This window comes from Brassica napus, chromosome C9 (genome assembly GCF_020379485.1).
Source record: "Brassica napus cultivar Da-Ae chromosome C9, Da-Ae, whole genome shotgun sequence".
NCBI lineage: Eukaryota > Viridiplantae > Streptophyta > Magnoliopsida > Brassicales > Brassicaceae > Brassica > Brassica napus.
Genome location: NC_063452.1, coordinates 39040565 through 39153331, shown reverse-complemented (window position 1 = coordinate 39153331; position 112767 = coordinate 39040565). Strand labels below are relative to the sequence as shown.

At 39.4% G+C, this 112767-nt stretch overlaps 10 protein-coding genes and 1 long non-coding RNA gene across 28 annotated transcripts; 5 read left to right on the top strand and 6 right to left on the bottom strand.

Annotated features, from left to right (window-relative positions):
• Nucleotides 1–6523: 6523 nt before the first annotated feature.
• On the top strand, nucleotides 6524–8894 carry LOC125593476. Its single transcript, XM_048770163.1, has one exon. The coding sequence runs from the start codon at nucleotides 7619–7621 to the stop codon at nucleotides 8669–8671; it is 1053 nt and encodes a 350-aa protein (XP_048626120.1). The 5' UTR covers nucleotides 6524–7618; the 3' UTR covers nucleotides 8672–8894.
• Nucleotides 8895–13263: 4369 nt separating this feature from the next.
• On the bottom strand, nucleotides 13264–14606 carry LOC106423861 (40S ribosomal protein S20-1). The gene is made up of 4 exons (XM_013864618.3): nucleotides 14449–14606; nucleotides 14141–14267; nucleotides 13847–13960; nucleotides 13264–13671 (listed from the first exon to the last, which is right to left on the bottom strand). The coding sequence occupies exons 2-4, from the start codon at nucleotides 14253–14255 to the stop codon at nucleotides 13529–13531; spliced, it is 372 nt and encodes a 123-aa protein (XP_013720072.1). The 5' UTR covers nucleotides 14256–14267; nucleotides 14449–14606; the 3' UTR covers nucleotides 13264–13528.
• Nucleotides 14607–17604: 2998 nt separating this feature from the next.
• On the top strand, nucleotides 17605–28206 carry LOC106423869. 4 transcript variants are annotated; one of them, XR_002655069.2, is made up of 7 exons: nucleotides 17607–18298; nucleotides 18703–25904; nucleotides 26532–26670; nucleotides 26764–26948; nucleotides 27018–27160; nucleotides 27230–27377; nucleotides 27796–28206. It is a non-coding gene; the product is annotated as an uncharacterized LOC106423869 (long non-coding RNA). The 4 variants fall into 4 exon arrangements; XR_001284740.3 differs by having other exon boundaries at nucleotides 27738–28206; XR_001284741.3 differs by having other exon boundaries at nucleotides 17605–18298; nucleotides 26769–26948; nucleotides 27230–28206.
• A 13766-nt stretch (nucleotides 28207–41972) lies between these two features.
• LOC106423922 (pectinesterase inhibitor 4-like) lies at nucleotides 41973–43785 on the bottom strand. The gene has a single exon (XM_048770162.1). The coding sequence runs from the start codon at nucleotides 42943–42945 to the stop codon at nucleotides 42208–42210; it is 738 nt and encodes a 245-aa protein (XP_048626119.1). The 5' UTR covers nucleotides 42946–43785; the 3' UTR covers nucleotides 41973–42207.
• Nucleotides 43786–50262: 6477 nt separating this feature from the next.
• On the top strand, nucleotides 50263–51693 carry LOC106423894. Its single transcript, XM_013864647.2, has one exon. The coding sequence runs from the start codon at nucleotides 50263–50265 to the stop codon at nucleotides 51691–51693; it is 1431 nt and encodes a 476-aa protein (XP_013720101.2).
• A 1717-nt stretch (nucleotides 51694–53410) lies between these two features.
• Nucleotides 53411–56331, bottom strand: LOC106378681 (meiosis-specific protein ASY2-like). The gene is made up of 6 exons (XM_048767980.1): nucleotides 56100–56331; nucleotides 55393–56037; nucleotides 55176–55310; nucleotides 54802–55091; nucleotides 54148–54681; nucleotides 53411–54064 (listed from the first exon to the last, which is right to left on the bottom strand). Exons 1-6 carry the CDS (start codon nucleotides 56329–56331, stop codon nucleotides 53411–53413), a joined length of 2490 nt encoding a protein of 829 aa, XP_048623937.1.
• Nucleotides 56332–58649: 2318 nt separating this feature from the next.
• On the top strand, nucleotides 58650–74033 carry LOC106423924. Of its 12 annotated transcripts, none has more exons than XM_048770155.1 (11): nucleotides 58650–59898; nucleotides 59984–60416; nucleotides 66925–66996; nucleotides 68961–69064; nucleotides 69172–69331; nucleotides 69511–69580; nucleotides 70103–71039; nucleotides 71112–71204; nucleotides 71300–71504; nucleotides 71882–71939; nucleotides 72958–74033. In XM_048770155.1, exon 11 carries the CDS (start codon nucleotides 72958–72960, stop codon nucleotides 73927–73929), a length of 972 nt encoding a protein of 323 aa, XP_048626112.1. In that variant the 5' UTR covers nucleotides 58650–59898; nucleotides 59984–60416; nucleotides 66925–66996; nucleotides 68961–69064; nucleotides 69172–69331; nucleotides 69511–69580; nucleotides 70103–71039; nucleotides 71112–71204; nucleotides 71300–71504; nucleotides 71882–71939; the 3' UTR covers nucleotides 73930–74033. The 12 variants fall into 12 exon arrangements, with proteins under 12 accessions (XP_048626112.1, XP_048626111.1, XP_048626107.1 ...); XM_048770154.1 differs by having other exon boundaries at nucleotides 69466–69580; XM_048770150.1 differs by having other exon boundaries at nucleotides 69454–69580.
• On the bottom strand, nucleotides 67375–69594 carry LOC125592653. Its single transcript, XM_048767979.1, has 10 exons — nucleotides 69439–69594; nucleotides 69292–69351; nucleotides 68906–69057; nucleotides 68689–68816; nucleotides 68519–68603; nucleotides 68301–68433; nucleotides 68163–68218; nucleotides 67840–67963; nucleotides 67543–67761; nucleotides 67375–67452 (listed from the first exon to the last, which is right to left on the bottom strand). The coding sequence occupies exons 1-10, from the start codon at nucleotides 69592–69594 to the stop codon at nucleotides 67375–67377; spliced, it is 1191 nt and encodes a 396-aa protein (XP_048623936.1).
• Nucleotides 74034–92972: 18939 nt separating the features above from the next.
• LOC106435034 lies at nucleotides 92973–97024 on the bottom strand. The gene is made up of 2 exons (XM_048770144.1): nucleotides 93992–97024; nucleotides 92973–93697 (listed from the first exon to the last, which is right to left on the bottom strand). The coding sequence occupies exon 1, from the start codon at nucleotides 96783–96785 to the stop codon at nucleotides 95235–95237; it is 1551 nt and encodes a 516-aa protein (XP_048626101.1). The 5' UTR covers nucleotides 96786–97024; the 3' UTR covers nucleotides 92973–93697; nucleotides 93992–95234.
• On the bottom strand, nucleotides 92973–103639 carry LOC111211653. 3 transcript variants are annotated; one of them, XM_048770146.1, is made up of 6 exons: nucleotides 100126–103639; nucleotides 99840–100046; nucleotides 99193–99758; nucleotides 98792–99124; nucleotides 98351–98704; nucleotides 92973–98246 (listed from the first exon to the last, which is right to left on the bottom strand). In XM_048770146.1, exons 3-6 carry the CDS (start codon nucleotides 99247–99249, stop codon nucleotides 97965–97967), a joined length of 1026 nt encoding a protein of 341 aa, XP_048626103.1. In that variant the 5' UTR covers nucleotides 99250–99758; nucleotides 99840–100046; nucleotides 100126–103639; the 3' UTR covers nucleotides 92973–97964. The 3 variants fall into 3 exon arrangements, with proteins under 3 accessions (XP_048626103.1, XP_048626102.1, XP_048626104.1); XM_048770145.1 differs by having other exon boundaries at nucleotides 99840–103639; XM_048770147.1 differs by lacking the exons at nucleotides 99840–100046; nucleotides 100126–103639 and having other exon boundaries at nucleotides 99193–99801.
• Nucleotides 103640–103646: 7 nt separating this feature from the next.
• Nucleotides 103647–106549, top strand: LOC125593475 (uncharacterized protein At3g60930, chloroplastic-like). 2 transcript variants are annotated; one of them, XM_048770148.1, is made up of 2 exons: nucleotides 103647–105371; nucleotides 105445–106549. In XM_048770148.1, exons 1-2 carry the CDS (start codon nucleotides 104873–104875, stop codon nucleotides 105966–105968), a joined length of 1023 nt encoding a protein of 340 aa, XP_048626105.1. In that variant the 5' UTR covers nucleotides 103647–104872; the 3' UTR covers nucleotides 105969–106549. Both variants share the same exon structure in this region, with proteins under 2 accessions (XP_048626105.1, XP_048626106.1).
• Nucleotides 106550–112767: the final 6218 nt, after the last annotated feature.

Here is a 112767-nt window from a genome sequence, read left to right as displayed (position 1 = left end):
AAAAATGTTATCATATATGAAAGTACAAAAAAATATTACAAATTGCAAATTTGGTGAATAAAGGTTAAATTTTTTTTCTCAAACATATATGACACAAGTACACAATTATGAAACTTGATAAATTATTTATTTAATATAGAGAAAATTATATCTATTCTATTAAATTCATATCATACAAAAATATAATTATACAAACACATACATAAATTATATTAGGCAAAAAATTAAAAAAACAAAAAAATATACCCGATATCTAGTCATTACTTATATTTATATCTGGGTGATAGAACCAAAAATGCTCTGTCTTACTAGTTAGAGGCTTTCTGAAGTAGCTCTGGGTGGTGAGTTCAAGAACCGGTGATTCTTATTTTTTACCTTTTGTCGAATTTTAATTAATTAATGACAAATTATGGTTTTGTCCTTGTCTTCCACCTCACGACCAAACCCCTAATCTATGGCGGCCAAGTTTTTAACACGATTTATGCAATCTATAGTCTTGTTTTTAGTTGGATTTAAAAATAACTGATAAATATTTGAAGGTTTCTTTACTTTTTCTGATTTTCTCTCCGATTTGAAATCGCAACGGACTCTGCTACCAAATGTATAATTAGCGATTATATGGCGTCGACCGAGTTTTATAACATGTGAATGAAATATTGAGATAAGAACACAAAAATTTAAGACTGTATGTCCTAGAGATGGCAATTTAGGAGCTTGCCCGCGGGATCGGCCCATTAAGATCTGCTGCGGGTCGGGATTGGTCACTACATAACTAGGCCCATTTTTTAGCGGGCTTCGCGGACTGAGCTTGTGCGAGTTTGGGCCGGAAGCGGGATGGGCTTGTGTTGTACCGCGGGACGCGCGGGATCCGCACCCACTTCGTCATCTTGTCTCTTCGAGCTCCCACCGGCAAAGAAACAGAGAGAACTGATGATTTGAAAGACGATCTCTTCCGGCGTATCTTCTTCTTTAATCCACCACAACAACTTCGATTCTCGACAACAACTTCTCCATGCATGGTATTCATCTTATCGTTTGATCAAGTAAGTGTCTTCTTCTCGGCATCATCTTCTTTCTTTCCTTTTGAGCCACAAATCACGAACAATTTTTTTAGAGAAATAATTTATTGCATGGATTTGGTACTGATTTGGTGTTTGGTTTTATTTGAATTTGGTTATGAACTTATGAATATCTGTGCACTTTACCTTTACATGTTCAATTATTGGTGCCAATTCACATCTTTACAGAACTGAAGTTACTTATGTACTCGTTGATGTTGTGTCTTAGAAACAAAACGAGACTAATTAAGTGATGAGTAATGACTAATGAACGTAAGTGCTAATTACAAACGCTGCACACGTAACAAACATAAGTTAATAACTATCTTTATGAAAGTTGATTTTCAGCACGATATCTTCAAGATCTGGATTGATTTATGATGTCTTTGTGGTAGTGTTAGAAACTATTAAAGCTATCTTTAGGAAATTGGGTGACTTGCGGAGAGATTGTTAGTTCCAGAAATTATACATAAATTATTAAACAACTCTCTTTGTTCTGCATAAGCTGAGCTGAACCAATTCTCTTTTATCAACTATCTTTTTTTTTTTTTGAATATTTTTATCAACTATCTAATAGCTAGTTAGTATTGTTTATGGGAGACTTATTTGGTCTTATCGGTCTTGTTACCATCCTTAGAATGAGTAAACCATATGGCAGGTTCCATGTGCTCCCGGACTTTGACGAGGGAAAACGCAGCTGTTGGAGAAAGCTATAGCGTCACAACAACAGAAGGAAAAGAAAACCTGTAGACAAAGGAGGAGTTGCTTCAAAACAACAGCAAGTGAACAGGTACAAATCATACTACCATGTTTCGTTTGATGATGGAAAAAGTGTAAGTGTACAATGTCTAAAACTTCAGTCCGAACATTGTCTAAAACTCAAAACGAGACTAATGAAAGTGATGCCTGATGACTAATTAAACATAACTTAAGAGTTATCTGTTTGTTTGTCATATCTTTGATTTTGATTACATTATGGATAGTGTCGTATGCTTGTAACAAATGAAAATCTCTTCTTCTTGCAGGTTCACAGGATTGGTCAAGCTTTGAAGATAGGGCCTGCGGGCCGACCCGCATAACCGCTGCTATAGTGCGGGTCGGAATTGGTCATAGGGTTCAGGGCCCGCGTCCCGCGGCGGTACGACCCGCAAAGACCCAACTGAAAATGGTACCACGGCGGGGCGGGACAAATGGGTTGCGGGTTATCCCAATTGCTATCTCTAGTACGTCCTATCCAGCGATATAATTTGGATGGGAAAATAAATTACTCTGGTTTCAGCTAACCAATCAGGTGAAAAAGTATTTTTACTATTTTTATTCATTTACGCTGGTTACTGCTCAAAATGTATGTACTTTTATTCCTCATGATTTGTAAAGTAGGAAGTGTTACGCTAGATTACTCTGAGTTTTGTTTTTCTTTTCCCTTCATTTTCCACCTTTTTACTCCATTGAATACCAATCACACTCATAGAAGAAGAGACAAATCTTATATGTATGAAGTATTGAGCTAAGAACAAACCTCAACACACAAAAAACTCTTGTGAGTTTCCAACACACATAGATTATTAGAATCTAGAAAAAGGGTATTCATTATAAACCTCTTCATTTTTTTTTTTTTTTAACAAAAGCTGCTTAGATCCATCAAACCTATTATTACAATCTCTTTTTGCACACAAGAGTGAATTAATGAAGTAAAGAGAAATAGAATTTGAAAATACCATAGAATATATTGAAATTTGAAATGAACAATGAAAGATTTCTCTGAATGCTCGTATCATGAACCATGTCAAATTCAGCTCAATCCATCTCAATTCTTCACTCTCTGCGGATGATCCACTTAATTCAATTAGGTAGATAGATAGATTTTTTGTTTCTACGCATAGTCATCGGTCGAGGATTAGGCTTGTCGTTTATGTACATGTCAAAGAAAATCCAATCTCAAAATCATTTTCCCAAATCGAGTTGTTATAAACTCTAATTTATATATTTAAAACCCTAGTTCCTAAATTGAACAGCTAAAACCTAATCCAAAATTGATGGTCGCTTACCTTAAGTAGAAGATAAGAGGTGTTATGAATACGAGAAGAGGATGATTTTCGTGTTAAGAGTGAAAATAGAAGTTAATTTGACAAAGGGAAAGGGAGATAAGAACGAGGTCAAATGAAGAAGAGAGGAAAGAGGACATGTCCAAATTTGAAGGATTGGGGTCAAAGACTAATTTTATTGGAAGGGTGGGTCTGACCCGAATTTAGTCCAGTTGAGTTGTAGTTAATAGTATCTAGAGTAAAACTGTTACTAATCAAATTTCATCGTGGAAGCACCACCCTAGCCTAGTGGTTAAGATTTAAAGGTTTCTACACTCGGATTTGGGGTTCGAATCCCAAACTATGCAATTTCTTGCAGATTATAGGATGTGAAGCTTTCGGAGGTTCCGGAATACTATAAGCATAGCCGCTCGTTGTGGTCGCCTGTTGCGGTGAGAGCCTGTCCATCAAGGATGTCGTATATGCATAACCGTCCGTGGTTTTAACTGTTTCGGGGAGTGTTTCATCGTGGAATCATTATTCGTGGAGCTGTTCATCAATATCGCATATGTTGCAGGTAGTTGATCATCATATGTAATAGATTTAGAGATTATACGATGATGTAATGTGTTATCTAGCGTTAAAAAAAAAATCAAATTTCATTAAAAATAATTAAATATTTCAAAAACATAACAAGTTTACCCTACAATTTTTTTCCAAAGTACGGTGCCGTTTTAATTAGAAGAAAACTATTAAAAAAAACTCAACTAGTTATTGTTTCATGAAACTTTACTAATAATCAAAGTACTCCAATGTTAACGAAGCTTTAGTGACATTTAGCATACGGCCAAACGGAGATATTCTTTGGAAAATCGTATCATCTGATCAAAATTTAGTCTAGTGATATGGGTAACTGATACTCCCTCGATTTTTCTAGAGTTTATTCTTGTTCCATTTAAAATATTTTTGTATACTTTTGAGAAACATTGATTATGAATATTTGAATTGATTATATTTTATTGGTGGATAGTTATTGGAAAGTATATTGAAAAGTAAATTGTAGATTAAATTGTAAACCTTTATTATATTCTTAATAAACGTGAAAACTCTAAAAAATTTTATTTTCGAAAAAAAAGGAGTGAAAAAAGAGAAAACGACAGAGTTTCAAGTCTCAAATTAAAATACAATATCATATCCTAATTTGTATTTGGGCCAGCTATAGCAACTCAAATATCATCACCAACTATCGCTTTGTCAGAAAACTTACTAAAAGATCATCTACAAAGCACAATGCTTATATTCATTCAGTTCCATCCAATTTGCTCTCTCGGATGCAATGAGTGATATTAAAAGATCATGTACAAAGCACAATGCTTATCTTCCTTCATTCAATTCCATCCGATTTGTTCTCTAAGATGCTTTGAGATCTTTTGTAAATAAGCTATGCAATTCTATAAGAACAAAGGATGTGTAATCATAACTTGACGACTATCATATAACACCGTGTCCACACGAAGTTAAAGCCTCATTATATATTCATCAAATGAATGTTTTTTTGTCAATCCATCAAATGAATGTTAAACCAGTTTTTCCATGAATTCAAAGTTTGAATCGTATTTACCCCAAATTTAAAGTTTGAAATCTATTCACACCCAAACCATGATCAAGCTCGGTTTATTGTGTACCAATACATGCCTAACCATTAGATACAAATCAAAACCAAAATTAAACCAAGAAAATACCCAATTGAAGACATTATACTCACATCTCATATTCTCACATCCTATCCGAAATAAAACGGCCCAAAACCTGAAAATCAAAAGGTCAAATCCACAAATCATCAAAGATAAACTAACGTGGTTCTTCTCGAATTTTGATGATTTGGTAATTTTAACCCTTTGGTTTTCGAGTTTCAAGTTTTATTTCAGATCGCCGTAAGATTAGTTACTTTAGTCAGATATTTTCTTTGTTTAATTTAATTTGGTGATTTTAACCCTTTGGTTTTCGAATTTCAGGTTTTATTTCAGATAGTTGTAAGATTAGTTATTTTAATCAAATATTTTCTTTGTTTAATTTGGAGTTTTATTGGTTTTTAATAATTATGCATGTATTGGTATACAGTAAACTGAAACTTAATCATGATCTGGATACAATTCAAACATCTAATTTGGGGGTAAATATGATTCGGAATTTGAAATCAGACTTTTTACCCCAAATTTAAGCAAAAATAGAAATAAAAAAGGTTTAGTCTTCATCCCCATCTCGAAGCCATTCTTTTTTAAACTACTTTAAAAAAAAAAAAAAACTATCGGCCTTCTAATTTTTAAAAGGACGTTGAGCACAAAAACAATAATAGTGCTTTTAAAATCATTGTACTCCTTAAGTACTACTTAATATACCATTCAACATTTCAAGATTTGATTATAATATATGAACAATGGACTAGCCGAAACTAACAGCATCTCAAATGTATTACTTTATATTTTACTCTAAAATAGAGTAAGGTTTTAGCGCATTTACAACCTCATTCCATATTTTACTCCAAAATTGAAAAAATAGAGTGGAAAATGGAGTGATGAACAAAAAATAAAAATATTAAAATATTTACTCAGTAATGTTTTTATTTTTTGTTCATCATTCTATTTTCTCAATTTTAGAGTAAAATATGGAGTAAGGCTGAAGATGCTCTTACTCCAACATATTACTTCATATTCTATTTCAAAAATAATATATTTTATTAATAATTGTTAATAATATCTTATACTTATAAAAATTTACTAATTAACCCCAACTATTTTATGTTAACAAAAATTCTTTAAAATATAATTTATTTAACTTAAATATTTATTATTAAAAGTACAAGAAATCGTAAAAATAAAATAAAAAACAATATATAAGTTGGTGTTATAAATCATGGAGTGGATTGCCATTAACCAGGTCCGGTCCAAGACCGGCCCAATACCTAGAAGATGGAGAGACGGCCGAAGCCCTAGAGAGAGGAGAGAGAGAGAGCCGACTTCAGGAGAGAGAGAGACGACCACAAAGCTTGGAGAAAAGGAAACTCTTTCCTTTTCCTAGTTGATGTAATCTTTCCATTATTATGTATTAGTAGTTTTCCTAATCCTAGTGAGTTTAGGTTTTGGATACTTTCCATTTATCTTCATCTTGTAATCTTTATATAAAGGAACCCCCTTGATCATTAATAATAACACAGAAACATCCAGTCTCTAAACTCTCTAATTACAACACGTTATCAGCACGATAGACTCCAAAACCCTGAGACAACCTAATCTAAAATCCGTCACAAATAAACCCTAAACTAGGCGCAACTTAAAATCGATCTATCTCTCAAACCCTGAGGAACCAGACGACTATCCACATATCCAATTGAAGCTCTTGACGAGACGAATCCATCAGCGCAAACCGTTCGTCGATCCGATCTCAGACGCGCCCTCACTCGCAGAAACAATACGCGGTGCCGTCTTGGTCTTTTGGAACCCTAATCCCTAAGAACCCTAAATTGTTCTTGCTTGCGTTCCGGCTTGCAAACTCCGATCAAGCTCAACTCCGATCAAGCTCAGCTTCAGACGTTCTCTGTCCGTGATCAACGTCCTCAGCCTCAGCTCAGCTTGCGTCCAGCTCAGACCAAATCCCCGACCAGACGCAACCGTCCGCGAGAAGAAACAAGCTCGCGATAGCTCTCGGCAACACGACCCGATAGGAACCGTTCCGCGTCAGTTCGTCTCAGCTCGTCTCTGATCTTTGGTGGTCCGGTTCAGACCTGCAAAACAAAGGTAATCCTAATTCTGAGAACATGAATCGAACCTGATTGTTTGTAAATATTGAAACCCTAAAAACTAATCTCTAAGATGAAAGCCTTAAGACAAATAGATCAAACCCTAAAAGAGTAAATCAGAGTTCGAATAAGTCCGATCCCCTAAACCATAATTCGAGATTGATCCATTGATCAATTAAAATCAATGTTTTAATGATTTTGAATCTCAAATCAAACTCCCTTGATCAAAGATCAAAGTTTTCGAAATCCCCTAAAACCCTAATTTTGGAATCAAAAACCCTAAACCTATAAGCTTGAAATCGATTTTATTTGTTCTTGTTTGATTGATTGTTTTGACAAAATCTGAGGTTTAGGATTGTTAGATTGATTGAAATAATCTGATCTAGAATTTAAATCTTAAAGGCCTTGAAACCTTAATCTTAAAATCGAATTCTACTAGTGTTTAAATTGGAAACCCTAGAATTAATTAAGGATTGCTTGCATACATATGAATCTGAATATGAATTGCATTCATACTGTTTAAATAAGAATCGGCCAGCATGTAGTTATAAAATCTTGAAACCGTTTGCATTAAGTAGAACTACATGGCCGTGTGGCTTGATGATTGTTTCGCACCATGGTCGATTAGATTGCTTGATTTTCATAAATGCGTAAGACATGTTTGTGGCCGAGCTTGTTGATTATCTTGCGGCCACATGATCACATTGTGAGACTTAATTTTGAATGATGATGTGATTCAGATGTCGAAAATCTCAAACAAAGACTATGCAGCCCTTATTCTCTCCGGAGATAACTACTTGCAGTGGGCGCTAGATACAAAGATCAGTCTAAGGTCAAAGGGACTTGGTGATACTATCATCAAGGGCAACAATGAGACAAATAAGAATCGGTACATGGCTATAAGTATTATACGCCATCACCTCATTGAAGGTCTAAAAGATCAGTACATCACGATGGAAAATCCACTAGAACTTTGGGATGCTTTACAGCATAAATATGATCACCAGAAAACGGTGTTACTTCCAAAGGCTAGAAACGACTGGAAGAATCTTAGATTCTTGGATTATAAGTCGGTGGATGAGTACAATTCAGTCTTATTTAAGACGGTCTCGATGCTGAGACTTTGTGGTGAAGTAGTAACCAAAGAAGAGTTACTTGAGAAGACTTACTCTACATTCCATTCATCGAATGTGATACTGCAACAACAGTACATAATGAAAAGCTTCGCCACATATACTGATCTGATCTCGTGCCTGCTTCTGGCCGAGGCAAACAATGAGCTCCTGATGAAGAACAGTGAAGCTAGACCTGTTGGAACAACACCATTACCGGAAGCTAATGAAGTTGAAAAGAAAGAACCCAACGAGTACAATTACGTCCAAAACAATAAGAGATCACACGGCAATGGTCGTGGTGGTTACAAGGGGCGTGGCAGTGACAATTACTCGAACAGCCGAGACAACTACTCGACCGGCCGGAAAGGAAACCACAATAACCGTGGTCGTGGTTCCAATTATGGTCGTGGCCGAGGTAGTTATGGTCGTGGTCGAGGCGGCATATCCAAACCGTCTTACTCGACCAAATCCGTTTGTCACAGATGTGGAATGGGAAACCATTTGGCCAAAAACTGTAGAACCCCTAAGCACTTATGTGAGCTCTACCAAGAAAGTCTTAAGAACAAGAACCATGAGGCTCACATGGTTCATGATTCCGGATATGAGGCTGATAATGATTTCGACATTGCTAAAGATGATCGAATGGATTTTGAGACTTCTGATTGTCTCAAAGACTAAATTTCGATACGACTTGTCATATTGCTTTATGATTTGCTTTGATGTTTCACGATTTTACATATACAATGGAATTGGTTTTGAATTCATTATCTTGCCTGATCTTACTTGAACATATGAATGATTCTATTTTTGCCTAAAGAGCATAATACCAAGTAAGAAATCATGAAAGGGGTATAATAAGCATAGTAAAGAAACTATGGCTAAGGCATTGCCTTAAAAGGCATTATACACACCCAAAAGAACATGTGACCCACTGAAGTTATAATGTATGGTTTCCAAGTAGAAACAATGGGTAAGGAAGGAAACAAGTTCTTTTAGATTTTAAGAAGAAAAACGCCTAAGACCTTGAAAGAAAGTGGTCGAGACTATACCTATGATCTCTACTGATCAAAACTATGTTACAGATCAGTATGATAAAGAGGCAAGAGATGTGGTAACCATATTGAGATAACACCACGAAATTTTACACTATATGGCATGATAAGATTAGCCATCCTAAAGTCTAAACTTGATGCAAAGATTGAAAAGGCACAAAGAGTTATCCCGTAAAAGATCTCACGTTGTGAAACATGTACACAAAGGAAAACTCATTAGGCTTAATTGTCCCAAGCACCACGACCTTATAGTATGGTCATGAGGGGGAGAGAGGATAAACCCATGATCAATACTACAAGTTCGTGTACCACTATGGTCTAAGACCATGTTATATGGCTCGGTCATTACTCGGCCATAAAGGACCATTCCTCGGCCGTAGAGGCCATGATACAAACGGCCAAACCGAAGAAACCATGTTATGGTCGGCTGCAAAGACCATCACCTATACACGGCTTGGCCACGACTTGTATACGCATAATGCAGGCTTGGCCGCACACAAGCCATTACCTATAAAAGGTTCGGCCATGTAAGCCATTATCTATAAGACTAAGACTCTAAAAGTCTATAAGCTTGGGGACATTATGAATTTACATGTATAGAATGATAATATGCATCAGGCCATATAAGTGAGCATAGATATTCCCATCTCAGATTGAATACGGGTCATAAAACTAGACATACACCATCTTATGAGATTTTGAATAAACCACCACATACATACATGTGCCGTCTAAGATGGAACCTCAGAAGAGGATTGGGAATATATAAGAATAAGATCTTCTCCACGAATTCAAAGGACCGTGAGCCAAAACATGGGTGATTAAAATAGTGGCCAGGTACGGATTGCATGAAACAAATGAATTCGGATATTCAATATTAAAGGAGAAAGATTATAAGCTGTATAAAGAAAGATTAAAGAGTAAAAGAATGATAAGAATGGTTTTAACCATCATTGTCTTGGCAAAGATCCTCGGACTAGAGATTATAATTTAAGACGTCCAAAAGAAAGATTATATAAATCTAGCTAATTGAGAAGCTAATCGAAATGCCAGACACTGACCCGAGAAATGACTAACCAGCTTAGCACCAAATGAATGTCCTAGAAGAGACATAATCAAGTTGCTATAGAGTCTATACAAGATAGACCAAATGTTCCATAAGATAAAGGAATCTCGGATAGAAAAGAATGGTGCATAGAATACAGATTCGAGATTATAAGAGAAACCATACCAGACATTGAGAAAAGGCTGCGCAGCTACACATCTAAGGTACCAAACCATGTAGTATTGGGACGCCAAGCTACTAGGTAACAATGGTCCTAGATAACGAAATCTCAAAGTGATCAGATCATGTCTAGAACATAATGGAACAACATGAAAGTGTCGACACACACACACATTTGTATAAAGATACATAACGTTATATCACTTGAACATAAAGAGATGAACGAGGATCATGAACCCACGAAAGAGTACTCATACAATCATAAAGAATAAAGATTAGATTGAAAGATAAACGGAGGTTCAAAGTATTTAAAGGAGAGATGAGCGTATTGGCCATATACATATACAGAAACGCCATCTGATAAAACCAGTGAAATAGATGGATCTTGTGAGATAAAGAAATCTTGAGAGAAGGCACATGATCACGAGGTCTAAGAGTGTTCATGTCTTCCTACTTAACAACATTAGATTATAGCTTGTTACACAAGGTACTCACAGAGATCAAAGGAACAGATTATAAGGAGATAAACTCATATGTGGTGGATGCTGCTACAGATTTTCGAAATTGAAAATGGTCTGGTCATAAGAAAGAAATTAGATAGAAATGATGTAGTAAGCATCATATGGATCACTGGATAAGATGAAAGAACATCTTCGTTCCTAAGCTGATTCATGGACTGAAACATAAAGCAGCTGCATATAGTATGTAAAAGAAATTGATCACGCATGATCATTGATCTTGGAGTTGTATAAAAGACAATCCAATACAGTCCATATATTTGAAATTCCTTGTGATTATAATAAACCTAAAAGAGGTTAGTAGGCATAGAATAAATCTATGTGGGTGTCCGACCAAAAGCGTCCAGCCCCGGCCCTTCAAACCAAAGATATCCGACTCTGTCCGTCTAAGTGCGTACGGCTCTTCAGCAAAGAACGTCTGGCTCTTCTACTAGACGCATCCGGTTTTTAAGACTAAAAGGCGTCTGGCCCTTCTTCTTGATCACGGGCTAGTAGAGACAAAAGATCAACCGGATGCAAATGTATTGTAGTCCATAAGTTTGTGAGAGCCGAGATCTATGACCTAATAATATATATTTCAGTGTGTGATATAATCCACAGCAACAGAGGTCATGAGACACCATCAAGAGATGGATAAAGGACTACAATGTCCGAGATAGATATGGTACTGCCTAAGGCAAAGAAATCGATGTCCACATACATGAGAGTGTTCGGCCACAGAGCCATAATGAGAGATTATAAAACTCACAGCAATGATCATTGATCTTGAACACTCATGAGACAAGTAGTGGACATGTATAGACGAGGTCTATGACCCAGACATGGATCGGCCAGATCGAGACATAGGTTCATGATAACCATGTCTAGTACATTGTCCATAAGTACTTATTTTGTCCGACCAAAGTAAAGAGTTAACAGTAGACGATCACGTCTAGACTATGAACACATGCAAACACGATTTGCAAAGGCCCAATAGTGATCCCCGAGAACAATATGGTTCACATTGTTTAGCACACATGCTTTACCGGGACACTTAATGTCAAAAGACATGAGAGACGACCTGAGAGGTCGAAGTGGTCTAGATACGGCTTAGTAATGAACTTGGCCGATTACTACCTTCCTACATATACAGAAAAGATCACGCACCAGATGCGTAGAATGTAGAAACCTACACTGAGGTTCACATCAGGGGGAGTAGTGCGTGTTGTACTCTTTTTCCTTCATCATGGTTTTGGCCCACTGGGTTTTCCTGATAAGGTTTAAATGAGACAATATGAAGCGTACTACAAATCATGTATGGTTATGGCATCCAAGGGGAAGTGTTATAAATCATGGAGTGGATTGCCATTAACCAGCCCGGTCCAAGACCGGCCCAATACCTAGAAGATGGAGAGACGGCCGAAGCCCTAGAGAGAGGATAGAGAGAGCCGACTTCAGGAGAGAGAGATGCGGCCACAAAGCTTGGAGAAAAGGAAACCCTTTCCTTTTCCTAGTAGAAGTAATCTTTCCATTATTATGTATTAGTAGTTTTCCTAATCCTAGTGAGTTTAGGTTTTGGATACTTTCCATTTATCTTCATCTTGTAATCTTTATATAAAGGAACCCCTTTATCATTAATAATAACATGGAAACATTCATTCTCTAAACTCTCTAATTACAACAGTTGGTTTAATAATGGCATTAGAATATTTTTCTCACAAATAATCAACTAATGCATTTTGTAATGAAACATAAGCTTCTTTATCTTTGATATTTCTAAATCGAACGAGAAAATTTTGAAATCAGACACTTGCATATTTTACGGTTTTGATATCTGGAATTGGAGCTTCTCTTCCAAGTTCAGTTGGTGCATCAAATTCACGCCCATCCTCAATTATCATGTTATGTAAAATTATACATGTAGTCATGATGTCATGTAAGACATTTTGTTCCAAAACCGAACACGTCCTTTCACAATAGTGAAACGCAACGGTAGATCCTTTTATGTTATCTTTATTTTATATTATTATTATTTTTTTAATTATAGTATATATATTTTAGAGAAATTCTCTTAAATAGTCGTTCTTAGTTTATTTTCACGAAAATAGACTTCAAAGAAAAAAATGACCAAAATAGATTTTATTAAAGGGTAAATATGTATTTATAACCAATGGTTAATTAATCTAGATTTAGGGTTTAGAGTTAAAAGGTGTGGTTTTAGAGACATGGTTTCAAATTTTAAAAAATAAAAAATAAATATTAAAAATTTCAAAACAAAAATATGTTTTTTCTAGTGTTATTTTTGCGACAAAAACTTAAAAATGCCTATTTGAGAGAATAGTCTTACATTTTATGTAAAATTATGAAATAAAAGAATATCTTGTTTATTTATGTTATTGTATCATTTAAAATATTATTGAAGTAAAAAATAAAAACATTAAAGATTTAAACGACTATTTCATAAATAAAAAAAATTCAACACCAAAATAAAGTAAGGACAGGTTGAAAATGAAATAGGATTGGAGAAGATTTTACACCAAAATGTTGTTCGAAGCAGAAAATGGAGTAGACTTTAAATATGATAAACAAAGACGCAATGCTCAAGCAAAAAAAATAAAACACCACTAGCAAATATCATGTCCAAGAAAATTAAAACAAAAAGGGTAACATATTTAAGAAGTAAAGACGAAGTCTGAACTTTGTAGCAAAAAAAAAAAGCGATAAACCGTCGCTATTCAAAGACAAATTAAAGTAGATGCATCTAAGAATCAGCAATGGTGACCTCAACCTCAACACCAGGCTCAATGGTGATGGAAGTGATCTGCTTCACCACATCTGGGGAGCTGAAGAGATCGATCACACGCTTGTGTACACGGAGCTCAAATCTGTCCCATGTGTTGGTTCCTACAAATACATAACACAAAGATCTTATGTGTTTACGTTTCTCCTTTATTATCTAAGTTTTGCAGTAACATATGAAACTACAAAAACACAACAAAATCTAATGACAATCTAGCTAACAACACTGCAAAAGTTTCAAAAAAAAAAAAGAAAAGAAAAGGGAGATTTGATTACTGACCTTCACCACAAGGAGCCTTTCTTGTGGTAATCTTAAGAACTTTAGTTGGCATCCTCACTGGTCCTTTAACTCTCAATCTCTTGTCTTTGGCTCCACGGACCAAGTCAGTGCACACTAAACACCAAAATACAACAGATAGATAAGTAATGACTTCACCATTTTAGGTTCAGTGCCTATATTAATGACTAAACCAAGTACCAGAAACCTATATATATACATATTTCAGATAAACCGTTTAAAAGATCCAACTGAAAGAATCAATCTTAAAGGCTAAATCGAGAAAACGAATCTCACCCTTCTCAAGGTTTTTGACGTTCTTGGAGGAGAGAGTGATTCTAATCTTGTGAATCTGCTCTTGAGGCTCCTCTAATCCTGTCTTTCCTTGCTTCATCGGTGGTGCGTACGCCATAGTTTTCTTTAGCTAAACATAATATACATCCAAAACAAAACAAACGAAGCTTATTATATATCAAATCGAATCCCCTATAAAGAATAACCAAGAGGTTACAAACCCATTTCTAGATAACAATTTGAAAGAAAAAAAATAAGAATACGTAGATAACATTGTAATAAGAGTATAAACCCTTGAAGAAAAATATTACCAGAGAAGAAAGAAGACACGAGCCGCTGAGTTGATGAAGAAACTGGGCGACGAACTTTGAGGGAGGGAGATGATATTAGGTTATAACTGAGAGACACCGAAACTAGGTTTTTCTTTTGCTAATACCTAATGGGCTTTTAGGATTTTTACTTGAGCCTATATTAGAGAGCACGATTTAGCCCAATATAGATTCGTTGTGGTTTTTGTTATTATAAATAAAGACTGAAAAGTCAAACACACATAGGATATGTTGCTCGGAGGTTCGTGCTTAGAGTATGTTTAATGCGGGGTTTTTAGAGTGGAGTTCTTATATTCCGCTAAGAACCTCACTCTAAAAACCTCGCATTAAACATGCTCTTAGTAAGTAGCTTTCGTATCTCAGTTTTTACTTCAATTTTCAATCATGATAAATTTGTATTCTCCATTTGTTTCACTGAAATTAAGCATGCGGTTCGGATAGTTCAGTTTTCGGGTAGTTCGGTTTAGGTAAAATTTCACCGAGTTAAACCGTAAAAAGTTCGGTTTGGTCCTCGAGTAGTTTGGTTTCAAAATTTTTTTACCAAAATTTTCGGTTTTACGGTTAGTTTGGTTAAATTTTCGGTTTAAATTGAATAAAATTCAAAAAATTTCGGTTATTTTGGTTCGGATTTTAGTTAGTTTGGTTCGGTCATATCGGTTAGTTTGGTTTTTCGTTTCGGATTTTGGTTGATTTGATTCGGAATTTCGGGCAATATTCATACTGTTTGAAACAAAATTTTCTTCTTTTAAAAAAAACGAACTAACCGATTACCGAACCACACCGAACCAAAAAACAATTTTTTTTTTGTTACCAAAGCGAACCAAACTAACCAAAAACTAAACTTTTCGGTTTGGTTTGGTTCGGCAAGTTCAGTTTAGTTCGGCTAGTTTGGTTTAGTTCGGCAAGTTAGGTTTGGTTAAAAATCCCAGCAAAATGTTGTTGTATGTTTGACAAATAATCCAGCATTTAATCAGGATAGACTGTGTGGATGTAAGGTCTGGTTTCAAATAGGAGTGAATGCATTAATAAAATTGGATGATGAACCTTGGTAACGTGGTTGGCCTCAAGTATCATAGCTTATAGGGGTGGACATTGGGATGTATGGATTTGATTCGCAACTCTTCGGTTTTCAGAGTTAAAGATTTCAGTCTTATTCAGGTACTTATAAATTTTGGTTCGGGTTCGGTTTGGAACTTTGCAGGTTCGATTCGAGTTCGGAGAACCCGTTTAAATTATTCTTAAGAAAATTTAAATTTATACTCCATCTATTTCATAATAAATATCATTTTAGATTTTTTTTTATTTTATTTCAAAATAAGTGTCATTCTACGATTTCGATGTAAATTTGTACATTAAATATACTTTTTACCTTTTTGAATAACCAGTAAATTTTTATTTAAATCATTCTCATTAAATTCATCATACATTAAATAGAAATATATTAGTCTATTATACAATTTTCTTAATCTCCGTGAAAAATATCGAAGTGACACTTATAATGAAATGGATGGAGTATATACTTTAAAATTTTAAAATATAAAAATAAAAATAATATAGAAAATATAGATTTAAATAATGTATACCAAAATGAATATATACTTTTATGTTAGTAAACATCAAACTTTGATTTTTAAGAAATTTAAACTTAAATTACAAAAAATCAGTAAAAATATGTATAATTTTTAAATACAATAAAATAGCTTTTTTGAATAGAGTCTTTAAATCTAATTACCGACAATGGTCATATACGACGAGGAGTCAACACCAATAAATCATCATTAGATTCCACATATGTGTCAAATGTTGCCAAGCTTCCTCCCTGTTTGTTCACTAGTATTATCTCCCGTGCATTGCACGGGAAAGAAGTTTGATGTTTATATCTTTCAAGAATTCAATATGAACCCAAACCGTAAATTATTGATCGTATTTTCAAAATAAAATAAATCATTACACATGCAAACAAATTGAGAGAAAGCATATCTCTTGCACATAGCAAATTAAAATACCAATCTTTTTTGTTTTTTTTTCCTTCGTCCAAATCTGCTTTTGTTTTATTTGGTCAATTCTTTTGTATCATTTTCAATGAATACATATTGCAACATTTTTTTAATGAGAATCTACAGATTTTTTTAACATTATATAAAAATAACGACAAAATGTATATATGATGATCCGAGAGTAAAAAAAAATAATTTCACCATATTTCTATAAAAATATAAACATGCAAATAAAAAATAGGAAGACTAACCTCATTAGAAGTCTTGTGCATGTGCTCCCATACGAGTCTCTCTAACTCTCGTCACTTTTTCATTTTGCAATATGTAGCTTCTGCTAATATCTAAAAGAGGAAAAATGTTATAAGAAGATTAGGAGAAAAAGATTTGTGAAAAAAAATCAACATAAAGAAAATTATGCTTTGAGCATAGAGTTTGGGCATTTTAAGTCTCACTAACCTCACTTTAACCTTCATAAGCCAATTTTGTTGTGCGCTTGTCTATCCGTCGCCCATAGCAAGAGACTATGTTGATCTCGGCAATGTAGATACGAACATTAGAAAGTTTTGATCTATTTAGTTAGAAACTGAAATGTCATCACACTTTCGGAGAGAGTCATTGGAGTATCTGCTGAAAAACTTAGGAATTTACGTGCAATAAGAGATGAAGTTGAATTTATGGCATTGTAACGGTTTCAGATATATTGAGATCATGGGCGTAGTTGTGAGAAATATTAGGGAGATTTTCTATAAAAAGTAAATAAAAATAATACATAGAAATCAGTTAAGAAAGACGAAACTGTTTTTATATTTTTTTTGACATTTGTAATTTTTCTTTAAATTGTTAAACATATTTCATGTGTCAAAATTTTGTTGGTCTTGTGACTTGTGCTTTAGTAGGGATTTGTGTCAACGTCAGCCATGTTCTTTCCCTAGACGCAGCGTCGGCGACAAAAAAAAATTAAAAATGACATGTCAGCACGTGTTTATCAATTTTGACAAGCTTCCTCCTTATTTGTTCAAGTATTAATAATTGACGCCGGATACAAGTCAACACATATTTAGAAGAAGCTGATAAGCGACAAACAGTCGGGGGGGGGGGGGGGGGGGGGAGATTAATTCCATATGCCCCTCCCACTCTTAAAAAATTCTCCTTTCTCCCCTTATTAAAATATTATTTAATATTTATTTATTTTTAAATAGAAAATGTGGGTCCAGATGGTGCAAAGACTCCAATACCCTTAACAAATTAGAATATTCTCAAACCCAACCTCTAATTTATCCACCCACCCAAAACAAATCGGATCTAACCCGTCCCTCTTCTCTCTCTCTCGTAACGTAAAGAAAAAAATGGAAGAGGAAAACGCAGAGTACCGTTTGGAGAGCTTGAGATGGCTGGCCTTGATCGACGAGCCTCCGAGCTGCGGAGAGGAAATCATCCTTGGCGGTGGTGGGCTTGTCGAGAACGAAAGTCTGTATTCCGATGTTCTCTCACCCTTTCAACCTCCCGATTTTCGTCCGCCTCCTCTCTGTTCAGTTGACCTCAACTTGAAAATCTCGGGAATTGAATCGAAGAATTTCTGAATGGAATTGTTGATTGAACTACTTTAGGAAGATGATAAGAACGTGATGACCCCATTTTGGTTCGTCTGCTCGTCTCGTACTCTTTGGGTGTGAGGAGAAGACTATAGCCGTAATCATGCATGGGGAGAGCAGCAAACACATGTTTTACAACAACGAATCTTAAACCTATAGGGACCGCACACACTCCACTCTGCGGCTGCTTCAATTCCTTGATCCTATGCTCGCTAATTCCCTCGGCATCGGTTCACCACACTAGTACGATCTCGAGCTTTGAAGGTTCAAATCTTCTTTATTTTGCTTATTTATTTCAAAAATCATAAAATTCATGAGAAAATTTAAAGTTTTGTAATTGAGATCAGAATCGGGGGTTTTCTTTATAGATTCATGTTCTTGGTAAACGAGATCGTGGCGTTGTATTTGGATATAACAATGAAGATGAGACGCTGTGTGTGTCGTGTGTGGGATTGTGCTTCTGAACATATCTTGATTCGATTCTATTCTGTTTTGTAGGCATACTAAAAACGTTAACTTGTTCTTTGACGTTCTATATTTGCTGAATGGATTTTACATTTCATAACTAGTACCTATTTGATAAGGTGGTATAGAATTAAGATCTGGGTTCTTTTGAAAAAGTTCATTTTGGCTTTACAAATATGTAGTGTTTAGACGGATCCTCCATCTAAAAGGCTGTTTGGACCAAGTTGTGGAGAAGCTTGAATTGGTTTTCCAACAAAAAAAGCCGCTAATTTGTTCCTAAAAGCTGCTGAAAAAAGCTGAATCTGTTTGAAAGCTCCCAAACAGTATGAAATCTGATGAGTGACAAGTAGTGTCACATATCTGAAGTAGTCTCGAGTGACAAGTCTCATCTTCAACGATGTATTTCACATGGTGCATAGAGACATACGGGAACTTTTTCATGGGTTCTGTGCACTTCTTCATAGTATTGTAATCATGTTTGGGAAATGTTTGTCTGCTGATGTAAATTAGCATTGTAATAGCAGAAGTTCCATAGAGAAAATAATGAAAATTAATGTTAATTATATTTGCTATTACTGATGTTTGCTTTTAAATCTTCTAGGTTTGTAAAAGGTTTGTGGACTATTAGAATACAAAGTAATAATACTATGTGTGAAAATATATAATTAGCCGAAAATATAAAGTTGTATAAAGCATATAATAAGCCGAAAATATATAGAGCTGTTAGAAATAACCATAATACATAGTAGTACAAGGTAATCAAAAAAGTAGTCCAATGTAATCCTACTAGTGCTACTAATCCACAATACACATTTATATTGAGCAAATATAATATTATTTTTTAAAATTTATATAAAATAGTATATATATCCTTTTGTTTCAAGAAAAACGTAACTTTGATATTTTTACAAAGATTAGAAATGATTTAAATGCATTCATAAATACATATATTTTATCAAAACTATTTTTTGAAAAAATTATTTATAAAATCAAAGCATTGTATTTTTGAAATTTATTTTTGAAATTTACTTTTAATTAAAATATTTAATATTTTAATTACACTTAGTAATTCTTGGTAATCTTCAAGGTAGTAGTAATACTACCTTACACATAGTAATATTTTGGCAAATTTTAAGTTTTATTAGTAAAACCATGTCCAAATGAAATATTTTTTAGTAAAACCAATGATTTTATACAATTAATGTCATTAAGAAAGAGTATTACATACACAATTTACCAGAAATAAGTATTTTTATAGATTCTTGTTACTATAACCTTACGATTCACACAACAACCATGAAAGTTAAGGCATCATTTTGGGAAAATGATAAATATTCCTAAACTATATAAATTAATCATCTAAATAGTTTTAATAGTCGTATTTACTATATATATAGTCTACTAATAGATACTAAATGAGTTTTATATGTTAAATATACGTACTACTTGCAATATATAGGGTTTCAAATTATACATAATATAACCAAGTAATCATAGTAGTCTGAATTACACATAATAAACCCAGTAGTCCTAGTAGTACAAATCACACACAATAAATCCAGTAATCTTAGTATTCCGATTACACACAATAAACCCAATAATCCTAGTATCTTAGATAAAGCCCACACCTGTCGTGCTGGATGACAATAAAAAAACACATGGTTTATCGATTCCTCCTGATCACCACAACGTGAGCAAAATATATCTCCTTGTATTCCTCTTGCATTTAGGTTCTTCATGACCGCTATACATCCTGAAAGTAGTCGCCATAAGAAATGCATTATCTTCGGAGGACACTTCAAATTCCAGCAGTAGGCTTTAAGAACATCAACTGTGGGTCCATAAAATTCTGGTGGTTTTTCCTTATCTGGATAGACTCTTTCCACTTGATACCCAGATTGTACCGTATATTTTCCATTGTTAGTAAAATGCCATCCAAACTTATCATCCATCTGATTTGTACTCAAGGGAATACTTGTAATGATCTTAATATCCTCCAGGGCAACCAAAGTGCTTATAGCCTGTAAAAAATACTATCTTATTATTTTATCGATTTGTGACATATTTTGAACCGGCCTAATTCGGGACCGAAGAAATTTATTATTTTATAGAGATTTTATATTTATCGAGTATTAATTTATAGAGTAATTATTGTACTAGTTTGATTAGTAGTACCCATAAACTTTTATTTTTGCGAAATAATCTACTTTTTATGAAGATATTGTTCGGATAATACCACTACAATCATATTTACGACCATTTCAAATTCCTAATATACTACAGATCCATAAACATAGCTTAAACCTAAATACAGTTTTCAAAAAAAAAATCAGCCTCTCTCTAAATTACTATCTACTCTTACATTATTTACATTACCCATGATATATATTTCATTTTAATGATATTCTATAAAAAAATTATCAAAAACGGCTATAAAAACAACACGAAACACAAAAACATAGTGGTGAAAAACGTTTTCATTCTTTTAGAATTAACATCAAATCTTATTTTTTTTTATATTGCCCATGATAGAAACTTATTTTAATGATATTTATAAAAAAATCGTAAAAAATGGACATAAATTACCTCTATTTTGAATTTTAAAACTCATTAATGGAGGATGAAAGGTGGAGCACGATGGGGAAGAAGAAAGAAAGGGAAATTAATGTGATTCTATTGGTTAGAGTTTTCTTGTGGGGTCAAATAGTTTACATTTATGGTGAGTTTATTAAAATGAATAATTTAATATATTAATGAGATGGAAAGTGAAGTGTAATATATATAGTAAATAAATAGAAGGTTAGTATAGGGATTGCAATGATAAAGGGGTAGTGGGAATAGAGAGGGGACAAGGAGAATGGTTTTTTTATGATAAGGGTATATTGAGTTAAAGTCCGAGATGATTAACTCCATATGCCCCTCCCACTCTTAAAAAATCCTCCTTTCTCCCCTTATTAAAATATCATTTAATATTTATTTATTTTTAAATAGAAAACGTGGGTCCAGATGGTGCAAAGACTCCAATACCCTTAACAAATTAGAATATTCTCAAACCCAACCTCTAATTTATCCACCCACCCAAAACAAATCGGATCTAACCCGTCCCTCTTCTCTCTCTCTCGTAAAGTAAAGAAAAAAATGGAAGAGGAAAACGCAGAGTACCGTTTGGAGAGCTTGAGATGGCTGGCCTTGATCGACGAGCCTCCGAGCTACGGAGAGGAAATCATCCTTGGCGGTGGTGGGCTTGTCGAGAACGAAGTCTGTATTCCGATGTTCTCTCACCCTTTCAACCTCCCGATTTTCGTCCACCTCCTCTCTGTTCAGTTGACCTCAACTTGAAAATCTCGGGAATTGAATCGAAGAATTTCTGAATTGAATTGTTGATTGAACTACTTTAGGAAGATGATAAGAACGTGATGACCCCATTTTGGTTCGTCTGCTCGTCTCGTACTCTTTGGGTGTGAGGAGAAGACTATAGCCGTAATCATGCATGGGGAGAGCAGCAAACACATGTTTTACAACAACGAATCTTAAACCTATAGGGACCGCACACACTCCACTCTGCGGCTGCTTCAATTCCTTGATCCTATGCTCGCTAATTCCCTCGGCATCGGTTCACCACACTAGTACGATCTCGAGCTTTGAAGGTTCAAATCTTCTTTATTTTGCTTATTTATTTCAAAAATCATAAAATTCATGAGAAAATTTAAAGTTTTGTAATTGAGATCAGAATCGGGGGTTTTCTTTATAGATTCATGTTCTTGGTAAACGAGATCGTGGCGTTGTATTTGGATATAACAATGAAGATGAGACGCTGTGTGTGTCGTGTGTGGGATTGTGCTTCTGAACATATCTTGATTCGATTCTATTCTGTTTTGTAGGCATACTAAAAACGTTAACTTGTTCTTTGACGTTCTATATTTGCTGAATGGATTTTACATTTCATAACTAGTACCTATTTGATAAGGTGGTATAGAATTAAGATCTGGGTTCTTTTGAAAAAGTTCATTTTGGCTTTACAAATATGTAGTGCTTAGACGGATCCTCCATCTAAAAGGCTGTTTGGACCAAGTTGGGGAGAAGCTTGAATTGGTTTTCCAACAAAAAAAAGCCGCTAATTTGTTCCTAAAAGCTGCTGAAAAAAGCTGAATCTGTTTGAAAGCTCCCAAACAGTATGGAATCTGATGAGTGACAAGTAGTGTCACATATCTGAAGTAGTCTCGAGTGACAAGTCTCATCTTCAACGATGTATTTCACATGGTGCATAGAGACATACGAGAACTTTTTCATGGGTTCTGTGCACTTCTTCATAGTATTGTAATCATGTTTGGGAAATGTTTGTCTGCTGATGTAAATTAGCATTGTAATAGCAGAAGTTCCATAGAGAAAATAATGAAAATTAATGTTAATTATATTTGCTATTACTGATGTTTGCTTTTAAATCTTCTAGGTTTGTAAAAGGTTTGTGGACTATTAGAATACAAAGTAATAATACTATGTGTGAAAATATATAATTAGCCGAAAATATAAAGTTGTATAAAGCATATAATAAGCCGAAAATATATAGAGCTGTTAGAAATAACCATAATACATAGTAGTACAAGGTAATCAAAAAAGTAGTCCAATGTAATCCTACTAGTGCTACTAATCCACAATACACATTTATATTGAGCAAATATAATATTATTTTTTAAAATTTATATAAAATAGTATATATATCCTTTTGTTTTAAGAAAAACGTAACTTTGATATTTTTACAAAGATTAGAAATGATTTAAATGCATTCATAAATACATATATTTTATCAAAACTATTTTTTGAAAAAATTATTTATAAAATCAAAGCATTGTATTTTTGAAATTTATTTTTGAAATTTACTTTTAATTAAAATATTTAATATTTTAATTACACTTAGTAATTCTTGGTAATCTTCAAGGTAGTAGTAATACTACCTTACACATAGTAATATTTTGGCAAATTTTAAGTTTTATTAGTAAAACCATGTCCAAATGAAATATTTTTTAGTAAAACCAATGATTTTATACAATTAATGTCATTAAGAAAGAGTATTACATAAACAATTTACCAGAAATAAGTATTTTTATAGATTCTTGTTACTATAACCTTACGATTCACACAACAACCATGAAAGTTAAGGCATCATTTTGGGAAAATGATAAATATTCCTAAACTATATAAATTAATCATCTAAATAGTTTTAATAGTCGTATTTACTATATATATAGTCTACTAATAGATACTAAATGAGTTTTATATGTTAAATATACGTACTACTTGCAATATATAGGGGTTTCAAATTATACATAATATAACCAAGTAATCATAGTAGTCTGAATTACACATAATAAACCCAGTAGTCCTAGTAGTACGAATCACACACAATAAATCCAGTAATCTTAGTATTCCGATTACACACAATAAACCCAATAATCCTAGTATCTTAGATAAAGCCCACACCTGTCGTGCTGGATGACAATAAAAAACTCATGGTTTATCGATTCCTCCTGATCACCACAACGTGAGCAAAATATATCTCCTTGTATTCCTCTTGCATTTAGGTTCTTCATGACCGCTATACATCCTGAAAGTAGTCGCCATAAGAAATGCATTATCTTCGGAGGACACTTCAAATTCCAGCAGTAGGCTTTAAGAACATCAACTGTGGGTCCATAAAATTCTGGTGGTTTTTCCTTATCTGGATAGACTCTTTCCACTTGATACCCAGATTGTACCGTATATTTTCCATTGTTAGTAAAATGCCATCCAAGCTTATCATCCATCTGATTTGTACTCAAGGGAATACTTGTAATGATCTTAATATCCTCTGGGGCAATCAAAGTGCTTATAGCCTGTAAAAAATACTATCTTATTATTTTATCGATTTGTGACATATTTTGAACCGGCCTAATTCGGGACCGAAGAAATTTATTATTTTATAGAGATTTTATATTTATCTAGTATTAATTTATAGAGTAATTATTGTACTAGTTTGATTAGTAGTACCCATAAACTTTTATTTTTGCGAAATAATCTACTTTTTATGAAGATATTGTTCGGATAATACCACTACAATCATATTTACGACCATTTCAAATTCCTACTATACTACAGATCCATAAACATAGCTTAAACCTAAATACAGTTTTCAAAAAAAAAATCAGCCTCTCTCTAAATTACTATCTACTCTTACATTATTTACATTACCCATGATATATATTTCATTTTAATGATATTCTATAAAAAAATTATCAAAAACGGCTATAAAAACAACACGAAACACAAAAACATAGTGGTGAAAAACGTTTTCATTCTTTTAGAATTAACATCAAATCTTATTTTTTTTATATTGCCCATGATAGAAACTTATTTTAATGATATTTATAAAAAAATCGTAAAAAATGGACATAAATTACCTCTATTTTGAATTTTAAAACTCATTAATGGAGGATGAAAGGTGGAGCACGATGGGGAAGAAGAAAGAAAAGGAAATTAGTGTGATTCTATTGGTTAAAGTTTTCTTGTGGGGTCAAATAGTTTACATTTATGGTGAGTTTATTAAAATGAATAATTTAATATATTAATGAGATGGAAAGTGAAGTGTAATATATATAGTAAATAAATAGAAGGTTAGTATAGGGATTGCAATGATAAATGGGTAGTGGGAATAGAGAGGAGACAAGGAGAATGGTTTTTTTATGATAAGGATATATTGAGTTAAAGTCCCGCCGGAGGGGGGGAGCTGTATAACGACGCTGCACTTAGATTTCTTTTTGTTTTGTTTGTTAATTTTTTTGTCGCAAAAAGAATAGGGCAATTAGTTAGGGCATGACTAGATAGCGGTTGCCAATACAAATGCTTGAATCTACATATGCTAGTGGTTCAATTTCAAACGTTATTAGAGCTCCGATTGGCATTGAAATTGAAATGGCTTAGCGATTTTACTTGTTTTGCTTGTGTGGACGGTTTGGTTAATTAGTCTTATAAATTGGTTTGGTTTATATACGTCATCATTAGAGCAGCATTAAAGCTGTCTCTTAAATAGGTTTTTTAGTATAATTGTGATTTAAAAAAAAAAGTAATTACCACAAGAGATGTCTCCTAATTACCACAAGAGACGTCTCGTCTCCTAATTAAGGTGTGGAAGAGCCGTCTCTTCTCTTCATCTCTCCGTCTCTATCTCTTCCTCTCTATCTCTTCCTCCCTGTCTCTCTCCTCTCTGTCTCTCTCCCGATGATGAATCCACAAGGCCATCTCGAACCTGATTCCGAACCTCCTCCGACGATTCCTTCGAGTCGGTGGGTGTTGAGATGAGGAATGGTGAAGAAACTAAATGTGTTTTCCCCATGACGAGTCTCCAGATCGGGTAATTTCTCTTCACTCAATTCATCACCATGTCCGTTTCTCTGCAGTTTATTGTCTATGAATGGAATTATGCCACAACCTGTTTTTTTAGAGGGACTATATTAGTTTCCTTGTTCTGTCTTTGCTTTTTTCATTACAATATAATAAGTCTTGTTTCAGCCATTGTTGAAACCTTTAAAGGAAACTACCTTGTCCTTCCTGACAAAACAAGTTCTCTTTTGATTTTGTGTCTTTTGACAATTTAAATGAAAGCTCTGTGTTGAAAGCTCTTGCGTTTTTTGTTATTGTTCATATCGAGTGCCTGTAGGATTCTGATGCCAGGATTTATATTCCTTTCCTGAGTCTGAAGTAGTATCAATTCTTGGTATGAACATCTCCCTGTGAAGTGAATTATAGTTTGAACCAGCACCTTTGTTCTAGCAATTCTCTTGTCTACTTTCATGATATTTTTTTCTCTGTGGAAAGGCAATAAGGTTGCGTGTGTGATTGTTCTGAATCTCAATGTGTGTGTTGCCTTCTTTTTCTCATAAAAGCTCTTAATCTGGTAATAGTTAAGTGTCTGTTACATAGATTGTCACATTTTATTTGCCTGATGTTCTCTGCTTATCTGGCTTTTCTTTGGTTTCAGAGACTTGCAATCATATCTTTCTGATCTCAGTATTTTCATGGCCAATAAAAGCAAGAAGATTTACATATTGGTAGACAACCGGCCATGGTTGAATCCTGGCACCCGATCTGCTCACTTCTGGAAACTTATGGTTACAAAGGTTGTAAAAATTGCTTCCAAATACATTTTCTTATCGTCGCTTCAGATGAAAAACCTGATGGAACTGACTAACCCCCTCTATCTTTGTTTGCAGTCCAGACTCTCTTTGACTCGCGTTGATCGACGCCACAACCTTTTCCAAGAACAAAAATACCTGCAAAGAAACTGCAAAGCTCTTTGTATCTAAACAAGCAGCTGCACAAGACATTGTACTGTTTCATCGTGTTTGAAGTTGAGTGGGAGAATGTGAGGGGTATCAATTACCTGAATGAGCTACAGGTACTTCCCTTGCAATTCTCCACTGTTTTGGTTTTATTGTTTCTTACGTTTATATATATCTTTATGCAGACAGACACCTCTCTTGCTATTGAAGCTAAGTTGATGCGAAGGTGGGAGTTCGAGAGCAGCTGCACAAGACATTGTACGGTTTCATCGTGCTTGAAGTTGAGTGGGACAATGTGAGGGGTATCAATTACCTGAATGAGCTACATGTATTTCCCTTGCAATTCTCCACTGTTTTGCTTTTATTGTTTCTTACGTTTATCTATATCTTTATGCAGACAGACACCTCTCTTGCTATTGAAGCTAAGTTGATATGAAGGTGGGAGTTCGAGAGCATCGACCAAGCTGTAACGAATATGTCTCAGTGGTTCTCTGGATCAAAATCAGAAAGATCTTGCTTGATGGAATATCTTGATACAACTAAAGGTATTATTCCCTTTTCACTAATGGCTTATCGTTCTCTAGATCAAGTAAGCTTACACAATATTGTTCCCTTGTAATCTTCTCTATATTAAGTTTTGGTAAAACCAAACAATTTGATCACAAATTTTCTTTTTCTCTCATTCTTTCTATAAAGTCATATTCTCTTTTCTCATTCTCTATATAAAGGGTTAAATCATTTTCTATATAAACCGAATAATTTTTTTTTAAGAACTCTTAATTAAGGGAGTATCATTGGAGCATATAAATGTTGATGTCTCTTAACTAAGTTCTTAAGTAACATTTATTATTAAAAAAAATCATTAAGAGACCCTAATGGGGTTGTAAGGTTAATCATGCTCTTAGTGCTTTAAAAGGAGGCAGTAAGGCTTCAGAATGGTGATGTGGTTTGTCTATGTGCTAGCCAAAGTGAACTTGGTAGAGTGAGCATCTGCTGTTAAGCTCTGCCAGTTAGTGTTATCTTGACTCATGTCGGATCTAGGTTTTGTTGTTGAACGTCGTTGCTTAGACTTTCAAGGCAACCTTCGACGCAGCCTCTACTATCTGCTTAGATGAATGATTCTTTGTTTGTTTTACGAGAGGAAATAACTTTCTTTTGCTACATAAGCATTTGTTAAATCTTTTTCTTGTATCTCCTTTTGACTCGTTTATGGCTTCGGCTTTATTCGATTCTAAGTTATTATCGTTACTTTTACATTCTAATGCTAGCAAACAGATGTGTTTGAGTCTTAATTGTCTTTATTTCCATGTTTTGTTTTTCTTGATGTGGACTAATCGTTTCAGATCTTTCGATCTATTAAAGAAAATTGTAACTCGTGAACTTTCATTTCTTTAAATAAAATTACAATTTAGCAACAAAAATTCAATTTATCATTATTTGATGCTATTGGCTTAGACTTCAAATTAGTCAAGTCTCTTCTAGTAATCCGCGATGAAAATACAAGATGCATCGTTGTATTGATCTCCTACCGATGAAATAATTTAGTAGGATAGACACGTTGAGAATGTCCTAAAATCATTTTGTACTTACCCTTGTTAAAGTCGTAGTATCGAGGTTCGACAATCGTATAAAATAAGGTGGTTATAATGTTTTGTTCAAAACCGCTTATAATCTATAGATTGAGAATCTATTACTAATTTTATATCATCCTACATCACACACCTAAGCAAACTAGTTTAATGATTATGGTTTTGGAAGTAATATAATACATAAGATATATTATACTAAAGCAAGTGATAATTATAATAGTTATAATTATCTTAATGAAAAGATGAACGTGTATGTGCATGGGCTTTAGCCCACCAGCCCTTAATTGGACTAGGTTAATCACGTTGCCATGTTAATTATATATATACATGGTGCTGTCTTTTCATTAATGATGACGGATACAACTAAAACCCTAAGGCGACCAGAGACAAAATGTTTGTCTGGTTTGACGGCACTAACATCCCGTTGTGATCTAGTTTGTGTGCGTGTGGATACCGATAGAGGCACGCCGTTTGAAATGCTAGAAAACCTCAGTTTGGTTTATTCATCTTTCCGCTGCAAAACTTTCAGGTATATTTGAAATCCTAGATCTAGATTTATTTCATTATTGACATGAGATTCTAGGCAAATTGAATTCATAGGTTGATTTATAAATTGTTATAAACCGGTTTGAATTCCAACAGTGGTATCAGAGCCTACTTAATACTGAAATTGAATCTTATTTAATTTATATATTGATATAGATAAATAATTTTGTTCGATCTTGTTTAAATTGTTAATCAACCGAGCCTGTGATAATCGTAAGTTGACGAAGATGTTCATCAATTTCCAAAATAAAGATATGGGTATATTAGATATACATGTATTTTAGAAAGGTCCATATCTTAATTTTGATATTGTATATTACGATTACCAAATACCAACGTATAAGTTAACCGCATGCATATAATAATAATTACACACGCATGTGATTCGTAGTGTAGTTTGAATATGTGTAATAGTGATTACGCATGCATATGTTCATAAGGTGATTGCATATTTGATTTAAAAGTCAACATATATTATAGTAATATTTGGTCGTTGATTTTTGAATAGTATAATATGCATATTCATTCAATGTGAATCGTATAATATAAGGTAATCGTGTATTATTGTAATACATAAAGTGATTCTATAATTAATTTGCATGTGAAACCGATTGAATCAAGTGTTTGGTTTGATTGGCTTAATACAATTGGTTTGGTCCGATTGGTTTGGTCGTTTGATTAGATTTTAATTAGATTAAATTATAAAATCAAATATATAAATAATTAATTATTTTAATTAGATTAAATTAATATAATTATTTATAATTCAATTAAAATACATATAAGATATGTATTAGTTATATTTATATTTATATTAGATATAAATTTTAAATATAAGTTAAAATTGAATTAAAATTTGTTCCTCAATTAATTTCAAGTACTTTTGATGTCTACCCAATCTTATCAACTATCAAGACTTGTTTCGTTGTAAGATGGGCTTGCCAAAGCAAGGTGTCTGCAATTAGATAAGTGAGGTAGATGGTAACGGTTACCATATGAATAGAAGACTGGTTTACTTGACTAGACTATCAAAACGGTTTTGGGCTTAGAGACATATGTTGGACAAGACATGAGATGTCGTCTGACAACCAAGAATTATATTGGATATAATTAGTAAAGTGTTGCTTACCTAAATAGCTAAACATTTGGGCGATGAGCCAAAGCTCGCTCGGTTTTGAGTGAAATATGGATCTTGGATATTATATTCATTTGAGGAAAGTGTTTTGAATATAATATGAGTTTTCTTAATTATTGAGATTTCTCTAATTCCTGAACATCATATTAATATTTGCTATTCTTCTATTCCAGCAATGTTAACTCCTCACAACCCATTTTCATTCCAATATGCCATTGAGAATGACAAATTGAATGGATCAAATTTCCTCCAATGGTATCGAAACCAGAGAATTGTTCTCAAACAAGAGTTTAAACCCTACTTGGAAGATCTGAAAAAGGAAAAAGACTTTTGAAACATCGTCTAGGCGTATTTATGTTATAGAAGTAAATGTTACTACTTCTGGTTCTACTTCTTGGGTATTGGATACCGGCTGTGGTGCTCATATTTGTACGAGTATGAATGGCTTAAGAAATAGTAGAATTTTGGAGAAAGGACAAGTGGACCTACGCGTGGGAAATGGAGTAAGAGTTGATGCATTAGCCGTGGGAACATTTCACTTGTCTTTACCTTCAGGCTTGGTTTTAGAACTTAAGAATTGCTACTATGTACCTACTTTAAGTAGGAATATTATTTCTATTCCTTGTTTGGATTTGGAAGGATTTCAGTTTTCGATCAAAAACAAGTGTTGTTCCTTTGATCGTAATGATATCTTTTATGGTAGCGGTCCATTGGAGAATGGACTTTATATTCTAGACCAAAGCGTGCCTGTCTATAATATCAGTACCAAAAGATTCAAGTCTAACGGCACAAATCAGACTTTTCTTTGGCATTGTCGTTTGGGCCACATAAATGAGAAACACATTAAAAAGCTTCATAGTGATGGACTTTTGAGCTCATTTGATTATGAATCATATGAAAAATGTGAATCTTGTTTATTAGGTAAAATGGCTAAGGCTCCTTTTACTGGACACGGTGAAAGAGCCAAAGACTTGTTGGAACTTATACATACTGATGTATGTGGACCAATGAGTATAAATGCTAGAGGAAACTATCAGTACTTCATTATATTTACTGACGACTTCAGTAGATATGGTTATGTTTATCTAATGAAACATAAGTCTGAATCTTTTGAAAAGTTCAAAGAATTTCAGAATGAAGTACAAAATCAGCTTGCCAAGAAAATAAAAGCTCTTCGATCTGATCGAGCAGGAGAATGTTTGAGTCAAGCGTTTAATGATCATCTGAGAGAATGTGGAATTGTTTCACAACTCACTCCTCCTGGAACACCACAATGGAATGGTGTGTCCGAAAAGAGAAATTGAACTTTATTAGATATGGTTCGATCTATGATGAGTCATGCAGATCTTCCACCATCCTTTTGGGGATACGCTCTAGAAACGTCTACGTTTACGCTGAATAGATGTCCATCAAAATCAGTTGAGAAGACTCCATATGAGATGTGGACTGGAAAGGTTCCAAATTTGTCTTTTCTGAAAATTTGAGGTTCTAATGCTTATGTCAAACATATGTTTACTGATAACCTTGGACCTAAATCTGATGAATGCTACTTCATTGGTTGTCCTAAATAAACAAAAGGTTATTACTTTTACTACCCCACTGAAAACAAAGTGTTTGTTGCTCATAGTGGTGTTTTTCTTGAGAGAGATTTTTTTTCTAAGAAGAACAGTGGGAGTAAAGTACAACTCGAAGAAGTTCGAGAAACACAGGAGATGGTTTCATCATCTTAGGAAGATGATCAATTAGATTTACGAAGAGTCGTAGAATCTACACTTGTGAAACCTGAAGTGCGTAGGTCCGAAAGTACACGTCACAAACCTGATATATATGAGGTTTGGGTGACGGATCATCATGATCTATTGATAATAGAGAGTGATGAACCTACGTCCTTTGATGAAGCTATGATGGGCCCTGACTCCAATATATTGCTTGAAGCAAGCATCTCGGAGTTGGAATATTCGTTTTAATGAGGCAATCAAAGAGTTTGATTTCATTAGAGATAAAGAAGAACCTTGCGTTTACAAGAAGACTAGTGGGAGCGCAGTTTTCCTTGGTGTTGTATGTAGATGACATACTTTGAGGTTGTTTCCCAATGAAAGACATGGAAAAAGCTACATATATCCTTGGAATAAGAATCTATAGAGATAGATTAAATAAGACTATTGGATTATGTCAAGATACTCATATCGATAAGGTCTTACATGGATTCAAAATGCATGATTCCAAGAAAGGCTTTTTGCCAATGTCTCATGGCATAACTCTTAGCAAGACTCAGTGTCCTGCGACACAGGATGAGCGAGAGCGCATGAGTAAAATCCCATATGCTTCTGCTAAAGGATCTATCATGTATGCCATGATCTGTACTCGTCCAGATGTTGCATGTGCTTTGAGCATGACGAGTCGATACCAATCTGAACTAGGTGAAAGTCACTGGACAATAGTCAAGAATATCCTCAAGTATTTGAGAAATACTAAGGATAAATTCTTGGTCTATGGAGGAATTAATGAGCTTGTTGTAAGTGGTTACATCGATGCCAGTTTTTCAGACTGACAAAGATGATTTTCGATCACAAGTTGGTTTCATCTTTTGTCTTAATAGAGAGTGGTGATTTGGAAGGGTTCCAAGCAAAGCACCATAGAATAGTTTGAATGGATGCAAATGTTGTTGATCCATTGACCAAGCCTCTTCCATGGTCTAAGTATAAGAGTTATACTGCAGCCATTGATATTAAATATCTTAAGATGTGATCTTGATTTAGTGGGAGGCTTTATTTTTATGATATGATGTTCATATTAACATACATTAGTTATGTTTTCAAATTAATGAAATTGTTTCAGATTTATTTGATTATTGGATAATTAAATAAATGTCCCAAAATAATTTATATCATTCTTATAGGTCATCAAGTACGTGACTTGATCATGAAACCCTATAAGTGAAAGATGTTATAAATTACTGAGGTCCCTAGTCAAGGTTGTTAAACTGGGACATTAATGACCATGAATGGCTAGTATGTGAGGTGATTGATGACTAAGTTTTATGCAGTCATTCAATATGTGGTATTGAAGTCAATCACATGGATATGTGTTAGAGAACACATGATCGGACTGACCCGCTATGAGAACTCTACAAGATTGTTATATGAGTGTCATGAGAGTTTCTCACTATGACTATAGAGTATAGTCCTTAGACCTGAGTTCGTCATGATTCTTTATTTATGGATTAGTTCACTTTGACCTTGTCAAACGTCAGCCGTAACTGGTGATTATAAAGGCATTGATTAGGTGTTCTATGAAGTTTGTTAAGGAACAGGGATGGAACAAGATGGGATTTGTCCCTCCCATATAACGGGAGATAAATATCTCTGGGCCTATCGAAGATTTGATACTGAAAAATGCATGGCCGTGCTCAAACGAGGTGATTGTCAGTCATTTGTTTTATCAGTATAAATCAGAGTTCGATAAACGTGATATAACTTAATAAGGATGACACTAGTTCTTGTCTTATGCTGAGATCGAGATATAAAGACAAAAAGATTATGAGAATAGATGATTCTAGTACAAGTGGGAGATTGTTTGGAATGTCCTAAAATCATTTTGTACTTACTCTTGTTAAAGTCGTAGTGTCGAGGTTCGACAATCGTATAAAATAAGGTGGTTATAATGTTTTGTTAGAAACCGCTAATAATCTATAGATTGAAAATCTATTACTAATTTTATATGATCCTACAGGGTCACACACCTAAGCAAACTAGATTAATGATTATGGTTTTGGAAGTAATATAATACATAAGATGTATTATACTAAAGCAAGTGATAATTATAATAGTTATAATTATCTTAATGAAAAGATGAACGTGTCTGTGCATGGGCTTTAGCCCACCAGCCCTTAATTGGACTAGGTTAAGCACGTTGCCATGTTAAATATATATATACATGGTGCTGTCTTTTCATTAATGATGACGAATACAACTAAAACCCTAAGGGGACCAGAGACAAAATGTTTGTCTAGTTTGACGGCGCTAGCATTCCGTTGTGATCTAATTTGTGTGCGTGTGGATACCGGTAGAGGCACGACGTTTGAAGTGGTAGGAAACTTCAGTTTGTTTTATTCATCTTTCTGCTGCAAAACTTCCAGGTATATTTGAAACCCTAGATCTAGATTTATTTCAGTATTGACATGAAATTTTAGGCAAATTAAATTCATAGGTTGATTTATAAATCGTTATAAACCGGTTTGAATTCCAACAAGGCATTATCTCCCAAATGAGTGACATCTGAGAAGTCATGTTTCCCATACGGGTCTGGCTTAATGGCCAATGGGCCACATGTGTAGTACTCCCAAATATATGACATTATCATAAATTTGTCTCTGTTTTGAAAATTTACAAAGACATTGAACCCTAAATTTTTTTTTGAGATAGATTACATCTCTCCGACAAAACCTATCACTACAAGAAAACAGCGGTATTCTGACGGACATTCCGACGGAAAATGAAATCGTCGGAATATACCGAGGAATTTCCGAGGAAATTCCGAGGTAACACAAAATTGGGGTTCCTCGGAATTTCCTCGGAATATACGGACGGAATTCCGAGGAAACCTCAGTCCGTCGGAATATTCCGAGGAAATTCCGAGGAACAATGTGTTCCTCGGAAAAAACCGATGAATTCCGAGGAAATATTATAGCCGTTGGAGAGCTGTTGGGGGATTTTACAAAATTCCGAGGAAATTCCGACGAACTAGCCTTTTCCGTCGGAATTCCGTCGGAATTTCCTCGGTATGTCGGCAGGATTTAATCTATATAAACAAGCACTCCTCTTCCTCTTCATTCACTCCATATCTTCATCCTCCCTCTTACTCTATTTACACACGAATTTGATTCATAAAAAATATGTCTTCTTCAAATTATTTCCGTTCTTGGATCGATCGACCTCATTTGGATCCGAACACGAGATTGCTTACGGAAGAATACCAACGAGGTATAACCGAATTCATGGGGTTAGTTCACCGACAACCGGAAGCAAAAACAGGTAAGTTAAGATGTCCTTGCTCTAATTGTAAAAATAGAAAGGTTATTAAAGAGTGGGATGTTTGGACTCATCTATATTTGAGTGGGTTTACACGAAGTTACAAAATTTGGTATCATCATGGGGAAACTGATTATGAACATGGTAGTACTAGCGAACCTCAGCCAGCGGTTAGATTAGAAGAACCAATTAGAACGGATGTAGATTATGGTGTAGGTACTGAGCAGATGGTAAATGATCATTTTAGAGGGGAAGATTTACCCAATGCAGAAGCTAGGAGATTTTATGATATGTTGGATGCTGGAAAGCAACCATTGTACGAAGGTTGCAGAGATGGTCATTCAGCTTTATCATCTGCTACAAGATTGATGGGCATTAAAACAGATTATAATTTGGCTGAAGACTGTGTGGATGCGATTGCTGATTTTGTAAAAGGTATTCTACCCGAGGATAATGTAGCTCCTGGTTCATACTACGAGGTTCAGAAACTCGTAGCTGGTCTTGGTTTATCGTATCAGGTAATAGATGTATGCAGCGACAACTGCATGATTTATTGGAGGGCGGATGAACAGCGGGTTACATGCAAATTTTGTGGAAAGCCTCGTTATAAAGATACGAGTGGAAGAGTTCCAGTGCCATATAAAAGGATGTGGTATTTACCTTTGACGGAAAGGTTGCAGAGGTTGTATCTGTCTGAACGCACAGCGCAACCAATGAGATGGCATGCGGAGCACTCAACAGATGGTGAGATCAGACATCCTTCAGATGCAAAAGCGTGGAAGCATTTCCAATCAAAGTATCCCGACTTTGCGTATGAGAGAAGAAATGTCTACCTTGGATTATGTACTGATGGTTTTAATCCGTTTGGCAAGAGTGGAAGACAATATTCTCTATGGCCCGTCATTCTTACACCATATAACCTCCCCCCAAACTTGTGCTTGCGACGAGAGTTTTTGTTCCTCTCGATTCTCGTTCCCGGACCAGAGCATCCTAAGAGATCACTTGATGTGTTTCTTCAGCCACTAATATATGAGTTGCAACAACTATGGGCTCAAGGTGCTGAAACATACGATGTTTCGTGTAAAGAAAACTTTCAAATGCGGGCAGTACTAATGTGGACAATAAGTGATTTTCCAGCATATGGTATGTTGTCTGGATGGACAACGCATGGAAGGCTATCATGTCCATATTGTCAAGATAACACTGATGCTTTCCAACTAAAACACGGAAGGAAAACGTGTTGGTTTGACTGTCACAGGAGATTCCTACCACCTGATCATCCATATCGTAGGAGTAGGAATTTGTTTACGAAGAACAAGAGGGTGTTTGACAGTCCACCTCCGGAAATTTGTGGGAAAGATTTGAAGATACAACTAAGAGATTTTGGTGCAGAAAGGACGCCAGAAGTCGGTGGACATGAGCGTTTTCCGGTAGATGCTGTTGGAGAACTACATAACTGGCACAAAAAAAGTATTTTCTGGGATCTGCCATACTGGGAGGATCATCTGCTAAGGCATAATTTAGATGTCATGCATATTGAGAAGAACTTTTTTGACAATCTCATGAACACAATCCTTAATGTTCAAGGTAAAACAAAGGATAATTTGAAGTCAAGACTGGATTTAGTCGATATATGTGCTCGTTCAGAACTTCATGTTGATGAAAATGGTAGGGCTCCTTTTCCCATATACCGACTTGATGCAGCGGGAAAAGATGCGTTATTTGATTGGATTTCAAACGATGTGGAATTTCCAGACGGTTACGCATCAAATTTGCGTAACTGTATCGACAGAAAGGAAGGAAAGTTTACTGGCTTGAAAAGCCACGATTGCCATGTAATGATGCAGCGCCTCCTTCCGTTCGCCTTCAAGGAACTATTACCACGAAATGTTCATGAAGCAATTGCAGGGATAAGTGGTTTCTTTCGCGATTTATGCACGAGATCAGTGACTCTTGAAGGTATTGAAAATTTGAAGACTAACATAGCCGTGATTCAGTGCAACCTTGAGAAGATATTTCCTCCCTCATTTTTTGATGTTATGGAGCATCTTGTTATTCACCTGGCAAGAGAATTGGAACTTGGTGGTCCTGTGCAGTATAGATGGATGTATCTGTATGAGCGGTATATGTTCCATTTGAAGAAGATGGTGAAAAATTTAAGTAGGGTGGAAGGTTCTATAGTCGCACAGATGATCAATGAAGAAACTTCAAACTTTGCCGAGTACTACTTTCCAGCAGAAGTTCAGACCAAAAACAGAAGACCTGCTCGGCATGATGATAGAGGCGAACGGGCAGCATATCATGTTACGGTTCCAGACATTTTCACAGATGTTGGACGACTTAGCGGAAAACCAAAGGACCGTCGACTTACTGAGCAGGAGCGCAGTCATTTGCAAACATATTTGCTCACCAACTGCGAAGACGTTCTTCAATATGAGAGGTAAATAAATGAGCTTACAAATTTTTATTTTAACAAGTTGAAATTTAAATCTTAATTAATTACATTATTGTCATCATATACAGGATTTTCATGGCAGAAAAGCGGTTCGAGTATAGATACGCCACAGAGGACGAACTAGAAGAAATGAAGCAGAGAGAATTTAGTGGATGGATGTTTATTTATGTGAGTGCTTTAAACAAATTAAAATATATTTTATCACATATTTATACTAATTCACATTTATTGATATAATATATATATATGTGCTATTAATAGGTGTCTGCTGGTTTGGCCAGAGGTGAAACATTTGACGATTGGATACGTGAGATGGTCGTTGGACCAAACTTTGTTGTGAAGTCATATCCGAGATTTTGTACTCGAGGATATGCATTCACAACTCAGAAGAGGAGACGTTCGAGTACGACTTATGATGCTGGCGTTTGTTCTGCATCAGGAGATGATGTATACTACGGACACATACATGAGATTTTGGAAATTAAGTATTTGGGCATGGTTGGATTGCGCTGTACTGTTTTTTGTAATTATTGAACTATTTTTTATTTATTAAAACTATTTTTTTTATTAGAACTATTTTTATATATTTATTAAATATTTTTAATATCTATAAATATTTTTTTGTGATTAAATTATTTGAGACTTTAAAAAAAAAAAATAATTTATATATTTCTGTATTTATTAAATATATTTTTTTTAATTTACAGGTCTCATGATGATCAGATCCGGCCTCGACAGCGTCGTGGTCGTGGTGGTACGGGGAGCCAGTCTCGGGATTCCACCCATTTTCAGGATTCCCCTTCGCCCCACAGCTCCTACCATACATCTCCCTCTGCTGCACCCGCTCCTGCTCCTCTCGCTCCCGCTGCTGCACCCGCTCCTCCTCCTCCGGGTCCTCCAGGAGTGATGAGTGTTGCGGATTTGGTTCAACAGCCCGGTCGTGACCATCTTCCGTATCTCACTCCGTATCCACATGGACATGGTCAAACATGGTAATTAAACATTTTTTTTTCTTTAAATTTTGATTCATTATTAACCGTTTGTTCTTTTTATTAGGTTCAACCGATCCGGGAACGGGATCAGCGCATGGATCAACCGTATGATGTACTCGGCCCTCGACAAGGGACATCCGACTTTCACTCACTTCCCTACCGAAAAGCAGGTTCTGTGGTTTCGTCAGTTTGCGGTAAGTATTCTAATTTTTTACTTATATTTTTAATCTTTATATTAATTTTTTACTAATTGTTTTTTTTTTCAGCAAGAGTTCAACTGGAATTCCGATGAGACGCTCTTTATCTATCACCACTTCGTCCATAAAGTTATGGACAACTATGGGAAGCAGATCCACGAGTGGAAGAAAAAGTGGGAAATCAATAAGGTTCGATTTAATTTATTAAACAATTTTTTAATTTATTAAACTATTTTTAAATTTAATAAACTATTTTTTTTTTATATTAAAAGGTACCAAAGTCGATGAACGACACGGTCTGGAAGGAGTTGTGTGCGCATTGGGATAAGGAAGAGACGAAAGAAACTTCTTCCACCAACTCCACCAACCGCAGGAGCGACCGTAAAGGGAAGGGCATCTACAAGCATAACTTGGGTGCTCAATCTATTGCCACTCTGGGAGATCGCATGGTAAGTTCAAATGTTTTTTCTTCAATTATTTGAGTTTCAGAATTTTAATTTATTGTGCATTTCTTCTAATTTCTAATGTTTCTTTAATTTATGTTTTTTTTCAAGGCGGAAGAAAATGATGGCGAGCCGGTTGATGATCTCGCCCTAATGAGGAGGGCGTATACCAACAAGAAGACCGGCCAGATTGATGACGGTCTTGTGAGGGACGTGGTCGACCTGGTCCAAACTCAGGTGGTAGACGAAGTGTCTCAGCTTCAAACCGAGGATGACGCTTCGACGGCTTCGACCAACTTGTCTCGGTGTCGAATCAACGAAATCGTTGAATCCGTAAGTTCTTTTTTTTTTAAAGTTCAATTCATTTATTTTTTGGTTTAAATTTGTAAATTTGGCTATTTTCTATTCAGTCGGTTCCAAAGAAAAAGGGACGTTTGGTCGGTTTGGGTCGTCGCACCCGGTCGGTTCCTCCTTCTTCTGCACCACCGCCCTTTGTTGATCCAGAAGTACTTACGGCTCAGTTGAAGGACAAAGATGATCGTATATCTTTGTTGGAGACCCAGATGGCGGCTCAACAGGCGGGCTATGAGGCACAGAGGAGGCTGAACCAGCAAATGATGGAGATGATGCAGAGGATGTACCCGAACGAGGTGTTCCCGGACGTGCCAGACCCGTAGATTATTTTTTTTTCCCAAAAACTCGGAATGTTTTATTTTTATTTGTGAAACTTTGAATATTAATTAATATGATTTTAATTTTAATTTTAATTTCATATTTTCGAATTTAAATTTCAGAAATTTTATTTTTTAAAAAAAATTAATATTTTTTACATTCCGAGGAAATTAATTATATTTTTCACGCGATCGATCGATGCGTTTTTGGACATAAATCCATCGATCGATCTGTTTACAAAAAAAACGTTCGAAATATACCGAGGGACATGTTCCTCAGAATATACCGAGGAACTGTTCCCTCGGAATATTCCGAGGAACGTGTTCCTCGGAATATTCCGAGGAAGATGTCCCTCGGTATAATCCGAGGGAACAGTTCCGTCGGTATATTCCTATCGATCGATGTATATATGTCTAAAACGCATCGATCGATGAACGTCCGAGGAAATATCCCGACGAAGTTCTCCCTCGGTATATTCCGAGGACATTTCCGACAAAATAATGGTCCTCGGAATTTCCTCGGAAATTTGTTTCCTCGGAATTTCCTCGGAAATTTGTTTCCTCGGAATTCCGTCGGAAAATTCCGAGGGATTTCCGACGAAAGAAGAAAATCCGAGGAATTATTTCCGACGACTTGTTTCGTCGGTATGTCGTCGGAATAACGGTATTCCGACGAAATTCCGACGATTTTTTCCCTCAGAATCTTTGCTGTTTTCTTGTAGTGTATCAAATAGACAGAATTACTTGGCACAGATCAAGTGATGTCGGCTCAACTAAGCCAAGTTCGGCGTAAAGTTAAGCCGACTTAGGAGAGAAAATGAAAGATGACATGTATAAAAGGGAGACACCTAGAACCGAGAAAGACATTCAAAAATTTACATAAATTTTCGGCACAAGAGGTAGGTTTTACATTTTTATCTATGTTCTTGCTGAAATATTCATCTTTTAAACAAACTAGATCAATCACCTTGTTGTCTCTTTATTTTTTTTTTTTTTTAATGCTGGATTGTATTATTAAGCCTTCTAGGCAAAAGTTCTAAACAATGCATGGGAACTATCAAAACAAATGTAGAAAATGGATACACTAGTAGGGATCCAAAGTAAACAACACACATCTATTTTGCGTATGGAAGACTAAATATTTTTCATATAAAAGCTCCATATTTCTTCTGGAATAGTTGAATCTCAAGAGAGATAATCTTCGTATTAATCCAAAAACACCAAGCTTCAGACTGAATTGAGAACGATTGCCACTCTCGTTCCATTCATAATGCCTTTTGAAATAACCATAGTTTGCAGCAAGAACTTCATCACCATCAAATGAAAAACCATCAACGATTGAAGCCGGTAAGACTCGTCGCCACCATCCACAGTAGATCTGTCAATTACTTTTTCTAAATTGTTCAATTGAACCAAAGTTTTTGTCTTACAAAATCCATTGGGAGAAACATACAAAAAAAATATATTTTTTGTTGTTGTTGTGAGATTTAAAATAAATTGGCAATCAAACAACCAAAGTGACCGGAAGTAAAGCAAATCAAAGAAAAAGAAATAAAAATAATCAAACAATCCGATGTCGGAACTATAGAAACCTCTGGCCATTAGTTTAAAACTATTAAAAAATCTCGCTCTTTCTTTTTTGATGGCTAGAGTTTTTGTTCGAATCGTCTTTTTATCTATTCAATAAATGTCTTTCAAATAATTCACCAATTTTTTTCGTACTTAATTTGATGTAACAAAGAATAAATTTGATGAAAATTAAATGGAGCATGTGCAAATACGATCTGAAATTCTGGACACGACCAAAATGTGCTCTTTTGGAAGGGTTTTTAACTGCTCGTCCACCCCGTACATATTCTTGATAAGTTCTTAGAGCATCTTTATCCGGGTATACTAGAGGGTTTCTTAGCCCGTAGATCCCGCGTAGGACCCACTTTTTTTTAAGAAACCGGTTACAAAAACTACTAAATAGTAGTCGGTTCTTAAGAGTTTCTTACACTGTTCGCGGGCCCCACTAACACGTGGCGGCTCACAATTGGTTCGTTTTTTTTTTTTTTAAATTCGAAAAAGTAAAAAAAAAAATAAAAAAAAAATTAAGAAACCCCATTTGGGGTTTCAGGGATAATGATGCTCTTAGGTAATAATAAAAAAACGATATCTTTATAATATAATTTGTCTTAATCAAATTAACTCTAACATCGTTACAATATTTTGTGGTAAACACACATCAGTTTTGACGTGTAGAAAAGAAAAACATGCACAAGGTGGTCGCGCGTAATAATTCATTAACAATAATTTTATTTTATTTAATCGTTCGCTAGTAACTTAGATTTTTAATAAGCGCCAAAGTATTACTAGTCGTCGTTGCAAGTTCCTCAACAACCTTCGTTACCTTCTTCTTAGTTTCTTTATTCACTTTTATCTCTTCGAACCCGTCCGTACAAGTCCCTTCGTCCGTCAATGCCGCGCTCACCCATGTCCTGACGTTCGTCATATGCTCAGGCACAGAGTCACCATCTCGTAGAGTCTTCATCTCTGTGATCGCTTGCTTCAGCTCAACAATTGTGTCCCTCATCTCCTCGAGGCAGTCCCTGAGGATAAGCTTCTCCGGTAACATTTTATTCTTTCGTCCGGCTGCGGATTTCTGAGACTTTTTGAGAAGCTTAGAGATGACGGAAGCTGCTTCTTTTGCGGAATTCACGTTGAGCTTGAGCGCCGTGGTGCATAGCTTTATCGGATCGGATTTGATGGTGGATGAGTAGGAGGATAAGGACTTGTAGCATTTGTCAGGGTATGTTGTTGAATTACACGCCGTCTTCACGAAGATTTTGTGGTTTTTGGAGTAGGATGGTGAAGTGTCTGCTGTTATTTCTGTGTTTGCTGATGCGAGGAAAACGAAGACGAGCGTTAGAGAGTACAAAAACTGCGACATTTTGATAACTACTGCTTCCTTTTGTTTTAGGGTTCGTCTTTCGGGTGTGAACAAATGTATAGGGAATAATTCTGAAACTATGTTGTATCTCATGGGTAATATATATACGACACACATGTACATTTTCTTTCAAAATGAATGTAGAGGATGGATTTGACCATCCCACAAGGCCCGAGGAATAGAAAGGCCTGGCCCGGATTAGGTAGAGCGACGGCTCGATCGGTCGGCTCAAGAGTCAGGTCTCTCGGCTTGACTCTTGAGAACTTTTAGTCGATCGTCATCGACTAAAGTATATTCGGCTCAGCAGATGCTCGGACGCCTACGGGCTTCTCGGCCCAGCAGAGGAGGCCCACCAAGATGGCGCAAATTAGGTCAAGGACGAAGCATCAGGACGTCTAGATAAGGTAAAGGGGAGAAAACGAGAGAAGGATCCAAAATAACTGACTAACACTTGGCGGCTAGATTAGGGTTTTCACCTTTGCTTCATCTCGCCGCTAGTTGTACTTTTCCGGTAGCTCATCGAGCCACCGGCTTCCATTCTGTCGCATTCTCTTCATTTCTCTTGTAACCGACTGAACGTTTTCTCCGACCATAAATAAGACGTCTTTGTTAAAACCCATATCTTCTTTATTACCGTTTTCCGATCAAACAGTTGGCGCCCACCGTGGGGCTACTAGCAAAGTAACGTCAGAACTATGGTCGTTAACAACGACAGTTCTTCGTCAGGCGAGGAGCGCAAAGCTCTCGAGGTGATGCCGGCTCCAGAGGTGACACCTACGCCTACACCAGTAACTCCACTTCCCCAGCCTGCGTCTATGGAAACGATCCTGGCACGCCTTGCCCTACAAGAAGCGGCAGTTGACCAAATCACGGCGATAGCAAAGATCCTTGCTCCTCTCGCTGCAAACGCCGAAGCTTCAACGGCGCAGTATCGTCGACACCTGTTCGCCACAGAACGAAACACCGACGTAGCACCTACGTGGGATAACGATAACCAAAGCGCCGGTAACGACATCAACGCGCACACCGCAAGCGAACTAGCCGCGTTGAAATAGTCGGTCCTCGACATCAATTCGAAGATCCACCAGGTGACGACGTCCGCGCCCCAAATCGAGCATGTACTCGCGGAATCTCTTCGTACACCCTTCATGCAAAAGGTTACCGGCGTGCGGCTCCAGAAGATGGAGAAACTCCGTCTTCCAACCTTCAAAGGTCTCTCTGACCCTTCTACTCACGTCACGTCTTTCAACATAGCGATGCGACGCGCAAACCTGACCGACGAAGACAAAGACGCCGGCTTTTGCCAACTCTTCGTCGAAACCCTAGAAGGACCGGCCCTTACTTGGTTCACCGGCCTCAGAGAAAACTCCGTCGACTGTTTCCACGACCTCTCGACGGCTTTCCTTAAGAACTATATCATGTTCACCAACCAGGAAGCGACCGTGTCAGATTTGTGGAACCTCACTCACGCCAGCGACCAAAGTTTCCGCGACTTCATGGAGAAATTCAAAGCTATTGTCTCGAAGATTGATATTCCCGACCATATCGCCGTCGAATCTTTGATGAACACCTTGCACGTCGACTCCACATTCCGTCAGGATCTCTACCGATACCCGACAAAATCTGTCTCCGACGCCATCGCTCGCTCGCACAACTTTATCCGCATGGAAGAAGACACCAGAGAAAAGTTCGCAAAAGAAGCAGCAGCGAAACAGCGACCCTCCCGAACAAACGACACCCGCCCCGAGCCCCGCCAGCACTCCTCCGGTGGAAATACCACTCAGAAGAGAGGCTACTTTAGCTCGGTCGGTGATGAGGAATCTCCAAAATCAGCAGCCATCACGCGAGAGAAAGGCTGGAACCACTGGGATCGAGACTCCGCTCCGAAGCAGTCAACCTCATCCGAACCAGCGAGTTCAAACTCCGAGGAGCCAAAAAAATGGTGCCTCTACCACAAAAGGGATTCCCATGATACGAAGGAATGCAAGGTTCTCATCGGGCAGTTTTTCGACGGGATCACTAATGGGACAATCCAAATGCCCACCTCTCCTACGACACCGAAAAACACCAAAAGTTGGAGTAAGAACAAGGAGAAGAAGGCACAGAAGTCTCAAAAGAACACGGCCCCGAGCGAGGAAAGAGCAAGCCCTGAGCGCACTCCCGTCAACAACGTCGGCTCTGCCACCGATTCGTCAGAAGGCGAACACCCGCGTCGCCGGCGACGAGTGGAAGTCATACTCTCTCGCCCTTGCGACTCCTCTGATGACGACGTCCCGACAGTACAACCAGATCTGCGCGATAAATTGGACAGCAAGGATAAGCAGTCTCTCGCTCCCTCGAAAACAGATAAAGACCTGCGCATTCTATTGAAGCGAAAAAGCACCACGAACGAAAACACAGGAACCGCCGACCTCCGTGCGACCATCTCAAAATGCAACGCTCGGAGAGTCGGTCAAACTGGCGACCTTCGCAACCAGCTCAATTCAAAGGCCGACGACCTGCGATACCAACTCAACCGTTCGAAAGGGTCCAATCTGCGATGACGTCTCGAATCAAAAAAGAAACAGCCCGCAGAAATTCCTACATTCGAGAACACAACTGACGATTTGAGGAAGCAACTTGAATCAATGCGAGCTACCCGAGCCCCGCACATTAGTGTCATAATGGGCGGATCACCACCTTGCGGTGACTCGGTTCGAGCCATCAAAGATTACAAACGTCAAGCAACCACCTCTCAGAAGTGGCCTTCTCCAGTCGAAAATGATCATCAGATCACTTTTTCGGGACTAGACACCAAGGGCGTCCACATGCCACATAACGATCCTCTCCTCGTCGACCTTGACATCGGCGAATGTCTGGTCGCAAAAGTCCTTATTGATACCGGCAGCTCAGTCGATCTCATCTTTCGTGACACACTCGACAAAATGGGAGTTGGTTTAAGGGATATGAAGCCTTCCTCTCGCACGCTCACCGGCTTCAACGGAGCCTCAGAGCAAATGATCGGGACAATTCGCCTTCCAGTTTACGCAGGTGGTGATGTGCCGCAGTCCACAGATCATTACATGGAACCAGCTCAGCATGGAGTTCAGGACGTTCTGAACATTTCAACCGAGGTTCATGTTTTTCACCGTACCAGACTTGACTTGGATCATGCCAGACTTGAAAAAGATCATGCCATACTTGAGAAAGATCATGCCAGACTTGAGAAAGATCATGCCAGACTTGACTTGGATCATGCCAGACTTGACGTGGATCATGCCATACTTGACTTGGGTGGTGAAGAAACCGAAGACAGACATGCATTCTCATCCGGCGGACCATCCGGACAGTCTCGTAAGCGTCCTTATCGTTACCCCGTGCATCCATCTGGTTCGGATGAACCTGGACATTATCTGAAGGGCCATCTTTTACCAATCTGCATGGAAGACTGAGTCTTTGACTCATTAATTCAGATCTGGTCAAATTTGTATTTTCTATGCATTGTTTTTCCACATTTTCTTTAATTGTCTTTGACTACAAAACACTATAAATATGTAGTTCCTTTGATGAATAAAATCAGTTCAGTTTTGGTTGTTTATTTTGTTTCTTCTCTGAGTGAGAGAGAGAGTTCTTTAGCTAGTTCATTGGTGTGAACCGGCTTGTTGATTTGGTGGTCAGCCAATTCATCTTTGTGTGTTGATTGGTGGTTAGCCAACACATTCATTCTTTCTTTGGTGGTTAGCCTTATATCGTGGGTATATCAAGAGTCATTCCGCATCTCTTGACGATCTTTTCAATCCATCTCAGTTCCAGAAGTGCCGTTTGCCTTCTCGGATCATATCCAACACCCAGCTAAAGTGATCCTCCCTATCTTAGGGTTCTTCAGTTGGTATCAGAGCCACTTTGGCTGGTTTGTTTTCAATTCATCTTTTCATCTTCTCATCTCTCCACGATTTTATTTTCTTATTTCTTGTTGGATCCGGGCTGTTCCTTTACTCCCTTGTGATCGCCAGTTATTAAAAAAAAAAAGAGAAAAAAAGAACTATAAAAAAAAAAGAGTAAAAGTTTTGGCTTGAATCACTTCTGAAGAGAAATCCAGGGGAAGTGGTGGAAGAAAAACCCTGCTGGCTGAAGAGAAACCCAGCCTTAGGACAGTTAAGGCGGATCCATATCAAAATTCTCTTCTTCTTTCTTTCTCTTTTCTTTTTGCCACAAAGTTTGTTTTGGGTTTTGATTGCTGAATTTTGACTGCCTATCATCTTTTGAACCAGTGAAAGAACTCTGAGTGACCATCTAAAAATCGTGAGCTAAACACTTGAGAGTGTGATGATTCTTATTTGCTAACTTTGTTAAGTGTTTTCAGGATGTTTGGACTTCTCAAGAAATCAAAACCACAACAAGACGTCTACTTTCCTTTTAAAACTGTTTTTGAAAAGGAGCAATTAATTTTTGATAAGAAACAGTTTGCTTCTAATGGGTTTGACTTTGTGCAGAAACAAAGGAATAGACAAAACAGATCCGATGATGAGAAGTTGGTCAGAAGTGGTGATCGTCCCTTCACCAAAGCCAAGAGAAGCAACCGTGATGTGTCTAATCAGAACGAGCTTCAGACTTATGCCAGCTTGGAAAAGATGTTGCATAAGGCGATTCATGTTGTCCGGCAACTCAAAAAGAAGGGAAACACCAACACTTCTTCTGCACCAAAACAGCAAAGTAATTCTTCTTCTCTTTCAAATTCTGATTTGAAAACTAATGTGTTGTCTTATGATAAAAGCAAGGCTGTGAAAACCAATAGCAAGGCTCTTTCTACCAGGTGCTTCAAATGCCATAGGGTCGGTCATTATGCCAACAAGTGCAAAAAACAGAAATCGTTGGTGACTTTGGAGAAAATTGAAACTGAGCCAGAAAAGGAAGACCCTTTACCAATTTTTGATGACTATGCACATGAACCGAAGGAAGGATCAGGTGGAGAGCAAAACTGTGGTCATAAAGAAGGATCTTCTTCCATTCACAAACCGGTCCAAACTCAAGGTGAGCAACGTTCTAATTATGGTTCTTTTGCTTATAATCCTTTTCCTTTTAATGTTTCAGATTTGAGGACAAATCTTTTTGAAGAGGAAGGGAATGATGTGCCGCAGTCCACAGATCATTACATGGAACCAGTTCAGCATGGAGTTCAGGACGTTCTGAACATTTCAACTGAGGTTCATGTTTTTCACCGTACCAGACTTGACTTGGATCATGCCAGACTTGAGAAAGATCATGCCATACTTGAGAAAGATCATGCCAGACTTGAGAAAGATCATGCCAGACTTGACTTGGATCATGCCAGACTTGACGTGGATCATGCCAGACTTGACTTGGGTGGTGAAGAAACCGAAGTCAGACATGCATTCTCATCCAGCGGACCATCCGGACAGTTCCGCAAGCGTCCTTATCGTTGCCCCGTGCATCCATCTGGTTCGGATGAACCTGGACATTATCTGAAGGGCCATTTTTGACCAATCTGCATGGAAGACTGAGTCTTTGACTCATTAATTCAGATCTGGTCAAATTTGTATTTTCTATGCATTGTTTTTCCACATTTTCTTTAATTGTCTTTGACTACAAAACACTATAAATATGTAGTTCCTTTGATGAATAAAATCAGTTCAGTTTTGGTTGTTTATTTTGTTTCTTCTCTGAGTGAGAGAGAGAGTTCTTTAGCTAGTTCATTGGTGTGAACCGGCTTGTTGATTTGGTGGTCAGCCAATTCATCTTTGTGTGTTGATTGGTGGTTAGCCAACACATTCATTCTTTCTTTGGTGGTTAGCCTTATATCGTGGGTATATCAAGAGTCATTCCGCATCTCTTGACGATCCTTTCAATCCATCTCAGTTCCAGAAGTGCCATTTTCCTTCTCGGATCATATCCAACACCCAGCTAAAGTGATCCTCCCTATCTTAGGGTTCTTCAGGTGGTATAACCCGCACCGTCAAGTTCTCCGTCATCCGCGCCAAAGCACCCTATAATGCCATACTCGGAACACCATGGCTGCATTCCATGAAAGCCGTCCCTTCGACTTATCATCAATGCGTCAAATTTTCCGGAAAAGACGGCAAAACTCAGACGATTCGGGGAGATCAACAAGCCGCGAGAGAACTACTGATCGCAACTGTAAAGATGCAGCAACAAGCTTCCCTTGTCAACTCCGTCAGTAAACCACTCAACAAGATATAACCCCAGAAGGAGGAAGTTCGCGAAGTCACAATTGATGAATCTGACCCGACGAAAATCATCCGAGTTGGCGTCTACCTGTCCGACGACTTATGTTCAAGGATCATCTCTTTCATCAAAGACAACGCCTCGACGTTCGCCTGGAAGACTTCCGACATGAAGGGGATCGACCCCACAGTTACCTCCCATGAACTGCACGTCGACCCGACGTTCAAACCCATCCGACAGAAGCGACGAAAACTCGGTCCAGAACGATCTAAAGCCGTAAATGAAGAAGTCCACAGGCTCCTCGACGCGGGTTTCATAACCGAAGTCCGATACCCTGAATGGTTGGCTAACCCAGTTGTCGTCAAAAAGAAAAATGGCAAATGGCGCATATGAGTCGACTTCACGGACCTCAACAAGGCGTGCCCAAAGGACAGTTACCCACTCCCTCATATCGATCGTCTCGTCGAATCAACTGCTGGTAACGAACTCCTAACCTTCATGGACGCTTTCTCGGGATACAAACAGATCTTGATGCATCCCGACGATCGCGAGAAGACGACATTCATCACCGACAGAGGGACCTACTGCTACAAGGTGATGCCCTTCGGGCTAAAGAACGCCGGCGCGACTTATCAGCGACTCGTCAACCGAATGTTCGCTGATCAGCTAGGCAACACCATGGAAGTGTACATCGACGACATGTTAGTCAAATCGCTTAAGGCCGACGATCACCTAAACAACTTACGCGACTGCTTCAAGATCTTGAATGACTACGGGATGAAGCTCAACCCGGCCAAGTGTACCTTCGGCGTCACTTCGGGAGAATTCCTCGGCTATATTGTCACTCAACGAGGAATCGATGCTAACCCCAAGCAGATCTCGGCGATCCTCGACCTTCCAAGCCCAAAGAACAGCCGCGAAGTACAGCGACTAGCCGGACGAATAGCAGCTCTCAACAGGTTCATCTCGCGATCAACCGATAAGTGTCGTCCCTTCTATGAGCTACTAAGGGGCAACAAGAGGTTCGTCTGGGATGAAAAGTGCGAGGAGGCGTTCAATCAACTCAAGCATTACCTCACAACCCCCCTAGTACTATCATAGCCAGAAGCCGGCGACACATTGTCTCTCTACATAGCCGTCACATCCTCCGCCGTCAGCAGCGTGCTCATTCGAGAAGATCGGGGAGAATAGAAACCAATCTTTTACACAAGTAAAAGAATGACCGAGCCGGAGACGAGATACCCAACACTCGAAAAGATGGCCTTAGCTGTCGTCACCTCGGCCAGGAAACTGCGACCCTACTTTCAGTCGCACACGATTGAAGTACTGTCCAACCAACCACTCCGAATGGTTATGCAGAATACTAACCAGTCAGGACTGTTGACTAAATGGGCGATGGAGCTGAGCGAACATGACATCGTGTACAAGAATCGCACAGCAGCAAAGTCACAGGTCCTTGCCGACTTCTTGATCGAGTTAACACTAGAGCTGGAGCAAGACCTCATCCTACCAAGTTTAAACTGGATCCTACACGTCGACGGTTCATCCACGAGTAAAGGGTCGGGGGCAGGAGTGCAACTACAATCACCAACAGGAGAACTCATCCGGCAGTCATTCAGTTTTGGTTTTGCGGCGTCAAACAACGAAGCTGAGTACGAATCCCTCATCGCAGGGCTCCGTCTCGCAAAGGCAGTGAAAGCCAAAAGAATCAACGCTTACTGCGACTCTCAACTTGTCGTAAGCCAGTACCTCGGAGATTACGACGTCCGCAACGAAAGGATGGACACCTACCTCAAACTCGTCCAAGACCTCACACGAGTCTTCGAGTTCTTCGAACTCACGAAGGTTCCTCGCGGAGAAAATGTCTGTGCCGACGCCCTCGCTGCTCTAGGAAGCAAGCTACACGATCAAGTCAAGAGGACAATCCCAATCCATAAAATCGAGAAACCAAGCATCGACACGAAGGCGGAACAGACTGCGATCGCAGCAGCGATTAGCGAAGCGATGGACATCGACGAAGCAGAACCTCCTTCGCAGGATGATCAGCCAACAGATTGGCGCAAGGAACTCATCGATTACCTCGCTGAAGGTTTATTACCCACCGAGAAATGGGACGCGCGGCGACTGAAGCGACGTAGCGCACACTACGTTGTCATGGACGGGGAACTACACCGATGGACCGCAACGAAGGTGCTACTCAAATGTATCTCCGGCGAAGAAACAAGACTAGTCATGGCCGAAACACATGAAGGAGCAGCAGGCAATCACTCGGGCGGACGAGCTCTCACATTAAAAGTAAAGAATCTCGGATTCTACTGGCCAACCATGAACGCCGACTGCGAGACATACGTGCGCAAGTGCGACAAATGCCAGCGTCATGCTTCCACCTTACACAGCCCAACGGAGTTCCTTCATACCCTAACTGCTCCATACCCATTCATGCGATGGGGAATGGACATCATCGGTCCGATGCCGGCATCTCGCCAAAAGAAGTTCATCCTGGTCCTCACAGATTACTTCACCAAATGGGTTGAAACCGAAGCCTACGCCAGCATCACCGACAAGGAGGTGCAAAACTTCGCCTGGAAGAACATAATCTGCCGACATGGGCTCCCATACGAGATCATTACAGACAACGGTTCACAATTCATCTTGCATCATTTCAAGGGATTCTGCGACAGATGGTGAATTCGACTCAACATGTTGACCCCGAGAAGCCCGCAAAGTAACGGCCAAGCCGAGTCGACGAACAAGACCATCATCGACGGTCTGAAGAAACGACTCGACTTAAAGAAAGGTTGCTGGGCAGATGAACTAGACGGTGTCCTGTGGTCCCACAGAACAACTCCTCGCGGAGCGACGAAGGCTACACCCTTCTCAATGGCCTACGGCGTCGAGGCAATGGCTCCCGCAGAAGTGAACGTGACGAGTTTGCGCCGATCGCGAATGCCACAAAACGTCGAACTCAACCGCGACATGCTGCTCGACGCACTCGACGACGTCGAGGAAAAGCGCGACCAAGCACTACTTTGAATCCAGAATTACCACCATCAAATCGAGAGCTACTACAACAAAAAGGTTAAATCGCGTCCCCTCGAAATGGGCAATCTTGTCAACTGGCGTGGAAAGCCGGCAAGCTTGGAGCCAACTGGGAAGGACCACACAAGATAGTCAAAGTCATCAAACCAGGAGTATACCGCCTCGAGACTTCAACAGGCGAAGCAGTACCGAGAGCTTGGAACTCCAAACATCTCCGCCTCTTCTTCCATCCTTAGTCAAGACGAACGCCTTACTGAGTAAATGCGCCACTAAGGCCACTTTTACTCGGTCTCTTTAAAAAAAAAAAAAAAAAAAACGGTGAAAGAACGATCAACGATCACGTTCTCTCGCTCAAAAAAAAAAAAAAAAAAACCCGAGTAAATGCGCCATTAAAGCCACTTTTACTCACAATCTAAGAACTACGAATGACTTGATTCCCGCAAAGGGATACGTAGGCAGCCCAAAAAAAAGGGGGGTCCAGCCGAAATAAAAAAAAAAAAAAAAAAAACAAACCTCCTCCCCGAGGAATCGATCTCCGAAGCAGACGATCACTTAAGCGATGCAGACACGAGCATGCCCCGGCTTCTCAAACAAGCGTATCGGTACTCGCATCCCACGTTGGATATGTCCTGATCAGACACGTATTCACGGGAGTCGACTGTGTTGCGATTTAAACCAACACGGCCGAGACAATGACTCCAACTCACCCTGTAATTTACTATGTAAGGTTTGACCTACCGAATGCATGAAAATTACGTTAGGGTCTATTTGGAACCGTCAACGTCGAGAACTCTTAATTAACAACGAAACTCAAATGACGAACGATCGCGAGTCAAAGAAATCGACCGAGACAAAGTCATGACGAGCTTAACACTACAACGATTCGATATCTCAAATAACGTTTATACTAAACAAACAGTCACTTCGAATCTTGAGAAATCATGCATTTGATAGACAAGTACGATAAAAGACAAACAGTTAATACGATTCGAAGAATTGGAAATAACAAAAGAGAAACAACAAAGTAGAAGTCTTAAAAGGCAAAAGTCTAAAAAGCAACAACACAAGTCCTCCGGGACTCAAAAGAAACAACAAACAAAAAAGACTAAGCTTCCCGATCACTCTCGCGATCGTTGAGGACGGAGAGCTCCGAAGCCCTGACGCTTGACTCACGAGCAGCCGGAGAAACATGCACTTCGTCTGATCTCGGGACGATCTCTGGATCAGCCAAAGGACCTTCAAGAAGAGGCGTCGGGTCTTCGCGCCGCTCTTCAGTCGGATGAGTAGGCGGATCGTGAAGACTTGCTGCAGTCTCCGGATCGATCAAGCCGGCGTTGTACCCATACGGATCGAGACTCGCCAAGATTCAAGCATCCACATACTGAGAGTCCAATACGAGAGGAGAAAGTGTGAGATCTTCCTCGGGTATCTCGCCCACCCTAAGCTTCTCGGCTTCCTCCTCGTATTTCTTCTCTTGCTCGGCAAATATCTCGATAGTAGCTTGCGAGATGTCGCTCCCAGCCCTCTTCAAAGCCTCAAGGCATTTCCTGGTTCCGAAGGCATGGCTATGAAGCAACCGGGCCTCCTCATAGGGACCTCGTCGCTCTTCTCGGGAGCGAATCCTAGCGAAGCGACGATTAGCTTTCGCGGCCATCTCGGCCTCAACTCTTCCTCTATCCCTCGTCACTTCCAGGATTCTGGAATTTCTAAGGCGCCCCATCTCTCTTTCATGAGACGCAGCAAGCGAAACCTTCTCGCTCTCGAGTTCGGCGTTCTTCTGCTCGAGCTCACGGACGACTCCTCGGGATACCTCCAACTCGGCTTTGAGCTCGTCTCTTCGAGCAATAATGCGAGCAACCATCCCGTTAAGCCTCTCGACGTCAGCCCTCGATGCATTCAGCTGGCGAGCAGAAGCTTCCTCTTTCTCCGCGTGCTCCTTCTTAGCCAGCTCGAGTTCGCCCAAAGCTCCCTTCAGGGCAGTGTCGTACTTATCGATCACGACGTTCGTCGCGCTGTCCCCCTAAACAGGCGAGGAGATGAAAATTGTAAGAAAATGTTAAGGAACGAAAAAAAAAAAAAAAGAGAAGAGACCGAGCCGTTTACCAGCAGCTTGGCCCTCGCAGCTTCCTTGTATTCACTCCCGAAGATGTGGTCCTTCACTGCGGGCAAAGGTTTTGCCCTCCCCCTTAGTTGGCGAAGGAACTCTCCGCACTTCTCGGGAACGTACACTAGAGGGGCCGGTCCCTTGTAGCGAAACGAAACCTTGTCTGGAAAGTTGACTCCGGGCACCCTCCACAAGATAGCGGAGCCGCGAGAAGAAGTGCCTATCTGAGCGACCCCTTCTCCAATGGGAACCGGAGTTCCCTCGCGAGAAGACGCCAGAACAGGAGATCGCGCCTCATCGCCAACCTCGTCATTATGCCTCCTGATCAAAAGCAGCGACTCTCCGCTGTCTTCTTCAGAACCGTCCGGACGGGCGGCATTAAGAGGAGTTTCAGATTCCTCCCCTTCACCAACTTTCGCCGCATCGTCCCGTTCTCCCGAGATTTCAGCCTCAGAAGCCTCCTCTTCGGGTTGAAGTTCTTCTTCTTGAACATCACCCTCCTCAATCTTAGTCGGTTCTTCGGGATTCTCCGACTGCTCGTCAACAGGCTTCTTCGTCTTCTTCTTCTTCTTCTTCTTCTTCTTCTTCTTCTTCTTCTTCTTCTTCTTCTTCTTCTTCTTCTTCTTCTTCTGGGGTTCGCCAGAAGGAGGAACGTCGCTCGCCTCCTCGGCGCTCCCCTCGACTCCCGAGCCGCCCCTCTTCCTTTTTTTACCCTTCCCCGCGTTTCTAGCACCAGAAGGGGGAACCTCACCAGCGCGAGGAACCGTCGTCGAGGGTCCCTCCTCGCTGGCCAGTCCCAGCTGGGCGGCTAATATCGCGCTCAAATCAGGAAGAGTTCCCATCCTCTTTGCTTCAGAAACTTGCTTCTGGATGTCCTTCGGGAAGATGTCTAGTCGCTTGGTGCGAATAGGAAGAACAGTCGAAAGATCAGATCTCCACTCTCCTGAAAACATAAGGCAGAAAGGTCAGGACGCGACAAATAAACTTTGCGATCGAAAGAATAACCAGAAACGGCGAGAGAACGCACTTCGGGCGATCCGGTCCTTAAGCTCGCGAATCCTCTTGACGGTAATCTTGGACCAACGGTAGATTCGAAGCAAAGCGACGGCTCGAACGCTCTTCAGGAAATCCTCAGGATAGACTGGAGACGTGGGATGGCCAACTGCGAGCACAACAAAAAGAAAGTTTCGTTAAGATCGACAAAATCAGACGTAGCTCGCGACAAGATATTCTACCACAAGAACAGTTCCATAAGACCCGATAGTCCTCTCGACGTGGCTCCTCGAAAGCCGAGTCGTCGGACTTGATGAAGAAATAGGAACGCTGCCAATTCTGCGTTTTGTTTGGATGACCGGCGCACACATTGCAGTTTGGTCGCATCTTCACCGAGTAGGTTCCGTCCTTCATGTCGGTTATCGAGGTCATCTCCTCGAACGACCTGACGCTCATCGGCACGTCAATCTGCTCCGCTAGAATTGATAGAGTGACGGCTAGTCGCAGCGAGCCGTTCAGTAACTGACTAATCGCAAGATCTCGCCGCCTAGCGTACGCGGTGATCAGTCGCGGGATGGGGAACCAACAGCGAGTGTCATCCTGGAAGTAGGAGTTGTATACCGTTTGGTACCCGATCGGAGGAGACCAAGGCCTTTGCTCCTTCGTAGGAATGAGGAAGGGCACACCTGTAGCGTTACTGGCCCGAAGAACCCTCTTCACGCTCCTCAGGGTTGACTTAGTCTCGTCCACACCGTCCAAATCTTGACCAGCCACGAAAGCAGGGCGCAATAAGTCAGGATGTAGTCGTGGAAGCTCCTCGAAAATCCCTTCGGGATAGAAGGTCGTCGGAAACAACTCTGCTTCAGAATCGTCGTCTTCCGAAGGATCGTCTTCCACTGCGCGAGCTCTCAAGGTAATCGAGTCAACGGGCACCGCCCGCTCTGTCCGTCTCTCGCACACTCCGTCGCATCCCTCACGGCGACGTTCTCGCTCCCTTCTCTCGCAAGCCGCGTAGCATCTGCGACCAAAAGCCTCTGGGAGCGAGACAAATCAATTGTGTCCATCATCGCCTCGTGATGAGTCGATTCGAGATCCCCGATACAACCTCCGTCAGGACTCCTTGCCGGAGCTGATGGCGCCGCGACTGATTTCCCCTTTTGCTGCCTCGATAACCTCTGAGCTGACGACATGGTAGAACAAGGCGGCGAAGAACGCGTCGAATGAAGGCTATAACACTTAGAGAGATAAAAGAAGGAGAGAGAGAAAGTACCTTTGATCGTGGAGGAAACTTGAAGAAATGAGAAGGGATCTGCGTATTTATAAGGAAAAGAGAGGGGGGGGATTCGAGGCATCGTCATTAGGTCTATTCGGGCCTAGATGGGCCTCGAAACTCTCCCTAAAAACCCAGCGAACCCTCGCGACGTTTCGACTTCTCGGTGCATTTAAAAGGGAAAAAGGGGGGGGGGAAATTCGAGGCGTCGTCATTAAGCCTAAACGGGCCTAAATGGGCCTCGAAACTCTCCAAAACGTCCAGCGGACCCTCGCGACGGTTCAGCTTCTCGTCTAAATCAGACGTCGGTCATCTTAAAATCAGAATAAACCAACGGCTAATCTAGACATGTCAGTCGGGATCTGGATATCCGCGACTAATCGGCCTCAAGCGGAAATATTCCAGAACCTTCCCTGCGACACAACGACCAAAAGGAACGAGAAAGCCTCTACTGCTCGCTTCCGCGACTCGTCGACCAACCGCTCCAACCTTCCGACAGGTCTTCTATTCCCTCAAACCTTCAAACCTTAGAATCCATCACGAGCCAGAAAGCACTTCGCTCACTAATGGACTGGGGGGGGGGACTTACTGTAGAGGATGGATTTGACCATCCCACAAGGCCCGAGGAATAGAAAGGTCTGGCCCAGATTAGGTAGAGCGACGGCTCGATCTGTCGGCTCAAGAGTCAGGTCTCTCGGCTTGACTCTTGAGTACTTTTAGTCGATCGTCATCGACTAAAGTATATTCGGTTCAGCGGCTGCTCGGACGCCTACAGGCTTCTCGGCCCAGCAGAGGAGGCCCACCAAGATGGCGTAAATTAGGTCAAGGACGAAGCATCAGGACGTCTATATAAGGGAAATGGGAGAAAACAAGAGAAGGATCCGAAATAACTGACTAACACTTGGCGGCTAGATTAGGGTTTTCACCTTTGCTTCATCTCGCCGCTAGTTGTACTTTTCCGGTAGCTCATCGAGCCACCGGCTTCCTTTCTGTCGCATTCTCTTCATTTCTCTTGTAACCGACTGATTGTTTTCTCCGACCATAAATAAGACGTCTTTGTTAAAACCCATATCTTCTTTATTACCGTTTTCCGATCAAACAATGAAGGAACTTAATATATCTCTTTTTTTTATTAACGAGAATATGTTAATTATCTTATCTCGATCTGTCATGTATGGTTTCTCATGTATGGTTTCTTTATGAAACAGAAAAATCTTATTAATATATATACGTAACTTTTTTTGAAAGTGATCAAGAAATCGTATAATATATCATGGTCAACTTCATTATGAATTAGATATATAATATATATAATGTATGTAAGCAATAAAGATGATACCGTTGTGATTATGTTTTTCCTTGATATGGTTAATTAGTATGTACTCAGCCGGGTAATTAATATGATTAAGGCTCGACTGTTGTTCACATTTGTCTATGCATTTTAAGATCTAACTTTATTATATCCATATTGATTGATACTAATTAACTACACCGTTCTGAGTCTGCTATGACAAATTAACGATAACTCCATCCCATTTTCAGCTATTTTTTAATTAAGCTATACATAGATGACAATATCGTACAAAATGGTTATTTCACCATTTTTATTGTGCTATAATTCTACAAACTAGTCGAATCATATTTTAGTCATATGGCCGTTTTAAACTATATGTTGGTCATATGCCAATTTCTAATTAAAAGTAATTTGATGTGTTAAAATTTTGATAAAGCATCAGCTAAATGCATATTGGTTTCAATCGAGACTTTGTTAGTATACTTTAATTTTACACATTAACTAAACAACCATACTTTTAAGTTACTTTGAGCAACTATATATCTACCTTTTTTTTGACAATAGACTCTAAACTAAGTAAGTGAACCAACCGGTTTCCAAAGCCAAAACCTGAGGTGTATAATTGACATATAAAATAGTTGAAAGTGTAGAATTGACATATAAAATAAATGAAGAAACTTCTTACTCCTCATTCAAGCTTGTCTGCAATTGTATTTTGTGCCTTTTATAGTTTATCTACCATTGTGGTTGTTTTATTTGTTTTCCAAATGATTGTTTTATTTGTGAAAAATATATTATTATTTGCAATAATGCATATCGTGAAAAGAGAATAAATAATACTGGAGCATTATTACAACAAGTTTGTGCCGATATTTAAGCCTAAGTAAATGCAAGGTACGCACGTCGCACGTGACGTGATGAACATGGATTAGATCTCCTCTTTCGGAGGAATAACTCGATCCTCTAAGTATTTAATGACTTACATTATGTTCAAATTGGTCTGTCATGCATTTCCTGTACGAAATTTTTCTATTCGTTGACTTTTTTTTTTTTATAACCGTAGTGTTATCCCAAAGGCTTTCTAGGTCCAATGACTAATCACTACGAAGCCCGCAGCATCCGTGTTTTCTTACCATTTAAGGCGTCCCGGATGGCCAACGAGAATCGAATCCATGGCGGTACTCACAGCTGTGAGCCCTTTACCACTAGGCCAAGACCAATTGATTATTTGTTGACATTTTGCAAACAAGTAGTTTTATTATTAATACTATAATAAGGCTGCCATATTATAATATCAATCTTTGATAATTTTAATTAAGACTGAATTTCAAGATCGATGTTTCTAGTTTTAAAAGAAAAGAAAAATTTAATAAATTTGGAATATGAAAAAAAAGCTGATATGTATATGCATTTTCTAATTTGTTTGGAATCTAACACTCTTAAACGATCTGGTGAAACTTAAAATAGTACTAGCTACGGATCTGCGCTGTGCGCGGATATTGTTCTCCCTAAATTTAATTTATATTTAGTGTTATATAATATATGTATATAAAATATATATGTAATTGACATCTATATAATATAATTTATAAATATTTTGAATTGTGATGGTGTACTAAAATATGTCGTTCATGGTGTTGTTTTTCTCTGTGCACAAATTTCCAATGTTGTACCTGATGTATTTTTTTTCTTTTAATTTTAGATGTTTTGTTGGTAATGCTATAGTTGACTATAGATGAGTAGTATCGATTTATGAAACTATGTTAACTGATTAATATGAGGTCTTTCTAATTATTTTGGATGTACAGAGAACTAAAATATTTGGCCCAAACATTATATGGATTTAATTATAAGATAATAAGGATGGGTTAATAAATTCCTTTATGGATCAAGCCCAATAATTAACAGAATACAATTTAATATATAAACATCTAATCTGTTTAGGCCCAAACGTGTAACAGAATTTAGTCCGGGAAAAAAATGTGTAAAGTGAACTACTTTTGTTTAACTAAAGATTTTTTTTGTCTGTGTAAAGTTCGAGAACCTATCTTCTATTTTTTCTATTTTCTCTCTGTTCTTCGATTACCTTCTAATTTCTACCGAAATAATCTATGAATCAACCTTTTCACCAGGAATTTTGTTTTTATCAAGACAAAGATGAGGTTTAATCTATCAATAGGAGGAAAATCAAAGGTTATAATCTCTACCCTTATTCTTAAATTTAGACGGATATGAAACTTTAATATAATAGGGTTTGTTCATCTAATTGATTTTCTAGATATACAATTCCTGGTAGATCAGACGGTGAATTGAGAGATGGAGTATTAGAAAAGGTGTCACAGTTTTTACAAACGACCAGAAGCAATATCAATCTGGGATATTCGCAACAACGATGTCATTCATCAAGTACATCGTTTTTAAGAAAAGATAAGTTTCTTGACCTTATTGAAACCTAAATTAATGTTGGTTTTCCAAAAATATCCAATCTGTTGTTCTTTGTACTGCCTTTTTGTGTCAATTAAATTATATTTTTCTTGTCTTGATCTTATTTTTCCTTTGTTGTCTGGTAACTGATATTTGTTTTGTTCAGTTAAAGCTAACATATGATAATATATATATTCATTAGGTAATTCGCAAGGACAGGATAAAAAAAAACAAGGGAAAACATAGCATTGGAACAGCTCAAAAGAAAACAATTTCAGAGAACAAAGGTTAGTACTTTATCTAATGTATTTGTATTGAGTAAGCGTGAACTAAAATCAGTAGACTCATTATAGGGATAGACGGGTTATGATTGTACAAATACCTGGATTTAAATTTGAAACTGATTGGTGGTGAATAGATGATTATCTTGATCGTTGGTTGTTCTATGTATTGTTGAAATCTCTTATAGTCAAGTTTTATTTTGACTGGATTGATATTGATCGGTAGACCTTTACACGAAATGATAGTTACTTGACAAATTTCTATTTTCTTATGGATCAAAACATGATGATCAATACATGTTTGGTTTGACTTCAAACCTCTACTAGGAAGATAGAATTATCTGCAGTAGATTGTGTGTGCTAAATAGAATAACAAACTTGAATTTATTTAGTTGAAAAGTCGAAACAACTTTGAAAACTTGAAATCAAATGTATCTGAAGCAAAAATAAAACACAAAACACCAGTTGCACTCCGCTCACTGAAACAAACTCACTTTAAGACACGATCATTACTCCTCTCAGTTTTCAAGATTACTGAAAACTTCTTTGAAAACAAAATTAGTAGTTTTGCTTTGCGGCTTACCCTCTTTATCAACAATCAGAATTTTCAAACCTTTCTTGGACGTAACCCTTGAAATGGCAACATAAAGCTGTCCATGAGAAAACACTGGCCTAGGAAGGAATAGTCCCACTTCAGACAGTGATTGTCCTTGACTTTTGTTGATGGTTATTGCAAAAGCCACAGCTAAAGGCAGTTGTCTTCTACGCATCTTGAAAGGAAGTCTTTTATCTGTTGGAGTAATCAACAATCTAGGAATATAAACGACTTTACCAACCTTGGCACCTGTTATGATTCTAGCTTCCACCATAAAATCCATAAGTTCAGTGATTTGCAATCTTGTTCCATTCATTAAACCCTCATTAGGATTAATGTTCCTAAGCAACATAACATGACAACCAATCCTCAATCTTAGACTATGATTTGGTAGACCAGAAACTTTAATGCTGTTAAGGAAGTCGGAACTGAGGGCATCATTATTGACCGAAGCAGTATCAGATGGATCTATGCTGTCAGATGAGGTGTAAATCATTTCTTCACCTGATGGAAATAACCGAATTTCAAAAAGGAGTCAGTGTGTATGCAATATAATGAAAAAATTATAATAAATAAAACAAATGTCTTACCATCAAGCTTAGATAACATATGATCATTAATCATGTTAACATCCTCATTAGTTGGACATAAGATTGCTCTCTGTTGGAAAAACTTAGGATCTTTCATCCCTCTCAGTGAATCAGTGTCTCCATAAATGGCAAGACTTATAGTCTCTATAGGATCGTCAGGGTCCATAATTAGAAATTCTTCTGGAATATCAATTAAAGCCTCCCCATCATTAGGCTCTGATACTCTCCCGTCCCCAACAGCCAAAATCCACTCTGAAAATTCTTTTAGATCTTTGGCCTCTTCATCCGTTAGATGATTTGAACACAGTCTCATATTCTTTGTAAGTTTCAGAACCTTGAAATGTTCCCATAGATATGATGAGTTCATGGAAGCCAACACTGATGAGTTCATGGAAGCCAACACAATCTCAGCCCTACCACCTCCTGTAATCACATGAAGTACTTGTCGAAAATCACCTCCAAACACAATAACCTTTCCACCAAAAGGTTTTTTATCATGATTCCCCATCAGATCATTTAAACTTCTATCTAAAGATTCAAAACAATGCCTGCTCATCATTGGTGCTTCATCCCAGATAATTAGAGATGCCTCTTTAATCAAATTAGCCTTATCTGATCCATGAGACAATGAACATGTAGTGAACTCATCTGGATTGATTAGTATGCTAAAACGGGAATGAGCAGTCCTACCACCTGGTAACATCAGAGAAGCAATCCTGCTAGATGCAGTATTAAGAACTATATCTCCCCTAAACCTCAACGCAGATGAAAGAAGTTTCCAAAGGAAGGTTTTTCCCGTGCCACCAAAACCGTAAACAAAGAACATTCCGCCTTTATCTTCAACAACTGCAGTAATGATCTCATCGTAGATTTTTCTTTGTTCATCAGTCATCTTTAGAAAATCTATATCATGAGTGGCCTGCAATTCTTCCAGATCGTAATCTAGTTCATCCAAGATCAAAACATTTTCGATCGGTTTGGCATTGTCAGGAAGCTTTGGCATAGACTCATATAGTGAAAGTGAACTCCCATTCCTTTTCATAAGCTTCTCAATCTCTATAAGAGCATACAATTTCTTGTCATTGTCGCTCAGTGTAAAACATAGTACGAACACAACAAATTTAGTCACGCTGTATATTATAATTCGAAAATGAGCTCTTAAATGTGCGGATTGTTTAACCATCCAAAACATCATTAAACTCAAACTGAAAACATAAGTCTAAGCGCGATTATTAACATCATATATACTTACAGATGGTAGTATTGTACCTTCGTTTTTTACAAAAGATTTAGCAAACTGAAAACATCATTCGCATGGTTAGAAGATGGTAGTATTGTACCTGGCCTATTAAAACGAAGTCTGCGATTATACTCGATATCTTCTGATAAGAGCTCCCATGTTTTTTTGCCAAACAACCTCTGGTTGAGTCAGACTGTCTGACAGAAGCATTAGAACAAAAAGATCACGAACAACGGCTGCAGAACTATCATCACTACGCCTCACTAAATCATCTATATACTCCTGGTCATCATCCAGTATTCCCCGAGCAAAACATGCTTCTTTGTACCCCTCATAAAGAACACCATTATAGGTTTTAATATCATCAAAGCTGGTAGGACCTTTGACATAGTTCAACAACACTCTTAAATAATAAGCACTTTCCTGTTTACATGGGGCATAGTTGATTCTTCCAACGCTGAATCCTTGTTTCCTTCTACTGAACTTCTTCTGACTCTTCGAATATGTATAATAGTTGGGAATCTGAATATATGTAAGAGTCCGAGCGAAAGGATCAACTTTATTCAGCTCAAACCAAGCCAAAAACATTGTGTTTTCTAGGAGTTTACGACCAGCAACGTCCTGAACTTTGTCCTTCCCCTTAAAGATAATGATCTGTTTCCCTGGTAGATGAAATGTAAGCTTCTCCACTGCTGTGGATCTATAATGTATTGGAAACTTAAAAATCCTCCACGATCCTTCACAAGTGGAAACATATCTACAATAATCACAACAATATAAGTTAGAAATCAGAATGAAGTCATACTAAACTGCAAAATAATTTGGATAGACGCCTAAGTAAATATTCAACCTGCAATCAAAGAAATTCTTAATTTCATTGTTTTTAATCTCCACAGCAGTGGAGTTCGCTGCTTCTGAGCTTGCTGCAGCTGAGCTTGCTGCTGCTGAGGTTGCTGTAGCTGAGTTCGCTGATGATGAGTTCGTTGGAGCTGAGCCCGCTGCTTCTTGTGGCCCTGGTGGTTTGACTACCACAGTTACACGGTCGGCTCCTTTATTAATGTATTTAAATAAATACTTAATAGAACAACTTGGTTGCACCACTCCACATTAATGTGTGCTCGATAACGAAGTGAGAGTTTCTTGTTATAAGGGATGACCCATCTGTTATCACATTACAAACCATTCTTCTCAACATAACTGTTAGCTTGCTCACGTCTCCTATAAACAAGAAATCCATCTTTTTTCACTCTAGTATTCCCAGCGAATGGTTTAGGAAACATTTTCGAACACTGACCATTTTCCATACATGGTGAATTCATATTAGCAGCTCCACACGGACCATGAATCATGGATTCCTTAACAACATCCTAAAGATCTGGATCAGTTGATTTATCTGGAATCTCGGCTGATATGATTCTATCAATGTCTTCTGTTTTTGAACAAATTGCTGACCTTGTTCATTCATGTCCGAGTTGCCATAATTTTCTGACTCCTTGATAAAGTCGTAACTATCCGAACGCAAACATGTCTGGTTAAGCTGCAAATACCTCAGTCTGTTGGATTTGATGGTAGTATAGGCATCAACTATGAATTGTTGAAACAACCTTCTTGAATAAAGCAGAACATGTGACTCATTTTCTCGCTCTTGCATCCGGAAAGCAAAAAACTGCCTCATACTGATAGTATCCTTTTTGAGTTTCTTTGAAGCTTCTGTGACACCCTTTTTAATACCAACCCTGAATCCATCTTCACAATACACAAATAGTAGAGGATGCTGAAGTGCTAGATAGGAAATATGAATCTCATCAATCCTTGTAAGTCGACCAGACTTGTGCTGTATAACAATATCCCGCTTATCCATTCCTAGATTAAAATCTCCAGGAATCAATGCAGCAACCTCAGATGCTGTTGGCGTATTATATGTCCGACCATCTTTGTCACTTCTACTGACAATTCGCATGTGGAAAGTCTGATCAGGATTCATTTGAAATCTCTCTCTTGCTGATCGAAACTGCGCGACATATGGATTAACAGCATTCAACATATTCATTATAGGCTGAATAATATCTTTGCCACGTCTGCGCATTTTTGCCACTTCTGAAAACATTCAGTGAATAACAATCGTTTAGTAAGTATACAAAACACTTTTTCTTAAATGTAACATCACTTATTGACAAAACCATATTAGTTACCTCAGAGCATTAGATCTGTTTTGAACCTCGTTCTCTGTGTCAACAATGTAAAGCTGTCCAAACTTGGCATAGCCTCCTTCAGATGGGGTTAAACTTCCCATGAGATGATAATTTTCACCATGAAGCACCAACATTTGTGGGCATTCGTCCCTTTTTAACAGATTTATATACTTTTCCACCAAGAGAAGTGAATGAGAAAACCATATTATATGATCTGGTATTCTTCTGAAAATGTTTACTAAGCTTATCATTTCCTGTGAGAAGCTTCATTAGAACCTCAGGGGGTTTCTTTAAAAATGGCAGCTGGACTTGACCTTGCATGCAACACAATGTAAATATAGGTTTTCGTCTATATTTGCTCTTATTTATGCGTTCGCCTAACCACATGATAGCTCCACAATGAACACAAGTGTAAGATGGGTCACCTTCATCAACATAATCTGTTTTATAAGATGAATGTAGGTTAGAAACACATATTACATATTTAAGTAATAAAATGAGAAATTTTTACTAACCTTCTTCTTTGGATGACACTGCTTTCGCTTTTGTCTTCACCTCAGTGAAGGTTTTCTTAAATAAAGCTGCTAGAAGATTAACTCGTCCAGATTGATCTACTTTCTCTGGTTCTTGTACAGTAGATTGTTCATCATCTGAAATTTCAGTATCAGAACTGTCCTGACTACTGCATTCAATTTCTAGATCATCACATTCATCTATGGAGCCTAGAAAAATCTGCAAAATATACCCACTAAATAAATTATAAGACGTTTGTATTTTCATAAGTTAAATGATAATACAAACTTCCATTCATTCTCTGGTTGAAAAACAAAATACCTCTGTTCTCTAGTTCAGATTTTTTTGAAATTCTTGAATCTATTGTGGTTTCTCTGGTGTGTGTCATTTTAATGTTTGTCTTTGTTGTGTTTTGACTTCCAAATATGACCTGACTTGAACATGATCCTCTTATTGTACTTGAGATGGCTGCATAGTAAATTGAATTATAAGAGGATACTATATAATGAAAAAACAAAAATTTAACTATCATTGCAGTATTTGCTATCATCACTGAATTAAGATATTAAACATACCTTCATGTATTCGACTCTTTTTAGTTTGTTTAGAGTTGTCATTATTTTCTTTGTCAAAAAAAACTACAGAAAAACATGTACGATATGAGTTGAATGATAAAACAACTTAGTATATAACTTAGTATCAATATAAAATATAAACACCTCGTTTGTTTGTAGGATTTGACACTGTTACTTGTGTTTGGAACCTTGATGAAACCTTTCTATTGGTAACATCATGCAATAATCTTTCAAAAACAGTACTCAAAGGGACATCTTTATTCTTTTTATGATCTATTCTCTGTTTAGACTGAGGTTTTGAACACAACCGATGACCATCAGCTCCAAGGGGAGGTTGATGCTTTCTTTTCATCCTGTCCATTATAAGAGTAATGTTAGCCGAAATAATTTTTATAAAACATCATGTGGATTGAAATATAGTTGTCTAATCAAGTACATGTTTTGATTATGAAGAATAGTATCCCTACCTTTACAACAGTTGTGATAGGTATAAAATTGCTCAATGACTGCAAACAGTTTTGATAATAGCAAAAGTTTTTTTCTTTGGTTAGAGTCACGACACCTTTCTAATTCGTAGTATAGGCGGGACAATGAAAAAATTAAAATGAAAAATAATGAAGTTAAGATTTTTTTACATATTATATCTTGCTTAATCTCTGTTTAGATCACAACAATATCTCCTATAAAATTAGTTTTAGATTATATCTTAACCGATTAGTTTAATGTGTTCCTTTGTTTAAAATATAGATAGTTATTGTTTATAACAGCCTTTATAGGATGTATACTCCCAACTTAATTTGTTTTTATAGGATGTATATGGATTTGACGATACAATTTTGGGAAAGGTTTACAAAAGGGAGTCGAACTACAGCTTATTACAAGTAAGAATATCCACTCTGTGCAAGTTGTGAGAATAGAGTACATTTCCGTATGCGAATAGATTTAGTTAAGTGCGATGGATAACTATAATTTAATAGAGTAGATTTACACTTTTTATTATTTGGTCGTTAACTTAGAGCAATAATATGAGTGTGATATTTATTCAAATTCCTCTTTATCTTTATTGATAAAAACCAAACAATAAGACATTGAAATAAAACATATAATAGAAAATTAAGAAAAACATGTTTTTGAAACTAAAACCAAAACCAAAACCAAATAAAAACACACGCAGCAACTCAGTTTACTCCCCACCATTCTTTTCCACCTTGATTATCTTCGAGCATTGTTTCTTAGAAGTAGAAGAAAGGTCATCAATTTCATTGTTTCCTTTTCGTTTTGATAGTGGAGTTGAAGACAAACATGTGGTGTCCACTCTCAATACTGATCAAAGATACCTTCAAAATCACATAATATATTAAAAATCATTGACATAAATATGCTTAATACAATATCTACTTAATATGAATAACAAAATTTTGGCCAACCTGTCCTGATGAACGGTCTGATAAAGCAATGTTGGTCAATGTATCCTCAGTATTCTCATCGTCAGACTGAGATATGATTTCATCAGCAGACCATGTCTTTCCAGTGTTAAATATATCAGCTCCATAGTCAACATTGTCTTTGCTCACATACACACCAAACTTGAAAGTTTTACCAATAAGATCATTAATAGCATCAGACAAGTCTTCTGGATCCTCAATCTAAAGATGAACAAATAATACATTAAAAACGACTGCATATATAAAATATATAACAATGAAATGAAAACTTTTACATACCTCTTCTAGAGAACCATCTAAGAGCACTTCAGCACTTACTCCCAAAATGGGTTCAGCAATACTATCAAGAAGCAGGACTCTAGTTTCACCAGTGTCATCCTTTATGAGTAGATGTAGTTTAAACCTAAAAATTAAAAAGTTGTAAGTTATATAGATCGGATACATATGTAATCTATTAAGATTGAGAAACACACTTAAGAGCAACATTGGTTATGGACTGATGGCATCCATCACAACGCCACAGATGTTTCACAGGCACCACATCCCTTTTGGTAATGTCGGTCAACTTTTTGAAGTGACACTTAACACAACAAAAATAATACCAAGCCCAGTCTGTATCAATTGCAAAAATCGTGCCCTTAACAATGCACTTTTCAGTCTACAAATATAACATATGTATTAGTTTGTACAAATGTGTTGATTAATACAGTATATACATGATATTAGAGTAGAAAACTTACCTCAGTCGCCATTATGATATCAAGTATTGATCTCTCTGGATAAGTAGACCATTTATCAAGTGGGCGTTTGTTTCCTTGAGTTTTTGCAACCTCATGACTACCAGTAGTGAGAGCAATGTCATTATTTGGCAACCTGGATAGTAATTAAACCTTTGAGACAGCACATTTATGTATTATTGTAATACAAATATTTAGTAGGTGAAACAAACAAAACGTACACTTGTAGATAGTCTTGGACGTCAAACCCGGGTGGATTTATTTCAATTGTGGAAGAATCAAATGCATTTGTTATCTGAACTTGTCCTGCAACAAAGGATGAGAATTTAGAAAAGGGATCAAAGTCGTTTTAAAAAATATATATTTGTTAAGCGTTTAGTAGATATCTTACCCTTGTAAACATTGATTTTGGCAAATCTCAGTAAACAAAGAAAGTTTTGATTCACTTGAGCAACTTTGGATGTATGTAACATTTGTTCAGCAAACTGACCCCGAAGACAACATGCTACTTGCTGATCTCTAATAATAGAAGAAAAAAGCAAACATTATGAAAACACGTATTGATAATATATGAAATGTAAATTTGCAAAAGGTCATTCACAGCTTACTCTGTATCTGTTAAAGTGAGTTCAAGCTTCTTTGTTTCTTTACCACCTTGCGCAGGCACAACCTGGATATCTCCAATATCAATTGCTTGACCAATAACATCTACAACCATATTATTAAAAAAATTGAAGATTAGGGATGTCTCAACCGAAGCCTATAAGGTTATAAGGAAAACACTTATGAGTTACCAATTAAAAATTTTAATCAAGACTTCCGTTCATGATTTCTTTGAAAGAGGTTAATGATAAAAATTTATCATCATTTTCAGGGAGGAATTGGTGACGTTGGAGTTACTTATGATGGACATCTTGTACTTATGACTCGTCGCTCGATACTTTCCAGCAGATGCAGTCAGTAAGAAATTCTCAATGAATCTTCATTGTCCAACCTGAAGTTTTTTAACACGACCATAGAAGAGTCTCTTGCAGGTACAATGAATCTTAACACCCTACATTCACAGATAAAATCTCAGTTTAGATGTTAGCATTACAACCATTTAACACCATTACTCGAGTTAACAAATAGAAAAACTAACTCTCTTATCTGCTAGTATGAACTGAAGAGAGTCTCCACCAGAATAAGATGAATGTTGTGTCCATGAATGCAGAACTTTCACTTCAACCTTCCATGTTGTTTTGAATGGTTTGACATCGTTCAACAAAGTGATCGGGTCCGAGGTAACCATAGGCATATTAGTCTAAGTTTTTTTTTCCATATTCGGGTGTAGAAAGTATTAGTTGATGGATGATTATTTATAGTGATGTGCTAACGATTAGGTTTAATGAGTGTCTCGAAGATATTTTGAGATCCACTTTAAAAAGAATCGATAGCATATTCTATTTTTCATAGTTTGTTGGAGTTGTTACATGAAGTTAAGATATGAAAGATCATGAATGTAGATGGGAAGTTGAGTAATAGGGAGGTCGGATTATAAGGAGGAAAATCTTGTTCAAGTTTAGATATCAACTTTTCAAATATAACCGAATAATTTAATAACGAAATCATATTAAGTTGTTATGGTTATTTATTGTGCACGTCAAGTTAGTATAGATTTGATCAAATCTGTTCTGAATAATATCTTTCTAATTTTCTTTTAGATAAGGATATTATTTACATGATCAAATACATGAATGATTTTTATGTTGTGCTAAGACCGATTGAAGTTAATTTCACTTACAATATTGTGTTCATAATGACAGGTTTCTCTAAATATAACAGAAAAGAAAGTGATTTCAAAAACAATTTGAATAGAAGCAAATATGATAAAACATATTCATGTTCTTTGTGTGATTATGATGTTTGTAAGAGCAAAGAATCAATCAACTTAGAGCCAAGTTATATCTATACGAAAGTGAGGTCCGAAAAGTGTTATTGTTGCTAATCTAATTGGAGGTAACAATCGGTATGAAATTATCTTAGATTAAAAGTTGGTTTAATTTTAGTTGGCCGGTTTTATTGACTTAGTATTGTGTAATATAATTATATTGGTATTGTTTCAAAATGGCAACTTGGTTTAAATTAAGTTGTAAGTTAAGTTGATATATTCAAGGAACCAAACACATTTACATGTCCAAACACGTGCTATTCTAAAGGAAGTCCAAATTTAAATGACAACTTGTAAATGGTAGATAAAAATTAGGACTCTAAATTAATAGATTAGATGCAAGGGAATGCTTATGTACTAATCAACTTATACCCAATACAATTTCAGCTCGGTTTGTATGAAGTCTGAAACGGATACACAAAGTGAAACGTTTTATCATCTTAGAGCATGATTATTGATGGGTTTTTAGGGTGGGGTTCTTAGCGGAATATAAGAATCCGTCTCTTAACTTTTAACTAAAAAAGCTAAGAACCATCTCTTAAAGGTCTAGTCTTAAATATGGTTTCCAAATCAGTTGCAGTGCGATCCGAATTTCGAGAAATAGTTGAAAAAGGAAAATGTCCAAATACAGACTCTCATTTGTGACGGATGACGCCATTGAACATGAATGGAGTGTTTCCTAATGTTCTATGTTAATTGTGAATGCATTGCATTTATTTACTTAGAAGAAAGTGAACAACTATCTGTAACGACCCAATTCCCAGCCCAGTGATTTCGGCCCGTCAGAGCCCGTCAGTTGCAGGAAGCCCTTGGTGAGTCCCATATATAAACCATTATCCCCCATTATTTATTCTTCAGAAACCCTAAGCGTTGTAACTCTACAGAGACTGAGCCGTCACTCAAACCTGAGATCGTACCGCCGCCACCACCACGTCCAGAGCCGAGATCGACCAGTTCACCGCCGATCCCAGACGAAGGTAACCGGAAATCATCTTTCCGATTTGTTTTTAAAAACGGCCGTTCATTCAATCGATCATAACTCACTAACCATTTGGAATTTCGTAATTCTAAGACCACCATCGTGATCGTGACGTCGAGACGAGTCGGGACCAAGAAGATCAGCCGGAAAGTCGCCCGGACGCGCCGTCAAGCGCGGCATTTCTCCCGCGTCGTTCCGCGCGTGTGGCACACGCGCCGCCGCCGTCCTCCACACGTTCCGCGCGTGGATCTCACGCGCCACCACCACGCACCGTGTTCAGTCGCCGCCGTTGATTCTGGTAAGCCGCCGTCCTTTTTCCGCCGCCGGTGACTCGGCAACTCGACCGAGTTGACTCGGCGAGTCAACCCGGATCCGGTCAACCGGTTGGGTTAATCGATTTTGATTCGGTTTAGGTTAATCGGTTATTTATTAAATCGATTTCTGGTTTAAATTAATTAAATTGGTTAAGTTAAACCGGTAGTTAAAATTGATTTAAATTCGGTTATGGAAAACCGATTTGGTTCAATTCGATTTCAATTTGGTCAAGGTTGACCGGCTTGGGTCAGAGTTGACCGGGTTGACCTTTGACCAGCGGGTTGATTTGACCAGATCGCCGGTTATCCATTTTTAACCGTTCGAAGGGCGTTCTGACTCGATTTTTTGCCCTGATTTCAGATTTGGAGTCTGTTTGAGCAGTTGGAGTTCATAGCTATTACCTTTCCACGTTGCTAAGGTGAGGGTCTTTTCCCGAGCTTCTCTTACACGGCTTAGGACCTCGAATAAGTATAATTTATTTCTAATGTGTTCCGTCTGTGTGAAATCGAGTCTGTCATTGTTTGTTTAGTTTTTAGGTTCTTTGCTTAAACCGGAACTAGGGTATTAGATGGTTCAACGGTGCTTGTTCATTTATAATTGATAATATATATGTATATAGTATATTGAGGTGATTGGGTGTTAGCTGACCATGGAGACGTAATTCTGTGTGTCGGCCGGAGACCAGTACATTGGTTGTGGTGTATGCTGCGGCACAGCTTAGTCGATCTGTTGTGCCAAGGCTTCGAGGTCGATAAATCGTCTACGGGCGTGTGTTACCGAACACATATTCGGTGGTGTTTTGGCCTGTTAGTGGGCAGCGAGTGTGCACCTCGCTAGGACTGTTGTGTGATCTTTGGGTACTTTAGGTACCGTGTTTGCAACGTGTTAGGATTAAATTATATTTATTCGGAGTGCTCTGTCCGGGTCCATGGACTTCGGGTTTAGTATCCCATACCTCACTGAGTGACTTCCCCGTTACTCACCCCTCATTTGCCCTTTCAAGTGAGACTGACGAGTAGGAGATTGATCGGACAGCTGGTGCTTTTAGGCGTTTTCCTTTGTTCTATTTCTCAGACTTTTATTTATTATTTTGACGATTATTTCAGTTATTTCGACTATGGGATTTATGGATTTATTTCGTTATTTATATGAAAGTCGACTTTCAGACCTTTTTACGGATTTAAGATATAAGTTGTGATTAGTAGCACGCCGGTCTCGAGTGTTAATGAGACGGGTGTTACAATTTGGTATCAGAGCGGGGTTGTGTCTCGGCCCTGACCCGGGACGCCGGTTAGGGGACCTGATTTTTTTTAAAGATTTTTAAAGTTTTCAACGGTTTTCAAAACTTAGAAGCACCTTTCTGTTCGGTTATTTTTCAGCAATTGTTAATGATCTTATTTAACAGAAATTAATCGTTTCGTCCATTCTCTTTCCAGATGCCGCCAAAAAGAGGAACTAAGCGTACTCGCACCGTCAGGGTCAGAGCTGATGCTCGTGAAGTTGTGGATGATCAGGGTGCTACAGGAGGTGTTCAGGCAGAGGGTGTGCAGCCTGCAGCCCCACCATTTGATCAGGCTGCACTCATGCAGATGGTTCAGCAGGCAGCTACCCAGGCTGCTATTCAGCAGGTTACGCAGGAAGCTGCTCGTGTAGCTGCACAAGAAGCTGCCCATGTAGCAGCACAAGAGGTTGCCCGTCAGTTGGCTGCTGGCCAGCAGATTCCACCGCAGCAGATTCCACCGCAGCAGATTCCACCTCAGCAGATTCCACCTCAGGTTCCTGTGCAGGGGGTTCCAGAACAACAACTTCCTCAGGGTTTACAGCAACCACCACTACCACCACCTCCACCTTTACCGGTTTACCGTGTTTATGATGAGAGGTTTTACAGACTTACGACTCAGATGCGGAACATGGATATGGAGCATTTTGGGGGAACAGTGGATGCTACAGTTGCATATGATTGGAAGCTTGGTCTGCAACGGAAATTGGAGATTATTGAGTGTCCACCAGAGGTTTCACTTAGGTTGGCTATGCAGTACCTACGTGGAGATGCACTTGTGTGGTGGGAGGGAGTACGATTGGGCCATCGTGGGCCTGATCCGCTTACCTTTGCAGATTTTATTCGGGAGTTCGATAGGAAGTACTTTCCAAAAGAAGCTATGGATAAGAAGAAGAGTGACTTCGAGCATGTGAGCCAGGGTGGCATGACAATCAGGGAGTATGAGGTTGAGTTCAACCGACTTCGCAGGTTTGCAGGAGGTGGTATTACTAAGGAAGACCTGATTAGGAAGTTTTTGGGTGGGATGCGAGTCGAAATTCGCAACAGATGTCGTGTCGTCACTTACCACAGATTGGGAGATTTGGTGGAGAAAGCTGCTGAGCAGGAAACAGGTTTGGCAGAGGAATAGAAGCTCCTCAAGTCATCTCAGAGTAAGTCTGGAAAGACTGATGAGTCTCACAGGAGGACCAGAGACCAGTTGGAGGCACTGTATTGTGCTCGTTGTCGTCGTCATCACAGCGGAGAGTGTCCCAAGTGTTTTACTTGCGGAAGGTGGGGACATTTGTCAAAGTATTGTCGGGTGAAACCAGCGGATGCGATTTCGGCCAGTCAGATTGCAGCACCTACAGTAGCCAACAAGGTTTGTTACAATTGTTATGAGCCCGGTCATATTGCCAGAGAGTGTCCAAAGAAGGGGCAACCAACGCTCCCACCAGCTAAGCGTCAAGTCGTCGCTCCACGTGTGTATGCCCTAGGAGAGGCCAATGGAGCTGAGGCGACAGCCGGTACGTATCTTTGCCACACTCGTTAATCTTGAGTGCTATTGTGGTTGTGATTACTATGTATAGTTAAAAAAATTTATGAGCAGGATCAGTTTCTGTTGGAGGTGAGGTAGCTCACACTCTTTTCGATACGGGAGCTTCTCACAGCTTCGTGAGTTCGCGACTAGTCAAGGCTTGGCCTTTTCAGGGTGTCTTTGAACCAAAGACTAAGCAGATTCAGACAGCCGACACAGAGAGAATTGGAGCCACTGGCGTGCATCGAGATGTTCCTATCTTACTTGGAGGGTTCGTTTTCACCGGAGACCTAGCAGAGATGGAGCTAGATTACTACGACGTTATACTTGGAATGGATTGGCTGTCATGGCATCGAGTGGTTTTAGATTGCCCGAAGGCAAGGGTTCATATCCCTAGAGAAGAGGGGAAGATCACATTCCAGTGTGTTCAAGCTCACCGGGGAATTTCTATTGTCTCCATGATACATGTTGAGGATTTATTGGAGAGAGGAGCAGAGGGGTTTCTGGCGACTATTTCGATGGTTAAGAACGACGGACATCACGAGTTGCAGGACATTCCGGTGGTTGAGGAGTTCGAGGATGTATTTGAGGCCTTAAAGGGACCACCACCAGCGAGAAGAGATGCTCTCACTATTGAGTTGGAACCAGGGACAGCACCGGTTTCACGGGCCCCGTACCGACTAGCGCCAGCAGAGATGGCTGAACTAAAAAGACAGTTGGAGGAGCTATTGGGTAAGGGTTTCATCAGACCCAGTACTTCACCGTGGGGAGCACCAGTACTGTTTGTGAAGAAGAAAGATGGGAGTTTCAGGCTTTGTGTTGATTACAGAGGTTTGAACAAGGTGACCATCAAGAATAAGTATACACTTCCGCGTATTGATGAGTTGTTGGATCAGTTACATGGAGCCTCATGGTTTTCTAAGATTGACTTGGCATCAGGTTATCACCAGATCGCGATAACAGGGGAGGATGTGCGGAAGACGGCTTTCCGCACACGTTATGGATATTACGAGTTTGTGGTGATGCCATTTGGGTTGACGAATGCACCTGCAGCGTTCATGAAACTTATGAATGATGTTTTTCGCGAGTACTTGGATAAGTGCGTGATCGTCTTCATCGACGATATTCTGATTTATTCTCGGAGTTGGGAAGAGCATGCTCATCAATACGCGGAAGTTGGGAAGAGCATGCTCATCAGTACTTGGATAAGTGCGTGATCGTCTTCCACCGCAGCAGATTCCACCTCAGCAGATTCCACCGCAGCAGATTCCACCTCAGCAGATTCCACCTCAGGTTCCTGTGCAGGGGGTTCCAGAACAACAACTTCCTCAGGGTTTACAGCAACCACCACTACCACCACCTCCACCTTTACCGGTTTACCGTGTTTATGATGAGAGGTTTTACAGACTTACGACTCAGATGCGGAACATGGATATGGAGCATTTTGGGGGAACAGTGGATGCTACAGTTGCATATGATTGGAAGCTTGGTCTGCAACGGAAATTGGAGATTATTGAGTGTCCACCAGAGGTTTCACTTAGGTTGGCTATGCAGTACCTACATGGAGATGCACTTGTGTGGTGGGAGGGAGTACGATTGGGCCATCGTGGGCCTGATCCGCTTACCTTTGCAGATTTTATTCGGGAGTTCGATAGGAAGTACTTTCCAAAAGAAGCTATGGATAAGAAGAAGAGTGACTTCGAGCATGTGAGCCAGGGTGGCATGACAATCAGGGAGTATGAGGTTGAGTTCAACCGACTTCGCAGGTTTGCAGGAGGAGGTATTACTGAGGAAGACCTGATTAGGAAGTTTTTGGGTGGGATGCGAGTCGAAATTCGCAAGAGATGTCGTGTCGTCACTTACCACAGATTGGGAGATTTGGTGGAGAAAGCTGCTGAGCAGGAAACAGGTTTGGCAGAGGAACATAAGCTCCTCAAGTCATCTAAGAGTAAGTCTGGAAAGACTGATGAGTCTCACAGGAGGACCAGAGACCAGTTGGAGGCACTGTATTGTGCTCGTTGTCATCGTCATCACAGCGGAGAGTGTCCCAAGTGTTTTACTTGCGGAAGGTGGGGACATTTGTCAAAGTATTGTCGGGTGAAACCAGCGGATGCGACTTCGGCCAGTCAGATTGCAGCACCTACAGTAGCCAACAAGGTTTGTTACAATTGTTATGGGCCCGGTCATATTGCCAGAGGGTGTCCAAAGAAGGGGCAACCAACGCTCCCACCAGCTAAGCGTCAAGTCGTCGCTCCACGTGTGTATGCCCTAGGAGAGGCCAATGGAGCTGAGCCGACAGCCGGTTCGTATCTTTGCCACACTCGTTTATATTGAGTGCTATTGTGGTTGTGATTACTATGTATAGTTAAAAAAATTTATGAGCAGGATCGGTTTCTGTTGGAGGTGAGGTAGCTCACACTCTTTTCGATACGGGAGCTTCTCACAGCTTCGTGAGTTCGCGACTAGTCACGGCATCGAGTGGTGTTAGATTGCCCGAAGGCAAGGGTTCATATCCCTAGAGAAGAGGGGAAGATCACATTCCAGTGTGTTCAAGCTCACCGGGGAATTTCTATTGTCTCCATGATACATGCTGAGGATTTATTGGAGAGAGGAGCAGAGGGGTTTCTGGCGACTATTTCGATGGTTAAGAACGACGGACATCACAAGTTGCAGGACATTCCGGTGGTTGAGGAGTTCGAGGATGTATTTGAGGCCTTAAAGGGACCACCACCAGCGAGAAGAGATGCTCTCACTATTGAGTTGGAACCAGGGACAGCACCGGTTTCACGGGCCCCGTACCGACTAGCGCCAGCAGAGGTGGCTGAAATAAAAAGACAATTGGAGGAGCTATTGGGTAAGGGTTTCATCAGACCCAGTACTTCACCATGGGGAGCACCAGTACTGTTTGTGAAGAAGAAAGATGGGAGTTTCAGGCTTTGTGTTGATTACAGAGGTTTGAACAAGGTGACCATCAAGAATAAGTATCCACTTCCGCGTATTGATGAGTTGTTGGATCAGTTACAGGGAGCCTCATGGTTTTCTAAGATTGACTTGGCATCAGGTTATCACCAGATTGCGATAGCAGGGGAGGATGTGCGGAAGACGGCTTTCCGCACACGTTATGGACATTACGAGTTTGTGGTGATGCCATTTGGGTTGACGAATGCACCTGCAGCGTTCATGAAACTTATGAATGATGTTTTTCGCGAGTACTTGGATAAGTGCGTGATCGTCTTCATCGACGATATTCTGATTTATTCTCGGAGTTGGGAAGAGCATGCTGAGCATTTACGGATTGTGTTGGACAAGCTCAGAGAGCATCAACTATTTGCTAAGCTGAGTAAGTGTAGCTTCTGGCAGAGAAAGATTGGATTTTTGGGTCATGTGGTTTCTGAGGCAGGAGTTGCTGTAGATCCAGAGAAGATTGTCGCAATTACAGAGTGGCCGACACCTAAGAGTGCTACAGAGATCCGTAGTTTTCTGGGTTTAGCTGGTTATTACAGGAAATTCGTCAAGGGATTTGCTAGTATCGCCAAACCGATGACTCAGTTGACAGGCAAAGATGTTAAGTTTGTGTGGACAGATGAGTGCTCGAAGAGTCTCACAGAATTGAAGCGACAACTCACAGACACGCCAGTTTTGGTACTGCCGAGGCCAGGGATACCATATGAGGTTTACACAGATGCGTCAGGTACTGGTTTGGGTTGTGTATTGATGCAGGATGGTCATGTTATCGCTTATGCATCACGTCAGTTGAGGCCTCACGAGGTCAACTACCCCACCCAAGATTTGGAGTTAGCAGCAGTTGTTCGCTAAAAATATGGAGGTCATATCTATATGGGGAGAAAGTTCAGATCCTCACAGATCACCAGAGTCTTAAGTATATCTTTACTCAAATGGACCTGAATTTGAGACAGTGTAGATGGATGGAGTTGTTAGCAGATTACAACTTGGATATTACATATCATCCAGGTAAGGCCAACCATGTGGCAGACGCCTTGCGTAGACGCATGAGTGATGTTTCAGGAACCAAGGAGGTTCAGGAGCTGACTGGAACAATTGCTAGTCTCAGATTGTGTGCAATCACTTCAGATGGGGAGACAGCTGGTCTTGATGCTTTGGAACAAGCAGGTTTATTATGGAGGATACGCAGAGTTCAAGATGATGATGAGGCTTTGGCTAAACAGATTGAGATCGAGAGTATTGGATATCATACAGCTTTGAGCGGGATGTACATGTACCGGAACCGAGTTTGTGTGCCAGATGATAAACTGCTACGGAAGGAAATTTTACAGCAAGCACACAACTCACGTTTTTCTATCCATCCAGGGAATACCAAGATGTACAGAGATTTGAAGCGTTATTACCATTGGACTGGTATGAAGAAAGATGTTGCTACATTTGTATCGCAGTGCCAGACATGTCAGATGGTTAAGGCTGAACATCAAGTGCCTAGCGGATTATTGCAGAACCTGCCGTTGCCAGAGTGGAAATGGGACATGGTGACTATGGATTTTGTGACTGGACTTCCGACAACCTTTGGTGGGAGGAATGCTATTTGGGTGATTGTGGATAGAATCACCAAGTCTGCTCATTTTATAGCGATTAAGAAAACAGATGGAGCTGATCAGTTGGCGCAGATTTACCTTAGAGAGATTGTGAGGTTGCATAGAGTTCCTGTCAGCATTGTATCGGATCGAGACACAAAGTTTACATCTGCGTTTTGGAGGGCCTTTCAGAAGGCGCTTGGGACAAAAGTTCATATGAGTAAAGCTTATCACCCGCAGACAGATGGACAGTCAGAGAGGACTATTCAGACTTTGGAGGATATGCTCAGGGCTTGTGTTTTGGATTGGGAAGGAAATTGGGGAACGTATCTACCTCTAGCGGAGTTTGCATACAACAACAGCTATCATTCAAGTATTGAAATGGCACCATATGAGGCGCTTTATGGTAGGCCTTGTCGTACACCACTTTGCTGGACAGAAGCGGGAGAGCGACGACACTTAGAACCTGCAAGGTTCAGGAGACAGTAGAGCAGGTGGAGATGCTCAAGTCTCGGCTTAAGGAGGCTCATAACCGACAGAAGAGTTATGCAGATAAGCGCCGTAAGGATTTAGAGTTTCAGGTGGGCGACCTGGTATACCTGAAAATGAGGACATTTCAGGGAGGATCTAAGACTCGGAAGCTAAAGAAGCTTAAACCAAGATTTATGGGGCCGTATCCTATTTTGTAACGGATAGGAGCAGTTGCTTACAGATTGGGATTATCAGCAGAGTTGCCGGACTTCCATGATGTGTTCCATGTGTCAGTGTTGAGAAAAGTTGTGAGAGAGCCAGAGCTCATTCTGCAGCAGCCACCAAGTGACCTTGGTAAAAATTTGTCTGCCCTTTGTCAGCCAGTACAGATTTTGGAGAGGCAAATGAAAGCGGTTCAGGGGATGATGACTAGTTTGGTCAGAGTCCGTTGGGAGAGAGACGGGATCCAGGAAGAGACCTGGGAGACCGAAAATCAGTTGAGTATTGACTATCCAGAGCTTTTTGAGGATGGTATTGGACAGTCGGTTCAGGAGCCGAATTCGGGGTCGAATTCCTTATTAGTGGGGGAGAAATGAAACGACCCAATTCCCAGCCCAGTGACTTCGGCCCGTCAGAGCCCGTCAGTGTTGCAGGAAGCCCTTGGTGAGTCCCATATATAAACCATTGTCCCCCATTATTTATTCTTCAGAAACCCTAAGCGTTGTAACTCTACAGAGACTGAGCCGTCACTCACACCTGAGATCGTACCGCCGCCACCACCACGTCCAGAGCCGAGATCGACCAGTTCACCGCCGATCCCAGACGAATGTAACCGGGAATCATCTTTCCGATTTGGTTTTAAAAACAGCCATTCATTCAATCGATCATAACTCACTAACCATTTGGAATTTCGTAATTCTAAGACCACCATCGTGATCGTGACGTCGAGACGAGTCGGGACCAAGAAGATCAGCCGGAAAGTCGCCCGGACGAAACGTCAAGCGCGGCTTTTCTCCCGCGTCGTTCCGCGCGTGTGGCACACGCGCCGCCACCACGCACCGTGGATCGTCGCCGCCGTTGATTCTAGTAAGCCGCCGTCCTTTTTCCGCCGCCGGTGACTCGGCCGGTAACTCGGCAACTCGACCGAGTCGACTCGGTGAGTCAACCCGGATCCGGTCAACCGGTTGGGTTAATCGATTTTGGTTCGGTTTAGGTTAACCGGTTATTTATTAAATCGATTTCTGGTTTAAATTAATTAAATTTGTTAAGTTAAACCGGTAGTTAAAATTGCTTTAAATTCGGTTATGGAAAACCGATTTGGTTCAATTCGATTTCAATTTGGTCAAGGGTTGACCGGCTTGAGTCAGAGTTGACCGGGTTGACCTTTGACCAGCGGGTTGACTTTTGACTAGATCGCCGGTTATCCGTTTTTAACCGTTCGAAGGGTGTTCTGACTCGATTTTTCGCCCTGATTTCAGATTTGGAGTCTGTTTGAGCAGTTGGAGTTCATAGCTATTACCTTTCCACGTTGCTAAGGTGAGGGTCTTTTCCCGAGCTTCTCTTACACGGCTTAGGACCTCGAATAAGTATAATTTATTTCTAATGTGTTTCGTCTGTGTGAAATCGAGTCTGTCATTGTTTGTTTAGTTTTTAGGTTCTTTGCTTAAACCGGAACTAGGGTATTAGATGGTTCAACGGTGCTTGTTCATTTATAATTGATAATATATATGTATATAGTATATTGAGGTGATTGGGTGTTAGCCGACCATGGAGACGTAATTCTGTGTGTCGGCTGGAGACCAGTACATTGGTTGTGGTGTATGCTGCGACACAGCTTAGTCGACCTGTTGTGCCAAGGCTTCGAGGTCGATAAATCGTCTACGGGCGTGTGTTACCGAGCACATATTCGGTGTTGTTTTGGCCTGTTAGTGGGCAGCGAGTGTGCACCTCGCTAGGACTGTTGTGTGATCTTTGGGTACTTTAGGTACCGTGTTTGCAATGTGTTTGCAACGTGTATTATTAAATTATATTTATTCGGAGTGCTCTGTCCGGGTCCATGGACTTCGGGTTTTGTATCCCATACCTCACTGAGTAACTTCCCCGTTACTCACCCCTTATTTGCCCTTTCAGGTGAGACTGACGAGTAGGAGATTGATCGGACAGCTGGTGCTTTTAGGCGTTTTCCTTTGTTCTATTTCTCAGACTTTTATTTATTATTTTGACGATTATTTCAGTTATTTCGACTATGAGATTTATTGATTTATTTCGTTATTTATATGAAAGTCGACTTTCAGACCTTTTTACGGATTTAAGATATAAGTTGTGATTAGTAGCAAGCTGGTCTCGAGTGTTAATGAGACGGGTGTTACACTATCTTTCTTTTTTTTTCACTTTTTTTTACTTCGTCTATTTTTCTCATAAATTATCATTTTCAGCGTATTAAAGGATGCGTTTCAAAATATTGGAGTGATTGAGTATATGACAAAGTTTTGCTTCACATTTAAATGCTTTGTTCTATCAGTGTTTTTTTTTTTTTTGAACAACACAATTAACTGTCAAAACCAATTGACAAGGAAGCAAAATTATGGACCGTCGCAGCGATATTCACATGATAACCTAAGAACATTTTATTAGTACGGCGTCCAAGATTATATCGAAAAGGACAATATTCATATCTTAGAGAATGTTGTCGAAAAGAAAAGAAAATCATATTTGAAGAGTATTGAAAAAACGTACAGCGAAAATGGAATATATGAGAACTGAGAATAGAATATTAACATCGGCCACTTGTTGTTCTTGGCTGGAAAACAACATGACCATGAGTCTCATACAAAAGTCGTTCATTATTGTTTGATTACAACAATTGTTGTCGTGTAAGATTAATTTATATTGCTTCGCGTAGGCACCGGCCGACGAATAAATAAAAAATTAATAAAATATATATATATTGTTATAAAAATAAAGAAAAAGTCTATCTTTATTCATAACACAGAGGTTCTTTGTATAGAAGATTACACCATCATAGATAAATGGAAAGATTACAAATCATAATCTCTTGGTTAAGAGTCATCCACAATCTGGTTCATAACACTCCCCCTTGGATGCCTTAACCATTTAGATCTTGTAATGTGCTTTAATGTGCTTTAATGTTGCCTCATTAAAACCTTACCAGGAAAACCCAATTGGGACAAAACCATGGTGAAGGAAAAAAAGTACAACACACATTACTGCCCCTGATTTGGATTTTTCTGAATGTCCCTTGGACCTCTCAAATTTTCTGCAATCCGTGGGTGATGAAGATCTTGGGCATAATATGTTTCGTCCTCGAACATGATAGTTGGTTCTTCTTTACCATCGGTCATGCCACAATCTGATCGAACATATTGAGTCATCGACCTCAAATACACACACACGAAATCTTGGATGATGTTGCTGTGATATGCGTGTACCACCATGTGTAAAACATAACCTGTCTGAAAACAAATCAACTAAACCAAATAACCCCTCTTTGGGCTGGTTAGTATAAAATAAACCAAAATCAAAGGCTTCTTCATCATCCTTCTTATGGACCAATCAGATCAGTGTCTAAAACAAGACTTCTGCATCATCCATCTCAGGACTAAATGGACTTCTTTATCGTCCACCTTTGGACTGAATGGATCAATGTTTAAAACAAGTGATCTCACGCCCATGTACTAGATAATGGGTGAGACTGATCCATATTAAATCTCTTGAGTACCCTTTTCTGTATATACTATTTGATGCACAAGGATTTCATTGTTAATGTACTCAAGCTGTAATCCCAAACAAAACTTTGTTTTCCAAGATCTTTCATCTCAAACTCTTTCTTGAGATATTCAACTGTTTGGGAAATTGTATCCAAAGGTTCCTAGGATATTCAGATCATATACTTTGATGATTATCAATATTGTTCTCGAGAACTTGCTGTACTTTCAGCTCAACACCCTCTAGTACTTTCATTATCCAGTGGACCATATAAATATGCAGTCACTACATCAACTTGCTGCAAGTCTAATTTTCTCTCTTATATAGCCAGACTTATGAGAAATCTAAAAGTAGTTGCATCCACCACATGGGAGTATGTCTCCTCATAATCTATTACTGGTCTTTGTGAGAATCCTTTTGCAAAATCAGCTTTATATCTCACGATTTATATTCCTCACAAGACCCATTTATATCCACTGGTTTTAACATCATATGGCGTCTTAATCATATGGCCAAATACGCCTTTCTTCCTTAAACTATTTAACCCCACGTTTTCATTCAATCAAATCTGTTCTACGAGTGCACACTCATATATTGACGTGGGTTCATGATCCTCGCTTATATTCATAAATTCAAGTGCTACCTTGTATGCAAATAGATCATCTTATGTCGACATTCCTTATTGGTTCCATTATGTTCCAGACATGATATAATCGATTGAGATTCATTATTATCAGGACCTTTAATACTTTGCAGCTTGGCGTCCCAAGCTACATTGTTTGGTACATGTACCTTAGAGCCGGCCGGCCTTATCTCCATGTCTGGGATGGTTTCCTTAGTAACCTCAGATTTGGATTTTGATTATCATTCTCTGCACCTTTCTTTTGTTTCCGAGGATTCTTATCTTTTGGAACCTATTTGGTCTACCACGTTTCATACGTTGTCTAGACTCTGTAGCAACTTGACTGTGTCTCTTCTTGGACATCAAATTCGTTGGTGCTTTACAAGCTTGTTTATATATGACTTAGTCATTCTTTTTCGGGTCAGCAAATGTGTCTGGCATTTGATTATCTAGCTTTGTAAATGTATAATCTTTGGACGTCTATTTCACATTCTTTAGTCCGAAGATCTTGCCAAGACATTGATGGTTGATTCCATTCTTTTTCTTTTACCATTCTTTTACCAGCTTTATTATTTTTTTTCTCCTCCTGGTCTTAAAATAATCCGTGTATCTGGCCTCAAATATAATCACCCATAATTGGCTCAAAGTACTTTATTATTGTCGGAGAATCATATCCAACATATATCCCCATCCTCCTTTTGAGGTCCCATCTTAGTTCTCTGTGGTGGAGCAATTAGTACATAGACAGCACATCCAAATGTCTTATGATGGGGTATGTCTGGCTCTTGACCCGTTAATAATTGTGATAGGGGATATCTATGCTCACTAAATGGCCTGATGCGTATTAACTTAGGTGCATGTAAATTTCGTGTGGCCCAAACTGTGAATGGGAGTTTTGACCTCATAAGTTATGGTCTATCAATCAACTATTTGCGTTTTAAAAGATTTCGGCTAAGCCGTTCTTGGTATGGACATGTATCACAGAATTGTCCACACTTACCCCCATGGACATACCATAATCATTTAAACGCTTGGGACATGTATTCACCAGTATTATCTAGACATATAGTCTTTATTTATGAAAAAGGGGCTCGTAGCCGTTTTAATGGTAATGGCATAATGAGTTTCCCTTGTGTACATGCTACACACGTGAGATTCTTTGGGATAACTCTTCTTAGATTTTAATGTGTGCTTTTTGAATATCAATTTTCGCATCATGTTTGGACTAGGATGGCCAATCCGGTCGTGCCATAAAGTGTATATTTTCACAGGCTTTTAGCCTCTATCATACTGATCTATGCATAGTCTAGGTCAGTAGAGAATGCAGGTATAGTCTTTAGGACTTATTATGGCCTTGGGCGATTTTATACATATATCTGAAGGAACTCTTTGTTTCCTTCGCTCATTGTTTCAATATGGAAACCATTCATTCTTATATCTTTAAAACTCAATAGGCTGCTCTTGCTCTTAGAGCTGGGTGAATATAAGGCATCACTGATTTCTAGATGCATACCCTTAGGCAATAATATATTAGCCTAGCCATAGTCTTCTTTCAGACTGGCGATACTTGCTTTAGTACTTATATTAGCGTTTTTCAGTGTACTCTTATAGAAAAATCATTCATTCATTTAATCTAAGCAGACAATGTAATAAAAATAAATTCAAGGAGATAAAAATCAGAGAAAGCATACAAGCAAAGCAATCACACAAGTTTGATGTCGAAGTCAGATTATCAACTTGATTCATTTAGGCAATCATAAGTCTCATATTTCATAAGATCATCTTGATCATGTTCGAAATTATTTTCGCCATCTTTATAGACCAAGTGGGTTTCAGGATTCTTCCCTTCAGACTCTCTTTGATAGAGGTCACAAAAATGCTTGAGAGTCCTTCATATCTTAGCCCAATGGTTATCCATTCCACATCTATGGCACACTGATTTGGTCGAGCTTTGTGGTTTAAAGGATATACCACGACCACTGCCTTGACCATGGCTCAAATTGGGTTGATACCCACGGCCTCTGCCATAGTGATTCCCACGGCCAAATGTGTTATAGTGGCCATGGCCACGTCCTTTCCACCCTCCACGGCCATGACCAAGTGGTCTATCATTCTGGACGTAATTACCTTTTTTTTTTTTTCTGCGGCCTTATTGGTATCAAGTAATGAGGTTAACCCAGGAGGTTAACCCAGGAGGTCTCAATTCACTGTTTCTCATCAGTAATTTATTATTTTGCCCAGCTAGAAATAGACTCATACACGGACTTATAGTCCTGGATTCTGGGATTCCTCCAATCAAATAGGGCATTTGGTAATAACACCGTTCTTTGGTGATCATATCTCGATTTTTAACTCTGTCCAAAGGTCTAGAGGATTCTCTATAGTCAGATATTGATCTTTGAGACTCTTAATAAGATGATGGCTAATAATTAATACCTATATCAATCTTTCTCATTGGCATTATTGCCTTCTATGATACATTCGCCAAGTCTTTTTGACTTTAGGATAATCTTTGTATCCAATGCCCACCGTAAATAATTATCTCCAAAGAGATTTAGGGCAACAAAATCCAGGTTGATTTTCGACATCTCAAACCATATATCACTCAATATTTAGGTATAATTTTCATGCGGCCTTACTCTTAAAAACAATCAATTCGGATTTCAATCTTGTGAGGACAATGAGACTATCAATCTTAAAGGCATTTAATCAATCAGTCAATTTCTAGCAAGTTTCAGCAATACTATTTGCTCATAATATTATGGTTTATCAAGACTAGCAAAAACGGATTCAATTAATCATGCAATTAGGGTTTAACAATCAATGGATTTTAGCAAGACTAGTAAAAATATTTATTAATCACTCAATCAGTTTCAAGGCTAATTTTAGCAATACTAGAATATAGATTTCAAGCATGAATTTCAATGAATCAGTTTCAAGGCTGATTTTAGCAATACTAGAATATAGATTTCAAGCATGAATTTCAATGAATCAGTTTCAAGGCCGATTGGTATTTAGCATAAACCATATGTAAATAATTTATCTAGTTTCCGAATTTATCAAACCTCAAAGACATATAATCAGATCAATCAATTTAACCGAACTCAGCATACAATCTTAAACCTCAAGACATAGATTTTATCATGAATCTATCAACCTAGCATACGGATTCTCAATTCTCAAAGACATCCAAATCAGATCAATATAACCTATCATACATATTATTTAGGGTTTCTATTTAAAACATATCAGATTACAAAACAATCAATCCTAGCAGATGATATTAAACCTCAAGAATCATGCAATCAGATCATTCGGATTTTAAACAAGTAAACCTCAATCAATCTATCAACCTATCGGATTATATAAGCAAAGCAAGCTAGCAACCCATCGGATTCAATCAATGCTTTAACATGCTGGTCGGTTTAATCAATTTTAAATCAGATGAACAATTAACCAAGCAGGATGAGAAAATAAATCTATCAATCCTAACTGTGATCAAAGCATTAATAAAAACAAGCAGGTCGGATTTAATCAAGACTTAAACATATCAGAATTATTAAACTAGCAGGATGAGAATAATAAATCTAGCAACTTAACGGTCAAACAATTCTAGCAACATAGCATTAGATTCAATCAGATTTAAAACCTCAATGATCAAAACCGAAAACAGTTTTGATTTCAAAAATATCCGATTAGGGTTTTAATATGTGATTTGATAATTATAGTATAATTAATTCTGATACTTATATTATTTAGGGTTTATAGATATAGGGGGTGACGAAGAGACTCCATGAACCACTCCACGCAAAAGGAACAGGCATTCCGCGGGCCAGTCCGAGAGCGAAGATACTGACTAGGCGGTCTCCTAGTTCTATCTCCATTGTTATATGCGTTTGAACCATTTCTCTTTCTGTTTCTGTTTCCTGCACTTTTTTATTATTTGGCCTTTCCTCGAATTATTTTCTCACCAGGGATGGTGAGAAGTAAGTCTGGGGGAGGCGCTTATCTGCTACTAATCGTTTACCTTTGGTTTTTATGTTTAGAGTCAGTCCGCTTTGATGTTTTTATTGAGTCAGCTTGTTAAGATCAAGTCAGTCCAAACTTTGTGGGAATCAGGACCTTATTCTATGATGTGTATTAACCACCTTCGTGCTCTAATTCATCTTATTCAGTGACCTTAGCAGAAGCGACAGACGCACATGTGGATCCATAACACCCTGATATTACATCATCTTGTTCTCCAAAAGCTTTCAGCTTGTCGAGGTTACTCTAGAAAGACTTAACTCCAACTAACTTGAACTTAATCTTGACTGCAATTCTTCTTGTTACGGGCGTTGGAATAGGGTTTAACGTGATCAAACACTCAGGACTTCTTATTCTTTTTATCTATCTTGCTGATCCTGAGTGGCTAGCTCATCTTTAGCTAGTACCCACCTTAAAACCCTAAAGCCTTTGTTCCGCCGTCATGCGTTTGTTATTCAGTATCTTATGTGCATATATGTACAAAAGGGTCGGAGAGTAAAGGATCGACACAGTCTCTCACTCGTTGATGCAACAAAATTGTCTGCTGAGGAATAGGCGGAAGCATATGGAACAGCGTTCCGCTGCCGGTAACCTAACCAAGAAAAGAAGAGAGACAAGAATGAATGTGAGGTCAAGAACTTCAGTGGCATGTCACTATCACAATTGTTACCTCCTGTTTCGTCACCATCACTAAGCGAAAAAAAAGAAAACAAAAAGAAAACAAAAACATTTTAGCTTTATGTACTTCAGAATAAGGTGATGAAGAAGGAGAAGATTCTAAAGAAAAGACAGACGCCACTGGTAAAGTAGAAGGAGTATAAAGAAAAGAGATCAGAACCATGCAGATCAGAGCGACTGTTCCTAAAGAAGAACATGCAAAAACGAGTAGAGGCTGTGGACATCAATGGATCTATCCTCTCTTGCAATTTTGCGCGATATCCTGCATTCCTACGAAATTTGGTAACCCCTAAACACTGATTAGCTCCACTTAAACACAAAAAGGCCTGTTTCATACCTAGACTGTTACCCTATCTAATGCCAATGATAAGAAGCTCACACTACTCTTAATTGAATATAAGGAGTTTTGTCTGGAAGGTTTTAACTTTGGCAGGTATGAGAAACAGAGTATGGAGCCGTTTTGACCAGCAGTCGGTGGGGTTCTTGGTAAGGATGTGTCGTTTTAGCTGAACTGCTTATATGGTTCAGAGATTCGTGGTTATTGTATGGTTGCTGAGAATAGGCGAGTTTCCACACTTTCAAACCTTTTTCTCGGTTCTTGGTACTTAATTTTGTTTGAGGACAAACAAGGATCTAAGTCTGGGGGAGTTGATATATTGTGTTTTTGGCACATTATACGTATGTCTTACTAATAGTTTTTAAGGTTTTATCGAGTCTTTTTAGTCCCTTTCAAGTCATAATAGATCTAGAGTTGCATTGGATGGGAAGTGGACCTGCTAGAGGAAAAGAAGAAAGAAAAGTATGATTTGGAGTCTTTCACGTGGAACAGCCAACCGGAGCAGCCTGAGTGCTTGCTCCATCGATAGAGATAAAAAAGGAAGTTTCCAAATATTTCGGAATTTTCCCTAGTTTTCCTATTTCTTTCCTCTAGCCGCCTGTGGCTCCTGTATATATAGTTTCCTATTTAGTATTTTAGATATACCTTAGTTTTTACGCAAGAGAAGACCTGAGAGAGCTTGATTTTAAGCGATTGCTACTTGTAAGGGAGACGGCTGATAACACTCAAATTACCCTAAGGAGTGAATTACTCTCTCAAATAAGAGGTTGAGTTGTAGTACTTAGGGATCGAATCCACAGGGAGCTAGGGATTTTATTAAATCTAGTCAGGTTATTAATTCTAAAATGTTTGTTGTTTTATGGTTTAAAACTAAATAGCAATCCTAATTGAGCAAGTCTATTGCTCGACTAACAAGATTATTGGGGGTGTAACTTTATTGGAAGATATTAGATGCATGGTTTCTAGTCAGGTGTTAGAGATTATAATCCTATAGATGCCTAACAGTTGCATGCATGATTTATTAGAGCTCAACTCCTTAATCACAGTGATTAGCGATGGCAATGTTTCACTGGTTAACTAACTAGATTTTGGATCTCAACTGTCGTCTTTTGATCACAAGAAAGTGTCGATCGATGATCCTATATGGATATCGATCGATACACCTTTCGCAATATCGATCGATTGTCAGAAGACAATATCGATCGATAGCTTCTAGCTAAGCCCTAGGCGCGGGTTGATAATGCTCACTAGTCTCCTAGATCAGCGGTTAGCTCTCTCTGGCAGTCCTAGCATGACATATTAGATTCACGACAGGATGATCAAGGATGCCTAACAGTTGCATGCATGATTTATTAGAGCTCAACTCCTTAATCACAGTGATTAGCGATGGCAATGTTTCACTGGTTAACTAACTAGATTTTGGATCTCAACTGTCGTCTTTTGATCACAAGAAAGTGTCGATCGATGATCCTATATGGATATCGATCGATACACCTTTCGCAATATCGATCGATTGTCAGAAGACAATATCGATCGATAGCTTCTAGCTAAGCCCTAGGCGCGGGTTGATAATGCTCACTAGTCTCCTAGATCAGCGGTTAGCTCTCTCTGGCAGTCCTAGCATGACATATTAGATTCACGACAGGATGATCAAGGATGCTTGACACATGCAAATTCCTAGGTTCATGTTCTAGTTAGCAAGGCTAAAACAAGCATTAAGAATAATCAATCAATGAATATCACAACTCAGCAAATCTATAGTTGGGGCTAATCCCTCTAACCTATTTGAACCCTGAATCTAACAAGTAAACTACTCAGACATAGCTAAGCAATTCATGACACAAAATATAGATAAAAACTGCATAGAATAGAATAGATGAATCAATGGAGTTCCAATCACAAATCTCTCTATGATTTTCTCTCCTAGAACTCTCTCTCTCTTGCTGAAAGTAAGAATACAATGGTCGCTAAAAAATCTTTGCCTCCTAACACTTAGGCAAGTATATAACTATTAGGTTAAAACCTCATCAGGGGTAATCTTGTAATTTGGTGAAGTCTTGGGTTTAAAGTCGGCTGGAACCAAGTCGCGCATCTCGCGTCTCGATCATAATTTTCAATCGTCGAGGCTTCTCTTCTGTATCGATCGACGGCACTGGATGTGCATCGAACGATTGCTTCTTCTTTGTATCGACCTCCAATGGTCAGCTCGGATGAAATCTCTTTTAAGCTCCTAAATGCTCCATAATATCACTTTACTCCAAGATACTGCTGAACCTGAAAACATGCCTAATAGGATAGAATATATAATATATAGATAGTAAAACACTTATATACCATGAATGAAAATGGGTCAAATCCATGGTATATCAACTCCCCCAGACTTACCCTTTTGCTTGTCCTCAAGCAAAACAAACAGGCAGTCTCTCTGAAAGAGGTTTGAAAACAGCAGGGACTCACAGATTTAAAACATAGAAATCATCACCTCTACAATTTCGGAAACCACATCTAAAAAGTCCTAATAACAAAAGCACATTATGCAATATCCTAGCTTAGCAACCAAATTTAACTAGTCTACAACTCAGCAAATCCTGTCTGACATTCCCCTTTACTAACCTCATTTCTTAGCATAAATATAAAAGTGCATGCTTTACCTTGGGAGTGTCGATCATAGGATGCAAGGATTTTCAGACAAGTATCTGGAACTGCAGGTAAAAGTTAGTTCCTAATTTATCTCTCTCTAATTTCTCTCTTGAGTCAAAGTTTGCTTCCATTGCAAGATCAGTGACCAAGATTGGACAGGCTTCCATGAATCAAGACTTAATGGTGGTTGCCACCAAGCCCTGTTCACTTATGTTTGACCTATATCCAAGAATTCTTTGTGAAGCGAGCCTTGAAGATTGCCGCATCCAAGTCCCGTTCGAATTCTTTTATTGGAATCTTTATGAATCAAGCCTTAATGGTTTTAGCCACCAAGTCCTGTTCAGACTCTTCCTAACTAGATCCTAAGTCCTAACTAAGTAATAAATTTCGGATTTTTTTTTTTTTTTTTTTTATAGATAATATCACTAACTACTCTAGGGTCGAAAATAGAGAGAGGAAATGTGATAAATGAATCTACACAAGGCGTTACCTTCCAGACTTGTCTGAAGAATCCGATCCCATGTATACCAAGCCCCAAGACAAGCGATTATGTCAGGTTTAGTGTTGGAGGTCAGCTTTGGTTCCTTCAAACAATCAAGGCAAGTGTGTATAGTTGACAGGTTGATCCACTTTAGCATCTTTAGTACTATCTGTAATTAGTAAATCTAGAATGGTGCTAAAGAGTGGTTAGACATTCAAGTATAAATCAATAATAAGATCATAGTCCCTTTCACATAGCTAAGCATAACTTTATTAAAATCTTTTTATAAGAATCAAAATAAATAATATCAGTAAACCTCCCCCCAGAATTAAATTACACTGTCCCAGTGTAACACAGTCGGAGTTATGGTGGAAATAAATCATAAGTACTCAATGTAACAAGTTAGGAAGATAAACCTGACCGGACTGGGAATCGATCGATGTGCATCGGTATGCATCGATCGTCGTATGTGATTGTAGGTCGATCGATGTCGACGTCTCGTCCACGGTCGATATGTTGGTAATCATCCTACTTGGGTCTTGCAATAAATCTGAAAGAATGAAAATGGAAGTAAATACTAGTAACTAAGAAAACCAATTAAAATTACCTAATAGTGAGTTGCCTCCCACTCAGCGCTTTGTTATAGTTTTTTAACTTGACTGTGGAGGTATGTGGCTAATTGGTGGAAAGACAGCTACTTGTTGGGAAACAAGCATCCACCTCATCTCTGCACATTCTGGACCAAGCTGCAATGAAACTTCTTGTGGCCTCATCATTTCTTCACTACAGGAAATGTGGTTAGTAATAGCGGACGAAAAGCGCTATCATTTTGGTTTAATAGCGTTTCCATGGACGCTCTGACATCACCCGTTATAAAAAGTCCAACCCTTTTAATAGCGATTTTCCTCTGTGCTATTACTAAGTGTATAACAATAGCGCTTTTGTGTTCGTAATTGTTAGTATTTATAATAACGTTTAATAAATGTTATTAGAACCAAATAATTTGATTTTTCCTAGTAGCAAAGATAGCAAATGTTTCGTGTTATTAATTAGTTTTATAATTATGCCAAAATTAATTAATAATAATTATTGAATTAATTTTTAAATAATTAATTCAAAAATATGAAATAAAAACAATATAAATTATTAAAATTCCAAAAATCAATATAATTATTCAAATCCCATAACACAACATTATCACATTCATACAAACCATCACACAAGCATACAACATATCATCAATCTACCACTAATAAACCTTCACAATCATCCCTAACATATACACTATCATCATCCATATCATCACCCATATCATCAACTTCTTGGACAGGTAAAGGAGCACCACCTAAATCCTCTTCTGTTTCCAACTCATGATAACCTCTAGGTGGTGCTCTCATAACAACATACCAATTTGAAGCATCATCCTCCCTAGAGTAGAAAACCTGTTTCGCTTGAGAAGGTAGAATGAATGGATCTTTCAAATAGGCTGCTTGGTTCATATGAAGGTTAACAAGAGTGAAGCCATCTTCTTCCTTCACACCATTCGCTGTGTTTGCCCAGTTGCATCTAAAGAGTGGCACTTTGAACATGTGATAGTCGATGACCAAAATCTCCTTTATCACTCCATAGTATGTAATCATATCCGCGACCTGTCTCATATCTCTTGCACTTGATCTACACATGCTAAAGGCTTCATAAGTTACTCCACTGTTTTGTGTCTTCAGCTTGACCGCATCAGTATGAAACCGTTGGCCATTGATGATGAATCCTTTATGTGCTAAAGCAACATTTCTTGGTCCAAATGCCAACCACCTTATCTCCTTAGAATGACTATCTTTTGAGTCTAAATGAATCTGCCGCAGGAAATCAGAGGATTATCATCAAGCCGAGGTACTTAAATTATAATCAAAACATGATAATATGTACCACGAAACCAATCATCAATCTACAAGCTAACCAGTCATAAAAATACTAAAAATCCAGACAGTTTCATCAAGCTATAAGCTACTCAGACATCAATTCGCTAAAATATGGACATGTTCTTCAAGATACAAACCAGGCATCATGATACAAGCTAACTAGTCATCACCAAACAAGCTAACCAGTATTTACAATAATAATCAAGAAAAGAATTTGGAGTTTGTAACCTTATTTTTAAGCCATTCTGTAAAGTGTTCAGTATGGTTTTTCCATAACAAAGTTTCATTTTTAGCCAATCGAGCATCCTTAGCTTGCAACTCTTCCAAATGCATCCTGATTTTAAATTAAACAACAGTATATGAAAATGAAATTATGAGTAAAACAAGTAGAAGAAACATAGAGAATTACTTACTCAAGAAAGGGATCCAAAGATGCCATGTTCATTAGCACATATCGATGTGCAATGTCTCTATCTTTATCTGACAGGGTAACCTCTATACCCTTCTGCAGAGGTCGGCCTTCAACCACCATTCTATCAGCCTCAACATCTTCATTACGATTAACTGCTTCTTGAACTGGTACTGATTCTTTAAGGAACTCTAAACAAAATGCAACACATTCTCCAGCTAAATACGCCTCAGCCATACATGCTTCTGGCCTTGCATAATTCTTAACAAAAGCCTTTAGTGTTTTCATGTACCTATAACTCAGGAAATATGAATATTAGTCAAACATCATTGTGGGAAGTGGATATATTGAAGAGAGATGTTGATCAAACCTTTCGAAGGGATACATCCATCGGAAGTGAACTGGTCCTCCCAACCGTGCCTCTCTTGATAAATGTAGTGGAAGGTGAAACATGATATCAAAAAGGGCTGGAGGGAAGAAGCGCTCCAGCTGACACATTGTCTCCACAAACTCTGTCTCCATGGATATAAGTTTCTCTGGGTCAATGATGCGCTGACACAACCTGTTGAAGTAACTGCATAATCTATTTATGGCTATCCTAGGACCCCTATGTAACAACCCTCTTAATGCAGCTGGTAACAAGTTCTGTACTAAGACATGATGATCATGCGACTTTAAACTACCAATATTTGGAGGGTTAACTGAAACACTATTCGCAATATTACCACAATAACCATCAGGGCCTCTAAACTTAGCTAACCTTTGGCAGAAAATGGTCTTCTCTCTCTTCGATAACCAGTAGGCAGCAGGAGGTAAGTATGTTTTCTTTCCCCTCACCTCTGTGTGCAAGTGCTTTCTGATTCCAATATCTTCTAAGTCTTTTCTTGCTTTCAACCCATCTTTTGACTTCGCACTTTGCATCAACAGAGACAATATAGCATCGGACACATTCTTTTCTACGTGCATAACATCAATATTGTGACGAACAGGCAACTCCTAACACATTAAACAAGAAACTGTTAGACATATTGATCTCTTCTTCCAGTAATCAGATAATATAGGTCAGTTACTATAGTTTACCTTCCAGTAAGGTAGATCAAAGAATATTGATCTCTTCTTCCACCGCCATAGTTCATTTGATTCTTCACACTCTTCTTCTTGTAACCTCTCATCATCTTCCAACTCTAGTCTTTTCCTTTTTTTTTCCTTCTCTAGAGGTCTACCAAAATCATTCGTAAAAGCTTGTAGTGTCTCATATATCTCAGCGCCTGTTTGTATCCTATTAGCATTCCCTTCCTCCACAGTGTTGTCAAACCAAGCTTTTTTATATCTGTAACGATGGCCAGGCGGTAGTCTCCTTCTGTTACTCATGTAGACAAACTTGCGGCTAAACTTAAGCCACCTTGCAGGTGTATCCTTTCCACATACATTGCAGGCTTGTTTCCCCTTTACTTTACATCCAGACAGTGTTCCTAAGGCTGGATAGTCACTGATACTCCAAAGCAGCAAGGCTCTGAGATTAAAGTTCTCCTTCGCAAATGAGTCATACACTTCAATACCCTCAGCCCACAAATCCTTTAGATCGTCTATCAGTGGTGCTAGGTAAACATCAATGTTGTTACCAGGAGCAGTAGGACCAGGGATCAACAAAGTCAGCATTATATTCTCAGCCTTCATACACATGGTTGGAGGCGTGTTATAGTTCACTAACAACACTGGCCATGTGCTGTGATTGGTGCTTTGCATGGAGAAAGGGTTCATCCCATCTGTAGAAATCCCAAGTCGAAGATTCCGTGGATCAGCAGCAAAGTCTGGCCATTTAGCATTCACTTGTGCCCAAGAGATAGAATCAACAGGGTGCCGCATTGTACCATCTTCAGTGGCATTGGTATAGTGCCAACGCAGATCTTCAGCCATCCTTTGTGATCTAAACATCCTCCTAAACCTGTCCTTGATTGGAAAATATCTAAGGACCTTTGCCGGAATCCCCACCTTTAACTCATTACTGTGCTTATCCATTTCCCATCTTGAAACTTTGCATCTTGGACAGCTTTCTAGGTTCTCATACTCCTTCCTATACAATATGCAATCATTCTTGCAAGCATGAATACTGTCGTAGCCGAACCCAAAGATCTTCAGAAATTTTTTGATTGCAGCTAAACTCTTGGGAAGAACATTGTCTTCAGGTAGCAAATCCTCAAGTAAAACCAACAGCTGATCAAAGTAGTTCTCCGACACACCACTTTTAACCTTGAATCTGTAAAGTCCCATGATAGCTGAAACCTTTGTGTGCTTGAGACAATCCGAGTATAATGGCGTTTGAGCGTCTCTGAGCTTTTTCTTAAACTCAATTTCCTCTGGTGCTTCATCGTCTTCGTTGTCAGTTGTCGGGTTTGGACCACCTTCGTCCATGGAGAATATTGTCTTAAACAAATCAAACGCCTCTGTTTCATATTGAAGAACACTGTCTTCTGCAGAATCTCTTTTTTCTCCATGAATACTCCAACGAGAACTCTTATACTTCTTATCCATACCCCTAATCACCAAATGCTCCACAATTTTATCCAGTGACTGATGGCTCAGATTGCGGCAGTCTCTACAAGGGCATAGCATTTCAGACAGACTTCCCAATCTTTTTGCGGACGAATTCACAAAATTAGTTGCTCCTTCTGAATACTCGTGGCTATTCCTACAAGAATCAGACAAAAGAAGTTAGCTTTATTTCAATCGGCGAGTAGAAATGAGATCGAGGGATTTTAGGTTATACCTTGGAAGCCAAATCCACGACTTATCCATTTGCTTACTTTCAATCGGCGAATACAGGAACAGCTGGTTTGATTTTAGCTCGAGAGATACATGTGCTTTCTTTAGGGTTTTTTTGATTTTAGATCGCGAGACAGAAAGGAGTTTCGACAGAAAGAGAGATGTTGTGTTCTGAAATTTTCCGAGTGCAAACAGAGACAGAAAAAAATGAACGGTTGTGATCAAAGATTTGGAGAGAAATCGGACGGTCTATGATTAATCCGAGTGCAATCTTAGTAGTTGCTCCTCATTGGCTCAAAAAATAAAAAGAATGGCTAAGATTGAAGTTGGGAAGACACATCCATCGGCATATGGTTTGCCACGTCTGCAATCTTGGAGGTTACTCCTTATTGGCTCAAGGTATTAATTTCGTTTGAAATCTGGAAATTAATATATAAATATGATTTTGAAGCAAAAAAAAATTAAATTAAATCTTAAAAATCAAATATTCAGTTTTCCAATTTTACAAAAAAAAAATTGTATGAATATAAATTTTTTATGTGAGCTTTTATAAGATTGATCAATCTAGCTCATATGTTCATAAACACTACTACTTATTTGTATGTACAAAGGCTTTAGGGTATAGGGTTTGAACAAATGAGTGTTTATAAAATTTATAACTAATCAGTTTTGTGAAATTAAGATTACAATATCCTTTTAAGAATGAACAAAATTGTGAAATCAAGTACAATTAGGGTATAGGGTATAGGTTTGTACTTTAGGGTTTAGGGATTTCACTTTAGGGTATAGGATTTTAATTGTGAAATCAAGTACAATTAGGGTATAGGGTATAGGTTTGTACAAGCTAAACATTTTCACACATAACCTTATATCATAATATAACACATAATTTTTGTTTTTTTGTCTGCTAACTGTTACATAATATCATACATGATTTCAACCGAGTAAAAAAGTACCTAAACATTCGATCACACACTAGAAATACATAGCCGATGAGAACCAACTTGAAAAATGTTTCAGACGACAATTTTAGACAAACTTGATTTTGTCATTTGGCCATGCCACAACCGAACCCATTGCATCAGATATGTATTCAATCTCTGAATTTGGCCTCCAGACTTTTGCATCACCGATCTTAGCCACATCAATCCACACCTTGCTTGCATTTGGACCTAGGGGTACAAAGTGGCACAACTCATTCGGATCCGTTGAAGCTACCCTTCCTTCAGCTACCTTACGTCCAGAGTTGTTGCAATCCAAGAGAGTGCACTTCTGCTTCGGACTTCTGGTCGAACTAGTGCTGCCTGGACTCTACAACTCAAACAAGATGACAGAAGCAAGTTCCAACATCAATCAAGGACGCAACATCAATCATCAGGCAAATAAAAAAATTTAACTTCATGTCAATTACATACCACTGCTTTTTTCTTGGCTGGCTTCGAAGGTGATGCTATTTTCTTCCCTGCACATTTAGTTGGTGTTACTTCTGTAGCAGGTGTAGGCATGACTTCAACCTTTAGGACTGGCCATGCTATTTTCTCGCTAAGTGCATCACCAATCAAGAACATATCAGCGGTTGGCCTCCACAAATATGCTTGATCATTGAACACCTTCACTACTTCGACACTAACAGCATTGGGACCCAGAGGTATGTTGTTAACCATGTCTTTGGATTTTGAAGAGCACACGAGACCTTCAGCAATGACCTCGTCCTCATCATTGGTCCAATCATATATCTTGCATCTTCGATATTCACCTTCCTTGCTTTGCTAAAACAAGATTTGAAATTAGAAATTTTAGTAATGATTAGAGATGACTCAATTGTTGTAAGAAGAAAACAAGATTTGAAAATTTACCATAGATAAATCTTCAGAACAGTTTGGATCCTTATCCAAAATCACTTTATCCATTGGCCAAGATATCTTGTATCCCACAGCTTCATCAAGAGTTAACACATCCGTAGTAGGCCTCCAGAGTGAAGCTGATGCGCTTAGTGCATACTTAACTACGATAGCCACTGCATTAGGACCAATTGGTATACGACCAATTTTGTACTTCGGTTCAGCAGAGCAGAATTCTCCTTCACCAACAACAACATCCTCTGATTCAATCCAATCCAGTATTTGTACTCTGACTCCTTCTTTGAATCCACCACTACTCTCAGATGTTTCAGCATCAACATTACTTTTCTGAGAAAAGGCAACGGAAATCGTAAATGTCTTAAAACTAATTGACCAAAGGTAATGAAAAGGATTACCTTCTTCTCAGCTAATTCTCGCACCATCCCCTTTAACTCTTCAATCTCACTTTTCATTTCTGCAATCTTAGCGTCTCTAAATTGCAGATATGCTAGCTTATTAGCTGTAATCCCTCTACCAAAACCTTGCTCACAGCATCTTCCCTTATGTTATCAGCAGCTGATGTGGAGTCCATCCGACTGTCAAGTGACTGTATTTGTTCCTGATACAATCATTTAAACACAAAATCATTCATTGCCATAGTCTATTAACTATACACAATATACAACTTCCATAATGCTTACAATAGTCTCAGCAAACTGGGGCTTCACAGGTCTGCCATCAGCATGAGTGTGTCCCGCAATCCAAACCTTGGATCTACTCACCTTACTTGGGTCTTTACTCTTTTTTTTCTATATGAAAACAAACATATCTCACTACCATTTTAATCTAACAAGCTGATCTACAATATGTAGATGTTTGACTACTCTTTTACCATATCATCAGCTAAACGAAGCATTCCTTTGCGGCTGGTGGTGTGAGGAATCTGATTTCTTCTCATCGCTCTGTACTTGTTACTCGTTTCCTACAATATAAATATGACATTGATTATATCCATCAGACATGACCTTTAAGGATGAAACTTACTTAGTTGTAGATAACTCACTGTGAAAGATTTGGTAGTCTTACTCTTAACCCAAGTGTTCCACAGTTGAAGGGATGGGATGTTGCTCGGTTTTAAAGCTATTCTCTCAGCTGCAGTCTTCGCCACACGTACTTGTGACACCAGCCTTGACTTCCCAGCCCTCCACACATTTCCCAGCTGCTTGAAAATAACAGCTTTCTGCCACTCTTCTTGCAAGTTAAACCTCCCCTGCATCACAATAATCAAGTTAAACATGTTTATAATTTCATCTTGCGGTTAAACAAAACATACTAATATATATACAAACCTGAATTTCTTCCCACATTGTTGCTTTAGTCGCTGCATCAAGTTTTCTCCAATCGGCAAGTGTAACCGGAACATGTTCCCTCACAAGAGGACCAAGAAACGACGATAGGGTTACTGAACCAGGTCCAACATGCTCACCAATGTCATTGAATGTGACCATAATCTTATCATTGGGATTTTCAGCCACTCTACGCAACTTTGTAGGTCCTTTTTTTTTTTTTTGAAACTTCCTCCCCTGCTAGCTCAACTCCTTCAGTACTAGGAATCTCATCATCTTGCGCAGTGCCATCTTCTTCCATATCGCGAGCTTCTTCTTCGCAAGCTTCCTCTTCGTTCCCTTTCTCATTAAGAACTCCATCATCTTCCATATTGGCCGGTTCTTCTTCATTCTCTTTCCCATTGAGATCTCCATCTTCTTCATTCTCTTTCCCATTGACATCGCCATCTTCTTCATCCTCTTTCCCATTGACATCCTCTTCATCGTCTTTATCTTCTTCAGACATTGACTTCTCAGCCTGATCATCCTTATCTTCGGGTGTTACATCTTCTACTTCATCATCCTGAGCAGGTGTTACATCTTGTACTTCATCATCCTTAGGAGGTGTAACATCTTCTACCTCATCATCGTCAGATGGTGTTACATCTTCTATGTAATCATCTTCAGCAGCCACTTTCTTGATTCTACTACTTCTTCTCGTTGGCGTTAAAACTAAATTCTTTTTAGGGGAAGCCGTTTTCTTTGCTGTTCTTTTCTTCACTTTTAGTTGCGGTGCCTTGTCCTCTTGATCTACTACCTCCAAGCCTTGATTACGTTTACTCCGACGAGAACCAACTTGTCCTCTTGTCTTTGCCATTTCTGAAACTGATAAACAAATCCAAAATCAAATCAAGCCATTCGATCAAAAAATCTAAACCCAAAATCAAATCGAAACCTTCAATCATATTCAAAATCAAACTGAAACCCACAATCATATTCAAAACCTAATCGAAACCCACAATCATATTCAAAACCTAATCGAAACCCACAATCAAAATCGAATCATGTGTTAACGCGGACATGCATGTGAAAAGAGATTTGAATCAAAGAGAAACCCAAAATCAAAGAGATTCGACTCGAGAGAACCAGTCTCTATTCTAAACTCAGAATCAAATCGAAACTCATACCAATTGAAGCTTCGACTCGAGAGAACTCTGAAGAACTTCGATGAGTCGGTTTTGATTTTGAGGAATGTGAAGAGAGTGAAGTGAAGAGAATGAAGTCTCGGTTTCGATTAATACTTAAGTTATTTTTAATATATTTTTTCATATACGATAGCATTTAGTTTTTGATTTGCAATGGTAAGGCGCCTCCACTTACCAAATTAACGCGGCTGAATTATTTTATTTTCCCGTGACTACAAAGATAGCTTATACATTTCAAAAACGCTATCATAAAGGCCCGTGTTTATATACAATAGTAGAGAAGCAAAAAACGCTATGCTACGACGCTATTAATACCCACATTTCCTGTAGTGCTTGTCCATCTCTCATCCATCTTCTGTATTGCATTTGAGATGTTCTGTAGCCTTTCTAGGATGTTTTCAATGCTGAACTGATGCCATCCTATCTTGTCGTAGGCGTATACTGATAGCTCGTTCAGTTCCTCATGCATTGACTCCATTTTTTTTTGTATCAGCTTCTCGTCGTCTGGTGTAGACGTGGTATCGATCGATGCGACCAAGTGTTTATCGGTCGATGCTGGTGCCTTACTGTCGATCGATTTGGAGCATTTTCTGGTGATTGATGCTGATATCTGGTGTTGAGATGCGAGTTGCCTCTGAATGGCTTTGACTTCCTTCTGTAACCACTCTGCTTGGCTATCCAGTGCACCGAGTCTGACGTCGAATGGAAAGTAGATGTCATCACACCGCTTCTCAAGTCATTACTCCATGGTGTCTAGAGCTGCGTAAAGCTTTGATGTGATCTGATCAACTTCTGAAAATCATGTTGATCGTTAAGCTTGCCAATGTCCCTCTGGACATTCATCATCTGTGTAGACAAGGTGTCCAAGTATCGCATGATAGGTGAGGTGAAACGGTCGTGCATATCCTCGTAGGTTTGTAACCTATCTTCCATGGCTGCAAACTTGCTGTCGATCGATGTGATGGTGCAGATATCGATCGATGTGGCTGGTTGTGGATCCTTCTTGCGAATGGTGTCCAAATCTTGCTGTAGCAGATCAATTCTCGTGCTTAACCAGTCCACATTGTTTTTGAGAGGGTTGTATACGTCGTTAATCCCCGTGTTGATGTATGCGATCTCCCATTCATCCTTCTTCTCTGCCAAACTTTTCGGTTCTGTAGGAATCTGGGATGTATGTGGCTTGACGTCGATCGATGTTACTGTGTTGGCGTTGATCGATGGTGATGTCGTAGCTTCTTTCTCAAGGTTGTGCTGCATACTCTCAATCTCTGTCCTCATATCTGCCATACTTCTGAAAAGCTCATTGTAACCTCTGTCCAAAGGCTGATAAGTGTCATCTACCAATGTCTTGAGTTCATTTCCTAGATTTTCCTGAGCTCCACAAATACCAGTCACCATCTCATTAATCTCATCATTGGTGTAGATATCTGGTGCCAGTTTTGTAGGTGTGAAAGAAGTGGCATGTTCTGGAAGACATAAGTGATTCTCTTCAAATAGGGATGCTCTCTCCAGAATTTTTCTGATGTTGTCCTTGGTAACAGGGATCATCTCACCAGCTACGCTCCTTGCATATCCAGACTCATCTCTGTAGACACCATATTCGTCCTTCTGTTCCCATCTGAACTTTCTGGCTCCATAGATGTCATAAGCGCGATGTCCAAATTCATAATGTCTGTCGATCGATGGTGAAGGTGCCTTGTCGAGCGACATTGGTGTTACACTATCGAACGATGTAGGAGCAACCTTGTCGATCGATGCTTGGCCAACTGGTCGGCACGATGTGGGAACCGAAATTCACACCGTCGAGTTTTGTTAATCGGAGGAAAGCCAAGTTAACCTAGCCTTCCCTGAAGGTCCCGGTTATCTGCTGGGCCACACACGACACGATCAATATGAAAGAATAAAATGAAAATAAGCAGAAAAAGAGAATAAGAGGATCTTATTTTCAAATTCACGTTTGAGCGTGAACAACAAGTAAAGACCTAGGCTACAAGAGTTGTCGGTATGTTCGCTAGTCTAGCGACCTAAATCTAAACTAGTTGAGTCGCAGCTCGATTAGTAAAAACAGAAAAAGATGCCTAAATTGCTCTAAGTGCTAAGTTGCTTTGATGTGCTCTCTCATGCTCTTCGTCCTAGGTCCTCCTTATATACTCCTCCTTAGGTCGGTTTACCTCTTCTCGGGCCGGATTTGTCATGAAGCGGGCTTTTCCATATTTCCTTCTTCCTTGTGATTATCTTCAGAAATTTGACATTTATCTATTCCCGCGGATGCGATAAACCGTCATACCAATTTTTGGGTTCAAGTCTTTTGGGACCAAAGATGGGCCCTTGTATGCAATTCGGACCCTCTTTGGGCCGTATCGAGACTTTAGCGTTTTTATGATTTTACTCGCGAAGTAGCTGTTGGTATAGGCATGGTTCTTCCAACGGAACCCTGTTTCTTCGCATAGCCGAGGCAGTTGGTGTTAAGTTAACTGTAACCTGCTCTACTACGAAGAATAGGAAATTGTTCGAGAGACATAACCTTCCCAACTTCCTGAATACTTTCGACGATATTTTTTAGACAGAACATTGGTGTCGTATCCACGGACCCAAAGACAGAGTTACGGAAACTTCGGACGAAGATGCATGGTTATGGGATGAGACCGGGTTTGGAATGGTCCACAGAGAATTGGCCGCGGTCGCCGGGCGAGCCGATCAGCGGCACGATCGACCGAGCCGACCGGCAACACGGCCGTGCTCGCCGGGCGAGCTGGCCCGTGTCACGGCCAAGCTCGCCGGCGAGTCGACCGGCAATGCGGCCGTGCTCACCGGGCGAGCCGGCCCGTGTCACGGCCGAGCTCGCCGGCGACTCAGCTGGCAACACGGCCGTGCTCGCCGGGCGAGCTGGCCCGTGTCGCGGCCGAGCTCGCCGGGTGAGCTGGCCCGTGTCGCGGCCGAGCTCGCCGGGCGAGCTGGCCCGTGTCGCGGCCGAGCTAGCCGGGCGATCCGTTTTGGCTGTTCTTTTTCTCGGCTTTTGAAGTTTTGACCGAGATTCGGGTTTTTAAAAAGGACTTTCGGACATCGATTCCGTCGTGACCGATTTTGACTCCAACAGTTAGCCCCCCAGCTAGCTAGGATCCGTGGACCTAGGTGTTAGGTCCTAGCTTGCGGTATGGTCTGTTCTAGGTAGAATTTAGACGTAATCGTTTGTCGAAAGGTCAAAGGTGAATAGTAAAAAAGAAAAAAAAATTGTATAAGTAAGGGAAGTAAGTTTTTCAAATTCTTTACTCACTTCTTCCCTTAAGAAAAGATTTCTCCAAGATAGGAATTTTTTCTCCAAGATCTCTCTTTGCTCAAAGAAAAGGTCTTCAAGAAACGGATCTTCAAAGAGGAATTCTTCCTCACACTCATCTTCGGGTGACTCTTCTGCCAATGAGGTGATCTCCCCGAAAGAAGAGTTCGAAGTTGAGGAAGAAGCAAAGGATGCGTACTACAAAGCTCTTTGCGGCTCGCCTCCGCCTTCGCAAGACATTCTGATTCCTAAGAGGCCTGTGAGGTCGCCAAACGCACCCCTTGCACTGAGCATGGTCTCTTCCGACTTCCCCACGACTCTCAGGGACTTTTACCAGATCCCAAGTGGAGTCGTATTTCGGATCCCGAATGGCAACGAGAGTGCGAAGAACCCTCCGGAAGGTTTCATTACTTGCTACGAGGCCTTCCTGGTGTATTGCCATATGTGGTTTCCGATCCCTGATACCATCGTCCGCACGCTTCGCCACTTTGGGCTTTCGATCAGCCAGCTAAGCGTTCTGGCCTTCCAGCATTGGCTTGGCGTGTTGATCTTGAGTTACGAGCTAGGAATGGACCTTAACCCTGGCGACTTTGAGGGATTTTGGTTTACGAGAGGAACGGGGATCGATGGCTCATACCGCATGGCGCCAAAGAAGGGTATGGCTATAATTCAGGGGCACACTTCACATCCTAAGGCATGGTTCGAGCGCTTTTTCTTTGTCCGGATAGATGGGGAGTCTGTCGAGGAGAGCTACCTCCACCTATTCCGTCGGGAGTGGAACTTCACCCGTGGTAATACGAATAGCTATATTTTTCGTTTTGATACCTTAAAAACATGTGAAGACGATTTTTTATTATCTTGCAGTGAACAGGATCCTTCCGCCGACTCCTGCCGATATTTTTGCCAAGCGAGATCTTCTCCGCAGCAGGCCATTCTTCTGGAATTCCTTTACCGTCGATCGGATTCGAAGCGCGGTGGAGCTCCATCGATCTCGAGCCTTCTCTCAACCTCTGGACGTTCCGTATGGCGTAGAACCGGTCATTGATGTCCTGCCTGCTCAGAAGCAGAGAATCAGGTCTCGGAAAGGCAAGGGAGTTGCCTCCGAGAACGTCTTGGGAAATCTTCCACTGCCAGAATGGAACCCTGGTTTCTCCCCAGGGGAAAGGAGTGGAACCAGCGAGGTTCTCCTTCCCAGCGACTTTTTCGCCGACCTTCCTCCCGGTTTTACTACTCATAAGTCGCTGGACGAAGAGTCGAGGAGGAAAGTAGTCGCCGAAGGCTCCAGCTTAATCAACGAGGTTTATCCTTTGAACTTTGATCTAAATTATATATATATATATTTTTTTTTTTTGTTTCCCTTTCCGATCTTAAGTTTGTGCAGGGGATGAGGGTGTTCAATGCGGCGCTCGACGGAAGTTTCCGGGAATCGCGTATCTCTCACTTCAAAGCCGAGGAGGCTGAAAGGGAACTCTTTCGGTTTCGGAAGGAGGTCAAAGAACAGAGCCGGAGACAGGCTGAGCTCCATTCTCGGGCCCTTGTCCGTGCGGGGAGGAGAGGAAAGAGAGCGATTGTCGCTGAAATGAAGCGGAGGGCTGCTTTGTTTGCCAGCCAATTCGAGAGCTTTAAGGATGCTCAAAAATTCGTGGGTGATTTCCGCGAGTGTCGTGGCTCGGTTGCTACCCTCTACGAATCGCAGAAAGAAGACTTCTCTTTTCCTGCCGAGGTTGCCGAGATGTCGGGTGTTATTAACGGGTGTGCCCATGCCGAATCCTTGGTTCCTCCGATCGAAGGAAGGGTCCGACAGCTTTGGGACTCCATCAAGGTCTCGGAGGACACGGCGGAAGCGGGAACCGGTGTCGGTGATGAAGGTGCCGGAGTTGCGGACGGAGAGCTGGATCAGCCAGTGAGCTCGTTCGGGATCTCCATGTCCGGGTTCCTCGACTTCGAGCTGTGAGGATTGTTGGGATTATTTCCCTTAGTTTTATATCGAGGTTTGATGTATCTAGGCCGAGTGTGGCCGTATTCGATTTATGTGTGTTATGGCCTTGCGAGGCTATGTGAACTACGTGTTTGAGACCGGCCGTTTGGTGGCTTTGGGTCCTAGCCATTTTTTGCGGCTTCTATATGAATGATTGACATTCTGTACGTTTTAGTTTATACTTCTGCCAAGTGTGAGGGAAAGATACGAGTAGTCACTTCGTATCTTAACTCTTAGTTTATCGTCTTGTTCGTTTGCTCTTACCGAACGAGGGCGTTCGGAAACGTTTAGGAGTTTCGCAAAGTTTCGTGAGCGTATTAGATATAGACGATGGGACATGTTTTTAAGATCTCGTACCATGTCTTGAGATGTTAGTGGACCAGTAGGACTGGGTTTAGGGCAAGACCTAGGTTTACTTTCGGCTCTAAAGTTGTGCGACGACTGATCGGCTCTCGTTTTGCCTGTGGGTGATTTCCACCTGGTTCTTTCCGATTTAAAGTCCGTGACTTGGCGCCGGCTTATACGACTTGTATGGAACGAACCGAGCACTCTCCAGAGACCGTCTGGAGTGCTGACCAAAATTTTGGATTCTTGTATAGCGCGCTATGGTATCCTCGTCGGATGTAAGAGAACCTTTACTTTTACGAAAGCTTAGTATCCACGGACCCGAAGACTTAGTTACGGAAACTTCGGACGAAGATGCATGGTTACAGGATGGGACCGGGTTCGGAATGGTCCACGGGGAATTGGCCGCAGTCGCCTGGCAAGCCGATCCGCGGCACGATCGAGCGAGCCGACCGGCAACACGGCCGTGCTTGCCGGGCGAGCTGGCCAATGTCATGGCCGAGCTCGCCGGTGAGTCGAACGGCAACTCGGCCGTGCTTGCCGGGCGAGCTGGCCCGTGTAACGGCCGAGCTCGCCGGCGACTCGACTGGCAACACGGCCGTGCTCGCCGGGCGAGCCGGGCCATGTCACGGCCGAGCTCGCCGGCGACTCGACCGGCAACACGGCCGTTCTCGCCGGGCGAGCTGGCCCGTGTCGCGGCCGAGCTCGCCCGGCGAGCTGGCCCGTGCGGTCGAGCTCGCCCGGCGAGCTCGGCCCGGCGAGCACGGCCGTGTTGCCAGTCGAGCTCGCCAGGCGATCTATTTCGGCTGTTCGTTTTCTCGGCTTTTGAAGTTTTTGACCAAGATTCGGTTTTTCTAAGGACTTTCGGACATCGATTCCGTCGTGACCGATTCTGACCCCAACACACGATTGGTGTGAACCAATTTCTGTTGTGTCGGCCCTTGGATATTCGTCTGGATAAACAAGTTGTCTGGCCCATTGGCCACCTGAAGAATGTATGCTATGTCCTCTCTGGATACTTGTAGAATCCTTCCATCCATAGCTCTTGCATGGCCATCTTGGTCCATGAAAATACCAAATTCATCAGGATTTAGAAAACCGTAATCAATATTCATATTCTTCTTAGTAAATAAAGAAAGTTTAGGTTTAGAATGAGAATTAATCGATGTTGATACTGGAGTATCGATCGATGGTAGACGTTTGTCTGCTGAATTAGGGTTTTTTGATCGAATGCTCTTCGTTGATGTTCCTTCTAATTGGTTAGTGAGAGCATTCATCTTTTCTGCTTCGGTGTCGTGATAAGTTATCTGGGGTGCAAAACTCCTTATATAGGTGTTGGTAAACCTACTTGGAATTGGAATATTCCCTTTCTCCTTTTTAAGGCGGCGGCTTTAATATCGATCGATGTACCAGGTGTGGTATCGATCGATGCATAAGATCGTTTTGCTGGATGAGGGTGGGTATCGACCGATGCTGAGTAGACTCTGTCGATCGATGGTGGAGGCGTGTTGTTGAAGGAATGGCTTGAATATCTATCATCCTGCATAGCAATCTCTATAGCTCTTTCCTTCCAGTAATCCTCATCATACTCCTCAGTAGGATCCTCATTGGATGAAGGAATTACAGTCTATATTGCAAAACTTTCATGGAATCCACTGTCTACCCAACTGCCTATGGAATAATCATCATGTCCTCTTTTGTTGGGTTGTTGAAAGGCAAAGTTTGGATAACACTGATCTGGTAACATGAAGTGGTCAACCGGATGCTTCCCGTCGAGCGACGTGGGATAGTGTTCATCGGTCGTCGGAGACTCATCGGAATCGATCGAAGACGCAGTGTGAGTGTCGATCAATTCTGAGTACTTTATTTCGTACTCTGCTCCATAATGGCATGCTGCAATGTAGCCAAGATCATTTCCAAGCTCCACGAGGTTGACCTGTTGTCTCACAACTCGAACTGGGTCATAATGGACGTCTGGATCTATTAGTGTCAGACACAATCTGTTGGTGTTCATGTCACATACAGCTATTACTGTAGCCAGGAAAGCTCTTGCAAGCAGAAGTGAAGAGTTCCAGTTAAGCTTGATGTCCAGGACATGAAAATCTACTGGGACAAGGGCATTACCAATCTGTACCTCAAGGTCTCTTATGATGCCTCCTGAGCTTCTTTCTGAAAGGTCCACGAAGGTGAAAGATTCTGATGAGGGCTCTATTTTCAGACCCAGCTGGTCTGCCATAACCTTAGGTAGTATGCTGACTGATGCTCCTGTGTCACAAAGTGCATGGGGAAATTCAATACCCTTCACCACACATGGTATTGGAAACTTCCCAGGATCACTCTCCTTCTTCAATGTGATCCTTAGTTTTATCCTTTCCCTGACATGATGAAACATTCTCCTAATGTCCTCCTCAGTCTCCTTAGTCTCTCTGAAGAACATCCACAACCGGTGTGTGAAATAAACTTCATCAAAAGGTTTCTCCACTGGGATTCTGAGGACTCTCTTAGTGAAACCATCCATCTCCTTCTCATTGGCTTCCCTCTTAAGGTTCTTAGGAATCTTCTCCTTCTTTTTCCTTAACCTTGTTCCTTCAGTTGTCTCATCAACTTGCATAGGCTCTGGTGTAGTGTCTGAAGGGTTGGTTGTAGGTTCTGGTGGGTTTGCTAAAGGTTTAGGTGGTGGTCTGAGTGCGTTGATTCTGTCATTATCAATAGATGGTAACCGCACTCGGTAGGTGAGAGGTGCCCGTCGATCGATGGGAGGTGAGGGGGGTCGATCGATATCGGTCTCTCTCTGTCGGTCGACTGCTGGCTCATGCGGTCGATCGATTTTAACGTAGAAAGGGGAGGGTGGGTGAGGATGTTTTTCTGCGAATTCCACATGAGTTATGATTCGAACTGCACTACACTCCGCACTCGATTCAGCAGATGACGTCGATCGATGTTTAGAGTAATCTGTCGATCGATATTCGTCATGGTCTGTCGAGCGATGTGTATCCATTGACATCGGTCGACACCAATATGATCCGCCGAAACTCATGGAGCCTTCAACTTCGAAGTCTCCTTCTCCAAGCTTCTCATGCTTCACCACTTGCCAGAAATCATCATCTATGATGGCATTTACTTGGTGTTTTGATTTCTCAACTGCTGCCTCTCTAGCCAAGGCTTATTGCCTCTTTACAGTGTCTCCAGTCTGAACCACTTGCATTTCAAGCTTCCTCACCTGAGTCCCTAAGGTCTCAATTCTTGTGTTCAGACTGTTGTAGGCAGAATGATTTTCCATAGCCTCTGTTGTTGTTGCTGAAAGGTTTGTGGAACTGTGAACTCTGGTTACTCCTCTGACCATTGCCAAAGAAGTTTATGTTTCCACCCTGGTTTCCAGACCTTTGAAATCCAGTACCTCCAATGTAGTTCACATCTTCTTCTCCTTCCATGTCTACAACTTCTTCTCCTTCAGCTGAGCAGACCTGCTTCCTAAGAAGCTCATGAAACACATCTAACTTTGCTCTAACTTCGTCCATCTGCTCCTTCCCTAGGGATGCAACAGACTTCTTCCTCTTAAAGTCAGTGTTTTTGGTGCTGCTGCTGTTTGCTAGAGTTTCTATCAGTCTCACAGCCTCCACCGGATTCCTGGTTTTGAAGTTTTCCTCGATAGCTGTATCAAGAGCCATCTGATACCTCAAGGCGATACCTCTAAAGAAAGTGCTCAGCAGTTGCACTTCGTTGAATCCGTGGTGTGTACAGTCTCTCTGGAAGAACTTGGATCTGATCCACGCATCTTTGTAAGACTCTCCAGTCTCCTGCGCGAATGTAGCGATTTTGCTCCTCAAGTCTTCAGCGCGTGCCTCATCGAAGAAGTTTCGCAAGAAAGCATTTTTGATGTTGGCCCAGGATGTTAGAGATCTTGTGGGTAGCTGCTTAAGCCAGTGCATCGCTTCTCCAGTCAGAGAATACTTGAAGAGCTTGCACAATAGGTAGTCCTCGGGGACTCCATCCATACGAATAACAGCGATAAGATCCTCAAACCTCTCTATATGGTCCATAGGATGCTCGTGCGGTAACCCAGAGTAGGGTATCTGTGACACGAGTGTGTAGTACTGAGGCTTCAGCTCGAAATTCTGCTTCTGAATCTCTGGAAGTCGAATAGCTGATCTGTTGGCGTAGTACTCATCTGGACGATTGTAGTCAGCCAGTGCCCTTGGTTGAGCAGCCTCTTCTACAGGTTAAGCAGCTCCTGTAGCATCAGTATCAGGGATTACAATCCCCTGGGCGTCTAGTTTCTGACCTGTTGCATTACGCAGATGACCATCCTGGTCATACAGGTTTCCATTCTCGTCCTGTCTGAGAATAACAATCGCAACCATGTTTCGCGACTGATGATCGATCGATGTACGCGGTGTAGTATCGATCGATGTCGAACGATGTAGATCGGTCGACGATGAAGGTCGGATGTCGGTCGACGGTTGGGTGCGAGAATTAGTCGACGTGAAAGCTGCTGCGTCGAGCGATGTGGAACGTTGGTCTTTGCAGATCGTATGTTCCAAGTGAGCAGGATCTTCTGAGAATAACAGGTGTTTGTCCTTGTTGCTTCTGGTACTGCTGGGCATGCACCTGAAAAGACAAGAAATTTTTTTTTGTCAGAATGGGGGTAGAGAAAAGAATAAGAATCAATAACATTAAATTTAATGGCGATCAAAGCTCCCCGGTAACGGCGCCAAATTTGATACCACTCAAATTACCTTAAGGAGTGAATTACTCTCTCAAATAAGAGGTTCAGTTGCAGTACTTAGGGATCGAATCCACAAAGACATAGGAAACCTATTAAATCTAGTCAGGTTATTAATTCTAGGGGTTTGTTGTTTTATGGTTTAAAAGTAAATAGCAATCCTAATTGAGCAAGTATATTGCTCGACTAACAAGATGATTGGGGGTGTAACTTTATTGGAAGATATTAGATGCAGGGTTTCTATTCAGGTGTTAGAAATTATAATCCTATAGATGCCTAACAGTTGCATGCATGATATATTAGAGCTCAACTCCTTAATCACAGTGATCAGCGATTGCAATGATTCACTGGTTAACTAACTAGATCTTGGATCTCAACTGTCGTTTTCTGATCACAAGAAAGTGTCGATCGATGAACCTATATAGATATCGATCGATACACCTTTCGCAAAATCGATCGATTGTCAGAAGACAATATCGATCGATAACTTCTAGCTAAGCCCTAGGCGCGGGTTGATAATGCTCACTAGTCTCCTAGATCAGCGGTTAGCTCTCTCTAGCAGTCCTAGCATGACAGATTAGATTCAGGACATGATGATCAAGGATGCTTGAAACATGCAAATTCCTAGGTTCATGTTCTAGTTGGCAAGGCTAAAACAAGCATTAAGTACAATCAATCAATGAATATCACAACTCAGCAAATCTATAGTTGGGGCTAATCCCTCTAACCTATTTGAACCCTGAATCTAACAAGTAAACTACTCAGACATAGCTAAGCAATTTATGACACAAAATATAGATAAAAACTGCGTAGAATAGAATAGATGAATCAATGGAGTTCCAATCACAAATCTCTCTATGATTTTCTCTCCTAAAACTCTCTCTCTCTCTCTTGCTGAAAGTAAGAATACAATGGTCGCTAAAAACTCTTTGCCTCCTAACTCTTAGGCAAGTATATAACTATTAGGTTAAAAACTCGTCAGGGGTAATCTTGTAATTTGGTGAAGCCTTGGGTTTAAAGTCGGCTGGAACCAAGTCGCACATCTCGCGTCTCGACATCGATCAATGGTACAGGATGTACATCGATCGATGGTACAGGATGTACATCGATCGATCATAATTTTCAATCGTCGAGGATTCTC

Coding starts and splice junctions, on each gene's coding strand:
- LOC111211653 (XM_048770145.1), bottom strand. CDS start 99,249: ATGAAAAGTGAGATTGAAGAGTTAAAGGGGATGGTGCGAGAATTAGCT. Junction 98,705..98,791: donor GTTCTGAAGATTTATCTATG/GTAAATTTTCAA, acceptor ATCTTGTTTTAG/CAAAGCAAGGAAGGTGAATA. Junction 98,247..98,350: donor CAGCCAAGAAAAAAGCAGTG/GTATGTAATTGA, acceptor TTTGAGTTGTAG/AGTCCAGGCAGCACTAGTTC.
- LOC106435034 (XM_048770144.1), bottom strand. CDS start 96,785: ATGCTATGCCCTTGTAGAGACTGCCGCAATCTGAGCCATCAGTCACTG.
- LOC106423894 (XM_013864647.2), top strand. CDS start 50,263: ATGGCCTTAGCTGTCGTCACCTCGGCCAGGAAACTGCGACCCTACTTT.
- LOC125592653 (XM_048767979.1), bottom strand. CDS start 69,594: ATGCCTATGGTTACCTCGGACCCGATCACTTTGTTGAACGATGTCAAA. Junction 67,964..68,162: donor ATTGATACAGACTGGGCTTG/GTATTATTTTTG, acceptor TTTAATTTTTAG/GTTTAAACTACATCTACTCA. Junction 67,453..67,542: donor CAGACCGTTCATCAGGACAG/GTTGGCCAAAAT, acceptor GTGATTTTGAAG/GTATCTTTGATCAGTATTGA.
- LOC106423924 (XM_048770152.1), top strand. CDS start 72,958: ATGCCGCCAAAAAGAGGAACTAAGCGTACTCGCACCGTCAGGGTCAGA.
- LOC106423861 (XM_013864618.3), bottom strand. CDS start 14,255: ATGGCGTACGCACCACCGATGAAGCAAGGAAAGACAGGATTAGAGGAG. Junction 13,961..14,140: donor CGTCAAAAACCTTGAGAAGG/GTGAGATTCGTT, acceptor TTTGGTGTTTAG/TGTGCACTGACTTGGTCCGT. Junction 13,672..13,846: donor AAAGGCTCCTTGTGGTGAAG/GTCAGTAATCAA, acceptor ATGTATTTGTAG/GAACCAACACATGGGACAGA.
- LOC106423922 (XM_048770162.1), bottom strand. CDS start 42,945: ATGTACATGTGTGTCGTATATATATTACCCATGAGATACAACATAGTT.
- LOC125593476 (XM_048770163.1), top strand. CDS start 7,619: ATGTCGAAAATCTCAAACAAAGACTATGCAGCCCTTATTCTCTCCGGA.
- LOC125593475 (XM_048770148.1), top strand. CDS start 104,873: ATGGTCTCTTCCGACTTCCCCACGACTCTCAGGGACTTTTACCAGATC. Junction 105,372..105,444: donor GGAGTGGAACTTCACCCGTG/GTAATACGAATA, acceptor ATTATCTTGCAG/TGAACAGGATCCTTCCGCCG.
- LOC106378681 (XM_048767980.1), bottom strand. CDS start 56,331: ATGTCGTCAGCTCAGAGGTTATCGAGGCAGCAAAAGGGGAAATCAGTC. Junction 56,038..56,099: donor CGTGAGGGATGCGACGGAGT/GTGCGAGAGACG, acceptor GAGCTCGCGCAG/TGGAAGACGATCCTTCGGAA. Junction 54,065..54,147: donor CTGCGAGGGCCAAGCTGCTG/GTAAACGGCTCG, acceptor TCGCCTGTTTAG/GGGGACAGCGCGACGAACGT.